At 33.6% G+C, this 121,896-nt stretch overlaps 1 protein-coding gene across 3 annotated transcripts; it reads left to right on the top strand.

The window, feature by feature from the left end:
* Positions 1 to 2,676: 2,676 nt before the first annotated feature.
* LOC143225620 (UDP-GalNAc:beta-1,3-N-acetylgalactosaminyltransferase 2-like) lies at positions 2,677 to 60,147 on the top strand. Of its 3 annotated transcripts, none has more exons than XM_076455377.1 (12): positions 2,677 to 2,885; positions 3,928 to 4,155; positions 10,716 to 10,807; positions 13,418 to 13,516; positions 20,329 to 20,424; positions 24,674 to 24,766; positions 34,296 to 34,362; positions 41,494 to 41,677; positions 43,007 to 43,135; positions 48,273 to 48,432; positions 52,188 to 52,244; positions 59,060 to 60,147. In XM_076455377.1, the coding sequence occupies exons 1-12, from the start codon at positions 2,771 to 2,773 to the stop codon at positions 59,216 to 59,218; spliced, it is 1,479 nt and encodes a 492-aa protein (XP_076311492.1). In that variant the 5' UTR covers positions 2,677 to 2,770; the 3' UTR covers positions 59,219 to 60,147. The 3 variants fall into 3 exon arrangements, with proteins under 3 accessions (XP_076311492.1, XP_076311493.1, XP_076311495.1); XM_076455378.1 differs by having other exon boundaries at positions 2,849 to 2,977; XM_076455380.1 differs by lacking the exon at positions 2,677 to 2,885 and adding an exon at positions 8,975 to 9,073 and having other exon boundaries at positions 3,949 to 4,155.
* The last annotated feature ends 61,749 nt before the right edge of the window (positions 60,148 to 121,896 follow it).

Here is a 121,896-nt window from a genome sequence, read left to right as displayed (position 1 = left end):
GCTAATTATCATAGCTTATTAGACCGCATAGGCTACAACATATTGCCTTGGCAGAAACGATATTTAAGTGAGTAATCTACTCTTGATTACTGAGATGTATTTGTCAGATTAGACTGTAAAATTTTATTTTATAAGATTTTCTGTTGTAATTTACACTACCAAAACAGAGGTCTAATAACTACAGTAATTCAGATGTTAGCATATTCACAAAGAAAACTGTTACTGCTACTCTTGTTTAAACTTTAAAATGTTTCATATTTTTTATGGTTATCCAGTCACGCTGTAATGTACATCACACATTATTTTTGTATTGCTATTTATGTAAAGTATTGCATCAACTACTGAGCCATTTTAATATAACTTAATCACAACTTTATCATTTCGAAGTTAAGAATAAATTCATAAATCTGTTTAGATTTAATGAAGAGAGGAAAGTGTAATTGCAATTCCCACCAAGAGTTTTAATAATTTAAAATTTGGAGTCACTTTGAAAATGACTATGAATTATAAATAATCAGATGAGCACTCAGTAGAGTGTATAAGTCTGCCACGAAGTGTGATCATATTCGGCTCTCGAAGAAATGTCTGTATGCCTATCTTTGTAAATGAGTATGAGAGACTTTTCGCAGAGAATAAATATGGGATAATATTCTACACAAGTCTACAAAGTTTCATCAAAACATCATCATTTCGACTGAGTTATAGTTTGTTTTTGGATTTTGCACAAAGCTACTCGAAAGCGATATGCACTCGCCGTCCCTAATTTTGCAATGTAAGATTAGAGGAATTTACCCAAGAGTAGTGGGATTGACCGTAATATTATAACGCCCCCACTACTGAGAGGGCTAGCATGTTTGGTGCGAGCGGGATTCGAACCCGCGACCGTCGGATTACGAGTCAAATGCCTTAATACGCTTGGCCATACCAGACCCTGAATAATAGCGCAAAAATAATATAAAAATTCGGTGTCCATGTCAACACCTAGGGATCCTTTGGATTTTTTGTGACTTTAGCCTTTCAAAAATTAATAATTTCTCAATTAGGTACAAATGATACTAACTTTCGTCCAAATACATTCAGCTATTATTCAGAAATCTTACTTATAAATACACACACACATACACAGAGGGGTAAAAACACCCTTCATCCACCTTCGGTAGCAGAGGTAAATATGAAATGTAATATAAGTATCTCATTAGCAAAAATATGGTAGACAAAGTATTTAAATACCACAAGAATATTTTATGTAAGTATAGTTTAAACCCAGTTATTTGCACGATATATGCCAATTTGTGCGACAATACAAATAAGCGCGAAAAACTGAAAATTGGTAAGTATAAAACATCCATCTCAAAGAGAAAAAAATACACCTTTAAAATGTTTATCAAGAAACAAACTCGTTATCTATCAAATAACGATTAATGTTCAAAACGATTATACAACAAAAGCATAATTTTACCATTTTTCAACATTTTCAGTATTCTTACATCCCAGCTCAAATTCTAAGATAATTTTTTCGTGCGAAAAAATTCTGAGTTTTTCAGATTTATTTCAAACTTCTTACTGTTATCAGCAATATTTGGATACATTACTGCCAGAGAAGTAGCCAAATGTTTAAAACAAAGAATAATAAACGAAGACCTTTGTATAAGAAACTCAAAAGGATCCAACAAGTTATATCCAGTCAACGGGATAAAATACTTATTTTATCATCACAATTTACTTTCTGCATCTTAACTTAATTTTTACATTTCAACTCTTTCACCAACTTCATAACCGTCCGATTACTGATTATTCTCTTTTGCGCTATCTTACTCACAAAATCATTCAAGACGCTCTCACCCAAAAAAAGCAAATTATAAAATTCTTGCATAAAGGAATGATGAGAAGACTTTATCTTAACCAAACTGAGAATCTTCAATGAAATAGCGACTTTCCAAATGCCTTTGTAAATTATTTTTTTACAAACAAAGAAGGCCCGGCATGGCTAGATGGGTTAAGGCGTTCGACATGTAATCTGAGGGTTGCGGGTTCGAATACCGGTCGCACCAAACATGCTCTCCCTTTCAGCCATGGGGGCGTTGTAATGTGACGGTCAATCCCACTATTCGTTGGTAAAAGAGTAGCCCAAGAGTTGGCAGTGGGCAGTGATGACTAGCTGCCTTCCCTCTAGTCTTACATTGCAAAATTAGGGACGGCTAGCGCAGATAGCCCTCGAGTAGCTTTGCGCGAAATTAAAAAAACAAGCAAACAAACAAAGGACAACTCTCGTCAAAGTAGGGAATGTTATTTCTTGAAATATTACAATCTTATACATGACAGCAGCATTGTCAGAGATTCGTTTGTTTATTTGCAGTTAAATTCAAAACAATACAATAGACTATTTGTGCTCTGCCTACTACGGATGTCGCAACCCGAACTTTAGTGTTTCAAGTCCAAAACATACCGCTGTGCCACTAAGAGGTCGTTGTTAAAGAAACATTAAGCTCAGCTTAATTAAAACTTATCATTACGTATTTGAAAAAAAAAAGCTTAGCTCTTTACGGGTTTCGATACTCGTGGTGGACATAGCACAAATAGTTCATTTTGTAGTTTTGCCCTTCACCACACACAAATGGATAGATCATTTCGTGCAATCCCTTTTTTTTCTGTTGCAGACAACAGAGGGCGGTTATATAACAGCGGTAGTTTTGGTCATTGGTGTGTATCGTCCTACATATGTCTAAGAAGCATTAAAAATTAAAATAAACTAATTAGAGGAAAATATAAAATGACTTTTCCAATTAAATACTTTATACTAACGATTTTAATTTGCATATTTGCTACTCTAAAGTATGATTTATGGAATTTTTGTTCTTTAAGCTTTTATTCAACCTACTTTAAAGGTAGGCAAATATTAACATTAATAATAATTTATAATAATAATACTCTGTCCAAAGCATCAACATAAAAATGAACAATTTCCTAAAGTTTTTGGGTTAGTCATTTACTGGCTTTCTATTATTATTAGACACACTAACATTTTATTAAACATATTAGTATTAATAATTAATTAGATACGTAATCTAATTGTAATTGAGAATCACATCACCAACTTTCTCTACGTTGTACCTGGTATTTCACAACTGATGTTCATAATTTTAAAATATATTAGTGCTTGATGGATTAATATTGTAGTTTTCAACCTTTTTGTCTAATTACCCTTACTGAACTGTGTGCGTGAGAGTATCCAATTTCAATAAAAATAACAACACTGATATTATCACACATCTGTTCACTAACTCCTATTCTATGCTGTTTCTCTATGTGTCGTTTTTATTGTGAACTAAACTATCAAATTTAGTGTCCAAACAGAACAAATCACAGTAAATATATGTTGTACTGAATGTAAGGAGGCAGAAATTACAATAAAAGAGAAAAAGGATTACAGCATGTTTGAGACTGGATTTTGAACAAACCATTACAGAAGCTGGCATACTTACAGTTTAGCTTCATTTATTAATACAGTATTATATTTTATTTGCAGTTGTATATGTATATTAGGAATTGCTTTTTTATCCATTTTTAGACCATTATGTACCCTTAGGGGTAAATATACAACTTTTAACAAATATGCTCTTGACTCTGTTAATCATTCCTGATGTTAGAAAAAGAACATTTGGGTTCAAGAACTCAGTGTAGTACAAAAATATGATATCATTTAGTATCATAGGGTATCATTTTTGTAACACTTGATTAAATATTAAAAATTACCTTAAACTGTTTTTCACGTGTATGCCAAGCATTATTGATCATAAATTTTAATGTCTTTCTTTGAAAAAACCAGCAGAAGTCATATTAGATATTATAAAAGCTAAATAGATTACTGATTTTATATGAATAAATTACCTCTGTAACTGATGTTTCTCTTTCTGATATATTTTATAGATTCAACGTCTAACAGCAATGAACTTGATCTTGTTATTGGTATTCTATCTAGTCAAGATCATTTTGAAGAGAGAAATGCAGCAAGACACACATGGCTCTCAAGTGTCAAGGGAGATTTAAGAGACAGAGTTAAAGCATGGTTTGTGGTTGGGAATGATTTCTGTGATGTTCCACCACAATCCAGAATAGATCTGTATTCATGTGTTCAATGGAAGATTAATATCACTGGTAAGATGTATGGTTGAAAAATGTAGTGTAGCTTCTTCTTATAAATTTTTTTCATTAGTATTTTTTTCTTTTATGAAAGCAATTTTGACATACAAAATTGTTTTTGTTTCATTAAGTAGAAGCACATTATCTGCATACGTCAATAAACAGTTTAATAAACATTTGTTTGTATGCAATTAACACTTAAAGTCAGAAGCAATGTTTGAATATTTTCTGTTTAATTGAAATCAATTCTACTATATTATGGTAAATTTTAGTGTTAGGAAGACTAACTTATAATGTTTAATTGCTCAAAAGTTTAATAAAGCTGGCATGACTAGGTTGTGAATGTAGAAACTTGGGTATGTAGAAGTGTTTTATGATGTTTATCTACTAATTTATCCAGGACAAAAGTTCTAAGCAAACATTTCTTGAACATGATTATCAGAATATATATAAACACTTTTTTCTCCAAAATTTTTCAAATTAATATTTAAATATAACTAGTAACTTTATGCATTAATTTTATTATTTTTATGTAAAATTACATGTAAAGGAGTTAACTAATTCTGTAACAAAATTTTATTTATGTCATTGGCATTGCCTATATTGTGATTTGTTTGCCACTAAAACAATGCTACAACCAAAAATATTTATTGCAATAGGTATATTTTTAACTTCAATCCATTGTCATATATTTATTGGTAAAATTATTTTATGTGCTGTTAACTACCAAAGAATTTTATTTTGTAATTATAACTTAAAAATTAGGTATCATCTAAGTCTTCCTTCAGTAGACTTGAGTTTTGCTAATAAACATGATGTATGTTATGATAATATATCTGTAGTGATTAGTTAATGAATTGCAGAGAATTAAAATAATTTTCTGATTGGCTTTTACATTATTTCATTTCTTTCTTTTGGAAATAAAAAAATTTGGTATGATAAGTTTGGTAAAGTTAGTGATACCATTTTGCCATAAAAAAAGCAACAAATGCAATGTATGAATATACAAAAAAATTGAAAATTGAAGATGTACTCATTTTTAACCACTAATCCCATTGAGATAATGTATCACATCAGAAACTTATCTGAATAAATTTTTTACTTGCCCTGAGCTATTGGGATTGTACTAAAAAGTGAAAGTGAGTTAAGGTGTTTTTAGTAATAGAAAATTTTTTATTCAAAGGTATATTGACAAATGTTTCTCTCTATTCAAATTTTTTTCATTATTTAAATACTACTTTTTCCATATTTTTTTGCCAGTATTCCATGAGTGTTTATCTTTCTGATGACTCTGAGATACACACATACTTATTACCATACAACAAATCTCCACCAGTAGACACGCCTAACACACGTGAGGTGTATAGGAAGTTATGTGACTACCGATATTCTCTAGTACCTAACTGTCACTTTTCATTTGGCAGTGCTTGTGTCAAAACATTTTCTTTAGTGCTTTTTTAAATTGAATTTGAATTCTTGTAGCATTAATTTCCAGGTTACAACCTATAATTTCCATTATAATATTTCATAGTGGTTGAATTTCTCTTTTGAAACCCAGTTATAGAAATTAATGAATTTTCCATGTTGATTTTTCATTCTCAGGGCTTTATTCCAGGCATATTTTGTTCAACATTCTTCCATGAAGGTTGATCAACATAAGTGGAATGTCTTTTGCCATTGGTTTCTTGGGGGCAGGGATTCTTCTCTTCATGTTCCTGTTATTATGGATTTCCTTACTTGGTTTAGTTGATCAGAGGTCTCTGGTCTCCTTGATTGTGGGTTATTGGCAGCTTTATCCAACACCTTTAATTTTTCATTATAACATCAAATTTTTGTCTCTTGTATCTTATCTCTCCTGTTATATTCCTTCTGGATTAGTTATCCTTCATGGTGTGCAGCTCTTCCAGATTGGTATGTCCATGTAGTGCCTCATTGGCTTACTTTTCCTCCATCATTTGAATCTTTGTCCTCTTGTTCAATGTTTCATTTATACCTTAAAATGTATTTTACCCTACATTTATCCTGTGAACATCATCAGTTGAATTTATTTGCCATTGATGTTTCATGCTCTGTATTATTCTTCCTATCTTCTCCTTTACCCAGATCAGCCCTTCCTTCCCAAGACTCTGCTGACTAGGGAAGGTAAAGGGAAATTCCTCTTTCTTTCCAATTTTCTCTTCCTTCCACTTCACACCTCTGTTCCTGTCTGAACCAAATAAACTTCTATGTCCTGCTTGTGCTCTTCCTCATTATATCACATGCACAGCTTTCTTCAGTATTCATCCCTTGGTAACTGTTTTCTGCTCATGATCTATCTCTTTCCACCTTTACTATATGCATTTAGCTTTTAATTTGGTTGACTTCTTCCTTTCAGTTATTCTAGGTATCTTGCCATCAGAATAGGCACCTCGTGTTTTCTCTGGTATCTCATCTTTGTCATCTGAAAGGCCATGTTGATTTTACTTATTTTTTCTTCCATGGCCATTAAATGCATTCTGTTCTGTACTATACTAGATATAGGGTGTTCTGCAAGATCACTTTCAAGTTATTCTTCAGAATATATTTGCTTTTTAAATATGCCCATTTCAAATCATACTCACCCATGGGCTTCATGGGTAAAGCAGAAGGGGATAGCTGACCATCCCTGCCATTCCTTAGATTGAATAAATTAGGTGTGGTCTGCTTTTCAGTATAGGATTTCATGGTCACCTACTGCAATGTTTCTGGTTTGTACATTTCTACATACTCTCCAATGCATTTTTCCACTGTGTTATCCAGTGGACTAAGAGAGCCTTATCACTTTCAATTCCACATTGCTGTGGTGGTGGAATGTGGGAGTCTTCTTCTGAATGTGAAATATACAATATAAAAATAATGCATTTGAGAAGAGGGCAGGGGTGTTCTGCTAGTGTAGACAGGATTTGGATTCCTCATCCTATTCCCACATAGAGTTGGTTCCTGGTGGTTGAGTTTTGGATTTTGAACTGAACCAGTTGATATATTGACCACATTCCTTGTGTGACGATTGTGATTCCTTATTCTTCTCTCTCCTGAATGTCAGTTTTTAACAATTGATTTTTTAATTTTGAGCTGAATCCTTTAAGATATTGACCATGCTCCTGATGCGACAATTGTCATCCCTCATTCTCTTCCCTTCTGGATGTCAATTTCAGGCAGTTGAGTTTTAGATTTTGAACTGAACCAATCAACATGATGTATTCACATATGCATAGTGCCAGTGTCAAGGCAGTTAACTCCTTCAGTTGAGATTCCTCATCTTACCCCTGCATGAAAGTTAGTTCTAGCAGTTGAGTTTTGGATATAAAGCTGATCCAATCAACATAAGTCCTCACATGTGTTCAGGATGACGTTGCTCACTTACTCACTTCCTCTCAGGTGCACTTCTCTTTATTGTGAGTCATGATGGGTGTGCTTGATCACTACTTGGCTTCCTTCTCCTGTGCTTTCGTTGATGTCTTTATGTCTTGGAAGGTACTGCATTTGGGTTAGTTCTGGTATGTTTGATTCATGAGGGATATATATGTATTTCATTCTGATCACATGTGCTCTGATCACTAATTATTGGTGATAACTCTTCTTCAAGTTGGCTGTACCTGAGGTGAAGACAGTTTTCTTATCTTTACTGTACCTACTAAGTTGTTGGCCCTTGGCAGTTGAATTTTCGATCAAGATTGATTTATTGATGGTATGGTCTTTGTTCTACCCCACTTGGATGTCAGTTCCTAGTTTTGAATACAATTGACTTACTGTGTATGGTCTCTTGTGCAGTAGCTACTCTACACCTTTGAGTACATTCATTCTTTTATCCACAATAAGGTGTGCTCCTCAGTTTTGTCTGCCTGACTCAGTCTCACCATTTATATGTTTGGGCAAAGATTATATCTGTACAGAAGTGGTGCAGACTTTCAGGTATCATCCTCTTCTTTGAGGGTTCCCTCTTGGGGAGTGTCCTTTGGACTTTTTTGGAAGATGCTTCTCCTTTATCCCTTTCATCAGTTCTTCCACCTATTCAATTTGAGATACAAGCTGTGTATTAAGCAGAAGTAAGGTACCTTGTTAGAAGTTATAATTTTCTTACACTGAAAATGTACTTCTGACAGATATTTACTTCCACGCACATTACCTACCTTTTCTTACTCATTATCTACTAGTGCTTGGTCAGGTAGAATAGTATAGAGGGAGTCATGTGTATGAGGCATGTCTATTCATGGTAGTTTATCACATGATAATTTGCATGTGCAAAACAAAACAATGTGAACTGAGAGGGTGCATAGGACATGACATTTGAGTTTTGTAGATTGCATTTTTGAACTGAACCAGTTGACATGTACTCACCCATGTAGTATGCTGGCATCAAAGCATTTAACCCTTTAATTGAGATCTCTTATCCTATCCCTGCATTAAAGTTGGTTCCCAAAGGATTGGCCTCTCTATTCAGACTGAATGAATCCAAAGTATGCTTTTTATTTCTATTGTAAGTCCAGTTTTAGCCTTAACATCAGTCACTTAAGCCTGGCAAACATTTAGTTGATTTCCACTAACATGAGGACATTAAAATGTTTTCTTCAAAAAGAAACAGCAAAAAAACTAACAATTTCTCTAACTTAAAAAAATTATTTCCATTTATCTTTAATTATTTTTCACCTTGATTTACTCAAAGCTGTGCAAGTAATGTATGTATATATAACTTCTGTAGGTGGTATTGCTTAATACCAACACCAATGTACTTTACTGATTATAGTTTTTAAAATAGTCTCAAATCAAAATTATGTGGGTGTTACTATATATATATTAAATTGTATCTTATCCAAAGGTTCTATGCTGTCAAGCCTTAAAAGGGTTGTGGTGTATAAAGATAATTTTGCACATTGAGGGAAGCACTGAATAAGAACAGTTATGCATGTGAGTGGAAGTAAGTGCCTATCAAATATATATTTTCAGTGCAGAAAGATTATAATTTCTGCAGGCTAAACAGGCTGCAAAATTAATGCATTCACAGTACCAAATTCCCTTTAATATGATATGAGAATGTCAAAATTTAAAAGAATGAACATGATTGGCACAAAAAATAACCTTGTAATTGTCTCTAAACAGCTAAACAGTATTTTTACTTCCAGATAGTATAGTAGGGAATGTTTGAGATATTATTTCAAGAATTCATATTCTTGTACCTAAAGTTGTGGTTTTCTGATTCAAACCAGGTTTTCTTGTTGATATATTGTTTATTAACTTATAGAACTAAGTGCCAAACAAACTGTTATCTGACCAGGATTTAAATCTGTGGTGGTCACATGCAGAATGTTTATACAGCTTACAGCCCAGCATCATGTTAAGTGACATACCTCAGTCAATTCAAGTTAATAAAGTCATGAGGTGGCCTGTATAGATTGAAATAATATATTTTTTATCTAACTTATTAGTACAAGTAATTAACAGTTCATGTCCCAACCTAGCTAAATTTCTATATTCATATTGCTTTTACAAATTATTATTATTACTTTCTTTATCTTCTGTTTAGATATAGACCAAGATTTAATATTAGTAATAATGATTATACCCTAATATTAATCATAAGCATAGACTTAGGTCTAAGTAATATTGAAGGTTGGAAGGCTAACCTATCTAATACTACAATGTATACTTCTATGGATTTATGCAATTCAAGTACTATATTTTGACCTAGACATCTAAAGTAGATGGTACCATGTTCATAGTCACTCCTTATTTAATATTTATGCTTACAATCACTAAGATTAAAATTAATTCTAGCTATATCGAAATTACTATACTAAGCTATAGTTGGTTGAAGTAAATAAATAGATATGATAATAGCACCTTTTATAAAAATGGAGCTGGTGGTAGTAGATATGAAGTTGGCTGAAATAATATATTTGTCATGCATTCAAGGGGGAAAAAAAAAACTTATCAACAAATGAACATTTAAATTTTTTTATCCCAAAACTCTTCTGGTTCTTAAAATGTTTTGACGGTGTTAGATGGCACTTTAAAAAAGTCAATTTTTAATTTATGCAGGGAACATACAGAATTTTAACATAATTTATGGGCAAGTGCCATGCAAAATGGCTTACCTTTTTCAGTATTTTTATTAAAAACCAAACACATCATCTATGGGTAACTATATTGTCAAATTGGGATATTTAAACATACAGTATAATGTTAATGGGAGAAAAGGTATTCATAAACATAATTTTGATCATTTTTTCTAAGTTTGTAACCATAATAAATAACTGAGAAAAGCAACAATTAAATATAAGGCAATTTACATTTGCATATAATTATTTAGACTCTTTAAAATGTTATTTTTGTGAATATTAAACTTTCATACATCATTCAAAAATAATAAAGACAATATATAATGATATTTCTTATAGTGCTGATAATGTATTAAAGATGAATTAAAGCTGTGAAAAAGAATAAGTAAATCTGTTAAAGACGATCATGTAAATTGTATTTGCAGATAAAGTTTTATTTAAGTAATGTCATTCACTTAATGTGTAAAGAGTTATTAATTTAAATATCTTCTTTTTTTTTAGAAATTACAAAAAAAAAGACATTTGCAACATGCACATCCAAAAAGCTGGAACCTTGTCAACAACAGCCTGTCCATCAAGGATTTATTTTCCAGGTAGTTTTCTTCTACTATATCAGTGTTTTCATTATGAAAACAAATTACATGGAGACCACAAAGAAAATGTAAAAGCAAAGCTTATTACTTATGCAGATACATTTTTTTTTTTTTTATTTGTTCAAGCTACAAATAGTAAGAAAACAAAAACAACACAAACTCCAATTTGTCCAATTGATCAAAACTGAAATAAATATAAAACCTCCTGCTGTGATTGAACTTGAATTAAAATTATAAGTTTAGGAAATGTTCTCTATATAGTTGCATTTACATGTTTGGTATCCAGGTACATTAATGTCTAACAGATAAGTTCAAGCTACAAAATGCAGACTCTGGAAATGTAGTATAGAGATTTATGATTAACTCAGACAGCAAAGAAAAGAAGCAAACTCAAGTGAACAAATAAACTTTTTATCCAACAGAGTGGATTTGAATTAAACAAACTGATTAGCTTCTGTTTTTATTGTGGATTCTCACTGACTGTTGGGGTTGAGAGAGATTTTCAAATTATATCTGTAAAAAACAAGAACAGAAGGAAGAATCTTGTAATACTGTTCTTCAAGTGCAGTGTCCCACAATCCTTAGATTACCTATGTCAACAACAGTTATTCCAAATAGAAAATCCACATCTCATACCAACTTTTATGAGAATCTGCAATGCTAACCCAACTATTTTTAATTTATAGCCATATATTTTTGAACAAAAACAATTCAACAATCTAATTGAGCAGGAGATTGAAAACTTCAAGCAGAAGAGGTAGAATTTGCTGTGGTTTAATGAGATCTTTGTCAACCACATGTAGTGACTAGTCTTATTGATTACAAGGTTGGAGATAATAACAGTAGATAAATAAAATACTGCATTCAACATTTCACACTGAATTTTTTCTTTCAAAAAATAAATTAACTAATGTATTTTATTGACAGTCTTTAAAATAATATCCAAAATCAAAATCGTTAAACTGTTATAAATGTTAACTATCAGAGTAAACAATGATGTGTGTAACTCTTTAAAGATAGGTTTTATCCACCCCAAGAGTAGGCAAAGCCATTGGATCAAACTGTTACAAAATTTTGTGGGTTAATCACTTTAATATGTAACACTTACAAAAGCTAAAGGATTGATGTTTCTTCATAACATTTGTATATCCTATTTACAAGGATATTATAACTTTGTGCAAAACATGTATATTAAAATTTAGGAAAATTATTGAGCTTATCTTACAAGAGTTGTATTTTAAACTAGTTATGGAAGGGTGAAATTAGCTGTTATTTCAGTTGTGACAAATGTATGCTATATTAAGTCTTAAAAGAAAGATTCCTTACTTATTTGTATGATGATCTGTGGTGTGACATCTTTCTGACATTTTTATGAAAGATTTTCAAGCAAAACAAATTTTTAGTTATATTTTGAACTATAAAACAGTAAGTCTTTTGAAATAGTTTGGGTTGTAGGGTTCAATTTTTTTCTCAAATCAGAAGATATTTTCTTTGAAAAATGTTCATTATTATAAATTAAATTATATTAAATTATGTGCCAAATGATCCAAAGAACTGTTTAAATATTATTATATAAGCAAAAAGATATTTTAACTTTTTGATTTTACTTGGGTTTGATTCTTGTAGATCAATGTTTCACAGTTTTGTAGGCTGTTTCGATTTTCACTTATATTTATAATAGCTGAAAAATATCAGAAATTCTGTCAAGGACAAAACGTATTTATATTAAATCCTGATCCATCTTGAATACCAATGTTGGCCAGCATGTCTTTGAAGAATGAAACAGGTCTGTGCAACAAGAACATTTCTCCATAATTCCCTGTAGTAGCAATCAATGTCTGCTAAAGATTACGTCACCTTAGGGATAGGACCACCACTGCGACGTCTACTGCCTCAACCATACCAGGGCTGCATAGGATTTCCGATCAGACCGTACGCAACCGTCGACGAGATTCTTAGGCCCCATGTGCAATCCATCATGGTGAACGTCAACGACGTTTATCAACATGACAATGCCCGTCCTCACACAGCCCGACTCACCACTGTCTTCTTGAGACACCACAACATCAACGTTCTTCCCTGGCCCTTCAGATCACCAGATTTAAACACCATCGAACATCTTTGGGACGAGTTGGACCGACGTCTGCCACGGCGACAACCTCAACCGCAGACTCTACCTCAGCTTGCAGCAGCTTTGCAGGCTGAGTGGACAGCCATTCCACAGAATGTGATTCGTCATCTCATCGCTTCCATGGGCAGGAGATGCCAAGCAGTTATTGATGCTCACGGGGGGCATACTCGTTATTGACGTTGAGTGACGTTAAACTTCAACTAGTGAGCGTGGACTTCACCTTTGCAAACTTTGGATGTTCAGCAGTGAATGTGCAAAGTTTCACACATGTCGTACAGAACTACCCGGAATAAACTTGTTAACAATATGTCTCAAATTTTGCCTTTTGCGTTTCTTTTTTTGAAGAGTACATAAATAGGCATGATATGTGTATTGTGTAATAGGATACTGAACATATTTCATTAACTAGCTACATTATATGTAAAATAATATATGTTCATAACTAAGTATACTTTTATTATTCCTTTGGTTTTAAACAGGTTTTACATTCTATAATTGTGGAAAAATTGGGTGTTCTGGAAGATTCACTTATTACTGGGGAAAATATCACAGTATCTCTTCTTGATAGTGCTACAAGGGTAGGCAAAATTTATTTTTTACTATATTATCTTATTTTAACCATATCACATTCTTATCTTTTGGTATTCAAGTCTGAATCATGTGTCATATCTAAAAATGTGGCTTAAAGTATGATATATTAGGTTAGAACTAAATATTGTATCTTTTTATTTCTTGTAACTTTCCTACTATTTGTTCATCATATCATCATTATTCAAATTACTATAATCTTTTTCGTAACTGTTTTCATTATGTACCCTTAAGTTTTATCTAATAGAACCTTTCTCATCCTAAATGATTCATTCCTTTTTCATTTGTGACTCCTTTTGTCTTCATTTGTAGACATTCTTTCCTTTTCCTGATTCCTAGTAATTAGTATCTGTCCTGTCCAGATATCTTCTGTGGTGTTCTTTTTCCTCTGGTGACTTGAAATGCTTTCATGAGATCTTCATTCTTAATATTTTCCAAAATTTTTCTCTTTCTTGATCTTGTCTTTTACTTGTATTCCTCATCTAGATCTTTTTCCTTTTCATTCATTCTGGATTCCAGGACTTCCTTTTTTTTCTCATCTTCCCTCTACTGTTAGTTTAGTTGGTCATTTTTCTTATCAATGACTATCACATATGTACAGAACTATGAGTACCTATCTCGTTTCCTGTTGTTGGTCTTAATTTCTGTTGACAGTCATCTTCCATTTCTTTAATTTGGTCTCCTATTTTTTTATTATTCTCTTCCCTTTTTTTTCCATTTCCTTTTGACTCCTCTCCAACCCCATCTATGGTCTTTTTAACTTGGTCTGCAACTGGCAGTGGTTGTTTTTCCAAACATCTTCCTTCCTACACTCCTTTCATGGCTTGTTCCCTCTTTTCATGTTTTCCCATGTTGTTCTCTTTGATTCAGCACCAGCCCCTCTTATATTCCTTGAAATGTTGTGGGTCTTTGTGGGTCAGGACTGGCATTTCATTCTGAAACTGTTTCCTTCCCTTAATGTAATCTTCGATATTTTGTCTTTTTCTGCTGTTGCTATTTTTCCTCTCTTGCCTTTTGATCCTAGCTAAGGTAATGATTTTGATTATTTGTCCCCACTCAGATTTTATTTTTTAAGTATTTGTTGTTTTGTCTGTTGTTCCTCTTTCTCACGATCCACGTCTTTCCTTATAATATGATTCTGCCTTCCAGCTTATTTAGTTTTCCCTTTGTTCCTTAATGTGTGGGTTCCTGCTAAATGTTTTGCCTCCCAGCTGTTTGTGTTTCCCTGAAAGATTGGATGCTGGTGACAAATCATTGACCTGTCTCACACTCCATGATTTACCATGGAATCCCGCCTTATTCTTATTCCTTTTTTTTTCTGGGTCATTTGATGACACCCTAATGCTTATCATCATATTCCCATGCCAGAACAATCTCATTTCCCTCTTTGGTTAGTCAATCATGAGGTAGTTTACCACTTTCATACCTTACCGTTCAGGCTAGCTTTCACATTGTATGTTTTCTGGCAGGTGGTTTGAATCTATACTGTATATTTTTATGCCTTGGAGTTATGCTTTTACTTTTACATTAATGACAGGTTTCTTATTTCTCCTTCTGAATAGGAGTCAGTGTGTCATACTTGTGTGCTCATTCTTGAAGCTGCTCAGGTGGACTGATTGTTTACATGAGAGAAATCCTTCCTTTATTTTACCCAGTTTATTGTTAATTTGGGTGTTTTCTTCAACACCCATCTCAGTGGAACTCAACTTTCTGTCCACCACTAGTCTGTGGAACTGGCTGTTAGGAATGCCTTATCTACTCTTTCACTTTCTGGTCACAAGGCTCTATCACTTTTTGGAATATGGTTTTTGATGACTCCTTTCATACACCTTGGTCAGGCTCATATGAAATTCTTTTGATGGATCCTCCATGACCAATGAAACCTTGCTTGGGATCCCTCGAATTTTCCTATCACTCTTCCTTTCTACATTGTGGACAAGACTTATCCATCAGCTGTGTCTTTCTTCCTCTTCCATGGCCAGATTTACATTTTGTTCACAGATGCATCTCTTCAGGGCTGGGGAGCATGGGTTAACCACTAAATGACTTTGGGTTGTTGGTTTGTGGAGGAACATTTGTTTCATATCAACAGCCTTGAACTTCATGTTGTTCATCAAGCTTTTGATCATTTCTTTGTATTTCCAAGGATTGGTTGATCACAATCCAAAATGACAATTTAACAATTATGGTTCATATCAATCATCAAGGGGACACCTGGTTGAAATCCCTATGTTTTCTCTTCTTGGATCTTCTCTTTTGGTTCTATAATAATCACATTCATCTGATGGAATGTTGTGTACTGATCACCAGTTACCTTAATTTTGGTCCTTAGTTCCTCATATTGAAGCTTTGGCTGTAGATGTATTCAACCAAGATTGGTTGAACAAGTTCCTCTATTTTCATCCTTCTGTCAAATTCCTTCATTGGGTAATCTTCCTAATTCATACGGCTCTGAGCACAGTCACTGTGATTGCTTCCTTATTAGTCTACCCAATCATTTTCTTGCTTTCTCCAGTTACAGTTGCTCCCTCTCATCCCTCTACTCTTATTCTTCAACCTCCTCCTCCAACCAGTCACTGGTTCTGCATCCCACACTTCCTGCCCTCCATCTTCAAACCTTAGTATTGTCCAGTCCCTGGAGAGGAGACCCAATTTCTCACATTGGGTGCTGTTTCATTTAGCTCATTTTATTCGTTCTTCAACCTTGGTTGTGTCCATGGAAATGGAATGTTTTTGCACATGGGTCCTGGCTTGGAGGTTCCAACTTCTTGTCCAAAGTTTTTTGGTGTCTCTGAGTTTCTTTCATGACTTTATGAGAAGGGGTCTTTTGTGTCCTTGATATCTGTGTATGAAGCAGCCCTCTCCCATACCTTCCATTTTTCTTGTTACAGTAGTGTCTTTTTTTCCCCCAGTTCTTTTGAACTGAATAAACCAGTTGTCTAGGCTTCTAGTATTTCTAGATTATGGCATTAGTGTTGTACTTCATTCACTCACATTACATCCATTTGAGCCTCTTACCTCATGTTCTTTGTTTCATCTATCCTTTAAGGTATATTTCCTTCTTGTCTTGGCCTGCAACTGTCATCCATTGGATTTATTTGCTTTTGACATCATTTGCACTCTGTTACACCAAACATATCTTCTCCTTTATCCAACTGAAATGGAAACCCTTATAACCTGAGCTCTTTCGGAAGGTGGACCTTTCTTCTTCAGGAGGAATCTGGAAGTGATTTTCATGTTATGATTAAAAACTATTTTTTGCCTAAAAATTTCAAATATTATTTGTGTAATTTATAAATTCCCTAAATACATTTCAAAAGTTTGTTTTCAGTAAAATTTTTCATTTTGTTTGTTGTTTTCTCTACCCTGACTATGTGGGATCTATCAGTTTGGTCAACCTCATAACCACCATAAAAAATTAGTAAATAAATATAAATCATGCTTTTTTCATTCTAATAATATGAAGGCACAAAATGTTTAGTATAAATGACTTAAATCTCAGAACTTTATATACTTGTATATTTTTATTATATTGACCCTCCATTTGTGCCTGGCTAACATTATAGAAGTTGCATTGATGTTGTGCATGTGCATTCATGTTACTGTACTCAAGAATGTAAAACTGGCCTTTACAAAATGACTTGTCTGAGTTTTAGCATATAAGACAGTTGCATTTTATTTGTAATGCATCATTAAGTTTTACAAATAAGTACTTATGTTATTTTTCTTAAAACATATAACAATAAATAAAGAACTATAGCAAACTATTATTTCATCTAGTTACAAACTTTATACTTGTTTGCTACTTGCAATAGGTTGCTAAGTTATCAAATTTTAAAATATTTTTTTAAGTTTTTATACATATATTGAAAATTAAAATCATGTAATTCTACATAAGTACCATAGAACTCACTATAATTTATCAAACTTAGTAACTAATCTGTATGTGGATTTAAAAGCAGTATAAACTTTCAAGTCAACTATGAAACGACTTACCAGCTTTGATATCTTGGATTGAAAGAACTAGTGAACATCATAATATTTCAAAATCTCTGCAAAAGTCATTTGAGAAACATTCTGAGTTTTTGATTGGTTGTTCACATGGCATAGAAAGATGTACACATAAGGAAGTATTTCAAAAAATGAAGAGGTGGACAGGACCACTGTGTGTTTCAGAACATGAGTAATATCTCAGCTTGTAGAAAAGATAAGAGTTCTTATTTTATGGTATAGCTTTTCAGTATTGGTAATTTGAGTTCCCAATTCATACAAAATTATGGACTTTGTATTTGGATAACACAAATGTATAATTTGAACCAATGCTCCATTTAACATACAATATGACAGACAAAAATTGATAGTTAGATGTGTTTTTTTAATAATTACTTTTAAATTAGCTGCCCAGTGACTCAGTGGTATGTCTGCAGACTTACAATGCTAAAATTCGTTGTTTCGATACCTGTGGTGGGCAGAGCACAGATAACCCATTGTGTAGCTTTGTGCTTAATTCAAAACAACAAAACAATAAATTTAAATTAAGAAATTGATCAGTAATAAACACAAAAAATTGAATCAACTCTAGCTCTCAGTAGACTAATAACAAAATTCGTGGTAAAAACAAGTTCTGTTGAGATGGGTGTTCCATGAAGCTGCCATGGCACTTTCCAGGTGGTGAATTATTATTCTGTATCAAATATTGGTATGTTATATTGGGATGTTACTCAAGGTTTTGCTCATCTCATCTAACCCCTAGATTGAACAAATCAGGGTTTGGTTGTTTTTTAAAATAGGGAATATGGTTCACTCATTGCACAGTGTCATGAACAGTTTCTCAGAACTTCCCAATTTGAGTCTCTCCTCTTTTCTAGTGTAGCAAGTGAGTCCTTCCCATTCTCAGTTTCCAGTTGTTGGGGTGGTGGACATAAGTCTATTCATTTTGACTGATGTTTGTACTCTTTATCTCACTTAAGGAGAAAAGGGTGAAGCTGGTCACGCTTTCATATTTAATGCTCGATGATTGTTGCAGATAATTCTGGTTCAGAAATGGTACTTTGCTCTCTGGTTGTGTAAGTTTGGTCCTTCTTTATGGTCATTGTTTTACTTTCCATTATCATTAGAGGGCCCTTGACTTCTTGAAATTTCACATGCAGAGCAACATGTCCATGAGCTTTTTGTTTAACTCCTCATAATTCTGGAGGCAGGAGGTGTTACCTTGCCTCCCTAGTTGAGGAATTAAGATTTTGTTTTGTAATCCCAGGCCAGATGATCTCTGTTACTTCATATTGAGTGAGGTGTGAATTAGCTCTGTAACTTCAATGGTTTGTTCTATTGTTAGGAGACTTATCCTATTGGATGTTGCTTGTCTTCCTTCATAATTCCAGTGGTTCATGTGCAACATTCTATAACTTTCAGTTTGAGTGTATGAGACTATGGTTCCAAGTTCAATTTGTTGCATTTTGTGCTTCTTTATGTTGGAATGTGGGTTTGTCCACTTAGCTGTTGCTTGTCTTCTCATTATAATTAAGATGCCTTGATATACAACATTCTATAACTTTTAGGTTGGATTCCTTTCATATCTTATTTATATTATGCAGTTATATCATATTGTTGTCCTCGTGCTCTTGCCACTTCACCTTGGATCTAGTTTTGAGTCTACAGCTCAGTAATTCCAATGGCAAGATGTGGAACCTCATCTGGGTTGTTTGGTACCTGGACAAATCCCATGATAATGCACAATATTAACTTCGTAGTTGGTCAACCTTTACTGCCAACATTTAGATTTCACTTTATCTGGATGAAGAGTGTACCTATTCCAGAAGTAATGCAGACCTCCACTAGTGTGCTTTATTGTACCTCAGTTTTTACACACCTGCTTTTCTAGCTAAAGTGTGACAGGAGGTAATTGTGTTTTACAAGTTTACATTTTTCTATATCAAAAATATATTTTGGATAATACTCAGCTCCTTTCACACTATCTTGCTCTTCCTCACCATGATGGCTGGTGTTTGGGTCCTATTATCTTGCCAGTCTTGAAAAAGTGAATGTGAATAAGAGAGAATAACAGAGAGCTTATACATGGATCTGGTATGGATGGTGCATTTATCTAGATCAAGAGTGTCACAAGATTAAAATCATTAGAGGTTATATAGTGAAGTATAAAGACCAAAGCAAGTGAGGTAGAATTCATAACATTACTTAGATGGACAAAGAAGTGAGCCATTCTGTTATATTGCATACATGGTAAAGCAGTTGCTACTTAAGTAGTAAAATAATGTTTACCTATGTGATCTTTGATTTTTACCTAAATCTGGTTTGTTTATAATTTGTAAGAAACTTTTTAATATATGCTACTTCTGTTCATGGTATGTGGGAAAAAGCTTTGTATATATACATACATATATATTTTAGAAAAATTAATACTGATAAAGTTAAGTAAACAGAATCAAAAGGAAGGATTGTGTTAAAAACAGCAAATTCAAACCTCTTACTAATTATACAGTTTGTTATAACCTAAACACAAGCTGAAACAAAAATGAAAAATAATAAACAAAAAAATATCCCAGAATGTTACATCATAGATGGTGTATCCACATTACAATGTGGGTCCTACTTCTTTATTCACCTCTGAAACCTAGGGTACATTTTATATCCTATATTTCATATCCAACATTATAGCTTGCTTCCTGGAATCTTTTCAATTAGTGCAGAGTTTTTTGTTTATTAGTTTTTAATTTATTTTAGTTTCAGCTTGTTTTTAGGTTATGATCAGTTGTAAAGGAGTAATTGTAAGTTTGCATTTCAGGTGAAAATCACAGCTGCCAACTTCAGTGGTGAAAAACCAGGAAGAATTATAGGTGGCTATGTTTACAGACCAGTGCAACAGTACATACTACCCAAGGTTAGTTTTTAAAGAAGCAAATGACATGTATGATTAATTTGCTTTTGTTTTTTTTTTTTAAAACACAGTTATGCTGAAGTATGTGGTTTACAGGCATACCATACATTATCTATATTCTTATTTTCCTATATAATTTAAATATATTTTTTTGTTTCTTTATTCAGAGTTTATACAATTTTTGTACAGCATGTAGTTCATAAAACTGTTGACTTTGTTTCAACTGACTTTGTTCCTTTGTCGTTCCCTAAAGAAAATACCTACTCTGCCTGTGGTATGTATTACTGTAATATGTATTTTGTGAAAACAGATCAATGACAGAAGTGGTTTTGTAGATGGTAATGGCTTCTCCTTTGTTAAATGAGAATAATCATCATGTAAGTTGTTCTAGTCACTGTGGTTAAATCCTTTAAGTAAGAAACATTATATTGAAATATTATTACACACACTCCTAAGTGAGTTGATTGACAAGAAGACATCTTGAGGGATGGAATCCAGTCAATCAGTTTGTGAGTCCTTAAACAGGTGAATTCAGTTTCCTGACGCACTATGTTTGTGTTTTTGGTGTAAACCAGGGGTCTTCAAACTATGGCTTGTGACTTTGGTTTATCCAGCCTGCCAACAATTTATTAAAGTAATAATATATTTTTTTTTATATTATAAAAACAAAAATTAAAACAATTGAGCAAAAGCTAATCTAGTTGCAATACAGCCTGCCAATAGTTTGTTAAAGTAATGAAATTATATAATTTTCATTTTTAATGATATAAAAATAAAAAAAATAAAATGTTATTGAGCAAAATCTAGGTGCAATACTCTTTTTTATTTGCTGGAAAATGTCATATTACTCAATAATGTGTGATCTTGCTTATTGATCCCAATGTCCTGAAGCAGTGTTTCTTCCCATGCCTACCCTGTATACCTCAGTGTGTGTCAGTGAATGCTGCTGTTTGCTTTATGTTCGAGTTCATAGCTCTTCCTAATTATTATGTCAGGACAAGGGAAGAAGAGAAAAGGTTTGCCACTTGGAAACTTGCTGTTGTTGCAACTTCATTCTTGACTTTCTTCCTCTTAAATACAGACTGTTGTGATGATAAGTTACATTTCAAGGTTTCAAATTTGTCTGAAGGTAGCTTTCCCATGAACTGAGAATAGTTTGATGAATGTTTGGTCTGGTAATGTCTACGAGTGTTGTATTCTTTTAGCACTATGATAGTCTTGTTGCAGAGAACATTTCAACCTTCTTAGGTCATCTTCAGGTTAACAAAGAGAGTTTGCAACTGACTGTTGTCTGGCACATGTCTTAGGGATGAGAGTATAAACGGGTATGGGATTGTAGGGGCATTGTGGTTGGATGTTAGGTTGTTCTATGTTTATTAGTAAAAGTGTTAATACCCATACCAGCCATTCTGAGATACATTTTTATTTCAAGTGGGTTTCTTGTTATCAAGAAGGGAAAGGCTTAGTTGGGCAAATTTACAAAGCTGTTAAAAGTGCAGGTTGTTCTAAGTTCATTGTTCTTCACTGCATTATTAATCAGCAGGCACTGTGTGGAAAATATCTGAATCTGTCATGTGTCATGGAATCTATAGTTTTAACATTTCCTCTCATGATCTCAACCATTGTCAATTCCACAAAGTTATGGCAGAAATAGAAGCAACATATCCAGACTTGCCCAACCTCACTTTAGTTTGATTGCTTACCTGTGGGAAGGTTATGTCACAATGTTTTGAGCTTAGAACTGAGATTAAAATTTTTTAAATGAAAAGAACCACCCTCAACTGTTGTTCACAAACAGTGAATGGCTTTGGAAATTAGTTTTTTCTGTAGTCTGGACCATGTACCTTAATGAATTCAATCTTAGATTACAAGGCAAAACCACACTTATCTGTGATATTTCAAGGTGAAAGCCTTTTGGCAAAAACTAATTCCTTTTGAGTCTCAATAATGAGGAGTTGCTTTACACACTTTCCATGTTTTGAAAAGTTCAAGCAAGAAGTGGGATTCCCATTCCCATGCAGGTTTGCATAAGATGTCCATTCTGACCTGAAACTACAGTTCAAGAAGCATTTTTCTGATCTTGGTGCAAGTGCAACAGAAATAAGGATCTTCCAAAACCCATTTGGTTGTATTGTTGATGAACTGCCACCTGAAGTTCAAATGAAAGTGACTGATCTGCAATCCAATGACATGCTGAAAGACAAATACAAAGAAAGGAAATTACAGAGTTCTATAAATGCCTTCCAAGTGATCAGTATGTTCATTTGATAAACTTTGCTCATAAATTCATTTCAGTTTTTGGGACTACCTATTTTTGTGAAAAGACATTTTCAAAGATGAATTACATGACATCTAGTTACAGATCATCCCTATCTGATTTGCATTTGCAATCACTTCTGAGCACCAACTTTAAACCTCAGTTAAGTGTAGTATTGTCAGAAAATCGCCAGGTTCATGCTTCTTACTAATGCTAAAAAAAAAGATGATTATGCATCTTAAATATTTTCAATATGTGCTCTTATGAGAAGTAGTTAGTGATGTTATATTCTGATCATATATGCATCCCTACTTAATTTTACCACAACCATCCAGCCCACAAAGCCTAAAAATATCTACCTCTTAGCCCTTATCCAAAAAAGTTTGGAGACACCTTGATTAAACAATAATTACTTTCATTTTATATTGCACATCATATCTAGCTGTTCATTTTCTAGCTTGAACTTGGTTAATTTTGTGAAATGCAGATTTACTTTGTGATTTATATTGCTCATCTTCTTGTTATAAAGAGGACCTACTTAATATAATCTTTGAGGAAAACAGTTTAACCTGAAAATAGCATGAGGTTTGATAACAAAAAAACCACTTTTGTACCATATGGTTACACAGGATTGAACATGTGTGATAGAAGTTTAATTTGTCCTATCACCATTTTACACAGATATTTTATCATTCTTCACAAAATTTTACTGTGATTTCTGTATGGTAGCATTTGGTACATTTTAGCCAAAAAAGTTTTATAATTCACTTCTGTTTTGTGTCTGTAATTAAAGCTTGCAGGAAAATCTGTAAACATAATCCAATCATTCAGATAAGATATATTGAAAAAATATTCAGTAAAGAAGAATATTTTAAGGGTATTTAACTAGGTTTCATCTTACAGAAATTGTTTTATTTTCTTTATACAAGATAAAATATTCAAAATGATTAAAATGATTGTCATTTAATTATTGTTTTTAAAATACTTTTCTTAACTTGAATGGATATTCTAAATTAAGTTTAAATACCAGAAATGTAAAATTCCAATTTACTATTTTTATCTTTGAAAGTAAGTGAAGAAATACAGTAAACCTCTAGAATTTTTTAAAAAATTAAGTATTCAGAGTGAAATTAGGTTTCTAGCTGCAGGCATGCTTGATATGATAAACCTTGTACAATTTAATCTCCTGATATGCTGCTTTTATCAAATTTATGTGCTTACATATTTCATTTTAAAACATATTAGTATTTTTTCAGTGCTATAAATGTATACAATTTTTATGTAATATTTTCATTGAGAAAGCAAGAAATCTTTCAAACCTGTTGTGGGTTTGAAGAATGTGAAAAATATGAATAGAAACCAGTACAGATAATTCATGAAAAAGTACAGTTACTCAGAGCAAGGCTTAAAGGATGAAATAATACACATGGTTGTCAATCCAATTCATCAGTGTTTTAACAGTTGTGTATTTGAAAAAAAATAGATTGACTAATTTTTTTCCAGTTGAAAACCTATTTTTACTACAATGTTTTACTAGTTCTCTCAGTTAAATATCTTAAAACTTCTAAACCAATTTTTTATTATTTAATTTTAGCTGTGGTCCCATTTAAAGTAGTGAACTAGAGTGCAATATATTTTCTACATTAATAGTAAGGTCATAGGAATGTACTTAGTCAATAGCATGCAATGCTGGGATGTGTCACTGTGTGCAGCAAGAAATATATGATGCATGTTTAAAGAGTTATTGAATCAAGACCATTTTGGTCTACATGTATAACTATTATGTGTGCTCATAATAAATGTAAAGTGTCTTAGTGAGTAGTACTTTTTGCACTAGCAAAAATATAAATGAGTGTCTTAGAAATAATTTAGAAGACAACCTGTGAAAGGTACTATGCTTCTAATTTTATAGTATAATAATATTTAATTGAAATGTAATTATGTGCTTATATTATTGACCAACTATCAAGTGTTAAATCTTTTGTAACTTATTAGGGATTTTTTGGGCTACTGTTGATTGAAGGTGCTACACTGTCTAGTGTCTGTACGATTACAGAATTCAATAATGGAGTGGTGAACATCAAAAAGGTATGATACACATAGGTTTTCCTATTTGTTCTGTTACATTGAGATTGTTTCATTACTGACACAAGAATGCTGTTCATTACTAAGATGATTAAACTGATCAACAAGTACAACTATATTAAAAGTAAACTTTTCTTATAAAATAAAGTATCATAATTAATTGTAATTTAAAATGCTGTACAAATGGTTCCTTTCCAACAATGTTTAGAAACTAAATACTTGGTATACAGATTTATCAGAAGCTAAATGAACATAATAAGACCAAGAGGAGTTAAAGAAATTTGGACAAGGGTGGAAGCCAAGTTCTATCTCCTAAGAAATTTTGTGATTTTTTTCTTAAAGAAGCTTTAAAATGTGTTTTTAGACACACATTTAGTGCATAATGGGAATGAACCATTTCCTTTGCTGAAGATAGGTAGTAGTGTAGTTAATTTCAGTGTTTTTTGCTTTGTTTTTTGTTTAGTAAGATGTAATGTTTTATTGTAGTCATTCATATTATTTGATCTCAGTGTAATCTGCTATTTCTTTATTTCAGTATTTCAACAACATTTCATTGAGTATTTACAATAACAGAGATTACAGGGCTCTGTAGGTTTGTAAGTAAAAGATCTAGACATCCCTTATCATATCAACAGGCTAAGATGTTTTTAAACATGCTTCTGCTTGGAACTCTTAACGAACTCATTTGCTACACCACCTATGCACCAGTTGTCAATCAATGTCTATTTTTCTGTTACAGGAATGAATATTATTATATATTAATTTACAATTTATTTATTAAACGTATTTTCAGTACTTCTAATTTAATTATGGTATTTAGGATATTAAAGTATTTGGAAATGCACATAGATCGCCTCTAAGGGTTCTTTGTGACAAACGTGTGTTCAGGTGTTATAACCAAACGTAACAATTAAAATTACTTGACTGATGTGGTGAAAAAATTCCAGTAAATTGATGTTTTTTGTGATTTCAAATAAATAAGCAGAAAGGCCAATTGTTAACTTTCTCTTTCTCTCTCTTTTATATACATGCTTCCCAGTAGCTCAGCATTAAGTCTGAAGGCTTATAATGCTAAGCTGGGTTTCTATTCTGTAGTGGGTGAGCACAGTACAGATTGTCCACTGTGTAGCTTTTTGCTTAATAGCAAACAAATCTACATACAATATACATATAGGTATGTACATGCATACATACACAGTTAAAACAGTCAATAGGTATTTTACCTTGAGAACCTGGATTCTCCTTTTCTGTTCTATTGAAGAATTAACTAAATATATGTCAGTTATTAGATGTCTATATACAATGCATATCAAAATACATTGGGAATGTGCTAATGAAGCAGTATATAAAAATATAAAAGCTTTAATTTAGCTTCTAATGTCCCTGATGGCTTTTTTGGGTAATCGGAAATGTAATCTGACATGTTATTTTCATATGTTGTATCTGTATACAGAAAAGTAAACCTTCAAGAAATAAAGATGTACTATAGTTATTCTAATTAACACTTTATTTTGTTATAATTTTTCAAATTTTATTTTAAATGTGTGTTGTAAAACCAGTGTTTTTCTCAGAAAAAGCTCCTACATATTGTCAGTAATGCAATGTAATGATTCAGTAACTTATTCTTGTGAGAATATTTGAAGAAAAAATTATACAATATCTGTTACATTCACAAACAGTTTTGTGATTTTGCAGAAACCCTTAAAAATAAGTTTTTGATTGTGATTTTTAAGCCCCTTATGTATTTAGTAAGTGCACCATTCTTTTTTTTGTACATTTTTAAACATGCTGAGTGTTCAATATAAAGATATTAACTTTGTTCTAAAAGTAACTTTGAATTTTCAGAAATAACTACTGTTTACTGACAGTTGTGATACTAAATATTATTAGTTGAATTTTAATCACAAAACCAATACTTAAAATCTTTCACTATACTATTCTTTATGGAAACATACCAAACCCTACATTAACGGTATATACTCAAGTACACTCTTGCCAATATCCAGAAATATAATTGCAGAGAAGGAATTCATTAGACACTTGCTTTTGAATATTCTTCAATAAATAGTCAATTAGGGTCTGATAGCAAGTACAGCTCACTTTGACCTTTATATCTAATTTTCTGTTCTCCCTCTAATTCAGCGTGCAGTGATGATAATGTTTCATGGAATGATGTGAATTACCTTTGGTAATTTCTTTATCTTTTGGCTTATAGAAACAGCATGAGACTTGCTACAGTTATCAAAGTGCATATACACTTTGTAAAGTAGCACCATTTACTACCATTTTGCTGTGGCTGTTTACTGTTCCCACAGTTGTCTACAGTTAGTCATTCTCTCAGTGATATTTTTTGTTTAGTTGGAGATTCTCCATGGTGATACTGCATACAGATGCCTGGAATACATGTACAATTCTTGCCATTTACTTTTTGTTTGTGAATACTTATGTTGCTGGAATATGGCTTATTGCAGTTTTCTTTTGTAGGTGGTTCTGGTGATACAGATTAATCCATATTCATTTGTTTTCTAATGCCATCAGATATGAGGGGTATACATATTTTGGAAATTTTGAATTCTCAAGCAGAATGTATCTTTAAGATCTGAATGTACAAATACTTGTGTCCGAAAGGAGTATTATATACCCTTCCCAAAAGCAATCACTTTCTAGTGGTATTACAAGGACTACAAAATGCTTTGCTTAGTGAATATGATATCACTGATAATAAGAGAGATTACTTTTATTAAAATAGCCACTGCATTGATTTGTATTAAACAGCTACAGTTTTAGTCTGTAGATCTACTGCTAACCACATGTACGTACCTAAGTATGAGTTGTAGATCACTTAATACTTTTTTCTGATACAGCCCTATTTCTCACACCCATCCTGCTAGCTTGAACTGTTTCTGCCCTTTAAGCATTGCTAAAACATGTTTTCATGATCAGTGCATCAGTGTTTATAACCCATCAATTTCTTGCTATTTTTGAACATGTAAACATCATGCATTTGTATTGTGCCCTCACTTTCTTGATCAGGACTGCAATGTGTATAGGTGTTTTTTTTTTGTTTGTGGGTACTTTTTTACAAATGTGCTTCTTTGTCATTTTAATTTTCTTCAACAGTTTTGTTTTACTGTATTTGCATTCATTTGTTCCAACAGTTTTTGTTTTTTTTTTCATTTATTTCTTGTCAAATTACAAGAGATCATAAGATGAATTTGTGACTTTATTTGCAGGGGTGGTGCATGCCTTAATTTGCAAGGAGCTAGACTTGCATGTTAGATTGGCACTTTCTTCTTCTTTTCAATGTGACAATGTTTCTGGGTAAGAATACTGTCAATGAGAAGAGAGTTTAGATTCTCTTTTACTGGCATCTTCCACCAGTCACCATTCTGCCACATCATTCACTTTGGTGGAGAATGGCTCTTCTCCTTTCATACTGTTACTTCCAGTTCTCCCAAGGGATCTGCTGTAAGCTGTTCCACACGTACAGTTCCCACTGTATTGATATGCCCATAATAATTTAGGCTCAGATATCCTTTACATGACTCTTCTCTTATTTACACTTGGGAGAATTATGTGTCTTCACATCATCAGTGCTCAGACTTTGGTAAATTCGATACTTATGTGTCCTTTTTCATCTATGTTACTGTAGATATATTGATTATTACTTTGTTTTCAGGTAGATTTAATCATTTTGCATGTTTATTAATATTACGTACTTTGCACAATTGTCAAATTTCATGGGTTTGTTAGTTCATTATTAATGTGTAATTTAAATAAGTATGTTTAAATTGTAAGTTATGTGCCATTACTACTGGTAACACCTAATTTTTTTTTTTTTTTGTCATTGTTAATTGTTTTCTTGTTCCAATTTTCATCAGTGTAGGACTTCTTCAAATGCCCTCTATTATTTAGGTTCATTTAGAGGAATTGTGAGTTATGTATTGATTTTATAAAGTGTTTTCTCTGTAATTTTTGTCATTTTGCATGTCTTGTAATTTATGATTATTTTTTTATTTATTTGTTGTTTGATACTAAATAACTGATACATTTCATTCTGTGTCGTATAGAGGGGCTTGGATTACTGTCAAGTATCAAAACACTTCCTCTAGTCTCAGGTTTGGGCATATGAGGAATGTAACCTGGAAAATGCAGGGTGAGATATTGAGACTTATTTTGGGGAAAAAATAGTATCTTCAATGTTGGGAAATATGGTAATAACATATAATTGTCTTTGAAGAATTTTGTTTTGTCATTGTCAGCTATATGTCTTATCCTAATTTTAGTCAGTCTGGGACTTAAATTTTTGCTTTAATTTGCCTCCTTTTTCTACATTACTGATACTAAAAGCCTACAAATCACAGTTCTTTTCTACAATGTCCACCTTGTCTGTAGTTATTTTTTACTCTAACCTTGGCTCTTTCAGTGTTTTGTTGGAGGATACAAACTCTTGTTCAACATCTTCATTCACTGACTCTTTGAACTTTTCCTTTTATGGTTGATTGGCTTCTACTTGCTTCCTCCATTCAAAGTCCAGAGACCACACCCCTCTGCTTCTACAGGATACAGCATGGGTGGAATTCCTGATGACAGTGGGGAGTTTCATTTTTAACTCCTTTCAGTTCTCCATTAATTTAGGTAGTTTCTTCTTTCCAGCTGTAGTTGGGGCCAGTCTTTTTTTCATCTTTGGTTTTGGAATAAGCAGTTCCTACATCTCTCACCTTTTCTTGCAGCTCAAGATATTTTATCTCTCTGAAGATATGGGCTTTCTTGGAAACTCTCTTTTTCCAAGGGTTGAGCTGTTATGAGTTCCCCTTAGTGGACACACCTTGATCAGTGGAACTTCTTGGAATCCTGGCTTGGTTATTAGATGTAGACCAGCCAAAGCATAGGTACTGCTTTCTTCACTTCACCAAGATTTACATCTGTTCATGAGCTCATCTTTAGAAATTTGGGTTTCTTACTTTGGCTCATGGGAGAGTTCTGGTCTCTGATAAATCAAGGAGTCTTCTTTCCATATCAATTTTATCAAGACTTTGTCAGTTTGTTGAGCTTTGTCCCACTTCCAACCTCTCCTATTGGGTCACAACCACAACATTGTTGTCTTAGTTTGTTTTTTTCTGGTTCTCTGAATCTTCTGGTGGATCCAGTTATCTTCTCCTGACAAGATTCTCCTCACAGATTGGTCCTTTGTTCTTCAGATGTCACCACTCTCTGTCTTTATGCACAGCTTTTGCTAGGTTCATTGTCTTAGCCTAGGGATTGACTTCACATGTTGTATCCTTCCTTTTCCTATCCATGAGACCCTCTTTCATGTCCATTTACTACATACAATAGTATACCTTCCAACCATAATCTTTTCGCCATGGTTTCTTTTCTTCTCACCCATCCGTTCCACATCTTTTCTTATTCTTCACCCAATCATTTGACAAACGTTTGTCTACTCTGACTGTGTTTAGCTTTGTTGACCAATTTCAGTTTCTTTACGATTCATCTGGTTTTATCTTCCTCTGCCCTTTACATCCTTTCCTGTTGATTTTAATTGCCTATTGGGATCTCAGTGGTGTCTTTTATGTTCTTGCTTATCCTCCATTTCAATCTTTGTCGTCATGTTCCATCTACCTCTCTGCCTTATTTCCTTCTTCTCCTTCCCATCATCATTCAGCTGCCATTATTGTCACTTTCATCCTTTATCATTCTTCCTAAATAAAATCCTTTGTACTGATTGGTCCTTTCTTCTTCAAACCTGAGGTGCCAGTAAAAGTGGCTTGGCTTTTACATCCACTTTTTTTATTTTCCATTTCACACCTGAACTCTCATTTGGAATCATAATGAGCTTCTTTGTAAGGTTCAGTCCTTAAGGTACTGTGTAACAAATATAGCCTTTTGGCTAGATCTTATCACTTCATTTCTCTTTTGTTTGTACAATAGAGCTTTAACCACTGATAATACAGTCTCACTCTGTAGTGAGTTTTATCTAGGTATACTTTATATCAAATCTACTGTATTTATTGATTGCACTATATTTTTCAATGTAGAGGTTGGGTGTTTCCATAAGATCATTGGTGGCATATTCAGTAATACATATGTTATATGCTAGATATCAATAATTTTCACACAGTAGTGGACCATGACTCACCTGCTGCATGAGTAAAGCAGAAGGGGATTTCTTCCCATCCTTGCTGACCATTTGATTGAATGAATTGGTGTCAGTCTGTTTTTCAAATAAGGGAATTGTGGATACCCATTACAGTGTCTCTGGTTTGACGTTCTTCAGAGCTTCCCAGCATTGTTTACTCCTCCCCTTTTACTTCCAGTGGAGTATGAGAGTCCTTACCACTTCTCTGTTTCTAGTAACTGAAATGATGGGTCATGGAGGTTTCCTCTTGAATGAGTTTAAAAACTTACTTTCCAATTCATTCTTATGATTATCCACTTTGTGACAAGTGAGTAAAGCTTGTTTCCCTCCATTCATTTTCTCTAGATGCTTTTACCCAAATGAACAGCAATAAATATAAAAATAAAACAGCAAATGGAACCTGGATCTTCCTTGTAATATTGGATTCACAATGACACCATCTTCAGTGATGACGAGAAAACCCACTTGTATAGAAAAATATATATGTAAAATGGCTGGTTTGGGTTGAGAAAAATTTTTATTTAGAGGAGCAAACAATGTTTCCACCTTTTTTGGTCATTGTCAGGTTCACAAAGAAAGAAAGAGGTAACTGACCAATAGCTGACCACATGTTTGAAGGGGGTTGTGTAATTGAGTGTAGGAATGTATAGGGCATGCTTAGATGTTGGATATATTTATTAATCACCCTCACTCACTTTGTTTAAAGAGTTAATAACTATATTATATAATGTTATATAATTGAAATATGTTAATTGAAACACAAGCAATTAACACAGCATTACATCCACCACTATACTGGTACAAATATGTAGACAACATGATTGTGGGATTCATATCTACAGAACACACACATTTTTTTCAATCACATTAACTCTATACATCACAACATTAACTTCACATGTGAACAGGAAGAAAGCAATCAAATATCATTTCTTAACCTCAAAATTACAAGAACCGATACACAAGTTAAAACAGAAATCCACTGAAAAATCACCCATACTGGACTATACATTCCTTGGGACTCAGCACATGAAACAAAACAAAAACTCAACATGCTAAGAAACCAAATAAACATAGTCATAAAACTATGCTCACCAGATAAAATTAACGATGAATTAGACAAAATAAAACAATACTTAATCAACACCAATAAGTTTCCTCCACAAACCATAGAAAACATTATATGCACACACCTAGACAAAAAGCAAAATCAACTAACAAAAGTAAATATATCCCATGAATTAAAAAATCATGAAACCATATACTGCTGCATACCATATATTCTCAACATCAGCAGAAAAATAACCAACATTTGGCAAAACTAGTAACAAATTATGACATTCCAGTTAATACCAAATTTATTCAAAAACCAGGCACAAAACTAAGGTCTATACTATGTAAAAACTACACTGCCAAACACTACACCAACATTATTTATTAAATACAATGTGATAACTGCCACAACTTCTATATTGGAGAAACAAGTAGAAAAATGGAAACCAGATTCAAAGAACACAAAAAGTCATCTTCACATGTTTTCGAACACTGCATATCAACTAAACACAACATAACCATAGAAAACACCCAAATACTAAATAAAGAAACAAATGCAAAATTAAAAAACCTTGCTCATACAACAACTTAAGCCCAAAATAAACCAATACAAAAGAACACCTTTATACCTATATTGATAAATATAATCAAACATCTAAGCATGCCTTCTACATTCCTACACTCAGTTACACAACCCCCTTCAAACACGTGGTCAACTATTGTTCAGTTACCTCTTTCTTTCTTTGTGAACCTGATGATGACCAAATGTTTGCTCCTCTAAATAAAACTTTTTTCAACCCAAACCAGCCACTTTTACATATATAATGACACCATCTTGTTCCTTCAGTTATGTGTAGTACAGGCCTCTTTACTTGTTAATTCCAGTTGCAAGAGTTTTCTTTACCTGCTTTTACTGTTGAGTTATGGGGATTTTGTTTGCCTTGTAATGCTGGCCATAGTACATATGTACACTGTTCCTACAGTTAACCATGTGTTTCATGTCATGCTAATAGTTCCAGATGTAGGGTACCTCTTCTCTACAGTGGAATGAGTTATGATTTCTGCTTGTAACACTGTTTACAGATATTATCCTTTTCCTATGGCTGAGTTAAAGCAATGCCTCAACACTATATTGCCAGGTTTGATTTGTTGTACTTGTAGTTCCTACAGTTGTTTTGGGGGTTTGTCTGGTTTAAAACAGAAGCTAATGGTTTCCTTATAATTCCAGTTGCCTGACATATGAAACTTTGTTGATTTACGGTAGAGTTTACTGAATCTATATAAGATGGTCCACATGCCTTAGCTTTTGTGTTTATGCTACATTATGTTACAACGTATTTATTTTTTGATCTAGAACATTCTAATTCTGAGGACAAGTTGTAAACCTCATCTGGCTGGTAAAGGATATATATGTATATAGTTACTTCTGATTATGTTTTATTAGGCATTCCATCTTTCAGAATTAATATCAGTTGTGTACACTCTCCTAATTCTAGGGACGAGTTATGAACCTCGTATGTCCTGTTGAGGTTGTGTATATACTTTGTTAATTCTGTTTATATTTTACTATGGATTGCACCTTTCAGAATGAATTCCATTTGTGCACATCCTTATAATGCTGAAGACAAGTTATGAAATATCATCTGTTTGGTTAAGGTTGTATGTGTGTAAGTTTCATTTTGTACTTCCAGAGCAAGGAGCATACCTGTTTCAGAAGTAGTGTGGTGCCCCATGTGTGCCTAGTTTGTCTCTGAGTTCTTCTGCACATTCTGAGCAGTCAACATCTATTTGGTGTCTATGTTGTGCATCTAAACCAGCCCCTCCACTTTGCAATGGGAATTCCAGTTTTGTGTGAATGAAGGTAGGATTGTACTGGAAGTTATAATTTTTAAGACACTGAAAATGTATTTGTAATTATTACTTACCTCATCTTACTCACACACTTCCCACCTTTCCTTCCACAGCAGGTGTTTTTATTTTAGAATATGTCAATTCTTGAAGGTGAGGATTGAGAGGAAAACAGTAGACAGAGCTAGTTGTTCCAATATAGGTGGTACAATACTATTGGTGGAGAGTAGTCACATGATATGTACATGTTTATAAATGGCACAAAATTGATGGGGTATGAAGACTGGTGAGCTGATCACAAAAATGTTTTTCAGCAATGCTTAGAGGGCAGAAAAGGTTCAAGATAGCTTTGTGTAAAAGGAGGTAAGTACCTATCAGAAATATATTTTCAATGTAAGAAAAATGTTAACTTTTTTTTTCTTAAATTATCTCAGTTCTTTAAAGTTGATGAAAACACCATTCTTATTCTGTACATAAATATCATATTTTTAGATTTATGGATCATTGAGTCTTTCAGAAGAACATGCTGTTGCAGCTAGTTTTATTTTCAGAGTTCATGGTGAGTTTTTTGGTACTTTGGATAAAACAATTTACATATTAAGGTTGAATTTGATATAAAGTTTTATTTTATAAGCTATGCAAATGTTTGTATTTTTCAGTAGCTTTAACACTAAATACAAGTATTTGTTAGATATCCTCCTGGAAAGTAACTAAAGTTCAGTCAGACATAGAAGTATAAACTTTTTTTTTCCAACATTCTGAAGATGAAATTTTTACCATAAATATTGTTTTTACAGGTTTTAACTAGCATTTAAAAATTAGGGTTGCTAACAATTAGAGATTACTTTTGAAAAATATCCCTAACTGTTTAGCAAAATATTACTTGACATTACCACCCAGTGAATATATCTAGATTGCATTAATATTTTTATTACATCAACATGCATGATAAAACATATCAATGCTAATCATATTTTTAATAAATTTTTTACACCTTATGTTGCTATAAAATTTACCTACTATTTTGCTATGATCTTATATTTTTGCCAAACACCAAAATTTGAACATGTTTCTTCATTTGGACTGCCCTGTCTGATCCTTTACTTCCTACTGGTGAGGTTTTATAGCTTTTTGGGTGGTGGTCATCTATGAAACTTGTCATACCCACTGATAGGACTCTTATGCATTTGCGTGAGTTGGCCCTTCATAATTAGTGGATCTTCTCGCTGTGCATCAGCCTTTGGATCATTTGTTTTCTCTTGCCAGTTTATGATCCATTTTAACATTTCTACTGGGTGGCTCCTATCGATCACCCAGGGGAACACAAGGTCCCATTATCTGTGTTTTGGCAATATTAATCTTTCTTGGACCCACACACACATCAGTTTCTTTTGATGGTGTGTCATGTCACAGGTGCTTTCCCTCTCTTGTGCATTTGTCTTTCCTGTCAAGATCTCTTTTATCCCAGATGTGACTGCTGCATCCTGCCATTTTTCAGTGGCTCTGTCTACATCTGGGTATACCCTTAATTGATACCTTTACCACTACCCTTAATCCCAATTACCTTGGTTTTGGTTTCCCATCCTTCAGCCTCGACTGGTGATGCCTTTGGTCATGATTGGTCACATCTGTTCTTTTATGTTTACCCTCCCATCCAGTTATTTCTTTGGGTACACTCCTTCATACATGCTACTCCATGTAAGGTCATTCTAGTTCAGTGATGGCAAACCTATGGCATGTGAAAAATTTTGCTGGCACCTGGCATGCAATGGTTGCCTCTTGATTCTTTAAACCATAATGCTAACCCATAATTAATAAATATATATATATATATATACTGAGTATCATTATTGACAAATATAGCAGCAACTAATATTTTTCCAACTCAGGATCAGCAAGAAAGGTACACATGAGATGTCTCATACCCTCTTAGTGCTAGCTTTGCAGTTGCAGGAAAATGTGATGTTGGATGACACAGTTTGAGTTCTTCACAGACCCAGTATACACATTAGTATTTCAGTAAAAATAGAAGTAAAATGTTGGTATTGGCTTTGCTCTATTTATGTTTTTTTTGTGTGTGAATACTGGATCTTTAGAGATAATAAAGGTAAATATGCATTTATTTTTCCACAATAACTATATGAATTATATTGTTAAAATTATGTTATTTGGTGTGGCATGCTTTTATTTTTGATCAGTTAGTGAATTATAGATTTATTTTTACATCAATGACATACAATTTCACCTGCTGTTATATTATGGTATTAAAGGTAACTGGTGAAATATTTTTAAATTGTATTTACCCTTTTTAGCTTTTCAGAATGTCAGCTCAACCAACAATGAAACAAAAGCATTCAAATGGAAGGAGCATTAGCAGAAATTTTCAAATATCATGGACTGAAAGATAGATTTGTTATGATCAAAAAGGGTGATAATGTATTATGCACCTCATGTTCTGAAACAGTGGTATGCAGCACTTCCTTTGTAAAGCAGCATTGTGAAACTGTTCATATATGGTTTTGTGAAAAAAATGAGCAAGAACAAAAATAACACATTTCTTGAGAAGTCAGCAACAATAACATGAAGTCAAATATTTTGATGAAATTTGTTTCAGGCAGTTCCAACTTAGTTGCTGCTAGTTTTGAGATTTCAAAGATTATTGCTCAACATGGAAAATTTCTTAGTGATGAGGAGTATATTAAAGAATCATGGCTGGAATGTGCTCCTTTCCTTTTTGAAGGTTTTCCAGAAAAAGAAAAAAGTATTTAGTACATTAAGAAGCTTGAAAAAGTGATGGTAATTGTAACTAAGGTAGTTAATTTTATTTCTCTGCATGCTTCGAAAAAAAGACAATTTCAGATGTTACTGAGAGAGGTGAATTTGGTGTAGACAGGACTACTTATGTATGACAATGTTTGTTGGCTAAGTAGAGGTTCTTTCCTTAAATGACGTGTTGAGTGTTTGGATGAAATTCATCTGTTTTTGACAAATGAAACATTTTCTTGTCAAGAATTATCTAATGTTGTGTGGATTTGTAGACTGATGTTCTTTACAGATTTTTCCTCACATTTAAATAACTTGAACACCAAATTGCAGGGATTTGAAAAAAAACATTTGATGCTATATTTAATAACATAAAACCTTTTGAAATCAGACAGAAAATGTTTAAATGTTATGTTTACAGTGGCACTTTTAAATATTTCCCAAACTTAAAAAAACACATGACAGATCTTGAAATTTAGGAAAAATAATACTTTAAAAACTTGCAAATGCAATTTTCAACTTTTGAAAAATTTTCTTTGAGATTTAATAAGTTCAGGTTATTTGAAGAAACTGCAAAATTTTAAAGTATGAAAGAAATTGGTTAGTGACTAGAATAACACAGAATATTGCAGAAAATGAGGTTTTGAAATTTTTGACTGTTTGAAAAATGTCACAATGACATTATTAACAGTATTTTCATCAACATACTTATGAGAGTCATTATTTTTAGTGATGAACTTTTTATAATGTAATTATAGGAATAGACTTGCTGATGAAACTAGTGATGCTTACATAGCTCTCAAAACAACCAAGTACAAGTCTGATATAAAATATATCTCATCGTTTATGCAGCAACAAAAGCCTCAATAAGAGTAAAATATGCTTATTTTCCTTTCCATGGTTTTTTTATTTTTATGTTACATAATATGAGCCAAAGCTCATCATTTCACAAAATGCTTTCTTTTTGGGTTGAGAAAATATTTTACATAGAAGAGCGAACAACATTTCGACCTATTCGGTCATCGTCAGGTTCGCTCTTCTATGTAAAATATTTTCTCAACCCAAACGAGCCGTTTTTGCATATATATTTCTCTACAAGTGGGTTTTCTCAACATCACTGATTAAAATGCTTTCTGTTAATAATAAAACAATAAATAAACTTAAATGAGCAAGGTTATTATTATTATTATTAATGCCACTCAATTCCATGAAGGAACATTGGGCCGCAATCGCTTGCAGATTCATTAACAGGCTGGTTTTTTAAGTGAGCAGATTGTTAGCCTACTGCACAATCCCCAACCAGGTGGAGAAACCTGAGCTGTCCCCAATTTTGCAGTGTAAGACTAGAGGGAAGGCAGCTAGTCATCACCACCCACCGCCAACTCTTGGACTACTCTTGTACCAACGAATAGTGGGATTGACTGTCACATTATAATGCCCCCACAGCTGAAAGGGCTAGCATGTTTAGCGCGACTGGGATGCGAACCCGCGACCCTCAGATTACAAGTCGCACGCCTAACACGCCCGGCCATGCCGGGCACAAATGAGCAAGAGGACTCCTTCATTTTTCTTTAAAAAGTCCATTATTATTGTAACTGATTTATTAATTTTATTTCTTGTGAATTACTATGGATCTTAATAACATGTATCTTCTAAAATTGTTTTATTTAAATTAATTCAGAATAATAATAATAATTGATAATCTATGCTAAAAATTACAATGGACATGCAAGAGAGTTGTTTAGAAGATTATTCCAAATTTGGGCACACACTTTCAAAAAGGTTTGCCATTCCTGCTCTTGTTGCTTCTCCCTGGTCTGCTGAACTTTTCTTCTCTCAGTTCTTCCAATTGCAAGCGGTTCCTCACCTTCCTCTTCCTTTCCATCCTAACCGTGTTCATCAACCCAATGCTCCATCCGTTGCTGTTCATCCTCCATCTTCCCACCTAGCTTTTGCCAGGTTCTTGGCAAGATTTTCAGGTTTCTTTCACAGAGTAGTTTCACATTTAACCTGATCAATTCACCTTCCCTTAGCCACCTATCTATGTAAGTGGGGAATTTGTTTCTCTTGAGCATTTATGCAATATTTCTGGACTTTTCACCCAGTGGTTGCCTGAATCGCCAAGTATCTTAATGTGACTGTTTGGGAGAGTTCTTCAGTCTCTTTGATTTCAGGTGTTTTTCCCATATTTGCATGGTCCTTGCTTCTCCTGTCATTTTCATGTTGATTTGTTTTTTCTGGATCTGTCAGCTACAAAAGTGTCTGTTGCTCCTGGTCTGGAGCTTCATCATTGTCCTTTCTTTCCTCACATCACTTTCACTTGCACCACTGTGTATGTGTTCCCTATTTTGTCTCTCTTTTATGACATATTTCTTCCTCCTCCCAGCCTGCAATCATCATAGGTCAAATAATTTTGTCCTCAATGTTACTAGGTCCTTCTCCCTCATCCTTTATCTGTCATACTTTCCTTCCTACAGCCTCTGTGGCTTATGATGTTCAAGTCTCCTTTCTCCTATTTGCCTGTCCCCAATTTCTCATTTCTACCTTCTTCTGATCTATATAGACTCCTCTGTCTCCTCCATTGTTATATTGCTTGCTTGGCCTCCTTCCAGGAACTTTCACATCCTTTCTCTTCCTGTGCTCTTTCTCTGGTTAGCCTAAACACTTGGATTTGATGTTTGATCCAAGTGGCTTATTCCTCTTTGTCTCTTCCCTGGTGTAATATCTTTCACATTTCCTCACATCAACTAAATCACCTCCGGATTCCCAATTGTACCCTCCCCTTTTTCCAGTGGAGAATGAGAGTTCTGATCACTTACCAGTTTCCAAGCCACTGGGGTAGTTGACCATGGAAATAACCTGTTGGATGGGTTCACAAAGATGGCTATAACCATTCAATTCAAAGTTGTTGTTGGTGTTCTACTGGTGTAAAAATAATTACAAGATCTTCTGGATGGGGGATTATCCCAGAGTTGAGTCATCCAAATGCAGTTCACTCCTCTAATTGGGTGCCCTCCTCCTACTCTCACATGGATATCAGTAACCAGCAAGTGAGGTTTTGGATATCAAGTAAACCAACTGCATAAGTCCTCACAAAAGTTTCAAGTTGTCCATCTTTCTCTTTCTATTACTTTTCTGTGTATTGTACAGAATGTCTTCATGGCATGTTTCTACTTCTTGAAATTTAGGAAAAATAATACATTAAAAGCTTGAAAATGATTGTTATGAGGTTGTTGACCACCTTGATTATTTTAAGCTTGTTCATGGCCATAGGAGTCAAGTGCATGGGATGGACGTCATTTGGATTTTAAATGACAGATTCCCAGATCCCTGGCATCCAGCAACATACACACATGATGGCTGAATGCTGGATACCAATGAGGTTTGGATGTAGTTAACTTGCTGAGTACAGTCCATTGCACCTTAGCCACTATATGCCTTGGGGCACATCATCTCTTATCCACCTTTCAGAGTGAAACTGAGTGATTCTACTTGTTTTATGTCTGTTTGTTGCCCCATAATCTCCTTCATGGATGTTTTTTGTTCTTGTCCCAACATGTTTGGTCCTCCTGACCTTATCTGTTTTTATGTCAAAAGAGATTCCTGGTTCAAATGTGGTGTGATGTCCCTCCTCAGATCTTCTGATCTGTTCCTTTTAATTAAGGGGTGCCCTTTGGATGTCTCTTGGGGGATATGCCTGGGCTTCCCTCACAAAGGTCTTTCCTCCAATTCAGTGTGGGATTCCAGATAATATTGTGAGCAGAGGGAGAAAACCATATTAGAGGTTATAATTTTCCTAAATTTAAATGTATTTCTGACAAGAGATTCCCTTCTTCCCCATTAACTTCCAGTGCTCGTGTGTTTTGCCAAGCTTTGGAGTAATAATTCAGTAGTGGTGCATTGAGGGAATCACATGTGTCTTATGATAGTAGTACTCTCTTATTAGTGGAGAGGTAATGCATAGTGATTTACATGAGAAATGTGTTGGAACTTTGAATTCCAACAGAAAGAGAGTTGAAGGCTTGTGGCATACATTAAAAAAAATTAAAATAGAGAGAAGTATTGGAAATACATTTTCATTTAGGAAAATTATAACTTCCATTTCATTCATGACCAAAGCTTTCACTTTGTGGATGAAAGTGTTCATGTAGATTAGCTAGTAATATGGTTTTGGAACCTGCTGGTGTCTTAAATACTGAATTTTGTAGGTGTTTTTTTCATTTCACTGAAAAACATTGAATGCAGACTGCCTTGTTTGGAATGCTCTTTGGCTTTACACCACACAAGATTTTGCTGTACTTTTATCTTTTCTTGAAAAGGCTTATCATGTATGTTCTTCCAGCCTCAAGTTTATCCATAGAAGTATTGATCTGTTAAATGGTGGGGAATCAATGTAAATCAAATATACTTATGTCTTCCAGTGTATCAGTATTATATCTACTTATGTCTTCCAGTGTATCAGTATTATGTCTACTTATGTCTTTCAGAGTATCAGTATTATGTCTGACTCCTTTGGACCACAGCTGTAGTGGTTTGTATTTCATATAATGTGCAATTAACCCTTTATATTAAAAATCTGGCTCAATTAGTTCTCATTTTTTTGTTTTTCTTCTAGAGATAATATTGATGGAAACAAATAATAGGTCTAATTTGCTTGTGTCTACAGGCTGTTTAAGAAAGTTCTAAGCCTTTTTCTTGCACTAATATGTTTGAAAACTATATATATCAAAATAGAAACAACAATGTAAGTTAAAATATTCTTGAAGTGTGTATATAAATAATGCTTCAAAGAGTTTCAATTACAGTTTTTGTATGTGCAAGTTTATTATTAATTATATATTTTTAACATTCAGTAAAAATCAATAATGAAAAAAACAATTTACACTTCCATCATTGTTTACTGTATGTGATGATTAATTTGTTAAAGATATCGCAAAGTTAGAGAAGTATCACAGTGAACAAGCCAGCAGGTCAGAAGAATGGATAGAAATAATAAACAACACAAAAAGGAAGTTGAACAAAGAAGTAGAGAAGTGGAACGATATGATATTAATAGACACAGTTGACGTGTACAGAAACCTTCCTCAAAAAGTTATCAAATTATTTCAATGGTAGGTTACTGTTCTTCAAGGATTATACAAACATACACATACAGTAAAATTAAAAGATGAATGTTCGTGTTGATTCACTGTAGCACTGTTAATATTCATTTAGAAACATGACAAAGTTTGTGACAATATAACGCTAATCCTTGATTTGGAAACTTAACTCTGTAAGTTGTCAGATTATGTAATGTAAACACCTGAATCATGTAGACATTTTTAATTTAACCAAACATTTACAAATCAAGTAATAAGTGTTTTACTACCTTCATTTTAACTCTTTGGAATGAAGTAATGTTTCTGTGATTTTAATAAGTATTATTGAGTTGAAAAACAACAATCAGCAAAATAGCTCTTTAATTAAACTTCCTAGATATTTTTATTCTTATAAACAGGTAAGTAAAACTTAACTTTAAATTGCTTTTGTTTCTTCTTCAAGGAATTTACTTACAAGTAGTTAATAACTACTTATTAATTAGTAATTGAATCTTACTCCACTGTGGTACATACAAAGAACTATTAAGAAAAAACTAATATTTATTTCTTGTATTTTACTTAATTTCACCATATAAAGCTACTTTTGACATGAATAATTACTATACGTATGTGCTTCTAATGTGTACTGAGCATTCATACTTTAGATCAACAATTATAAAAATAAGTTACATTAGAAAAATAAAGATATTTGCTTAATTGCATACATCATGAGTAGAAACATTGTTTTTACAGAAGCTTTGTGTGCTGTGACAGTAATATAAAATGTGTGAGGTAAATGTTAGCTTTTACTTCAGTATTCCCACAGGATTTTATATCTGGAGTTATTCTTTTGAATTTTTTTAAAAGTTTCTACAAAATTATGGGATGCTTCAGATTGAATTTTGTCCAATTTGGAAATTCATTTGAAACATAATAAACTTGTCACTAAGTAGATCGGATTACCTTAAAATGAAACCACTGAAGAAGAAGTGCTATGAATAAGATGTTTATGTTATCATTCAAAATGTATGAAAAATGTAGTAGAAAAGTTTTTGAAATTGTAATAATGCAAGTTATATGTTGAAATTTCGTTGCAGATGTTAATATGTATTTGATACAGCTGTGATGCAGTAATGCTCATAAGAAACAATATTTGTAAGTTTAAAAGATAGCGCATTTGTTTTCATGAAAAGAAATGGAATAGTTAAGGGACAAACATAATTAAAGTATATGTTTTTAAACTTAGTTTTTAATATTCCAAGTATGAAAAATACTTTGAGATTATTGAAATGGTCAGTAGAGTTTTCTGATCTTTTGGAAGTTGTTGATTTTATGCATGTTTATTATTATGTTTTTGGTTAGGCTTAACAAGACCCAGAGTTTTTCCTTTGTACTGAAAACTGATGATGATTGCATGATAGATGTTCATGCTGTTTTAGAAAGGTTAAACCAGAACCAGGACCTCCATAATCCAAAAGTTTGGTGGAGCAGGTACTCATAAAACATATTTTTTCCATATTAATACTTTTACAAAATATAAATATTTTAAAGCTGTTTTGTGAAATATTTTTAATTAAAAAAATTTGTACAAAGTACTTGTTATATTTACTAAAAACTTGCCAAATTTGTTGACACTTACTACATTGAAATTTATAACGTATATTTCTGTGTTACTTAGTGGTTGCAAGTCCAATTAAAGTAACCAAGTGCTTACAGAGAGAGTCTGTATAGATTTTAATGTGGCATTAAGTTATTCTTTGATATGTCAGATGGACTTTGAAAATTCAAAAGCTCTCAACAGCTGTCAGACTATTCTCATTTGATTGCAGTTGATTTATTCTTGATAAATTCTCTGAATGATTAACAGTTTTAACTAGTTATGAGTATTTGGTGGAATTTTATATTGGATTGAGCATGTATATGGTTTACTAGCTTTCAGTACAACTACTGTCATACATGGTAATTAGTTAATATTATTATTTATTAAGAATATTATTTGCACTTGCTTATTTATTCAATTAAGATACATTGTAATTTACATTATTTCAGAGTTTGAATATTATTTTCACTGAATTTTTACCATTTTTTGAAAGGGCCAGGTGTTAGCATGCCAAACAATGAACTTGGTTTCAATACTCATAGTAACAATAGCACAGATACACCATTGTGTAGCTTTGTGCTTAATAACAAAGAAACTACAAAACTGAAAGGACTCTCCATTTGCAATGATGAGAAACCCACTTAAAGTAAAATTGTATTTCTGGACAGCTGGTATGTGTATTTACACTTTTACTAATAAATCAGAGAACGTTTCGACCTTCTTAGGTACTCTTCAGGTTAATAGAGAGAGAGTTTGCAACTGAGTGTTGCCAGGCATATGTCTTATGGATGAAATTATAGGGGCATTGCAGTTAGATGTTATTAATTAATATAGGTATAAAAGTGTTTCTTTATATGGGTTTAATTTTGGTTTCAGTTGTTGTATACGTAGGGCTTCTCTGATTTTTCATTTGTTTATATTTGTTTCCCCATTTAGTATCTGTGTGTTTTCTTTGATTATGATGTGTTTATTTGATTTGCAGTGTTCAAAATCATGAAAAAGTGTTTTTTGTTCTTTGAATCTGGTTTCCATCTTTCTGCTTGTTTCTCCAATATAGAAGTTGTGACGGTTGTTGCATTGTATTTTATAAATAATATTGGTGTTGTGTTTGTCAGTATAGTTTTTACATAGTATGGACTTTAGTTTTGTATCTGTTTTTTGAATAAATCTGGTGCTTACTGGAATGTTGTGTTTTGTTATAATTTTTTTTTCAAATGTTGGCTATTTTTTTAGCTGATGTCAGGAACATATGGTATGCAGCAGTATGAGGTTTTGTAGTTTGTTGTATCTTGGGATTTATTGTTGTTTGTTTGTTGTTGATCTAGGTATGTATGTGTATAATGTTTTCAATGATTTTTGGAGGAAATTTGTTGGTATTGATGAAGTGTTGTTTTATTTTGTTGATTTCATTGTTAATTTTATCAGGTGAGCATAGTTTTGTGGCTGTGTTTATTTGGTTTATTAGTACGTTGAGTGTTTGTTTTGTTTCATGTGCTACTGAGTCCCAGGGAATGTATAGTCCAGTATGGGTGATTTTTCTGAGGATTTCTGTTTTGAATTGTGCGTTGGTTCTTGTGATCTTCAGATTGAAAAATGCTATTTGGTAATTTTTGTTTTTCCTGTTCACAGGTAAACTTAATGTTGGGGTTGTAAAGTTAACGTGGTTTTGGCACCCTCAAATCTTACAAACTAGATTGTCTACTATGATCCATAATATCAACCTATGAATCATTTAACTACAACCTTGGTAAATACATAGTGTGAGCATTTTCTAAATATGTACAATCAGTTGGCACCTTTTTCAAGACTCTTTTTAACTTTAAATCTGTTCTTAATGAACTGAATCATAAAGCCTTAATGGTCAGTTTTGGTGTTATCTCCCTCTTCACATAAATCCCAATCACTGAAGCCAGCAAGACAGCTTTAGAACTTTATATCCAAGACTCCAACCCATTGATACACATCCCCAGCAACCAATTAGCAACCCTTATGGAATTTACTACCACCAAAACTAACTTTATGTTCAATGACAAAAACTACCTAGAAATAAATTACTTAAGGATGGGGAATCCCATGTCACCAGTTCTAGCCAACATTTTTATGACACATTAAATCTCAAGCTATCAATTTACCCTTACACCCACCACTATACTAGTACAGGTATGTTAACAATACAATTGCTGGATTCACATCTACAGAACACACACTTAGTTTTTTCAACCGTATTAACTCTATACACCCTAACATTAAATTCATCTGTGAACAGTAAAAAAAACAACCAAATAGCATTTCACAACCTCAAGATCACAAGAACCAATACACAATTCAAAATAGAAATCCACAGAAAAATCACATGTACATATACATTCTCTGGGACTCAGCAGCACATGAAACAAAACAAAACTCAACATATTAAGAAATTAACAATGAAATCAACAAAATAAAACATCACTTCATCAATACCAACAAATTTCCTCCAAAAACTGTTGAAAAAATTATATACATACACACCTAGGTCAACAACACAATCAACAGCAAACAAACAATAATAAATTTCAAGATACAACAAATTACAAAACCTTACACTGCTGCATACCATGTATTCCTGATATCAGCAAAAAAATAACCACCATTTGGAAAAAAACTTGTAACAAAACGCAACATTCCAGTTAACACCAAATTTATTCTAAAACCAGGTGCAAAATGAAAGTCCCTATTATATAAAAACTACACTGACAAACACAACACCAACATTATTTATAAAATACAATGCAATAACTGCCATGACTTATGTATTGGAGAAACAAGCAGAAAAATGGAAACCAGATTCAAAGAGCACAAAAAATATACTTTCACACATTTTTTGAACACTGTAAATCAAATAAACACAACATAACCATAGAAAACACCCAGATACTGAGTACACCCTTGTGCAAATTTATTGAAACGAGACAGAAAATTATGATTTTTTCAATTTTTTGTGTTTTATTTCTGAGAATTTAAAACACACTCACAAATTAATACATGATATGACTGCCTTTATTTTTCAGAAGATTATTAATCCACTTTGGCATTGAGTCCACGAGTTGACTGCAATCTTTACTAATTTTTGGATCACGGTACCACACCTCAATTATGGCCTCAATTAGCTTATCTTTCGTAGTACAGTCTTTTCCCCGAAGTCTTTCTTTACAAATCGCCCAAAGATTTTTAATAGGATTTAAGTCTGGAGAGTTTCCAGGCCAGTCCAGCACCTTTATTTGTGTTGTAGTCATAAACTTCTTCACAAGATTTTGATGTGTTGCATGGAGCCAGATCTTGCTGAAAAATGCCAGATCCATCTGGAAATCTCTTTTTCAATTCTGGAATGATTCTTCTCTGCAAAACTTCAATGTACTGTGGTCCTTGCATCATACCTTCTACAATATGTAAGCCTCCGATGCCATAGTAGCTGAAAAAGCCCCAAAACATCTGCTTCAAGGGATGTTTTACGAACTGATTAATGTGAGATTCTCGAAGTTTCTCACCTGGAGATCTGCGAACATGCAGACTTCTTTGATCCTGTATGAAGAAATGAGTCTCGTCACTGAATAACACCTTCCTCCATTATTCTTGTATCCAGTTCTTGTATTTCAGACCCCATTGATACCATTTTTTCTTCATTGAGTTGGTAAGAAGTTGTTTTTTGACTGGTCTCCTTGCCCTTGTAATGCAATTTTGAATGACATAATATTCCTCAAAATTTTGTCATATATCCCAAAAATAGATCGATCGTACTGCAAAACACAGCTAATGATGCCGTTTGTGTGAAAAAATTACTATTGAGGAAATCAGCGGGTCCAGCGAGCCTACACCAGCTGCTGTGCTGAAAATATTGTAAAATGACTATTTGTTTCAATTAATTTGCACAAGGATGTAGGGAAACAAATATAAACATATGAAAAATCAGAGAAGCCCTACTTATACAACAACTCAAACCAAAATTAAACTAATTTAAAAGAACACTTTTATACCTATACTAATTAATAACCTAACATCTAACTGCAATGCCCTTACAATTCCATACCCATTTACACTTTCTTCCCTAAGACGTGCCTGGCAATAATCAGTTGCAAACTCTCTCTTTGTTGACCTGAAGATTAAGTAAAAAGGTTGAAACGTTGTTCTCTGCTTTATAAGTAAAAGTGTTAATACTCATACCAGCCATCCTGAGATACAAAGGACTCCATATTTTGTGGCAATGGTTGCATTATAAGAGTGACACTCAAATCCTACTGTTTGGTTGCCAAAAGTAGCCCAAGAGTTTGAAAAGAATGGGATTAACTAGTTGCTTTTCCTCTGTTCTATCCCTTCAAAATTAGGGTTGACTAGTGCAGATAGCCCGTATGTAGCTTTTGTGAAATTCATTAAACGAACAAAATGACATTTTGAAAAATTAATGAATATTCATGATGACAAGGATTCTTTCTAAAAATAAATATGAAGTCCAATCTATCATTTGATTTACTTTTGTCTCAAGACATCCATCTCTCTTCAATAACCCCTAGAAAGTTCAAGTCAAAAAAACAAGACTGTACTTCTTATATTAGTAAAATGTGCCTGCTAACTAATACACGATAAGTTAGTAGTGTCAGTGCTACATATTCTTTAAATTATATACCAACATAGGTTCACTGTGGTGAGTAAAAGGCAACTCAAAATATCATATATACAATAGATACTCAACCACTATAAGAAGCCTGATTTTATTCTTTTAATTTGCCATTACCTAAGATTGCTTATAAGAGCTAGAAATCCTAGAAACTGACATATTTCAGCAACAAGTAATGAATAAAAGTATAGATTGAGTTCCATATTATTTTCAATATTTTAAACAAGGTGTCTGCTGAATACTTGAGAATAAAAACTGATAACATGATGTTTCATATTCTTCAACTTCTGCATAAATATAGGTTTGCTGTGGTAAGGGAAAGACAATTTCAAACAGCATGCATATAATTTCTGACTTTTTTTGGACTATAATCTTAGATTTCGCAGTGAATACCCAGTTGAATTGCATGGAAAGTGGGGTGAATGGGATTACACCTCTCCAGTGTATCCAGTCTTTGCATGTGGAGCAGGCAGTGTTTTATCCAGAGATTTGGTGTCGTGGATTACACAGAATGCTGAAACATTATACAACTATCAGGTTTGTTGTGCCATTAAACTGTGTAGGAAGTTACTGATGTTTTATCATAAACTGTATCTGAATATTTTACATGTAATTGTAAAAGCTAGGAGAACAAATAGCTTTGATTCAGTTTTCGTATAAAAATTTTTCCTTTCTTAAAAATTATTTTAATAGTTCAACTTTTGTTTCACCCATCGTGTTATCTTACACTGTATTCTGTGATGTGAAAATTTATATATGATGGAAAAATATATGACATAAATACTTTGATCTTTATAAAGGTAACTAATAGCATGGATTTACATGAACTGAAATAACTTTACTTGACACAAGACACGTAACAAATTTATATAAAATATGTAATAGTTCTGTATTGAATACAACAAATACACTACATTATTAAAAGTACTGGGTCAGTATATCATAAAAGGAGAAGGTTGTGTGTTGCTCCTGAAGCTTCATTTTAAAATAAAAGTAGATCCATCTTCTGCATTATTCACAACTTTGTTATTGACACCTAATTAGGGTCAGTACAGACTGTCACTCCTCTTTACCCTTTCTTCAGACATCCTGTACTGCTCATGTCACAAGGTGTTTAGTGTATTACATTGAATATTTAATTAAACTTCTTTTTGTTCATGTTACACCAATCAAAAGAATATAAAACCATAATTAATAGTTCTTATTTTAATTGTATATGTTTTAAGTTTTTATTTTTATAAGGCAATATTAAAAAATCTTATTTCCATATTGTAAGAAATGAAAGCATCTGTTCATATGTAATTTGTTCACCACCCCTCCAATAAGAATGCAATTTAACATCAGTTACTCATTATAATATTGTCATTGCTTAGGTAAAGCATAATCTTTATAGCCTTTAACCTTGTTTGGTTACAGAGCTATTGAATAGAAAATCAAACCCCTCATGCTTCAATCGCCTGTCATATTCCATCTTTTCTGGATTTATCAGTAGTTCTTTCTTACATTTAATACAACATCATTTTAACCTATAGAAAGCTAAGGCTTTAATCTATTAAATGTTGTATAATATTATGTTGTTTACTTTACAGAGAACTCTAACTTTCTGTTTAAGTATAAACTTTATTTCCAAAGGAATCACATCAAATATCTTGGATGATTACGTAAGAGTTTTTTTTGTGTATTTAAAAAGCCAGAAAAATTGTGTTAGTTGTGGGACATTTTCTGTTTATTGCATGTTATTCTTTTATTCTTTGGTGTATTATTTAATGCATCACTACCATTAGTATAAAAAAGTAGGATTAAGTGTGACGAGCAGTTAACAGAAAAGAAAGCTTAGATAATTATTTTATTTCTTGTTGTTCACGTGTATTATTTATTTATTATGATAAAAGTGACTAAGATGTAAAAATAAACTCTTTAGGTTAGATAAAATTTTATGAGGTAAAATAATTAATAATAACAACATAATAAAAAAATGCTCACATGGCATGTATGCAAGTAGCTCAGAGTAGCTTAAGGGTAATGTAATTTGATAGTGTAATGTGAGCTGAAAGTTCCCCAAGTGATTTTAAACTTGTAATGGCATGACTAGTAATTAGACATGATTCAAAAGACAATGAAATAATAAAATGTAAGTATGTGTAAACAGCTGTTTACTGTTATAAGTTTAAAGCTACATAGGATAAACAAATGTAGTTTCATGTTACAACTTGAAAGAAAAAAGGGTCATTTAAATTTCTCTCTCTTTTTTGATATTTACCAGGTCGGTCAACTGGATCAACCTTGTATAGAGTTAGGTTAGAGAAAACAATAGATAAGATATAAATATTATTGAAACAAAAACATTTGAAATGTATTTGGAGGTTTTAGAGAATACAAAAATGAAACTGGAGATTCTTTTAGATTAAAAAATATTTGTAATTTTAACATGAAAATCACTTTGTACTTGGACTATTAGAAAAAAAAGACTTGATATATTCATAGACAAATCTTTATTAAAACACTTCAGAAAAAAAAAAAAGTCACAAGGTCACGTGTTTGGTCAGTTCAGCCTAGCCCATGTTGAAATAGTAAAGAAACAACTCCAAGAGTAGTAAAGTTTCAGGGTCTGGTTTTTGGTTTCATTTGTTTGTATTCTAGAATATCCTAAAGCAGTTCATCCAAGACACGTCCTGATGTGTCTTGGATGTTAAATATCTTAATCCACCGCTTGATTTAGTGTGTCTATCAAAATGTTAGAGTTACAGTCCAGCCTGGAATGATTCCATAAATAATTATAGTGCAAAATTAAAGTTATTTCCAGCTTCCAGTAACTCTACCTTATCAACAAATACAGTTTAATGCTGTGATACTGCTCCTACTGCTCTTGAGATGACACAGTTGTATTTAAACTGTTTTCCATGTAGTTGTTAATTCAAGACCCTTGCATCCAAAACAAAATCTCATTAGTGATGGTTTCTTGTATTTCTGGCTGTATTGAGCAGCTTACGAACTGCAGTCTTTGTTAGAAGTGCAGCATTATAGAGCTTCTTGAACAGAGTGGGTGTACTGATCTGCAGTCTAGATGCATTGAATGTGAAATGTGCAGTTTCACTGAACAATGTTTCTTCAATACTAATTAATCCACTCCATGGATAGTGCTTTGTTTAACAGCATGTTAATGTAAGAAACTCATTCACAGGTGACAACATGCTGTTTTTTTTTTTTTTTTATGATAGCATTGATAATTTCAGCATTTGTGTGAATAGGCTAACCGTGATATTTTTTCTGCTTTCATTATTTGCACGTTAAAAATGAACAATGGTGATTTGACAAGCACAAATATGTACTAGTAATGTCATTAAAGCAGTGTTGAGTGGTAATGAAAATCAAATACCAGGCATTTGGAAATGATTGTCACGTGTCAGTGAAGAGTAAAATATATGTTGTTGCATTTAATAATTATTTGTGTGTGTGTGTAGGGAATTACAAAATACAGGCATGACTAGTTTCCTGTTCTTGACCTCATATGTTGTATGAGGTATACATGGTAACAACATTCCATGCCACTATAAAAAAACACCTTAATTAAACTAAGACAGGGATTACATTCTAATTCTAATTAAGCATGCTACATAAATTAAAAGGATAAAAATTAATTAATTTAAATTGATTATAATGCTGCATCCAATACAAAATTCCTGTATGAAGTTTCATGAGATCTTTATTTTGTTTTTGTGGAATGTTAATTAAAATAAGTTGGCTGTTACAACTTCTGATTTTGTTTAAAAGATTTATGCAGCAGCATATTATAAAATTCATAATTAAATCTTATGAGGACAAGCCAGTTACCAGTTTCAAATGTGCTGTCCCAAACCTTTCTAATAAAGTGTAAAGTAGTTATATTGTCCGTAGCAGATATATTATATTTACTCCATGATGGCCAGGAAACGATATTTATTGGTTTTAATATCACTAATATCAGAAGACAGAGCAGCACAGCTAAAATATAGCCATATTTTTATAAATGTTTTGGTAGCATCAGATACCAATGTTTTAATCATTAGGTTTTAGTAAGCTTCAGTATAAAAGATTAATTAATAAAATTAAAATTATGTAAGTTGTTTTATGGGTCAAAAGTACAGATGGATTAATTAAAAGCTGTATTTTTTTAGTGTGATGTATTTGTTAGTTTAATTTTATTTTGAACAGAAGAAAATTTGTGACAGTTTCATGATGTTTTGTGTAGAATAGTGCAGAAATCATCTAATTATTATGTATTTACCAATGAGTATGTGTTCTTTATTCATCAGGGAGAAGATGTTTCTATGGGTATTTGGTTTTCTGCTATAAAGCCATCATATGTGCAGGTCAGTGCTTTATTTACAAAATTTAATTAGATAGTGATATATTCAGCTAATAGTGTGGTAATTCAAGGATAAATGGCCCAGCATAGCCAGGTGGGTTATTGCATTTGACTTGTAATCTGAGGGTTGCGAGTTAGAATCCTGGTCACACCAAACATGCTCACCCTTTCAGCCCTGAGGGCATTATAATGTGACAGTCAATCCCACTATTCATTGGTAAAAGAATAGCCCAAGAGTTGGCAGAGGGTGGTGATGACTAGTTGCCTTCCCTATCGTCTTACACTGTTAAATTAGGGACGGCTAGTGCAGATAACCCTGCACTCATCCAACTTCTTTTTGCAAAAACTATAAATTGAACACAACCTGTAGAAGGAGATGTGTGGTGACATGTAATGGTAGAATAAGAGAGACAAGGCTTAGTGTGAAGTTGAAGCAAACATAAATACGATTTAAAGAAGAAAACAGAAGTATGGAAAGTAAAAACAGTGTATATGATTTCTATAGCAACTGGTCAGAAAAGATATCAAGAATCTGAAATATCTCTGCTTTGTGGAACAGTTGTAAAGCAATTCTTTATACATAAGATAAAGCAAAATGCACTACAATTGTCCTGTGAAATATTATGTAGCATTTGTGATTAGAATCTACTGCAAGTTTTATTTAACACAGAGCTTTAAGCAAATTTAGTATGTTTTAAATAAAGACTTAGAAAGAACCAAAAAGTTATGTTGTATGAAATATAGGCTATAGGAATAAGGTATACAGTATTTGCATACTATAATTGGTGTCATTTTAAATCAGAGAAGGTATTGAATATTAAAACTAATTAATTAGTTAATTAATTGTGTAAAATTGATTATATGTCTTCTCATGTAATGATATAGCATGGTTTCAATTGATATAAGTACCTAGTATTTTACTGATGTAGTAATACAAGTATCCCTCAGTGTAAAAATGATTGGTTTATGCTTTTCACTATAATATAATTAACTTTTATGACTATGTTTTTCAGTTTGCATTATTGTAGTAATTAAAATATTTCAGTATTATAATGGAGGAGAATAATTGTTTAGCTACTTGAATTTCTTAATAGAGATAAAATGTTTTGTAACAGAAAAATATTTTTAGTACTACATATTTCAAATTCAGTAGGTGTTATGGACAAAATTTCAAACAGTGTATCACTCCTTCATTGCATGTCATCACAGAATCCTCCTTTTAAGATCTCTCTGTTCAAAGATCTCATGCAACATCTGAGCATTAGTCAGTTTTTGTTCCCCATCGTGTCTAACGTTGTGAACTGATCTGGGTTTTTATTGGCCAAAATTTATCTCAACCCTCAAGATGTCTGTCCAAAAGGTTTGGATTGGGAAAGCATCCCTTATTTTGTACCTATAAAGTAATGGGAATAGCATTTTTTAATTTTTTTCATTATATGTTACATTTTCCAAGAACGTATCCCTTTTGTAATTTGAGTGATGCATGTAAATAGTCTGTGGTTCTGTCATAAAAACCATTTTCTCAAAACAGAAAAACCCACACAAAACCTGTGCAGATGATGAGCTGAGGTGCTGTATCTCTGGTTAATAACAGAGAAATTATGCAAAATATACAATTTAATATTTTGTCACTTAAGATATTCTTTCTGCTCATAAGACTGTAATTAGCAACTACATGCCATTTACTAATGTGTTATATTGGTGTGGGCTTGACTAATCAGTATAACAGGCTTAATTAACCTGCTGGCAAGAAAGTTTCCACACTTTGCTACATAAAGAGTAAGTTTATGAAATGTTTATTGAATTATTTTATATAATTAATAGTAGTTACATTGTGTAAGAAACATTTACAAATATAATTGTGTAAAAAGCAAATTACTGCTTGTTTTATTCCTAACAGCTTGATAATTGACCTTTATTAGCTCATTGGTATTTTCAAGTAACAAAGTTAACTTGTTTAAATTGTCTTAGACAACTTTTGGTACAGATGATATGTTTTGCCTCATCTTTAACCTTTTAGGTTTTGAGGATTTTGAAAAATTAAAGGTTTTTGTATTGAGAAACATGTTTCTTTTAAACCAGTCATTTATAAACCAGCTTTTTTGTGACAATTGTGAGCAAATATTGTGTACATAAAGATCCCTGCAGCAGTGAATATTTATTTAATATGTATCATAATTACCTAATATTAACAAATGGTCATTTTTTGTTTGTTATATCTTGCAAGGAGTCTTACAGCTCATTTCCCTACCAGTGGGAAAAGAAAACACTTTATATCACAGAAAATGTATAAGTTGATATGTAAAAATTTACTGAAATTTAACATTTATACTGACCTGACTTGTAGCAATGTCTAATGTATTGATGATGAGGACTTGTAGCAATGTCTGATGTATTGATGATGATATTACACAGTACCATAGTTTGTATAACTGATACGATTATTTTTTAATTTTAGCAGTAACAGAGATGTAATTTTGAATAATTAGTTTGGAGTATACCTAAATACATTAGATAAAAATGTATGGCCAAAATTTAGAATATTAACTGAAGAATTTTTCAAAACAGATTTTGATTTTTCTTAGTTTTAATTAAGAAATATCTACCAGTAGGTCAATGATAAGTCTACAGCTTTCAGTGCAAAAAACTAGGATTCATTTGCCTGAGGTGGACAAGGTGCAGATAGCCCATTGTGTAGTTTTGCACTGAGAAACAGTGAGTTGCAAAATTGTTTATTAAATGTATTACATTAAATATTTATTTTCAACAATAGCAGAGGCATTTCAACATTGCTTTAAAATGAAAACTATATTTCAAAAGTAGACGATGGTTTGAAAAAATGTGTAATTTATTTTGGAATCTGGTTGTGTTAATAGGAATTAATGAAAATAATACTTAGCACCATGCAGAGGTCTTGCTCATGAAAAGGAACATGAGATTGGGTGAGACATTGATAAATATCCCACTAAAACCTCAGATTGATATATTTTTGTTTAAGACAATTGATTTTCCTTCTTAAACACTAATGCTTTAGTAGCATGGAGTTATATTTCTGCAAATTGGCACTATGCTTTAAATCCAACTATTTGGCTTCATAAGAGCAGCCCAAGAGCTGGCCATGAATAGTGTTGATTAGCTGCCTTTTTAGTACACTTTATCACTTCAAAATTAAGTCCAACCAGCACTGATAACCCTCATATAACTTTAGTTAAAAGTAATCAAATAAACAAATAGTTGCATGAAGCCACAGTAAATATGTAAGTAAAGATCTATGTATAAAGAATGAAAACTGTCTTGCTTTAATTAAACCAAAGTTAGAAAATTCAGCCATAAAACAAAGGTGAATTATTTAGTAATAGTTATTATTATGACATCAAATGACCTGATGCAATTTAACTTTTATTGTTTACAACTTTATATTGTCTGTTGTGTTAACTTATTAGAATCCATGTTTTAAACATTGAAAGAGAAATGTTATTTATTGTCTGAATAAGGAAGTTTTGCAAGTAAAACCCGAGACATTTGTGTAGACTAATTTACTTTCATAAGATACTTGAAAGAGTAAGTTTATGAAATGTTTATTGAGTTATTTTATATAATTAATAGTAGTTACATTGTGTAAGAAACATTTACAAATATAATTGTGTAAAAAGCAAATTACTGCTTGTTTTATTCCTAACAGCTTGATAATTGACCTTTATTAGCTCATTGGTATTTTCAAGTAACAAAGTTAACTTGCTTAAATTGTCTTAGACAACTTTTGGTACAGATGATATGTTTTGCCTCATCTTTAACCTTTTAGGTTTTGAGGATTTTGAGAAATTAAAGGTTTTTGTATTGAGAAACATGTTTCTTTTAAAAATGGTTTATAGACTCATTGCCTTTCCAGTATAGTTGTATCCAAGGTAAAAAGAGTGAAGAATATGATATAGTTAACCACCTTTAGAAGAATAAATACAACCAAAAGAATATTGGAAAGGGTTATTTAAATTTCAGTTATTTCCTTTTTTTATTAAGAGCTCTTCACTGAAATGAACTTCCTGATACTTTGGAATTACTTCCTTCATCATTGATTATGCTCAGTCTGATGGTTATTGTTATGTTTAGTGCCTAGCATCACAAGTTTCATTGTCTCTTACAAAATTGTGCTATGTTGAACTTAGACCACATATCTTGACCAGCTGTACACAAATCATCATTGTACATGGTCTTCAGTTTCCAAGTCGTTTTTTTAAATGATAGGTACGTACATTTATTAGAGCTACATGATGGAACTTGACAGATATATAGTTGAAAGAAATTACTGTGATTCCAGTTTCTTTATCCATCTTCCTCATGAAAACACTTATTAATTTTGAGACGTAGATAGATGCCTTCATAAAAAAAAAAGCTTGTTTATTATCTGATTAATAGTATGATGAAAAATGCCTAATTTCATTGTAATGGTTTTTTTGGTCAGAAAGTTGTTTGTAACCATAAACTTGCAGCTTTGGAGTGTGATAATTACTTCAGTATAAAACTTTTAATACTCATTCTTTTGAAGTGGAAATTTTTGACTTAGCATTATCATAAGTATGGGCCAGAGGTGCAATACAAATTAAAATCTCAAACACACTGCAAACAGCATATAAACTAAACTTTACAAGCACTTTACACAGGGTTTTCTCAGGGCACTCCCGTTTCCCCCCCACAGCAAAAACTTAGGCATTGGATTTTTAGATCCCAGCCCAGGCAACTTTATTGCCAGACCCTGAGTCGGGTCGTTTGAATTGAATTCACGTTCATATTTGCTTGACTTCTTCCTTTCGGGAAGGGACCTGGCCATTCTCTCCGTTGCTGCCTTTGCCTCCGTCCAAGATAACATTTAGAGTGACATCCTCCACCCAAAAAAAAAAAAAAAATTAATAAATAAACAATAAAACTAAACCTAATAAAAATTCACGAAAGGGGACGAAGAGGAACCACAACGTTCCTGAACACCCCAGTTGGAGAGAGAAGATTTCTCTTTCTCTAAACTAAACCCCTGCCACGTTAGTTTGCATTTGCACTTTACACACACTGCTAGTAAATGAATAAACTTCAGAGTAAAAAAATCAAAGAAATTGAAAAGGTCGGTAGATTAAAAATAAAAATTTGCCAATACAACTGACTGACTAAATTTGTTGAAAAGGCATAAATTTATCCTGCCTTCACCTTATGCAAATCTAAATATACATGATTGAATTACACTACCTTGGCTAAAAGTGGTTTGTTTGTTTTTGCTTATAACCTTGGTGATAACAAATATTCTGCAACACTACTAATGAGCTAACAATACATTAGTAGCCATATTCAACTCATTATGAGCAAACTCTGTGAGTTCTAAGTAAAAACACTTCAATATCATGTGTAGGTGCATGACTACTTACATGCACAAGTTCTGTGATCAGCCTGCAGCTGTATCAGCTAGGTAAAGAAATATGGACCATGTTGATTCTCTAGATCTAGGCTCTAACTGTGATCTAACTTTTGAAAGCAAAGTTTTGGTTAAGTACATCTGACTTGAGGGTTCTGTGTTAGACAACACAGTTCTTTCAAAGCAGTCTGTGCATAAGATGTGAGGATGAACACAACTATTGCTGAAGTCTGACACAAACAGCTTTAATTGACTATGCTGGACTGAAAACAAGAACAATAAATTGTATAAATAACCTTGCATTGTTTCAAAACTATGTGTGACCTAGTAATATCTAAAACTGTAGTTGAAATAGTGCAATTTTTTAAATATGCCTTTCCAGGAAACAAAATAAAAGGAGAAAACATTATGTTGATAATCTTAAAAAGTCTGTCCCAGGAAAGAGAGAGCCATTACTGCAAGAATAATGTTAGAAACACTAATGCTGTATATGTGAAGCAAGCCTCAATTATTAGTCCAGCCAAAAATGATACCACCACTCAAATAAGATGGAAAAAACTTATAGCAAAGATATAGGCAAAGACCAGGAAATGTCAAGAGGTAGCTTTAAGAAAAGCTATGAGAAATATAAGCCTACATCCCATTCACATTAGAAACTTAGCACCAAGAAAAACTATGGGAAAGAGTAGAGATGGATGAAATGATGGCAACATACACTTTGAGGTTGCACCATCTCAGAATCCATCAAGTGTTGTAATGTTACTTTGCCCTTTTCTATGTTGTTTTCTACTTACTAATTTTCTTATTTAAATAAATTTTACACTTGTTTAACAGTCATTGTATGATAGTTTCCTCTTGTAGGTTCTTAAAAGTTTTCTAACCATAAGTGTATCTATACTAATGTTACAAAGGTGAATAGTCATGAATTTTCCATAAATATGTTTATTTATTTACATTTCGGTACTGTGGCTTGAATCTTTGTCACACATCACCAGTGTATAGTTTGACTTTTTCTTTAATCAGTCAGACTACTGTGCAACTGTGACCTTTTCATCCTTGTAATGCTACCCTTACTTTAACATATATAAATTGTTCAGATAAATGCATATAAGGATTTGCCTTGTAGTGAAGTTGTATATGTACATTTCACTCTCTTTTATTTTTATTAATATGAAATATTTTACAAGTACAAATTGTATTTATTATATGCTCTTCACAGCATATTTTTTCTTGTTTATCACTTTTATTTAAATGCTTCAACCAATGTCATAAGAGCCAGTGTGAAGCAAGTAAAAACACTTTAGTTATATTTGTACTGTAATACTGTTTTTTAAATAATGTATACATTTTGAGTAAATATTATCATTTTTGCTTGAGTAGAATTGGTTTAATATTGACAGTAATTCCCATTATTTTATTGATAGGATATGAGGTGGAATTGTGACCACAGATACACAAAGGATTGTATTAATAGAGCTGAACTTAATGTTACTGAAATGTATAGGATATGGGAGAGTTATGGGAATTGTGGAGGTCTTTGCTGTGAGGATCGAGAGATCTATACAACAACTGGAGCAGTGTAGTTCATTGAAATTGATCAAATGGTGATTATATCTGTACTCATGTTTGTTTCTAAGTAGTTTACTTCAAAACACCAGTTATGATACTGTTAAACTTAAAAATGTGCAAGTAATGCATGCACACATATATATATATATATGCCTTTTGGTAGACAAGCTGTTGTTCATCACATTCTTATTAACTTAAAAAGGAATGGGTATATGATGTTGTTTATATTGTTAATAACAATGGGCCATGACTATGAAAGGACAAATATCATACATATTGCCAGTGATAGATATGTGTGCCATAAAGGAAAAAAACTATGTCACGAAAATACTGATATTAGAAACATGAAACAAATAGATCTATTCTTCAGTTACGGATTCTATTTAGTATTTAAGTGAAAGCTATAATATCATGCTGGAATAAGGTACAAAACAGTATTTATGCTTAGAAGGTGTTACAAGTATAAAACTCCACTTTTTTTCTCACTATTTTTCAAAATTGTAAACATATTTAACACAAAAATTTGTTTCTGAAATACTAAACATTAACATATGTAGTCCCACAAACAAAGAGGAAGTCGGTGTGAATGATCAAATTTCAAATTGTCTGCAAGTGAACAAGAACTATCTTATGTGAAAAACAAAATAATTGTTATTTATATTTAGAATTTAGCTGACCACCTATTTGAACAAAAAACGTGATAAAGGTTACTTTGTTTCAAAATGCATGTATTACTTTTATTCAAGCAAAAGTAATGTTTTTAAACTCTTTTTGTTAGAGATTATTATATATGAGTAAAAAGGAATATTGTGTGTGATCTAATCAGTCTCACTAAACCACTGGGTGCAACATGATTTTTCTGTTAAGAATGAAAATTATTTTATTTTATGTGTTGTTCACATTAGTTCCAAGGACATTCTAAATAAATATCAAATGTTTTTCAGTCAAGTTTTATGCTTTTTGGTTATACAAAAGTACTAGTGTGAAACAAGTCAATAGATTTCAGTGAAATTTTTATTACAATGTTGTTTTTTGAACAATGAGTACACTCAGAGTAAATGTTAGCATTTTTTGCTTGAGTAAAATCATCTTTAAACAAACAAACATGTACAATACATGAAATTCTGTTTTGTGTAATATTAAGATACAAGTAAAAGTACCTAACCCCAGCAATGGGAAAAGTTTAAGTTAATTTATAAATTTAAATTATTTCATGGACTCTAAAAGGTTAATTGTGTTGCACACCTGGTTTCACTCTGAGTCATAGTTCTGAGGTATTTATACTGTTCACTACAAAAGGTAATTGTTGAACATTTTAGTCATGCTAAGAGTTGTTCAACAACAACATACATTAAACTTACATTTTTATTATTTAAGTTACGCCACATTTTGAAATATGAATGATAGCATTATTAATTTAGTATAGAATATTCTGGTTGTGAAATGAAATTTGGCATCAACATTATACATGTCTGTTCTGCCATCATTTCAAAAGTAAATGCTGAATTTTGTCTGCATGAGCAGCTTTTCAAACAGGAGACAGGTGAACCTCAGAGAATGTTTAAAATGCTCTTAATTACAAATAAAATTATAAAAGAACAACTACAATAACAAGCCAGTAAAAATAAATATGTAAGATTGGTGAGTGTAGTTTTTCACATTAACTTGTTTAACCAACCAAAATTTACATTGTGTAAAATGATAGAAATTGACACACACCATATCATTAGACAAGTCATTCAAAAAATTTTCTTGTGTGGTATCACTGATGTGAAGTAGCAAACATGTAGGTTCAGAACATTAACAAGGAATAAACTGAACACAGAAAATGAAATAAATAAATAAAACAATACTTTTATTTACATAAATGCATGTATTTTTACCACAAATTATTGGTCATCTTCTAATTCTGTGCAACTAGTGATGGGATCAAAACCAAGAGACAGCACTATGAAAGTACCTAACTTACTCTGTTAAAAACTGTTGTAAGTTATCCAACAAATACATGTGTTACACAATTCAGCCAATTGTTTACATGCATTTCTAATCCAATTCTTTTGTATAAGTTTATGTAGTACCTGTTTCAATAAGTTACCTTCCTGAAAGTCCATACATGTTACTTCATACTTGAGAACAAAGGTTACAATATTTAAAATTGACGTACATGATTCTGAGAGGTCTGATCAACATAGATATGATTCAGTTCACATGGAAACTTTAGCTTTCTGCCTTCTTTCTTTAATAATATTTTTTTTAAATATTGTAGGCAGCAATATTATTTATGACATTTTGTTTCTGCTAAAGTAAGCTTAAAGCCCACTAAAGTCGAATTTATAGTGTGTTTTTTTTCCAAAACACTTATAACCTTTGTACTGTAACTGTAGCTTTCATGACTTCTTTATTTTAGCGTAATTCAGCATTTGCCATTCAACTAATGAATTTGATATTAATAAAAAAGTCCCCTTATGGTACAGTAGTAAATCTAAGTATTTACGATACTAAAATAAGGGGTTCGATTCCCCTCTGTGGACTCAGCAGATAGCCCAATGTGATAACTCTAATAGAAAAGATGTATATTCTTACCAAAAGCCATGAAGGTTGGAATGTAGTTTTTTCTGTTAGCTTGATTGTACCAAAAAAAACTACATTCCAACCTTCATGGCTTTTGGTAGGAATAAACATCTGTTCTATTAGAGTTACTTTATGAAAAAAACAACCTACATTCCATCCTTCATTAGCATGCTAATCATTTATATTATTAGGCACCTTATCCTTCTTGTGTTAAATAACTTGTAGTTTTTGGAAATCAGTTTAATAAACTTATGGACTTCAAAAGTAAATTTCCAACCACATGTTTCTCATCTCAAAGCATAAGATGTAATGTTAATATCTCAAGTTGAATCACTTGCTGAGGAAATCTCATACAAGCTGTCTTCCCACTAGTCTTACACTGCTGAATTAGGGACGGCTAGCGCAGATAGTTCTCTAGTAGCTTTGCGCGAAATTCAAAACAAACAAACAAAGTTGACGTCATTCGAAGTTGCAATATTAGAAACTGTCATCCAGAAATGTTCCTTAATTTCCCTACATCATTTTTATACATTATCATTGTAACACATGAAATTGCAATTTTTTTTCAAAGTTTAAAATTCTCTACAGAATTTTTTTTTCGCTTAATATACGATGCATTACAGGAAGTAAACAAGGTATGTGATCTAAGAAGTTCGTGAGTACGTAATTACAACTAGAAAATTACATTTCCTTTACTTTCTACTAGAGGCCGCCACATTTATGATGCCTATTGTTTTCTATCCAATCGTTCGTAAAGGAAATACGCTTGGAATTGTAGTAGTGTTCACAGTGTCCAAAAATAGTGTTTTCAATTTTTTAAGTTTTAAACCTAACTCTTTTTGCGGTAGATTGTTTGATAGTTTTTAAACAAATCTTGGCTTCATTTACCTAGATAGTATGATTTATGTATATACAATTTCAATTAATGACCATTATATGTTGTTCTAAAACATTAAAAAAATGTTTTAAAATGAATTATTTAAAATTATAGTTTTTATTATGCTCAAAATATGTATCTAAATGCATGCTAGAGCTTTACTAAATGTTGAAAACAGGAAAATATACCATGAAGTTTAGTAAGCTCGAATTTTATTTATATATTTTTTTTGTTATTTATATGTAGAATATCAAGTCCAATTTTAACTCCATAAGAGCTCTCCAGTAAGCTTATAAAGCTAAACTTTGAGGGTTGATTTCTATTTTGGGCGCATCAAAGCTAGTAGTCTGCACTAAAGTAAAGTACCGTAAGTACTGTGGGTAGTTTGATAATTTTGTAGTTTATTTTTGAGTTTGCCATGGTTAAACTAATTCTAAAATATATGTTTCTAAACACAACAAAAGTTATTTATGCGTGCTTTAAGAGATGGTGCTTCACAAATTTGTAGTGGGGGAAAAGTTATTTTTAACAATCTTTCAGCTGGTCTTAATCAATGTCACTTAATCATGTTATTTAAGATACTATTTACTTACTACTTCGTTTGCTGTGCTGCCAGTTAGTGCCTTTCTATCATATTGGGGCCTGGAAGTAAGTTTCAACCTACCCCCAAATGGTAATGCGTTATTTCCTCATTTTCTTTCTTATTTTTATTTCAATTATTTTTTTTATTCTTTATTCGGGAGACCAGTCACCTTCCCACAACTGTTTGCAGGCAGTGAAGGGTGATAAAGATGTGGAACGTTGTGGGCTTGAGCACTCACATCTGGCTCTCCTAATTTCTATATCTATTGCTACTCTTTTATTTCTTATGTGAGATTGGCGAATGAAGGTTAAGACTAATGGACAGTGTATTCCCACCGCAATGTTGGTCTTACTTTCTCATTCACCTCCAAAATCTAGGGTACATTTTATAATCCCACATTATAGCTTGTACTCTGGGATCTTTTCAGTTAGTGCAACGTTTTTAATTAATTTTTGTTTAAACGATTTATACTAATCTTGTTTCAGAACTGTTCCAAAATTAAAACAATATGGTTCGCACGTATATTATTCGTATTTTCTTTATTACATGTATCCCTCCTTGGGACAAAAGTAACTCGACGGGCTTGCAACACTAACATTCAGGGATTGTTTTCTCGTGGTGAACACTGCAGATAACCCAATGTGGCTTTGCTTAAACAACATCAACATCTTATTTAGTTATATTTTGTCATTTGTTGGTATTTTTAACTAAAACGTAACGAGCTTGGAGTAGATATACGCGGTATAATTTCATCTGTACTCTTAAGTTTGTAGAGTGGATGGGCACTCTCAGAGGAAATATGTTATACAAACGTTTAGAGTACTATACATATTTATTGAACACTTAAAATAATATCTCAGGTCATCCCATGAATAATGGCCGATTTTAGGTTCAGAAAAAGAGAAAGAATTTCAAACGCTTTTAATGTCATTTAATCAATAATGTATGTTCCATTATTATTAATTACTTCCTGCCAACGATTCACAAGTTTCTGAATGCCACTTCTATAAAATTATTGGGGTTTGGAGAAAAATAATGTAGAGATGGTAGTTTTGACATCTTCATGTGGTCCAAGCTCTTTTTCCATCAAGATAGTTCTGCAAACTTCAGAATAGATGATAATCAGATGGGGCAAGATCTGTAGAATAAATAGGATGTGGAAGTTTTTCCAGTCTAGTTCTTCAATCTTTGCAGATGTGATCCTTGCTGTATGGGGCCGTGCATTATCCTGGTGTAATACAACACCTTTACAATTGATCAAAGCAGGTCCCTTTTCTTTTAGTGCAACATTCAAACGCTCCAACTGTTGACAATAGAAGTCTGATGTGATCGAAACATTGAGTGGCAACAACTCAATGTGGATCACACCAACAATATCCCACCAAACACTTAACAAGTCTTTCTTAATGTGGAGGTCTATTTTGGTCTGTGATTTAGCCAGTTAACCTGCACTAAGCCATTGTATGCGGCGCTTAACATTTTTATAAAATATCCATTTTTTTCTCCAGTCACTAACCTGTCTAAAAAAAGGTGAGTTACGTTCGTGAGAGTGTAGAAAAGTGCAAATGTCCACTCTTGCTCTAATGTTGGCTTCTGTCAAATTACAGGAGACCCATTTTCCAAGATTTGACACCATTCCAAGCTGTTTCGGGTGACTATGAATTGTTGAATGGGTTGAATTAAGCTTATGTTTTAGTTCTTCAACTGTTATAGCACAATCTTCATCATGTGCAGCCAGCAGCAAGTCATCATTAAACTCAACAGGACGAACTGAACATGGCACATCACTTAAGTTGTAGCAACCTGATCCGAACTTCCTAAACCACCTTCGACATTTTCTTTCATTGAGAGACTCCGCACCATAAACACCTTGAATGTGTCGTGTAGTTTCTGCTGCACTTTTGCCTTTTTTAAACTCATAAAGCATTATATGCCTAATGTGCTCCTCAGACACATCCATTTTCATAAGGGTTTATTTGATTAATGGTCTGAAAAAGTGGAATTGGGTTAGTTTCTTTTATTTGTCTGAACATTTTTATATACGTCCTACTGCATATTTTAGTCATTAAAGCCTTCTACAAAGACAGAAATGATGATGCACTTTCTGTATTAAATTTTCGGACATTACTTATGGGATGACTTGATATATATATATTTATATATATATATCTATAAATATTTTTAAACATTAAGTATTATAAAGATTTGTTAAACTTTTATGTTGTAGGTGTCAGGACCTATCAGATTTTTACTAAACCTTAAATATGTAATAAACGGCTCTACAAGTGGGTTTTCTCGACATCACTGATTATTTACTAAACCTTGTTAACGACTGAAATTTATGGATCTGACAGCTAAGCTATTTGTTTAAACGTTCAAGAAAAAGGTTAACACCTCTATAGTACCCTAACCTTGTTTGAAACGCTTAGCAACTCTTAACAAAACCATTATATATTGAAAAAGCGTACTTCTAAGAAACTTATTTTGATACAACTCGGAAAGGCAAATGAGTTTTATTTCTAATAACTGATTTTTCTTGACATTCGGATTAAATTATACACTTTTAGTAATTTACTACGTACATGCATATGTTTAGAAGAAACTTACGATCACTTTTAAACTGTAACAAAGATAAACGTTAGTAAAATAAACAATTAAAATGAATTTTAAAGAAACAGGACAACATATATTCTACACGTTTAGGAAAAAGTGACATATTTATAAAAGAGCATTTAATATACGGAGTGTAATCCTGGGTAAGATTTCATATGACTATAGTAATCCTAACTTTTATTGTTATACGACACATCGAACCAGTAACACAATTATTGTTAGGAAATTATTTGTTTTTTATTTGTAAAAAAATCTCAGACTACGTGATTAAAACACGTGTTTACAGAGTGTGTTAACCATGTGACAATGTTTCATCATTAAAATGTATTTGCTGTTATTATTGTGTTCATGCTTGAGTGTGCTTAAATGATAACATTATTATTTAGAACAATATAACATTGTTATGGTGTGAACGCCATTTGTAAGCTAATGAAGGTGATTATAATTTTATTTTTTATGATACATTGATATTAGGCCTGTTGTATTTTTAAACATTACAGTATTTATTTAGTCTCTCAGGGATTTTCATGAATTAGAATAATACATAGTAATAATATTATGACCACACTATATTCGCCGTGTTGGCTAAGTGTAACGAGCTGTCGTTATTACTGTTTACAAAAACAGGCAAGAAAAAGATATATTTATGTGTACAGTCAAGTGTACTGACGTAAAGTTATTATTTTTAAAACAAATTCATTTGTACATTTGTCGTAAGTATGAGTTAGATTGATATTACTGATGTTTACGAAAGATGAACATATAATACGTGCTATGAATGTTCAGTTGGTGTTATTAATACTTATGTATTAAAATTGTTTTTTATGTGTATCCCATTAATAGGTATGCATATTTTTAAAAACATGAAGTGTGTTGTGTGTGCTGTATGTTGAGTCAGTGTTTTTCTTTTGCAGAATAAAAGAAACACGATGTGCGTTCATAATATGTATGGGGTTGATGTTATTGATGTATAGAACGCCTTTTCTCTCAATACAGAGTTGGGTCTGTGTTGTTATTGTTTAGGGGCAAGTAGAGTTTTTTTATAAGTGCTGTTAAGTGTATTGAACTGGTGTTATAGATGTACAAAAAAAACACGCTTTATTTGCTTTTATAATTTAGATGTGCCGTGGTTTTTACTGTTTAGGATACACTTAAAGATCATGTTATAAGCGTTGTTAAGTCTTCTGGTTTGGTGTTATTCATGTATAGAAAAAAACGTTTTGTTTGCTCTTATCACAGAGATGGATCGCGGTTTTTATTTTTTAGGTACCATTATAGACTGTGTTTGGAGCGCTGTTAAGTGTATTCGAGTGGTGTCATTGGTGATCAGAATATCTTAAAATACATATATATGTTTCTGCTTTGTTAAATTGTTGAGCTGGTGTTATTAATTGTAGAACAGAGCCAAAGGTGGTGCTGTGTCCATTGCTGAGTACACTTGGCCGGTGTTGAATCTGACGCTGAGAGCATACTTGAGGGAGAAGTATTACAGCGTGTCTCCACTGAGGCTGTCAAGAGTTTTTTTTCAACAACTGTCGCAAGTCGAGAAATGTAACTTCTTCACCCTGAGTGGATTTTAGGCCTGTACTTAGTAGCTTCCCAAAGGCAAGTTTCTATTTGCATAAGAACGGGCTCTCACCATATAGGTCTTCGGAGCAGCGGCTGACCCGAGGTATTCATGAAACACTGATCTGTTCATAAAAATGACGCACAGTACGAATCATAAATCCTCAGTGCCTCTTTCACGAAAACGTGAAACGATCTGTGAAGAGTGTTTAGCTGTCGACGTTTTGCCTAGACGTAAAAGAAATTGTGGGCTTGAATTTGTTTAGTAGTCGAACCCAGCTGCCGCTGGGATATCTACCTTCTCTTAGAGCAAGTTCTTTTGTTGAAACTGCCTCTTTAGTTCCGGAGGCAACGGAGTTCACGCCCCTTGTCGCTTTAATATTTCAAAGGAATTCTGACTCTATAAAACGGTTTCCTTCCGCTCCATAAGAAATCTGTTCCACACTTTTGTCTGTATGCGGCTCAAGCCCCACTGGGAGAGCCGCCCCTTTAAACTGATGTTTACATTGTGGTTGGTTTCAAAGCCAGCGTGAAACGTTCAAATAGTGTTAAGGCTGATGCGCAAGTCCAAAAGACCGTGTCCATTATATCGAAACCTAGCAGCCCGATTATCTTATTCTACTCTGGCTATTAGGCTTAGTGAGAAAAAGTTCTTTTATTATTGTTAAAGAAAAGATTTGAAAAATTTGCTTGTAACCTACTGTGAAAACTTTGCAATTAGGATTAACACCTTAAAAAAAGAAAAAAAAGAGAAGAACTGGGTAAACTCTTTCCAACCCCTGTGCCCCCTAAGACTTTTGAAATGTTGTTTTTATCTGAACTTGTGAAGTGTAATTATGACAGATCGAATTTTATCTGCAACAGAAACAAAGGTAGACAACATAGGTATCAGAACGAAGAAAGACCAGCAACTATATAGAGTCAGAACCGACTTTGACAATCCTATAAAAGTTTTGTTTGTTTGTTTTTGAATTTCGCATAAAGCTACTCGAGGGCTATCTGTGCTAGCCGTCCCTAATTTAGCAGTGTAAGTCTAGAGGGAAGGCAGCTAGTCATCACCACCCACCGCCAACTCTTGGGCTACTCTTTTACCAACGAATAGTGGGATTGACCGTCACATTATAACGCCCCCACGGCTGAAAGGGCGAGTATGTTTGACGCGATGGGGATGCGAACCCGCGACCCTCAGATTACGAGTCGCACACCTTAACACGCTTGGCCATGCCGGGCCTCTATAAAAGTAGATACTTTACGATTTTCCCAGTATCAACTGAATTTTAAGTAGAAAACAATGAATCGCTTCATTATCAAGAGGTCCCCCAGTGGCACAGCGGTATATCTGCGGACTCATACCGCTAGAAACTAGGTTTTTTATACCCGTGGTGGGCAGAGCACAAATTGCCCATTTTGTAGTGTTGTGCTTAATTAAAAAAAAAAGTTATCGAGAAATTTTGTTAACTTCAGAATAAAGAGTATATAATATAAACAAGTTTAATGTAATACATTGAGAGTTTGTTTTTGAATTTCGCTCAAAGCTACACGAGGGCTATCTGCGCTAGCCTTCTCTAATTTAGCTAGTCATCACCACCCACCGCCAACTCTTGGGCTACTCTTGGGCGAGCATGTTTGGTGCGACAGGGATGCGAATCCGCGACCCTCAGATTACGAGTCGCGCTCCTCGACCCATCTGGCCGTGATGGGCCTCAATCTGCTTTGACTGATGCTGTAAGTTTTAGTATTAAACACAGAATCATGTTGTCTCTAGTTCATATTGAAACTTTTTTTTTTTCTCAGAAGAACAATAATTAGTAATGCTGTTCATATATATATATGTATAATAAGTATGTACCGGAAATTCGTACTGTTTTCCTCTTAGTAAATCTATTATTAGGAATAATTACGTTTCCTTAATATTTACTTATGAAACTCAAATCCTATTCTGACAAATTTTATAGCGCTTATAACGAAACGACCTATTCGAAGTTTCGAAATGTTTCTTTCTATTATTACTTTAAAAGTGTTCAATGTTAAGTTTGGTTGGTTATAATTCCTTAATTTGGGGTTCGATCCTTGCAATGAGCATAGGACATATAACCCATTGCGCAGTTTTGTACTTAACAACGAACAAACAAAATAGTAAAAAAAATGCTTTTTCTTGTATTTTTTTCATTACATTTGGACGCTGGTTGGCTCTGTTGTAAAGCTCTGGAATTAGTAACTGTTGATCTGACTTCGAATCTGTACGATAGCACACACAACATTTCCCCGTATTAAACCCCAGTTGTGTTATAACGGTGACAGTCAATTCATTAGCGTGGACAGTAAGCTGCTAAGTGGCTACCTCTCCTCTGGTCACTAGTTAAAAGTTTGTGACAGCAACAAATATCTTTGACAGTTTTACTACAAATACATTTTTGATTTTTTTTAAATTTTAAGTCAATTGAACTTATATAACCTTCATAAAACTCTAAAGGATAATGTCAGTTTCTGATTATTTTAAGTGCACAAAATTAATTTGCAGAGGCACTGCTCTATCGTGTACTTATAATACTCTCTAATAAAGGAAGTAAACAGCTGAATATTTAACGTTTAACGTTATTTGCTAATGTTTGCTTTTGTTTAATACAATGTTTACATTTTTGCCTGATGTCCCTGTATTTTATTTCTCGATATAATTTTACATTTATAAGTATGATACTTGTAGCAAAGCGCGAGGAGTTATCAAACAGCGTTTAGTCAGTCAGGAGACTAGATGTTGCCTAGCGGTGTTTATGCCCAAATTATGAAGCCTGGCTTTAAAGATTTATGGTTCGCTTCCTGTCGCCCATCCGTGGGTGCCCTATAAAGGCTACTCTTGTCTGTCCAAGTGTAGTGGTGGTTAGCCCTCGTATAGCCTCACGAGAAAAAGGTAAAACAACCATCTAATCAGCTAGTTTCAACATCTTTTATTAGAAATTAGAAACATAAGAACTATATTTACTCTGGACTCATTTTTAAATGGAAAGATGCACTTAAAGTCATGTACGCGCGGTTCTCCTGTTTAAAAATAAACACCTTCGGATTATGCCTTTCACTCTAACACGTTGGATGGATTTTAATATTTCAGTCAAAGTCTGTAAAGGGGTTTAAACGAGCCATCTTCACGGTGGTTGTCCGTAAACTTGCTGGTTGTGATTTATAGGAAACTGCTGGCAATGGAAAGGTACGTGATCTAGTTCGAAGAAAATCAATATTTTTTCTGTTAGAAAATATCGTTAAAAAGTTATCGATCTTACGTTCGATTATCATATCATCAGCAGTTAAACTTAACATATTAAAGGGGATTTTTTATTTTTTTTTTTAGCCCGTCTGGTAACATTTGTGTCACGGTCAGACGCATTACATGTAGATGCAATCAATATACATAGTAAACCTTCTTGGTATAAAGGCGACTGCAAGTCAAATAAACACAACATAACCATAGAAAACACTCAAATACTAAATAAAGAAACAAACATAAACAAATGCAAAATTAAAGAAGCCTTACTTATACAACAACTTAAACCTTCTTGGTGTTTCAAGTTAAGTATAATATAAAAGTAATAGGTAATACTCTATCATTGTGCTGAATACACGAGGTTACTTAATGGTTCGTTTATTTTTCATAACTTTCGTTATGTGTATTTTCTGTTATAACACGAATGCATTAAGCTGTTTAAAGTTTGTTGGTTTGTTTTTGAACTTCGTACAAAGCTACTCGAGGGCTACCTGCGCTAGTCGTCACTAGTTTATCAGTGTAAGACTAGAGGCAAGACAGCTACTCATCACCACCCACCGACCACTCTTGGGCTACTCTTTTACCAATGAATAGTTGAATTGGTTGTAACGTTATAACGCCCCTCCTCCTTCGGTTGAAGGGACGAGCACATTTGGTGTGATGGGGATGCGAACCAGCGATTCAGATTATGCGTCAAACGTTGTAACCACTTTGCCATGTCGGGCTTAGCTATTTAAAGAGAGTTCAAAGAGTTCTCTTTTTATACTTCTTCTGAACGAAAACTGCATCACCAGCTAAGCACACGGGCCGGGGGTTGGCTATAGGTGTTGGTGTCTTCGTTTTTGGAATGACTAAAATTAAAGGTTTTATAGTATTCAAGAAAGTTCAACCTGTGTTTAGTTTCATTCATAGAATTAACTATTTAAAATAAATGAAATGACAGTTTAAATTTTCATGGACTGAGTAGCGAGAGTGGCAGTACATGAAACACGACCCGGCATGACCACGTGGTTAAGGCATTCGACTCGTAATCTGAGGGTCGCGGGTTCGAATTCCCGTCGTATCAAACATGCTTGCCCTTTCAGCCGTGGTGGCGTTATAATGTAACGGTCAATCCAATTATTCGTTGGTAAAAGAGTAGCCCAAGAGTTGGCGGTGGATGGTGATGACTAGCTGCCTTCCCTCTATTCTTACACTGCTAAATTAGAGATGGCTAGCGCAGATAGCTCCCGTGTAACTTTGCGTGAAATTCAAAACAAATCAAACCTTGAAAATATTTTAAAAAAACTTTTAAATGATAATAGGGGGGCTTTTAACAAAACTGTTTGTTTTGTTTGTAATTAAGAACAAAGCTACACAAATGGCTATCTGTCCTCTGCCCATCACGACTGGTGAGCTAACAAAATTGATATAATAATATCTAAAACATAGTAGGTTACGTTTTTCATATAAAGTATTTCTTAGTAAATAAAACTGGAGGTACTCTTACGTCGTGTACGTTCATGATGCAACAAGGACATTAAGTATTATGTCGTATGAGTTCATGTAGAAGTGAGAGCATTACGTATTAATTCATGTATGTTGTGGAGCAGTAAAAACGTTACTGGATAAAATAATTATGTGAAATAGTAAAAATAAACATAACATTAATAATAAATCTAACACTGTAAATGACGCAGTAGAAAGTGTATGTTAACTCGGAAAAACAGATTATGATTTGCCGACGTGGTTGACAGATTCTGGACAAAATGATGAACCAGTTTCATAATTAGACATTACTTTTTATTTTACCAAGCCTCAGACATCATGTAAGTAGGGTATTACTGTATTGTCTCACGCACTGTACGTGTTTATGTACCGGAGTAGCCGCTTATTTAGTTCACGTCAAACTCTCTTAAATACTGAAGCAGCAGTTAGTTTTGTTTTGTCAGCTAATACCAGTACGAAGTTGGACTAAACTAAGTCCGAATTTTTTCCGTGGCTCAGTTTTTAGTGCTTATAACGTTTTATTCGTGGGAACAGCGTGCACGGTGAAAATATTGTTTACTTAACTTTATCCATATGTTAATGTGTCTTAACCTATTACATATTCAGTTTAAACACACGATCTAGTAAACTGGTGTAGAGAATTGAGGCTTTCTTTTAACACAAACACGTGCCCCAAACTGAAGTACGAAGGCGCCAAATGGAGTGAACAAGATTCGCTGTATCCTGTCGGATGTCATTAAGCCTGCCCTACGTGTTATTCTCAAAGCTTACATAGATCGACTCGAGGCTATTGAGAACACCTAAAGTGTGGGAATGATTATGGTCGCTACTGATACCATCATTCATCGGCCACCATTTAATCCAGGCGGTGACAGTCTCACTGAACGATTTCTCTTTCGATAGTGCCGGCAATACCGGCTTCAAGTCAATTGACTGTAGAACTCCAGTGTTCTCGTAAACCTATTCATCCTCACTTAGGGGATTGATGTTGTTTAGGGTTAACGACAGTTGTTCTCTAGTGACAGATATATATATATATACTCCTTTACTAGAGTATCATAACTTTGGTAATATATATATCTTTACTAATCTTCTTTCTGTTGGGTCGTATACAGATCTGTTACAGATACAGAATCTCTGAAGAACATCTGTGTGGTTTGCCAAAGTAGAGTTCTTATACTTTGTTTTTTTTATCTGATCTGCTAAGACCGTCAAGGTTTTCAGCTTATTTTTTGATGCAGTGTCCAATAACTTTTATGATAACTTTCGTGGTAACCAATCATATTTGCAGTTTATAAACCAATCCAAGAAGGTTTTAAAGTGTGAAAGAATAAGTTTTTTTTACCCTTTTGTGTTATATAAATAAAAGTTTTTTTATATATAGCCCGTAGGCATCGGAAACAAAATGTGTGTGCTTGTGAGGAGATAAGGTGTGTGTGTGTGTGTGGCAAATCTGGTTGTAAATCAACTTTGCCAGAAGGGGGCTGAAGAAAACTAGAGGGTTCGAAAACATGCTCCCCAGGAGAAGTTTTTACGATTAGAGTGACAGTTTGGGCTTATTTTGATGCAATGATAATCAAGGTAAGATGAAGATCAGAGAAACAACGCCAGTGAAATAAATATTAAAATTTGTATTTTAATTATCTACTTACATGCGCTAACTTTTTACCGTAATTTTAATGATCAACACTAACTTTTTACCGTAATTTCATTATCGTACATTTTTAACTCTTTATTTCCTTCTACCCGATTCGTTGAAGAGCCTTCCAGTGTTTGTAGTGAGTCATTGTGAATCAGAAACTTAATTATAGCTGGGAAAATCGTGAACTTTATGAGAGGAGAGAAGTCGTCTCTCTTGTTGTGGAGATGTGTAATCCGAGAATATTTACACCACACGTATAGAATATCTAGGGTCGGGCTCCAATATGTCGTTGAACATGTCCCATTGTTTAAGCTGTAATAGTCAATTATATAATTACGGGTAACTATATAGTCTTTAGTTTCTTTGGGAGTGAAAGATGAAAAGGAATGAGCAAGTCATCAACATCCACCGCCAACTCTTGGGATACTCTTTACTAATGAATAGTGAGATTGACCATTACATTATAACGTAACATGGCTGAAAGGGCAAAAGCATGTTTAGTGGGAAGGGAATTGGAACCCACGACCCACAGATTGCGAGTCGCACGCCCTAATCATCTGGCTATATTGTCTAGGTAACGGGTACAACTGACTGTTTTCCATCCTCTGGACATTTGTAAATTATGAATAGCTATGCTTGAACTTTGAAAGCCACATGTCCCATAAAGCGAAGTTTGGTAGTTAGAAATACTAACAATAATCATATGCGACTATTATTAATAATCAATAGAAGAAATCTGGATGTGATTATTTTTATGAACAAAATAATATTGGTAAGAAGTAAAACTAAAAATAGTTTTAATAATGCACTACACATTAAAACTCGGGAAGTTTTAATGATTAAAAAGAATTTTCCCCGTTTAAATCTTGCTAAAATTGTCCGTGCAAACAAATATTTTCCAAAAAGAAACTGTCAAATATTTAGCGTGTCTCTGTCGTTTATGATACATTGAATTACGATCGAGCTTTCCTGTTTTCGCGTTAACCAATAGGTATATTTCTTTCGATGAGCATATGATACATGATTAGAAAACTGATCCATGATTTACATTTCTTTGCCATATTCGTGACCTTAATTAATTCTGTGAACTTTGGTATTCATACTGCAAGGAGGAACTTGATAAGTTTAAACGGGCTTAGTTATTTGCTTTGGTTATTAACACTGACTATCTACACTAGCCGTCCCTAATTTTGAAGTGACATACTGGAGGGAAAGAAGGTAGTTAGCAACACCCACCGCCAACTCTTAAGCTACTGTAACTGAAGAATGTGATTTAACTGTTGTCATTATAACTTCCCCACATTTCTGAAGTTGGGGAATTTATGTGTGGATGTGGTAACGAGACGGGAACAATGGACCCTCAGTCCAGCACTCTAATCTCTAGGGGTTATTATAAAGGAAAATTCGTTATTCTACTATTGAAGGCACTATTATTATTTCGGAACAAATACCTCCTTACTGTGATGTGGAAAATCAAAGTTTAATAAATATGGAGATATCGTGTCCCTAAATAACAGCACGAACCAATGATTTTGTATAATATACACGAAGTTGTAAAACTCATAAATCAAACGTATCCTTTGTATATCTTTCTTAGAAAATCTGAGACGTATAAATTGTTTACTATGATTCCCTCCATTTTTTAATATCCAACACTGTGTTGTTACCTGAGAATATTTTCTAATTGCACTGATTCTTAGTGTCAACGTGAGCTTTCTTGACCTAAGTACGCGGACGCGTCTCTCAAAAAGCGTCGACTCTGTGTGCTTATTCGTTGTTGTCGTTTGTTTGATTTTTAAGTGCAACACAAATTTATGGAATGAGTTGAGACTTATTTCTATATCATTAAAAATGCCGGTGGAATTAATGTGGACTTCTTCAACCTTGACCTGAAAAATTGTGTGACCCAAACTAATTTATGGTATATACATATGTAGCAGATTTGTAGAGTTTATTATTCTTTTGTTAAAGATAAAATAAAATTTAAGCCAGAAAAATTGGTGGGTTTTCTAAGCACCCATATTTAAACAGTGAATTTAGTTGCAGTAGCAGAAGTAACCTCTGAGAATTATTTCCACTGAGAATATTAATAACAGAGTTAGCTGCTTTGATACCATCAGTATAATAAATGATCTATATAGACAGAGATAATATTCGGTGTTTATAACATAATTTATAATACACCGTTTCAAAGATGGACGTTCCGTGATGTTCTTCGTGTCAATATGGTTGATAGAGATTTTATCGGGGATCGTCATTTTCAGTTGCACAATGAACTAACTACACAGATTCTGGCTCGTGCTATTGAGGCTGGTTATTAGCACTATAACTGTATCCAACATAGATTATTAATCACAAATGTGTAAGAACGTCAGGGCAGAATAAAGCGGTGTGGATAGAAATCTGGTAACTCGATAGCAATCAGGTAATCAGTCAAAAATGTCTAACGAAACGACAGAATGTCGGAAATGTCCTCTAGGAGAGACAAACCTTATTTAATACCAAGTGGTCCTGTAGACTCATTAGTATATTTCCTTCCGATAAATTCTGTCTGGACGAGAGGATTTTGTTTTTTTCGCTGACGAAATAACAACTAAAAATCACATGATAAATTAATTACTTGTTTGTTTGTTTTGAATTTCGCGCAAAGCTACTCGAGGGCTATCTGTGCTAGCCGTCCCTAATTTTGCAGTGTAAGAATAGAGGGAAGGCAGCTAGTCATCACCACCCACCGCCAACTCTTGGGCTACTCTTTTACCAACGAATAATGTGATTGACCGTAACATTATAAAGCCCCACGGCTGAAAGGGCGATCATGTTTGGTGCGACCCGGATTCGAACTCGCGACCCTCAGATTACGAGTCGAACGCCTCAACCCACCTGGCCATGCCGAGCCAAATTTATTACTAACACTACAAAACTGCAGTAATTCTCACGTTAATGAAGTCTTCTGAAATTGAGATATATCATTGAAAAAAGGCCATGCCAACTATTACGTTCATATGTTTGAGAGACTTAATCCCATAAAAGTGGTTTTCAACTCCTTACTTGAGTACTGAAACGCATTTTATTTACCAGAAAGAGAGATTCGTACAACACTGTGTTACAGCAGTCTAATCAGATAAAGTGAAGAAACGTACCCAAGAATAAGTATCGGAACGTCATTTCTATGTTTTCATTACAAAGACAGTAGTTTCTAATAATCGAAGATGTGGAACGAATGTTATTTTTTATATACTTGTATGTATGCGCATGAATGAAAACATATATATGTGTGTGTATGTGTAATAGATGCTCTTGGATCGTTATTTGGGAGTGTAAAATAAATCTAAGTTTTAATTATAACTTGTGAGTTTTGTAAAATACTCTAATGCAGTATAAACGTAGTGTGACTTTAGTTTTATCTCACTAATTTTAAGACATTACGTTTGTACATAGACTGGTTATGGGTTTGAGGTTCTATATTGAAATTTGATAATATGTTTCATCAGTCTGTTAACAGATGGCAGTAGTATTCCCCGATCAGAAATACAAGGTCGTTTGTATTCACTAAATGTTTGTATTCACTGTTATATACGCTGTGGTATAAGCGAGCACAATCTCGTAACTGCTCTCACCTTATCTAATGGTAGTAAATATTCAGTTAGAATTATTATCAAACTCAGGATAATTAATTCAAAAATATAATCAGCTAAAATGAGAATGAAAGAAAAATACGATTTATAAAATGAAATACAAACATAATAACATACAATAAAAATATATCTATTATATCAATATGTTTATATATATATGAACATTGATATTTGTAAAACATTACAGATGAGAATAACACTCTTTAGGATATTTCCTGGTTATCTTGTCCATAATAATAAAAAATGTCCTTTGTGGCAAACGAAATAGTAATTTGATCTAAGAGATTTTTTTCTTCCCTATTTGTAAAACATGATTATAAAATAAAAAAAGGAATATTATTTTCGAAATTTGTGTTGGTGAATTATGTACAATCCATTATTAAAACCGAAATAATTTTTCGTGATGACAAGAAAACTCACTTGTATACCAGCCGTTTTTAAATATATAATTTTCAAAATAATTTTTATGAACTAGCTTACTGTATTCACGATCGTAGTAGCGCTTATAATCAACCATTTTTTACAGTAGTCTAACTGCATTGTTAACTGTTATGATATTCAACACCGTACTACTGTAATCTAACAAAGTTGTCCACTTTGACTAAAACTGATTATAAGAAACGCCTTACTGTAATCAACATCTCTTTATAACTGACTTCTGGTGTACTCTTTCTGCTGTGAGATTAATACGTCAATGATCATTTAGGTTTCTCTAGTTTCATATTCTGTACCACGGAAAGTATTACAAACAAACGTAATAGTGAAACTGTGCATGCAAGAAAAAATTGTGAAAAAATAGTTCATTCTTTAGCATTAAAAAACTGGTATAATTTATTGATGATTTGAATGTTGTTTCCTACATCATTATAACCAAAACTTTCTCGGCCTGTTAAGGTCGAAATATTATGAAAAACCGTATGAGAGGGGAAGGTGTCATACGAGAAAGCCTTTTTGTTTCGCTATAGGTTTTCTATTTACTTACTGTTGGACGTTTTACTTACCTACCCTACAAGAAATTAAGTGAAAAAAATTATTCTTTTATGAAGTTTCTCAGCTGTCTTATATTTATGAGAGTGTTTGGTGAACTATTACTTCGCTTAAGGGAAACTCTGGTAGGAATGGATCAAGACACTTTCATTGTATGTATTACCACTCGTAAAATATTCTGTGTAAGTATTTTGTGCTGGCCGTTACAACAATTAGTATGACACCAGTGCGAAAGTTACTTCTCGTGGTACGATAACTTCAATTAAATATATATTTGGGAATTAAGGTTGTTTTCTTATGTTGGAGTGCCTGTAGTTTTTCTTCGAGATGTACCCATAAGATAAATGGCCCATAATTCATTCAGATGTACACATGATTTTATAAGTAAGTCTTAGTGGCATCGCTTGTGTTGAACACATAAAAAATCTAAAGAAAAAACAGTTATCGTGGAAGAGAAAAACGTGTGTGTATATTCACTTACCTCCCTTAATACATAGTTACAGCTGTTTTGTAGTACCTTAAGAACCTACCCGCATAAGACTAATTTATAATGTATGTAATACAATCGAAATTTCTTTTATGCGCCTCTTAGCATAAGAATCATTATATAAATACCTTGTAACGCTACTAATGTTCACATTCATATAATATAGGTCTACGTAGTGAACATAATCTGTAGTTAGACCTTTTTGACAAGAGCATGGAAAATCCTACTAAATTCAACAAATCCCCTGTTTAAACATCTGGCCGAACGACTGATTCCCGGCGTATCTTGGGAACTTAGATTTGAAATGAAACCGCCTCACGCACAACAGCATTGTAGCTATTTAACATTAGGTGGTAGTAACAGATGTTCTACAAGTCGGAGACATGGTAAAATGTTCGATAGTGCACGTAGTGAACGTAACTAGTAAAGGGCTTTTTCATGCGCTATTATAAAGCCTGTAGAATTAACATTAATAAGCTGTACACAACATTACAGGCCGTATATAAGCCTAATGAAATGTTGGCTAATTGCACTATATAAAACATAATCCCTATTTGAAAATTCTAAGTATTTCTGTGTATTTTTATACAATATGATTTTAAACCCAAGTTAGTCAACGAAAATAGTTATTTTTCTTCATATCCTGAAAGGTGAAGTTTAAAACACACAAATAGGTAATAGTGTAGGCAGAGAAATAATAAAAACTGACGTCAATTCAGTTGTACCCAAATGCTTATTTCCTCAGTAAACCAATATTTTCCGCTAACTGGACTTTGGATTATACTATGACGAAGAGGCTGTTTCAAGATATAACAAATCATGTTATATTGACAATAAGTCTTTAGGTAAACGTGTGATTAAAAACAATGCTAAATCCGACCTTTTCACACTAGTATAGTGATCGTCAAAACTGTTAGTTCTGGCAAACAAGTTCTGAGTTTTGACGAAATTCAAGCTAGTTAAATTTAAATAGTGTTAACGATAATTATATCCAAAATTGTTAAATTTCCCAAGTGTTCTGCAGTCGAACTTTCTTTTAGGGGGGATGGTTGATAAATGAAAGTTAAATAATAAAAATCTGTAGGATTTGTTTGTTTTTTAATTTCGCGCTAAGCTACACGAGGGCTATCTGCGCTAGCCGTCCCTAATTTAGCAGTGTAAGACTAGAGGGAAGGCAGCTAGTCATCACCATCCACCGCCAACCCTTGGGCTACTCTTTTACCAACGAATAGTGGAATTGACCGTCACATTATAACCTCCCCACTGCTGAAAGAGCGAACATGTTTGGTGCAATTGGGATTCGAACCCGCGACGCTCAGATTACGAGTCGAACGTTTTAACCCACCTGGCCATGCCGGGCACAAAATATGTAGGAACTATTTTCATGTTTTCTAAATATTTAATTCAGTCTTGTGTGTTATATATTAAAAGTCGTTATATCAACATCTTTCTAACCTAGAGGCGAATTCCTTGAAAATTCTATGATAATGGTCAGGATTGGGTCTGCCAGGCCATTTCGCGACCACACACTCGTACATCACCACGTGACTTTTAGAACTGTTTTATAACTTTACACCGTAGTAATCTGATATAAAGAGATAATAATACGGTTATTGTCTTGGAAGAAAATCACATGTAGCTACTGAGTTACGACGCATGCCGACTGAATTTCACCACTGCAAACTATAACACAAGAGCTGGAGAGGGGAGGGGGTATTTTCTTGGTAAAATAAAAACTTGAACTAATCAAATGTTCTTTATAAGAAACAGTCTATGCTGTGGTATTGACGTCAACACACAACAGCTTGTGAAAGATGGGTCACGTCAAGGTACTTCGGTAGGTTTGCACTGGGCTTTTGTTCATATTCTGGTTGCCTGTAAAGAGTGACGACAGCGACCTCTGTAAGTTTGCCTAGTCTTTACGATTATTGACGGACTCCGTAACCAATTGATCATTCAGATCGGCTCTCTTGAATGAAACCACACGGCGGAAATGCAAATAGTAGGATAGCTGAATTATCCAGAATTAGTTTTACTTGCCACCTGCTCTCACCCTTGTCTTTGTGCTCATAGAACGAAATGACAGTTCCACAGCATATTCAGATCTCACAGAAATATGTTCCTACCCAGTTTCCTGGCCTTTAATAATCAGGGAGTTGCACACTAAATATACTTGTTTGTGCTATATCGCCTTATTCATTTTCAGTCTCTGTACAAACAAAAAATTCTTAAAAGATAAGTAATGAAAAGGGTAATTTAATAACTAATAGATATTAAGTTACGAGTGAATTTGGATTATTGAAAACGTTTAATTTTTACGAAATATTATACGATTTTTGTGAAAGTCTAGAAGACTTAAACTCGGTTCAATTTCTGCCAAGGCAACTGTTACCGATAAAATAAACAAACAAACAAAAAATAAAGACATATTAGAGGTGGTGGGATCTAAATAACCTGTAGTAAATTAAAAGTGACAGATGTGTATTATTATTTTTTTAACTAAACTTTCCTATTTCTTAAATAATGATGGATTAATTTAAAGCCCTAGAAAAGTAAATATGAGTAAATATTTCTAAAACCAGTAGACCAACACTGATACTAGTGCACTCCGACTTGACCAATTAAAAAGTCGTGGGCACAGTCCTCTTGTTTTAACTGTAAAGCTGGTTAGAATGACAAGCGTCAATAAAACAATGTCATTTACGTTACATATAGCAAACCTAGCAACGAATATTACCTTAAAATAGCTGTCGTGCGGGTCAATGATAAGCTTGAGGGTTTAATATCTCTACAGTTGGGGTTCGGTATCCTTTGTGAGCATAGCGCAACCAGATCATTGTGTATTTCTGTGCCTAAACACGAATAAAAACGTCATAAAAATTGTCCGTCCTAAGAACATCATTACAGTATTAATGTTTGCCAATTTGCTACTTTATTTCCAAAATTTTTTGTAACAATCAATTGGAAACAGGCATCGACAATATAAATATTTCAAGCTGCAGAGCTTTAAAGCAGTCGATTTGAAGTATATGCAAATGATAATTTCCTAAGAAGAGTATTACAGTGTCAGCCATGTAAAACACAAACAGACACTACAGTTTGACCCATGCAAAATACAAGTAAACACTACAGCTTGAGCCATGTAAAACACAAACAAACACTACAGTTTGACCCATGTAAAACACAAACAAACACTACAGTTTGGGCCAGGTAAAACACAAACACTACAGTTTGACTCATGTAAAACACAAACAATCACTACAGTTTGACCCATGCAAAATACACATAAACGCTACAGTTTGACCCATGCAAAACACAAACAAACACAACAGCTTGACCCATGTAAAACACAAACAATAACTACAGTTTGAGCCACGTAAAACACAAACACTACAGTTTGACCCATGTAAAACACAAACAAACACTACAGTTTGACCCATGTAAAACAGAAACAATCACTACAGTTTGAGCCACGTAAAATATAAACAAACACTACAGTTTGACCCATATAAAATTCAAACAAACACTGTGCTGCATAACTCTTGGAGTTAAAGAAACCACTGAGAATTGATAAAAAATTGGCTGAGGCAGTCTTCAAGAAGAAACCGGTTTTCCTGAATGGAAGTATCAGACCATAAAAATTGAATTTCTTGTATTTTATCTTTTGTAGCCTCATTTATTATTACTTACGAGATAATTATTTAAATCATATGTTCACACACAAATACACAATCTGAGAATTCTTGCCCGTATAATTTTATTACTTCTGTATAATTGTTTAATTATATAGCAATGAAAATAGTGAGTTTATGATAAACTGTTTCTCGGCCTCCTTTCTTTTTAAAAAATATACATACTTTGGAATTGATGTTAATAGTAAGGCGACAAACCATTATAAATCGCAAGTTTCGCCAGTTTATGCACGTTTTAGTATACTAAATAATATCGTAAAAAGTTTGTTTGTTTTGAAATTTGCGCAAAGCTACACGAGGATTATCTGCGCTAGCCGTCCCTAATTTAGCAGTGTAAGACTAGAGGGAAGGCAGCTAGTCATTACAACCCATCGCCAACTCTTGAGCTACTCTTTTACCAAACGAATAGTGGGATTGACCGTCACATTATAACGTAACGTCCCCACAGCTGAAAGGGCAAGCATGTTTGTTGTGACGAGGATTCGAACCAGCGACCCTCAGTTTATGAGTCAAACGTCAGGTACTGGCACGACGAGCCCGTGCACTGATTTTATTTTACACTTTCCCGAATCCATATGCTGCTCTTGAAAAATCAGAATAGAAAAACATGATCCATATCCTAATAAAATGTGAGTGTCGCCTGTTCGAATCCCCGTCACACCAAACATGGTCGCCTTTTCAGCCGTGGGGGCGTTATAATGGTATGATCAATCCCATTATTCGTTGATAAAAGAGTAGCCCAGGAGTTGGTTGTGGGTGATGTTGACTAGCTGCCTTCTGATAGTCTTACACTGCTAAATTAGGGATGGCTAGCGCAGATAACCCTCGTGCAGCTTTGCGCATATTCAAAATAAACAAACAAGTTTGATCAATATATTTTATTACACACATCTGTTTTTAAGTTGTTGTAGCGTTGTACTCTCGTTGGCGAGCTCTTTCAAATTATCTGATATAAATAACCAATATAATCATTATAATATATAATATAATATAATAATTAATATATATTAATACTGGTTAGAACTACATAAGCCCTGGTTTCATCTCCCGCTGGTACAGCGTAAGTCTACAGATTTACAATGCTAAAATCAGGGGTTAGATTCCCCTCGGTGGACTCAACAGATAGCCCTATGTGGCTTTGCTATAAGAAAACATACACACGCTCTAGTTTCCGCTTTGAGTAATTGTTTGTCATAAACTGTACAGTCTCAAAAAACGTTCAACAATGTTCGGAAACACGTGAACCAAATATTGTTTATTTTTGCTTTCGAGAATCTTTTAATTTAGAGAACAGGCGGGACTTGCGCAATACACGTCCAACAGTACACGTCACATGCATCAAACTGTAACACACGTAGTTATTAAAGTAAACGTGTAATAGTAAATCCGTTACGGGTGATTGAGGAAACATTAAAATGTTGGTGTGATAAGGTAATTGATAAGAATGTTAAATTATTTGGTGATTATGTGATGTATGTGAAAGTAAAGAGGGCGACAATTCGAAACTAAAGGTATAATATCTGTAATTGCTGTTTCAGGTTTGATATCTAGAATATTCTTATATGAAGTATTCAAAGCATCTGACTTGACTTTGAACAAGAGGGTAACCGCTATGTATAAATTATAGGTAATCCTTTGTTCGGTGTTTGAACGAAAGGCAACTATTTTAAGATACTGTTTAGATTGTAACACATACAATATTACAGACATAACTAAATTGGAAGTAGTTGAAAGTATACTGTCTCATATTGATATTACCTTGATTCATATTTCAACAGGTGCTTCATACCGGTATATAATTTTCATGACAGCAAAATGAAGAACTTTTCTTGTATTTTTTGTTTTCGATCATCTTCTCTTCACTGAAGTCCACGTTTTGGTGAAGAACAAAAATTGGTATTTAATTCCAGCAAATCGTATCAAATCACACTCACCGTGTTACAGTAAATTATTCAGTTAGGTGTTACATTGTTTCCATATAACCTGAAGACAAGGAAAATACATCTTGACTTCTTCCTTGAGAATCGTATAAACTTTCCACCAAATGTTTGAGTGGCAGTTTTTATGTGACTGACATAACAGCTTTTATATCATCGACATTTTTGGACTATACAGTTTTTTTATATATCCGACATTTCTGGATAAAACACTTTTTATATCACTGACGTTTCTGGACAATACAGTTTTTTATATCACCGATATTTCTTGACAATATAGTTTTTTCTTATGTCACATAACTTGCTGGACTATACTTTTTTATCAGCAACGTTTCTGAACTATACTGCTTATTACATTACAAATGTTTCTGGACAATATAGAATTTTAACTCACTGTCAGTTATGAATTACACAGTGCTTGATATGACTGACATTTTTATGCTGTCAATGTGTTTATAAATAGAGATTCTTGTAAAAACTATCAATTTAAAAATTGGTATAGGGATCGTAAAACATACAGAAACAAGTTAAATCAATATTATATTTATTTTCAAGTCTATAACTTGGGACTCTAAAAGAATAGTAAACAAATGAGGCTGGAAATAATATCTGCATGATTCTTCTCAACCTACCGGTCCTTATTTTAACTCCAATAAGACTGACGACTACCATCCACCACGGGCATCAAAATCCGGTTTCTAGCAATATAAGTTCGCATACTAGTGACTGTGCCGCTGGAGAATACATATCTTATTTCTTAAGTATTTATGTCCAGTTATGAAGAATAAATTTCAAGCTACATATGTGAATATGCATACAGTTGAATGCTGCGTGTTTTTCAACAGTGTAATACTGTACTGGCTTTTCTTCCATCCAACTACCACACTGTACTTATTTAAAATGAATAAAAATGTACATTAAAAAATAAACTCGTGTACTGATATGCAATTACAAAAAAGGAACGTAAAGTTGTTTGCAAAGACATTCTTAATGGCAAAGATTGTATCATAACAGATTTAATGACCGGATTCCATTAATGCCACATTGTAATGTAACAAAATCCAAGCAGTAACGAAGCACTCTCATCAAACAGGAATAGTGTTTCTTCTAGGATAATACAACACAGGCAAATGCAAACTAAACAGACGAGGCACATGCTTATCTTGCTAGGTCTACGTGACACATATATATGTTCTTAAACAGCCTGCTGTACAAAAAAAGTGTATGTTAGAATAACGCAACACAAATAGTGCATGCAAAATACGCAACAGTGACATACTTAGAGTAAATTGCCAGTTATCCACAAAATTTACTATCATTAACTAAACAACAGTTGTTTAAAAAATAGCAATAACTATGTGAAATAGTGTTACGTGTAGAGATAATAAATACTGAATACAAACTCACGATTTCAACTGAGTTAGAAACAGTAGGAAATATTTTAAAGGAATTATTTACTGAGCTGGGTGTTTCTGTGCCTGAGGTTTCGCGTAAACATGCATTTAACACGCGTCGAGTGAAAAACCAGCTGTTCAGTTTGGTTTGTTTGGAAATTCGCGCAAAGCTAAACGAGGGCTATCTGCGCTAGTTGTCCCTAATTTAGCAGGGAGATACTAGAGAGAAGGTAGATGGTCATCACCACCAACTCTTGACTACTCTTTTATCAATGAATAGTGGGACTGTCCGATACATTTAACACCTCCACTGCTGAAAGGACGAGCATGTTTAGTTGAATGAGGATTCGAGCCTGCAACCTTCAGATTGCGAGTTAAGTGTCCTAAACACCTGGAGCTGCTCATAACGGCATTGCACCTGTTATACCACTTTCAATAACAAAATACTCAACTTGTAAATATATTATGGCCAGGTGGTTATGGCATTCGACTCGTAATCCGAGGGTCGAGGGTTCAAATCCCCGTCACACCAAATATGCTCGCCCTTTCAGCCCTGGAGGCGTTATAACGTACCGTAACTCCCACTATTCGTTGGCTAAAGAGTAGCTCAAGAGATGGCGGTGGGTGGTGATGACTAGCTGCCTTCCCTCTAGTCTTACACTGCTAAATTAGGGACGGCTAGCGCAGATAGCCCTCGAGTAGCTTTGCGCGAAAATTCAGAAGCGTGGTTTAGTTTGTTTTGAGTTTTCGCGCAAAGCGGTAGCTTTGGAGGACCTTTATCGTTAGATGTCGTCATTCAATTCCCCGCAGTGCACATGCTTCAGGACAAATAATGCAGTTAAGCATTGGTGTAGACATATTTTATCTTGATTTGAGGAACGATTGGATTTATTTCTTAATTAATAAACGATAAACTATTATTTATTTTCGACTTATTTTACCAACACGTAGCAAGTTATTTTGATTTAAAGATTATCACTTTAAATTAGTCACGTGAAATTAGTAATTAAACCCGCGGTGGTAGGTCACGTGCACCGCAGTTCAAGTGAGATTGTTGTACGCTACTGAAAAAGTAACAAAGGAGAGCTACTTAGATTACACGAAGACACTGACATCGTACTTTACATGATACAGTGAAGGTTAACTGGAACATGAATAGTTGAGGTCGTAAATTACTTCTGTAGTATAAATATTACTAAGTTGTGACGGGAACTCTTGTCGCAGAATTTATGATTTTAATTGAGTTATTAAAGTTACCCGAAAGAAGGTAGAGAGGTTCGTACGAACTAAGGAAAGATGTACACGTAAACATCGACAATTGGAAATTAGAGAACAGTTTTATATGTGTACCCTGTAGCGATTTTCACTGATAACTCTAGGATTTCCACCGATTATGATACTTCGGATGGAAATATGAAATGCATGAGTTTTTTACGTTTTTAAACAATCAGTATAGTTATATTCTGATGAAAGTAACAGTGCCTATTGTTTTCGGCAATAATAATTATTACACAATCAAGATATATCGCGTAGAAACGTGTTTGGTCACTGAAACAGTTAATAAAATTAAAGATAAGCCTGGGATAAAAGGATAAGATGTGATCTCTATTTTTAATGTTTACACTAGGTTCTATCTTTTCTAGGTGAGATAATGATCGAAGGTAGAAAACGAATTCCCAAGAATATGTTATGTGAAACCCTAGATCTATAAACTCAATGACAATACAAGACATTTTATGGATCATGTGCTTAAAGTTATGTTAACACATTATAAATACATTAATCTCTGTAAAGAATTTATGATAAAATAAACTTGTTTTCTCTGGTACTTTGCTCATTTCAAAATAGGCTTTTTGGCAGCCTTTAATGTGTAGGACGCTTACGTCAACATATTAATAATTATAAAAATCATTTACACTTTATCATAGTTAAACAGTCCTTTTGCGAGTCTCGTAGTAATAAGAACTTAGTAAGCTAATAAAGTACAGTACAGTTAAAAAATACGGAGTGCTTTTAGCTAAGACTGATTCCACTCAGAAAGCAAGTGAACAGTGGTATATCAGCGGACTTACAACAAAAGAAACCTGGAGGGCGGAGCACATATAGCCCTTTGTATAGATTTATACTTAACTACAAACAAAAAACAAGCAGACAAGAATGATAACTTAAACAGGACATTTACTGTGGAATAATTCTATGTTCTCTGACTATTGAAGTCGCGATAAATAAATACACTGAACGATCCATCTTTAAGACAAAATGTGTGCTTAACTTGTCACAACAGACAGTTGTTGTTACTGAAGAAACTGTATTACTCAGTGTTTGATCCCAAGTTCTTCTGGTAAGATCGTTAACTTCATGTATTACACAAAGTACTGGAGAGAAAAATAAAACAACGTTTTGAGTCAATGTTCTACAACAAGAATTAATTGAATTAGTGGTAACTTACAGATGTATTTTTCATGTGAGAATCATATTAACACTGTCTTCCACGTATCAATTAACCTGGGCATCTCATCACAGTATATAGATGTCAAACGTTTGAAATAATCCTACAAGTTGCTTGTCATCTTTGTGGTACAAACTATTTCTTTAAGACAATCGAATTAAGATTAAAACTCTTCAGCCGAGCTTCCGCGATTGTGAAGGTGACCGAAAATGTGGCTGGTTTCACTGACGAAGATATTTACATCTATACTTCCACCGAAAGGAATGATTTTGTCGTCGACAAAAGTAACGTCTGTAATAATACTAAAAGTACTATTTTACTATTACTATAATCCACAGCTATATTAACAATACCATAAATCAAACTGTTTATGACTCACAGCAGTAACTTTTATCAACATACAATCTTCTGAGCATTCACTGTCTTCCATAGGTTGAAAATATATTAAAAATTGACTAGATAATAGTTTATTGAACATCTTGTCTTTTACGTAGAAATATTATAACTATTTTTAATGTAATTTTACATTTCACCCACCCGTAAAAAAATCGTTTCCATCAGTTCTGTTTACAGCAGACTTATATGAAATTTGATTACATCTTCAAATGCGCATTAAAACAAAGTTTAATAGAATGCAATGTGCAACTTTGGTATAAAATATTTACTTTCCAAGTAATACAACACAATAACATCTGTTTGGGTTTGGGTTTTTTCACCGACACTACAGTCAAGTATCAAGACATAGATTTGCAATATGCCATTTCATGTATCATCAGATCAGCGGTCTCCTTATGTATTCTAATATTACTGTCGACAGTTCTTTTAATATTTTTTGATCTATCCAAAGATATGTAAAACACTACTGATTCAATTATTGACTTCATACTTAGGAAGAAGGCACAGTGGACCAGTTTCTGGTATATTCGAGTCATTTTTCACTTCTTTGAATTGCAAGATATGCCAGGAAATACCAATATGAACGCAGTCGTAAATATAAAGATCCCGAAAGCAAAATGTCCAAAGACTTTAACATACAGTTAATTAAAGCAAAAGTGTAGATTAACATACAATCATAATATTCTTTTTTTTTATTGATTGTTTCGAATTTTCACACAAAGCTACACGAGGGCTATTTGCGCTAGCCGTCCCTAATTTATCAGTGTAAGACTAGAGAAAAGGCAGTTAGTCAACACCACCTACCGCCATCTCTTGAGATACTCGTTTACCAACGAGTAGTGAGATTGACCGTCACATTATAACGCCCCCACGGCTGAAAAGACGAGCATGTATGGTTTGACACGGATTCGAACCCGCGCCCCTCAGGTTACGAGTCGAGAGCCCTAACCACTTGGCCATGTTGAGCTTCTTTTCCTGAGCTTGGCATTTCTAAGGAGCAATTTTAACTGCCGCACTTACGTTGTTGATCTTGTGTTCAGTAGACTGTTGTTCAATAATACTTGGATTTTTACAGTTTAAAAACCAAAAGCTGGCGAAACATTGGAAACCAATCGGCCTGAAAAATTAACTCAAGATTTCAAGTGTTTTTTTCCACCCTTCTCTTAATTTATTTATTTTCGATTCAGTATAAGAAGTATGTAAAAATTAGCCTTTCAGATTTATCTTTTGTCTCCCACAAATCCCTGCCTAGGAGTTTTCAGACAATAGGGAGAAAGGGACCAAAGGGGTAGAATTAATGATGTCATCAGACACGATTAAGTGATAGTTATACGACGTGGTACCAGAGGGCGCTGGTGCCATGCAGTGATGTCGCCAGAAAGGGTGGATCGCAATTACAGGCGGGCATTATTACATCGGAATGTCAGAGATGATTACGTAATAGTTTTCCGAAGTGGAACCAGAGGGCGCGTTGGAAGGAAAGCATTATTAAACACGACGATGTAGTTCAACAAAGTGTATCAACGTTTCTCAACATGGCTATATTTTAAACAATCGGTTTAAAATATTAATTCATTAGTTCTATATTTAGTTATCTTTCCTGACCATTTATATAATCCAGAAAAAGACGCTTTTTAAATACCACGCAATGATTTTAAATTTCCTGTTTTACTAATTTGACTTTGTGCTATCTATTGTTTGTTTGTGTTTTCTTATAGCAAAACCACATTGGGAAAAAAATGCTGAAAAATATCACATCCGGTGGTGAAGATGAACCAGTAAAACAGGTCATTGAATTGTCGAATATGAATATTCAAATTATTCTCATAAGTTGATATGGTGATGTAATATCTGTTCCCAATAGGACAGGCATAAGATGAATTAGGTGGTTCTTCACATTGTAATAGTAGTGGAATCTAACTGTCATGTTTTCTCTTTTACTAGTTTATCTTCACTGCCGAATTTAATCTTTTTCACCATTTCTTTTCTACACGAGAGACACTAAAGTACAAAACAGTACACAATTAGTAAATCACATCATAAATATTTAATAATATAATGGATATGACAGAAAAGAATCAGAAACACAAAAAAACACAGAAATTAGGCTTATAAGCTATGAAATATATGTAATGATATACTTGTATTTAAAGGCTGGTTCATCATTCTTTTTTCCATGTAGTGGAACTACATCATTTCTGACTATTATTTGTGAAAAGACAGGATATTTATATCTTAAAAATTACCTAGATTTGACTAGACTTTAGACTGTTAGTTGTATACAGATATTAAAAAGTAGGATATGTCTGAACTCGTAACTGAATTTATAAACACTAATCAGAAACAGCTAATTATGTCGTCATTCGAGTACGTACAAATATAATTTCTTGTGTTGTATAATGAAATGAAAAAGCTCGTTCATTTCATACACTGGTTATTTATTGCATTTCAAGTTCAGTGACACAAGAAAACTCTGGTTAAAGTATGGTGAACATTAAAATTATGCAAAAATATATGATTATATACATATTGAACTGTTTATTTTAAATAGATAGTGACAATGTATTATAATTGACTTTTATTTTATGCATAATAGACTTGAACAACTCAGAACTTACTTTTGTTTTGTATATAAACGACCGTCCTCTTCTTTCTATATCTTTTTTTTCTATCTACCCTTCGCGTGTGACGACCTTTGTATGTCTTAACATTAGTGTCCAGAATGTGTGTCTTAACGTTAGGCAGTTTTAATGCTTTATGAAATTTTAATAGTAAATGGATGGATAAACAGTAAGTCATTCAATAACAATTTTTGAATTGCAGCAAAATGAATTATCCTCGTTCAAATAATGAATAACATGTATGTTATATTAGTTATCTTGTTGGCTTGTAAAAGCAAAACAGCAGATTTGTTAAAGTTCTTTGGACAGTAAGTATGCCGTTAAAATAATATACTTAATATAATTGTATCTAGACGCTGGTGACATAATCATATATAGAAGTATAGTAATACGTTTCTATCCTCTCTCCTGTAAGATAAAACTATACACTAAAATGACCTAGAACAACACATTTTGTCAAGTTATATGAATAGCATAAAGCCAAACTAGTAAAACAGTATATTTTAAATTTGGATAATTTACATATAAATGGTCAGGAAATGTAAATGAATATAGAGCTAATAAATTAGTATTTTAAACCGATTATATAAATCTAGCCAATTTAAGATAAATTGATGTAAGGCAACCCTAACAATACGTATTCTGGTTCCACTTAATGGAACTATTACGTAATTATCTGTGACGTTCCGTTGTCATGGCGACCTAGTAACGCACCCCTGGCAACACAACCTTTGCGGTGACATCATTGCATGGCGCCAACTCAATTTGGTTCCACTTCGTAACATTATTGCCTTTATCCCTCCACTCACCCCCTCCTAACAGTCTAAGGTTAACTCACGTGTAGCGCCCTCTGGTGGTGAGTCTGGAATAATGTTCTAACTTCTAGCGCTACTTTTAAGGTTCACATTTCCCTGTAATCTTCCCTTTTGCTACCATCAAATTGACTGGTGCTTTTTCCCATTGAACTACGACAGGCGTGTTCACACGTATATTTAAATTAGTTATTTATTTCATTTTTTATTCCCCAACTTCAAAATTTGGATTTCATCTGAGAATACTTAAACTAAAACTGTAGAACTGACAGGCGAACAGAAGGCTATTATTTAGCACCATGCCAGTGATCTTTTACCAACCCACAGTACGTATGCCACCGTTAGAATTTCTGTTGTTATAATCCAACCGGCCAGGCCCTGCATGGCCAAGTGGTTAGGGCGCCGACTCGTAATTTGAGGGTCGCCTATTCGAATCTCTGTCACACCAAACATGTTCACCCTTTCAGGTGTGGGAGTGTTATAATGTGACCATCAATCCCACTATTCATTGTTAAAAGAGTAGCCCAAGAGTTGGCGGTGAGTAGTGATGACTAGTTGCCTTACCCCTAGTCTTACACTGCTAAATTAGGGACGGCTAGCACGGACAGTCCTTGTGTAGTTTTGCATAACATTCAAAACAAACAAACAAACAAATATCCAACCGGGCATTGTTAGATCAGATTTTGAACTATTATTAATGGAAATACCATTGTATAAGACTGTACAAAATTCGAACTAGAAAATCATAAACTGGGTCAATTTAAATTGTATGATTAATATATTTCTAGAATATGAAACGGAAATTTCGCTTTATCAACCCTTAAAACAGGCAATGTAAAGGTTTAATCTTTAAATGGTAGTTTAACTGTTCTACTACAATTTCTTGTATAGAACATAGTAGGTGCCGTCAATAAAGTAAGTATTTAAACAAAAGGAAATACCAAAATAAACCTTAGAAAGAAAAAGGTGAACATTAATAATATTAGATCGAACCACACAGTATGAAAAATATCGAAATTTATTAATTGAAAACAAACTCATTTTGCAACGTATTCTGATCTATAATCTCTTCCTGCAATCTAATCGTAACCCTTCTCCTTCTAATGAACTTAAAATATACTCAAGTATTAAACTATAATTAGACCAAAACTACATGTAATCGTTTATCTATCAATCTCAATTAAGAAACAAAAAAACACTTCAGTTATTCACTCAAGTTTGCATATAAATCCTATATGACATATGTCAACTGTTTATCTCGAACCTTAACACTCCTTCTCTCCAATGGTACAGAAGTATATTTGGGGACTTTCAAGGCTAAAAACAGAGTTTCAATACCCATGACAAACAGAGCACATATATGCCTTTGCGAAACTTTGTGTTTAACTACAAACAAACAAATGGATCTTAATGGCGGAAGTAACTCCGGCTAAAGTGCATGTATTCAAGCCAATGACGAAACCAAAACCTATGATGAAGGCCGAATTATACTGTAATTATTTAAAATCACTAAAACTAATAAGTACTAGAGATATGGGGTCAAAATAGGTACTTGTAGCTTGAGAAAATAATGTAGACATTATTTCCAGTCCTTGGTTGTAGGGTTGAAAATAATATCTTTGTATTTAGATTCAACTTGTTTCTGTACTTTTATGACGATTCATATTCTACTTTTTAAATTAACAATATAACGGACCTGGTTACGTAAAACGTTTTTCTAAACCAAAGCAAAAACAATGAGTGTAAAATACAGCCCGATAATAATCATATCAGTTACCTATGAGATTTAAAACTCAATCCTATTGTATATCGAGATATATCTGTAGAACTCGGTGAGTGTGATAGGTTAAACGTTGTTTTAATTACGCTAATGTGAGTCACAAGAAAGCGAACCGTGGCAGGAGAGCGTCAACTTGAAGATCTCTGATACCAAACTGTGGTTATTGGGAAAACAAATTTAAGGTTATGAAGCATATGATTTTAGATTTAAAGTATTTCCTTAGAGGTCATAATGTAGTTCCTCGTTTTAACATCCGTAGAACGAAGGTGGTGTTACATATGTTAATCTTACATCACTCTAACTTTCTTTTGGCTACTAAATACTGTGAATCCCGCAGAAGACAGTGTTAACATGATTCTTACATGAAAATATATTTATAAGTTAGCACTAATTCAATTTGTTGTTGTTGTGCAACATAAAATTGAAAAGGTACTTGTTTCTCTTCAAAATTTTCTAACGTATTTACAGCTATAAATTTATTTTAATATCTACATTTGTTTCAGTTTAAAGGTGAATTTTCAACAAATTTAATAATTGCCTTAGAAACTGTACTTTGGTTAGGTGTAATTCCTGTGTGGTTGCCACAGTTTTAAACACTTTAGTTTTTGAATGAAAAATGAAACAAAATATACGGGTCCTCGAACTCAAGTTCCTCTCGGTCGTTCGGTTGTTTCCGTGACGTTTTACAACTATGACGCAATAGTTGCCAAACACGCTTTGTAGCGCGCCGACCATTTTGTTCCTTTTAGTGCTGGTGTTTTATGTAAATCTATCGGTGCTTTTTTTCGGATTACATAATTTGTGAGACTATTTTTTGTCTTGATATTGCTACTTTATGTTTGTTTTATGATAACATGGTTTACTGCGTTGCTTATGGTTGTAAAAACGGTTCGGCATCGGGCAAAAGCTTCTATTCGTTTTCGTGCAAGGAGAAGAAACCGGCAAGGTGGCGACAGTGGGTGCGGATGGTCAATAGGAAGAACTGGACTCCTTCACACCATGCAAAGCTTTGTCAAGATCACTTTGAACGCTCATGTTTTGTGTCGGATCCCACTGTTTTGAATTCCGTGGGTTTCAAGTAGGATCATAGTTTTGGATAAACGGTATCTTTAATTGTAGGTTAAACTCAAATATACTATTTTAGGTTTAACTGCATCTTGAAAATACACACTCGTGACTTGCTCCTCATCATTCAAGTCAACAAATTCATTGTATGATGCTTCCAAGACATCGATATTCAGGCAATTTCCATCAAAGCCTCGAGTCTGGGTAATGCACTCTTCATCTTTTAATCGAATTGACACCTTGTCGTATGAGCGACAACAAACGCAGTCTCTCCTGGTTGGCATCTGCTCGCATAAATCACATCTACACCTTGCACAAACATACGGAATATGTCATATAAATTATACATTTATGGTAAATATTAAATTAACTATTCAGACTGCTACATCTAGTTTGATTTTATAGACAGAATTATGACGTATAATTGAAATTCAATTTGTTACGAGTCATAAATAGCCGGTACAATGATTGTGGAAGGGCCGAGTATTAGTTACCATAGTCGGCAAAGTATAAACAAATAAAACCCAGTCTGTGTTACCAATAATTTATAAACACCAGACAGGTTTCGAGATGCTTAAAATTGCTCGTGAAATAATACAGATCATATTTGTTGTCATGACTTAGCCTTACCATTCTTCCACTGGAGTTATGACCGACTCGCACCTAGCCTGGGCGCTATCAGTATCACTCACAGTTCCGCTACTCTCGCTCGTGGAACTGTCCTCATCACTAGAACTTGTCAGATCTGTGTCAAAAGTAACTGTTCTAGGTTCGTTCAGAGTAGGTTTGAATTGATATGATGCTACTCGACATTGTTCAGAACACAAAGTCAAAACAGACTCCGCCTCTGTTTCTCCGTATGTATTGGCCATGTTTATTTACATTCAACGCACTGGCGTTGGTGGTTTGTTTGGCAACTATTACGTCACAGTACGTTTCCTAGCGGCAAATGTTAAAACGTTCGGATTGCTGCTCGAAAAGGGCTCTTTCTGCACCAAGTTCTATGTTTCATTTATTAGCACATATTTTTATAAAAAATTGTGAACTTGCAAAATTAATCAGTATGAGTAGTTCTGTTGACTGCAAAGTTTTCTTTTTTCTGAAAAATTCGCCTTTAATGCATGTAACATATTGTTAAATGTGTATTCCACTAGTTCCGCTTATTCATTAATTTTAAAGAGAGACGCTAGAGGGCATAATATTGTTGGATCACTACAGTCAATATACATTTACAAATTTCGAACATTATAAACCGTTCAACTTCAGAGAATAAACTACGGATGTTAGTATTTCTGTGAGAGCATTAAATATCTATCTTCCTTTGTGAAAAGTAAGTTTGTAAACCGTGTTAGGCCACACAAGAATACATTTGACTAGCATTCCCGTCAACTGAAGTGTCTCTGTGTATCAACTTCGCTTGTATTAATTCGCTCGTCGTGGACCTGGATAGTCGATAAAATAATCAGTTCGAGACCAGATAAAGACTTAATATTGTTTATGCGTCTGTAAAACTTTTCTATATAAATCATTATTTGTAATAACCGTTATTATAAGTTGTATTATTGTTTGTATACTAAGATATATTTGGGATATGAGAGAAAATTGTATCGATCTTATTGGTTAATGTAATAAATTTAATACATATAGACATGTAATTAACTTCTAAATTAAAATTTTTGTCTATTTGAAATCGTAATACGTAACGTAATAAATCGGAAACCTGTCCGAGATAAATTAGAATACGTAAGATATGTAACACATTAAGGTAACGATCTCACCAGAAGAGCTTGGGATTGAATCTTGAGTAATACAGTTTATTCAGTATCAAAAACTGCCCGTTGTCTTAAATATGGATCGTTTAATGTATTATTATGTACTCATGTGGAGTCTTTAATTTACCGTTCTTGTCACTCTGAGTGGAATCAACTTTAGCTAAAAGTACTCCGTACCTGTGTATTACGTGTCAACAAAGTCAGTAAAGGACCATTTCATATAATAAAATCAATAATGCATTTTATACACCAAATAAAAATATTGTGGTTATGCCATTGTACTTTCTCGCAAGAACAGTGGACAATGACAACAGCTATTATACGTATACATATTATGGTAGGAATAAGGATAAATTTATCTTTAGTTTACTAATAGGGGTGGTCTGCGAGTTGTTTGTATACTTCAACGAGGTTAGTAATAATATTTTAACACTAAAAGTCTGATGTCGTCTTTTAAAATTCGAAACTTATTTTCAGTAGAAGAAAAACCTTCATGTGAAAATCTTCTGTATGACGTCATCATCATCGCCAAAAGCATAATTACCTTCGTTACCGTAGGCCTAAACGAGAAGTGATAAAGATTAGATTTCTCCTCACTAGGAAAACCTTCCTTGAAAATCAGGAAATTACGCCACTTAAATGTGAATACTTAACGCACTATTAAATACGAGTGAAGATAATTAAGTGTAGAGGGCGCTATGATACCTAAATTTGTGAAACTTAACAGTTTTTACGTATAGATGAAGTAAGAATATGTTTAACATTTCTATTTCTCTGCTATATAGAGTGAAAAGGAACACTTTCTAACCATCTAAACGGTTGAAATGTTTAAGAAAGTGAAATTAACATTTACTGTAATTACATGGTGATTGCTTTACGCGGTTAATACTGGTGTATATGTTCGTCAAATACATAAAAACTTGCACCATTCTTACCATAGGTTCACTTTCTTTTATCTGCACTCTATATGTCGTACTTTATGATATATTAAAGTTTCTGTTACTACAAAACTTGCATTGTAATTTAACAATGATAAAAAGTATTTTTTTCTATAATAAAATACAATAAACAACAAATGCAAAATATTTATATGACATAAACGCGTAGCAATCATAAGAAGTTCATATTACCTCTAATACAACTGAAACCGTCTGTCACATAAAAACAACTTTGGCGTAAGCTTTTTACACTTAAAAGGTGGCATAAGACATACTTCACGATAAACAATGCACAAAAGAAAATAAGTCTATTACGTCCTAAGTATATATATAGAGAAATGTATTTATAACTATGACATAGTTTCCAACGAATTATTCGTATAATGTCATACTATAATTAGGTTTATAAATGTCAGGTTGCACTATTTACAGCATATATTCGGGAATTTTCCTTTCTCTCAACTGCAAAGTACAGTTTGTTTTTCAGAACAAAAATACAATTGGCTATGTGCTGTGCCCACCACGATGAATCAAACTTCAGATTCTAGCGTTGTAGGTCCATAAACTAACCGCTGTCACCACATCGGGGGTACAGAATGTAATGAAAACTGAAGGCAGAGATCACATTTTATCCTTTAATCCCAGGCTTATCTTTTATTTGATTAACTGTTTTAGTGACCAAACACAAGTTTTTACGGGATATATCCTGATTGTGTAATACTACTGCTGATAACAATAGAAACTATTACTTTCATCAGAGCGAGTTAAACAGAGAACGTGTTGGAACAGTCAGTATAAATATATCGATTGTTTAAAAACGTAAAACTCATGCATTTCATATTTCCATCCGAAGTATCATAATCGGTGGAAATCCTAGAGTTATTAGTGAAAATCGCTACAGAGTACACATATAAAACTGTTTTCTAATTTCCATTTGTCGATGTTTACGTGTACATCTTCCCTTAGTTCGTACGAACCTCTCTACCTTCTTTCGGGTAACTTTAATAACTCAATTAAAATAATAAATTCTGCGACAAGAGTTCCTGTCACAACTTAGTAATATTTATACTACAGAAGTAATTTACGACCTCAACTATTCATGTTCCAGTTAACCTTCACTGTATCATGTAAAGTACGATGTCAGTGTCTTAGTTCACCTTCTTTGTTACTCGTTTTACCGAGTGATCTTCGTCAGTAGCGTACAACAGATCTCACTTGAACAGCGGTGCACGTGACCTACCACCGCGGGTTTAATTACTAATTTAAAGTGATAATCTTCAAATCGAAATAACTTGCTACGTGTTGGTAAAATAAGTCGAAAATAAATAATAGTTTATCGTTTATTAATTAAGAAATAAAGCTAATCATTCTTTTAAATCAGTGGTTCCCAACCAGGGGTGCTTGCACCACTTGGAGGTGCGATATAGCGTTCCAGGGGGTGCGAGATAACATTTCAGTTTTTTTTTGTTTATATTAAGGGTACTGTCTTATGTATTCAAAAAATTACTGTGAGGGGTGCGAGAACATATTCAAATTTTTTAGGGGTGCTGGGAATAAAAAAGGTTGGGAACCACTACTTTAAATCAAAACATGTCTACATCAGTGTTTAACTATATTAATATTATTAAGTCGCATATATTATATATTTCTTTTTTAAATGTCTGCTGTTATAAGGTTTAAAACTTACTACCGAGGCACCAGCGACATTATTTTTTTTATATAAATATGTATTGAATATCCAAACAGGCAATGCTTCTGAGTGCTTTAATTCAAATTCAAATATTTTTGGAATAATGTCATAGGAGCTACTCATCAGGGTCGTGTTAAACTCTAGGACTTATGTTATATTAAATTACTTTTCTTCATTAATATCTATTTTTCTCCCTCTATTCCAATTATTAATTTAAATTATAGTCTGTGTATAACACTTGCTGTTTTGTAAATGTTAGGTACTGTTTATTAAGAGATTGAGTGTGTTATACGATTTTAGAGCTTCACCAAGTCTTTATTTTCCTTATTGCCATGTCCAGTTATGCTGTATCTGGCTGTCGTGAATCTTGTCACTAACGGCTCTCATTGTAATTTAGTTTCCACCGCAAAAGGTTCCGTCATGTGATTGTTATGTCAAAAACTATACTTCTCCTTGCTGCTTTCCATAATCCATTTAGTCTGACAGGACGACGAATTCCCAACGACAATTTTAACAAATCCGATCGCACAATGTGCGTGTGTTTTCTTAGAACAAAGCCACATTGGGTTATCTGCTGAGTCCATCGAGGGGAATCGAACCTCCTCATTTTAGCGTTCTAAATCCATAGACTTACCGCTGTACTAGCGGGGGACCCGATCGCACAGAAACCCATTGGCCAGGCACGTATTTGTGTGGAAAACCAGGACTTGCCACTACTATTGTTTTTGTGTAACTATGACGTAAAATTATTCCTGGTCGTAAGGGAAATGAGTTCTTGGATCTAACTATAACAGGGGTGTGCAACAGGCGGCCCGCGGGCCACAACCCGGCCCGCCAAGCCATTTAGTGTGGCCCTAGTTGTTGTAATCTAACCATGTGGCCTGATCTGTAATCCAACGCAAATGGAATATTTTTAAAAGCATCGATCCTACGGGATTCCCAGGCTTCGACTCGACAAACTTCTAAAATTATCTTTGCTAGAGAGGAGCAGGCCGAATTCGATTGGTCGGCCTCCTTAGGGCATGAATAGGTGACGTGCACTAGCACTATTGTCTACGACTCAACGTCATGTCCTGAACCTCGCCTTCGCCCGCTGGCGACAATTTTCCCTAACATCTGCTGTCCGTCATTCATTATTGGTGAAAATTTTATTACCTTTTACAGTTACTACAAGAGATTGAAGGTAAATTGATTATTATTTAGCATATTGTTGTGACTTTACTGAATTTATTAAAATTTTTGCTTTCAGATGCATCTGATTCTATGTACAGTGTGACCTCATTATTCGCGGGGTTACGTTCTTTACCCTCCCGAGAATAGCGAAAAACCGCGAATATTGGATGCAGTTTTAAAACGTATATGTATGCGATTATATACTATATGAAATGCTTCCCAAACACTAATGATACTTATACTCATTGATGCAGTAATAATGTAGCAATATTGCATACTGTTATGTATTTCACTAAATTGTACCGTGCGTTACCGGGCTGTGCTTTGCCGTTTGCGTTGTTGGGGAAGCTGAGGCAGTCAGCCAATAGCAGTCCAATCTTGTTTGGTGAAGACGACAATTGATAAAACGGCTTGATTGAGTAAATACAACAGAAATCTCCTCGAAAAGCCCTTTCAGTCTCTGCGACCTACAAAACGCAGTTCGCGCATAACCCGCGAATATGCGGGGCCGCGAATGGCGAACCGCGAATAGGCGAGGTCACACTGTATTTTGCTATTCTCAATTAATTTAAGTACCGGAAGGCTATGATCGGGATGCCAATTTAGAAACATGTGTTTCTGTCCATAAGAGGTTCCATGTGTAAATAAATTCTATGTTGTTTTCTACTTTGCTATTTTCGTGAGAATAATTTTTGTTTTGATTTCAGGGCTAGTAAAATGTCAGCAGTTAAGAAACGAAAAATTGATGATGAGGGAAGGTTATTCAACAGTGAATGGTGCACAAAATATCTTGTTGTCCCACATAATCAAGGTGTTGTCTGCCTCGTCTGTCAAACTACAATTGCAGTCATGAAAGAGTACAATATTAAGCGACATTACGCAACTAAGCACTCCTCCCAGTTTGATGAAATTGTTGGTCAGGCACGAAAGGACAAAATTGAACATTTAAAAACATCCATTGAAAAGCAACAAGGTGTTTTTACCACTTTCAAGAAAAATTCAGAACTGGTGACAAAACTGAGTTTTAAGCTTTGTGAATGTATGGCAGAAAAGGGAAAGCCTTTCAGTGATGGAGAATTTATTAAAATTGTTTAACAATATTCACAGAATATGCATGTCCAGAGAAAAATATTTGGTGGAGCAAACTAGCCTTTCCCGCTTTACTGTCTCACGCAGGACAAAAGATCTTTCAGAGGACATCAAAGAAACTTTGAAAGAAAGATTGAATTCGTGTTAAGCTTTCAGTCTGGCTTTGGATGAAAGCACTGATATCAATGACACATCCCAACTTGTCATTTTCATCAGAGCTGTTACTGCAGGCTTTGATGTTTTCGAAGAGTTTTTAGATATGGCAAGCCTTTCCTCCACAACCACAGGACAGGATATTTGTGAACAAGTGCTTAAGGTTGTAGAAAAGTTTGAACTGAATCCTTATAAATTATGTGGTGTTACAACAGATGGTGCTCCTTCCATGACAGGTAGGACAAATGGATTCACCAAGAAATTTCTAACTGCAATTGGAGCACAAGACGTAGTTGTAAGCCATTGCATTATTCACCAAGAGAGCTTGTGCACCAAAGTTCTGGATTTTGCAGAAGTCATGAAAATGTCGTCCAATGCGTAAATTATATTCGAACACGAGGATTAAATCATCGACAATTTAAAACTTTTTAGATGAGCTGGACAGTGAGTATTCAGATGTTTTGTACTTCTCTGCTGTACGTTGGCTTAGTAGAGCTGCTACTTTGAAGAGATTCTGGAATCTGCGAGAGGAGATTAAGTTCTTCATGGAGAGCAAACGTCAGAATGTGGACTTCTTGAGCAATGCGAACTGGCTGAATGACTTAGCATTCCTCACAGACATTACACAGCATCTGTCTGATTTAAACTTAAAACTACAAGGGAAAAGTCAACTTGTGAATAAGTTGTTTGAGCATATTTGTGCTTTTGAGAAGAAATTGGAACTTTTCCAGGTTCAGTTGACAAGAGCCATATTGACCCATTTTACATGTCTTGCAACCAGGAAACTGGAATTTCCTAATCTGGATTGCACCAAATATGGAACCAGTGTACAAAAGCTGCGTGATGAGTTTGCAAACAGATTTCCAGATTTCAGACAAACTGAAATTAGATTGAAATTGTTCGCTCAACCTTTTGATTTGGCAGTGGAAGACAGTCCTGATGATTGCCAAATGGAACTCATTGAACTGCAGGCTGACATGGACACTAAAAGGAAATTCTCTGAAAACAGTTTGCTAGACTTTTACAAACTCTGTGTACGTGAAAAGTTTCCCAATTTGTCCCGTCATGCACAAAGAATTGCCTCCCTTTTTGGTAGCACCTACTGCTGTGAGCAATTTTTCTCCAATATGAAGCTCATCAAAACCAAATGTAGAAGTCAGCTGACTGATGAACATTTGACCAGTCAGTTAAGAGTGGCAACCACTTCTGTCAAAGCTGATATTGACAAGCTCTGCAAGGACTCTAAATTTCAAGTGTCGCACTAAAATGATCACTCATGGAAAAATATAAAATATTATTGCTTGCATTTTGAGAATTTTTTTTAATTTATTGTGCATGTACACGAATAAGCTTGTTTTTTAAGTGGCCCCGCTTGATTGATGAAGTTGGTTATATGGCCCACCGACGAAAAATGTTGCACACCCCTGAACTATAAAGAACCAGTTCACTAATCATTCTTGGGTAAGTATGGCGTACAGAGAAAGTTGTAACTTTCTTCATATAATATTATTTTCGTCATCATAAAGGACGATGTTGTGATATTTACAGTGCCCTTTTGAACTGGTTTCCATGGGCCATCTGGTTTACCAATGTTGATAGCCTGCATCAATACAATCAAATCACTTACAAAGTAGAAATGTGAGAGTGCTATCGCAGGAAGTAATAAAATTATGCTACGTCACAACTTTCTCAAATAATCAGACTATGGCTAATGTGTCCGTCATTAAAACGTCATTGTCAACGAACAAGAATACAAATTGCAGCTGTACCTTGGTGCCTCGTCAGATGAGAAGTAAAGGATACATTCACAAACTGTACGTAATTTAGCTGTGGTTCTAAAGTCGTCACGCTAGGCTTAATTTGTGCTCTTCGTCGGCTTTGAAAAGAAGTATTCAAACTTTAAGTTAAAGGTGACATATTTATAATTGTGTAACTACATAAGATTTTCGTGGGAGAAAATAGTTACCTTTATCTCTATCTAACTATAAAAAATTCTTTAGAAGAGGGTGAGAGCCTTCTAAACAAATAGAGATTACCATTTTTCACACTAGAACGATGACAGAAGTTGTCCACGCCTCCAGTCTGGACAGCTCAGCTTACTTCCACCACCCTTTTAGCTTAACACACGTTTTACATCCTAACCAACACAATGAACTGTTTGGAAGATATCAACAATAATCACTTGAACTGCTCTAGTGAACTAGGAATTGACAATCTATTCATGTGGTACCAGTTGTCGACATAGGATAGACTGGTCACGAAACCCAAGAAATGTGATGCTCGGTATTTTTGTTTGTTTGTTTTTGTTGTTGTCTGGAAGTACATGGAATCTAAGATTGTAACAGTTTCATTGTCCAGATATGGTTAAATGCTTATTTAATTCACGTACACACTGAAAGTTTTCTTTATTGACAAACCTTGATGTCATTTTTTGCATTAACATGGAGTTAGGAACTATGTTTCAGGGTTAAGGATAAAATTTTAAAAATGCAGTGCTCATTGGTTTTCTGCAGCTACACATTTACATATGTCATTCTTGTCAGGCAGGCATGTTACAGTGGAAGTACGGAACACCAATTACGACGACGCTTCAGCGAGTATCGTTAAAACCATTATCTTCAACAAATCCAACGTATATGTCCACTCACGCATGTTTTATAATAACGGTCTACTTTTATCTAATGACTTTCGAATTATCTCTTCAGCTTTTAATTAATGACAAAGAAAGTTATTCTCTTTTAAAATCTAAAAATTTTCCTCGACAAACGGGACTTTTTTTTCAGTTATCAGGCCTAGTCGTAAATTTTTCTGTTGGCAAAGAAGTAAAGATAAATCAGTTTTATCATGTCTTTTCAAGCCTAACGATATAATTCCTTTTGTGAAAAGTTGTAACTTGGCGAGTAATTTGTTTAACGAAGCAACAACTTCTGATGTCCAACGAGAAAATGTGACGTCATTGCTCATTTCTTATAGGTAATCTTTACTTAAACTGAACTCACGTGGAATTCACAGAATATTTACACAATTTTAAAAAACGGCTAAATTTTAAAAAATACACCAATCATGGCAGACAGATAAGCATATTATTTTACTAAGAGTAACAGGATAAAAAAACAACATTTATTTAAACCTGGTTTCAGCTACGTTTTGCTATTTTATTGCTTTCGTTTCTATAAATATTTTAAGTTATTGTTTTGAATTAAGCTACAGCATGGGCTATCTGTGCTCTGCCCACTACTGGTATCGAAACCCGGTTTTGAGCATTAGAAGTCCGCAGACATACCACTGAGCCACAAATGGTTTAAGAGGGTATCGTTTATGGCTCTTTTGTTATTTTATTGAGAATATTGTTTTGCTGAATATATTACCAGATTATATTTTTATATGCTTAAGTATTATATAATATTTACGAATTTGCATTTTATGAAATAAAAAAGCTAACTTCGGTTTATTCACACAAATATTAAGGCAACCGCAATTTCTTTGTACACACGAAAAATCTGTTTTTAAAGTATTACAAATAAAACAGCTAGTAAAATTAATAACTTCTAGGGGTAGTTATGGTTGTCCTGTTATAAACTAACTAACAGCGAAACGTACCTGGAGCATCGCTATACAGGATTTTATATTAAATTTTACCGATAACCCACTAGGGGTGGAGAGAATGATAGCATTGTAAATGTTCCGACCCCCCAGTGGCTCAGCGGTATGTCTGCGGACTTACAACGCTAAAAACCGGGTTTCGATACCCGTGGTGGAGAGAGCACAGATAGCCCATTGAGTAGCTTTGTGCTTAATTCAAAACAACAACAACATCCACTTAATTACTGATCTGTAATTTTTGGCCCGGCATGGCCAAGCGTGTTAAGGCGTGCGACTCGTAATCTGAGGGTCGTGGGTTCGCATCCCCGTCGCGCCAAACATGCTCGCCCTCCCAGCCGTGGGGGCATTATAATGTTACGGTCAATCCCACTATTCGTTGGTAAAAGAGTAGCCCAAGAGTTGGCGGTGGGTGGTGATGACTAACTGCCTTCCCTCTAGTCTTACACTGCTAAATTAGGAACGGCTAGCGCAGAACAGATAGCCCTCGAGTAGCTTTGTGCGAAATTCAAAAAAACAAAACAAACAAATGTTCCGAAAAAGCTCGCAAACGATATTTGGTTTTAGAATTTAGAATAAGTATTTACGACGATTTATAAATGTAAAAAATTGTGTTTATTTGTCAAGTATAAAGCTACACAGTGGACTATCTTGTTGTGCCTTTTACGAGTACCAAAACATAGTTTTTAATAGTGTGAGCCCTCAGACTTTTCGCTGAGTCACTGGGAGGTGGAAGGGCATTGGACACAACTATTATCACCCTAATATTTTACATTATAAAATAGTGTAATCATTATTACTTTAACAATTCATAACGTATATCTGTGTTTAAGTAATCTGAAATGTTGGTTAAAAAGAGTTGCTGAGAAAATTGTTGTTGTACTTTGTTACTAAGCGCAAAGCTACACCAAGGACAATCTGTACTCTGCCGGCAACAGGTATCGAAACCTGGTTTATAGCAGTATAAGTCTACTATGTCACTGGAGGGAAGGGGGGCAGGAAAACTTGAAGTTGAGCCTTTGTTCGGTATTTTTCACCCAGTAACAAATCGGCATGTATGTAAATTTACAATGCTAGAAACCGGGTTTTGATACCCGTGGTGGCACAGCACAGATAGTCAATGGTGTAGTTTTGTGGTCAGCTAAGAACAAACAAAATTTTTAATGTTTAAACTTTGTATGTTAAACATTATCCGCAATCAGCAATTTATGTCATAGATGTACAATTTACAATGTGAAACGTATAACAGTATAAACATATCTAAATTTATTTAGACAAGACTAATATTTGATAGTATACCGTTTCATAAACCATATCGTAAGGTCATTCTTTAAAAATTATTAGTATTAAAACATTTTGTGATGACATAATTAAGAAATTCGCTTGTATTTTGTGGTTTCGATCATCTTTTCTTCACCGAAGTCCACGTGAATAAGAGAAATTGATAAATCTGCTCCCTTATAATTTGATGTTTAATTTCACCAGATCTTATTAAATCACATCCACTGTGTTATAGTAAGTTATTCACTTGGGTTTTACATTGTTTCTTTACTACCTGAAGACAACAAAAAGACATCTGAAATTCTTCCTTCAGCGGCTCTGCATGACCAAATGGTTTAGGCGCTTGACGAGTAATCTGAGTGTCACGGGTTCGAATCCCCGTCACACCAAACATGCTCGCCCTTTGAGCTGTGGGAGCATTACAATGTGACGCTAAATCTCACTATTCGTTGGTAAAAGAGTAGCCCAAGACTTGGCGGTGAGTGGTGATGTCTAGTTGTCTTCTCTCTAGCCTTACACTGCTAAATTAGGGACGACTAGGGCAGATACCATAGCCTTCGTATAGCTTTGCGCGAAATTCAAAAACAAACAAACTCTTAATTTTCTGTAAATTTTTACTCAGTCATATCTTATTAATATTATCATGTCAAGTATCGCTTCGCTGTCACTCATTGACTTCACAATCATTGTCTACAACGGTTGAGGCTTAGTAAAAGTTTATCTTATTTCTGAGTTTAGTGTTGTAACATTATTATTTTGTTGGCAGGCTCTATTAATTTACCTGGAGAAAATAATTGAACTTCTAATCCATGTAATAATAACAAATTAGTTTTATTTACTCCTTAACCTTTTTTTACAGGATTGTAAATTTTGTGACTTGTTTAAAGTTACGCTATCTGCACTAAACTAACGTAAGAATAAACTTACTTGTATAAAGTAATTCAATTTGCAAGATAGCTAACACAGATTAAAAACGCAAACATGTTGACTGTGTCACTCTTCTTGCTGGAGAAGAACTCTTTGTCTTCTTGATCTAGCGTATTTACAGTTTAATCTATGTTTTATATATTTCGCAAAGCCTCGCGCTCAATAATATTCCTAAATATTATAGAATTAGCTTAATCTTAACGAGAAGCTCTTTCTAATTAACATCTAAATTACAGCATTAAAAATACATATAGCTTATGACAATATCTTATTCAATTATAGCGGATTTGTATGACGAATATTAGGTACTTCCAAATACCTGTTTTATTAAATTATAAATGGGCTAATAAGTGTAATGTGAAAATGAAAATAAAATCTTAAAGGTGTATGTCAAGTTAAAAAACAAAACAACGCTCAATACGAGTGTATTATACCCCACCGATAGGCTTTATGTCGTGATGACTTGGGTTTGTTATCCATACCGACCACACGATTCTTATGTTATTACTTTTTTTAAGAGTTTATTAGTTTTTAGTGTGCTTGAAGTATTAACAAGATCTTTCTGTCTCGATAACACGATCTAAGAAATAAGCTTATTTCTTGCATTCAGAAAGATGACCACTCTAACAAACTGTCATTACTTTGGTTGTGGCTAACGTCATGGTCACATGCACCGTATTGTTGATTTGATGTTACATGTTCTCAAGATTGCTGCACTTTTCATAGATCCCAATTTATTATATTCAAACTTAGTACGTATTGTGAGAGGTAATTTAAAAATTAATTTTATATTACAATTTTGTTTTTGTACCTAAATTATCAAAATTGTTAACATTTCGCGAGGAATATTCAGAAAATTATGAAGTTATGTCATTAAGTATACTGACGAATCATAGCGATATTAAACACTTTTTAAAAATCAAAAAGTAAATATGAAAAAAAATAATAATCACCATTTAAAGAAGTAGTCGAGAATGTGTAACCTGGAAAATCATTAAATGTTACTCAAAATAAAAGAGAACTGACAACAAAAAATCCTTACAAAATTGTACAACTGACAGCATATGTAGCCCGTAAGGCAGGAAACTTACGTGTCTGTACCCTGTGCACACACCAAAAACAACTTATCCTAAATATCCAAGTGTCTACCGATTTTATCCTAAATATCCGAGTGTCTACCGATTTTATCCTTAATATCCAAGTGTCTACCGATCCCACTCGTTCCGGAGATTATCAGTTTAACAGTTTTCTATTAGTTCCAATAACCATGTATATTTTGAAGTTCATAATAAACGGTAAAGAAGGGAAGAAGAGATTCGAGTGAATCTGTCCCTTTCAGATCGTACACAACCAGTTCCTGGTGAAGACAAGACAAACCAAAAAAAGAGTCAACTTGAACCATGAGAAAAGAAAAACTGGTTCCAAAACAAAGCTAATTATATTAGACTAAATTTTACATCCAACTTTGTTATATGTCTCAAATGTCAATAAAATCAATCAATATGCTCTAACACAGAACTTATGAATTATTTTCCAAATTTGTGAACATTTTAAATTTTATTTGGTTTAAAGATAGTAACATTATACATGACTATCATACACAGAAGTTTTAAGTTTGATTAACTTGAGAATATACAGACCCTGAAATGGTTAAATGTGTCATTTTAAAATTTTATTTCATTTTTAAATTTTAGTCGAAATTTGTCGTTGTTATTATATAACGTACTAGGGTAGTTAGATAATTATTTTTAACAGGCCTCTCAAGAGTCAGTGGGGACATTTTTGTTGAAAAAAAACAAATCCAGTTTTTCTTAATTTGAACTGAAAATTTTTGGCCATATCTATTGGCTAAAACAAGGCATTTTCCGCACTCTTTTAACGTTAATCAAGATTACAAAAAATAATTTGAAGCGATAAGGTGACTGAATTTTGTCAGCTCATCATGAGCCGGCCAGGTGGTTAAAGCGCTCGACTCGTAATCTAAGGGTCGCGGGTTCGAAACCCTGTCGTACCAAACAATCTCGCCCTTTCAGCACACACACAGTCTCCAAATGACACCCAGAGGTGTTCAGAAACAATTTAGAACCACCTTGGTAGATACTGTTCAGCAAGTCGAGAACGATATTAAGTCTGTAGCTGCTTTCAAAGCGTTCTTGTCTGCTTTTCCTACTGCTGACTACTGTGATGCTTCGACCTTCCCTACCGCAGGTGAAATCGCTCGTATCTCAATTGAAAATTAAACATACAATTACTGAATTAATGATGCTCAGAATGTGACTGTATTGATGTGTACTTAATTTGTATCCAGAGGGTAGGCCTTACTACTAGCTAGTAGGGAGACGTGAAAATGCTGTAGTTCACTTAAATATGTTTTAATTAGCAAACGAAAACTTGTCTCGAAAAGAGACGTCCAAAAGCACTTTGGAAGCATCCAGATTGAACGTAGTTTTAATATTAGACAAACTGTAGTGAAAAGACACCCCTTGGCTCCCGAGGGAGATGTTAAAATATATTATCCCTGAGAGATACAGCACACAAACAAAAAAGGTAGTTGGTCAAACTTCAACAAGAGAAATGTTTATTTTTTTTAACATTATTTATCATGTACAAAAAATCAAATGAATTTAACAACTGAGATTTGACTTTGAATTTTACTCACTTACAGGGTTCTCGCAAGCATTTTTATACTTGTTTCTCTGACAATGTTACTAAATTTTCCATGACAATATTTTCAAATATTTCCTGATCAAATTTTGAAAATACAGTTTATTGTTTTACTTTTGGTTTTAGAGCAAAGCCACACTGGGTTGTCTGCTGTTTCCACTGCGGAAAAATGAACTCCAGATTCTAACGTTTAAGTCCTTAAATTTACCACTGTCCAGTCGGGAGACAACCTACTAACAGTCAACCACTTCTGTCTTTTTCAAAGGTCATTCTTCATCAATATGACAAGAATCAACAAAGTATAGTATACATTTATTTTTGATGGGTGTAATTTACATTGTGTTATATAATGTAATTTTTTTTTCATTAATCTCACAGCTACATTACAGTGTTACATTACTTTACTAGATTACTAATATTCTCCTATATAAGTTTTATTCTTTCATATGATTATAAAATATTTTACAACCTAACATGTACGAATTTACTAGCTTACAACGCTGAAATCCAAGGTTTGATTTCTCGTGGTGTACAAACAAATAATCGATTGCGTAGCGTTAAAAAACCAGTAACACGCACAAGAAGAATCAAACTTTAGCAACTTAATGTACAGAACCGATAATTGTTTGTTTGTTCGTTTTGAATTTCGCACAAAGCTACTCGAGGGCTATCTGCGCTAGCAGTCCCTAATTTAACAGTGTAAGACTAGAGGGAAGGCAGCTAGTCATCACCACCCACCGCCAACTCTTGGGCTACTCTTTTACCAACGAATAGTGGGATTGACCGTCACATTATAACGCCCCCACGGCTGAAAGGGTGAGCATCTTTGGTGCGACCGGGATTTGAACCCTCAACCCTCGGATTACGAGTCGAACGCCTTAACACGCTTGGCCATTTGTTAGGCCCGACGTATTTTCATTTCCAATTCTCAACATTTTTAAATGTTTGAAGCTCATTTCTTATACAAGATAAGTAAAATGCAGATAAAAAAAAATAAAAGCAAAAGCAAAAATGGTGCAAGTTTTTTTCGTGGTTAACGAATATATCATATTCATTGCAGCAACAGTCTACTGCTTAGGTTCAAACGGAAATGTCACAACGGTTCAGAAGTTTAAGAAATGTACCTTCGTACAGCCGCGATTTACAAATGCTAAAAGCAATCTTGTTTTAAGCATATGCGGAAATGTTCAGTTTCATTACTTTAAGTATCATAACGCCCTCTACACTTAATTATCCTCACTCATGCTTAGCAGAGCGTTAAATATTTATCCTTAAGTGGCAAAATTTCCTGAGTTTCATGGAAGGTTATTCTAGTGTGGAGAAATCTAAACTTTATCACTTCTCGTTTAGGCCCACGGTAACGAAGGTAATTTCGCTTTTGATGATGATGATGACGTCACATAGAAGATTTTCATGTGGAAGGTTGTTTATTTTTTCACTAGAAAGAAGTGAGTTGTTTCACGTTTTAAAATATTATGTTATCAGATTATAATGTTGAGATATAATTACATACCCCTTAGAAATACACAAGCAATCTGCTGACCAGACCTATTAGTTTATTAAAGATAAATTTATTGTTATCGATATCATGTTGTCCAAAGGTATAATGACTATTATCGTTATTCACAAATGACAAACACTGTTCATGCAAGTATATATAATGATATAACCATTGTTGTTACTTGATGTACGAAACACATTATTGGTTTTAACATAAACATTACGCTGACTTTATTCACAACAACATACAAACGCACATAAATATAATTAGGCTAAAACATTTTTCGTCCACCCTTCTAACGATGTCTAATTTGAGCTTAGTTTCCCACCAATTCAAAAAGCGGAATATTGCTCCGGATAAATAACTTATTGATATATATGATAACGTAGTTATGTAATACAAGCTTAATATATAGAAGCGATTTCCATGTTGTTTTTCCCCTGTAAGGTTAACAAACACTGTTCTTCCAAGGATATACAATGGTATAATCTCTATTCTAACTTGATGTATGAAACACATTGTTATCTTTAACATAAACACTATGCTAACTTAATGTAGAATAAGCAGCTCCTATGTTTAAGGTTGAATTAAATAAATAGTTAGGTGATTGTTCTCTAGAGTAAAGATTGTAATAATAAAACAACGTTCCACGACTATGTCACCTTTTAATATATGTAGGCCTTCAGTTGAGGTTCGAAATGTTCAAACTTATTTATTGTCAAAATGTTCCTAGAACATACGTTACTTTTAAAGTTAAATTTTCCAACTTCATAGTAATCGCAACCTATTTAATAATTAGAAATATATATCATCGGTATAAATTTGTAATACATGTCACTTCTTTACGACTGAATTTTATAAATTGGATTTATAAACTTATCTATATTATATATAGACCCAATCCTCCGTCTACAGTAAGAAAATTTAAACTTTTTTGAACAGTGGTAGGTCCACGGATTTTCAACGCTAAAATCAGGGATTCAATTCCCCTCGGTGGACACAGTATATAACCCGATGTGTCTTTGTTATTAAAAAAACACACAAACACTTTAACGTTTCAAAAATATTATGCCTGAAAGATACATTTATAGGAATCTACTTTATTTGCATAAGAAAACGTTGAAAACTCTAGCTTTCAAAGTAATAACATTTGAAAAAGTTGTGACAATACAATGACGTTTCCGGCATATGCTCTTCAACAGCTGTACAATTTAATATAATAGGTGATGTTCTGAACTTTTGTGAAAATAATCTGTCGATTATATCGGTGTTTTTTTTCTTAATGAGTACATTGTATATTTATGCGTTTAAATAATATTTTTGTACATAGGTTAGGTAAATTATATTAATATGATTTTGAATATGAAAATAAGCAAGCCATGTGACGACTAAATCTGCTATAATGTCTTCATGGAATGACATTCCTCGGTACATTATGAGGTTGTTTCGACATAGGTTGTGTGATGCCGTTAAAAACTGATTGCTTCTGGTAAGGTTATGCATCAACCTTTTAAGATCACTTAGGTGCCTGCAGGGATTTATTAGAATTTCCAAGAGGGGAATATCTATTGGACGTGGTAACACTTGAAAACAACATGAAACAGTTTGAAGTATCAGGACGGTTCAGAGAGAGACCTGTAATAAGTCGTGCCCAAGCTACGGTAAGTAAAGTGCGGGGTCTTGTAACAGGTGAGAACAAAGCACAAAGATCAATGGTAAAACCTCCACTCGTCCCAGGTAACAGTGCACAAAATAATAAAGAAAAATCTTTGTCTGGAAACGAGGGTAGCATATGTCACAAACACATATCGTCTGTAGTGCGATCGGATTATTGTAACACGTTCTGAGAAGCTGTTGTTCTCGTATAACAGATGGCTTATGAAACGCAAGTAGAGAGGAGTTGTGTGCTTTGGAAAAGATAGCCTTACTACGGAGATTTTTTTAAATAAAAATTACGGTGCAGAATTATTGTCTAAATGCACTGTCGATAAATAGAGCATGACAGACGAGGCGACATGCAGTGTAATATGCAGTGAGACTCCAATATTTTTTTAACGTATTCAGGTTCCGTAAAATGTTCTAATTTTAAGTACAAAGAACTAACAAACAAACAGAAGCTAAAACAAAAAAAAATACACATTTACTAACCTTTTAGCGGAAAACAAATGGCTGATAAAAACTGTGTTTGTATTGATTTATTAAATTGTAATCATGTTAACGCAATATGTGAGCGATCATAGGAAGTAAGAGAAAAGAAAATTATTTGAAGATAATATCTTATTGGTCTTCGGCCAGTTTGATGTCTGCTCTTTCTTTTCTTTTGCATCAGTCTATTTACGTATAAATGTCTTTCCTAGAACAACGTCAAATTCCTCATCCGTATCTAAAATTAATACGTTTTCAATGGAACTATAAATCAAATAACCTGAAAATGAGTTTTTATTAACTGCACGGACTACGTAATTGATTATGTTGAAAAATGTATTCTTGGTGATTATTGTCATTATTTTCTAACTGAAATACACCTCACTATTGACATTTGTGTTAGTTTACTAAGAGGATATTATTTTCTGTCGAAAACTACAGATTAAACAACCCCTCAAAACGTTTGTCTTGCTATACCTATGGAAGAAACACAGCAGTAAATGAAGGAAGTTATGAATATAAAAGGCCCCCCGCTAATACAGTGGTAAGTATACAGATTTACAACGCTAATCTCAGGGGTTCGATTCCCCTCGGTGGGCTCGGCAGATAGCCCAATGTGGCTTTGCTTTAAGAAAACACACACACACACACATGAATATAAAATTACAACGCAACGTTAGAGTTTATTTTTTCAGCATTAGGTTTAATTTTTCCTGATTATTAAAATACGGTTGAGGTTCAAAAGGGGGGCTCGCTCACACCCAACAATTCCTCTACCCCGTGACAAAGTATTTATTTTAAAGATTAGCACTGTGTATGATAAATAATTTCTGACTTATTGAAGACCATGTCACAAATAATGCCTCTTTAATGTTATGTTTATCGAAACTTTTTCTATCTTGAGTAGAAAATATAGTATCATAAAATCAAGGTCAATTTTAGACGTAAAGTGAAGCAAACTTTTGTGCATTTAGCACCGTAATAGTTCACGTACAAAATGTTGGCCTCTTAAGTCAACACTATGCTAACTTGTTTTATTTTCTTAAAATATCGTTAATCAAAGTACATATATAACAACAGTGGCGGCGCCAGGATAGTTTTGTTGGGAGGCTGAGGTAAACTGTGGAGGGGCTTCCCAAAAATATTTGGGGGGGGGGCTGATTGGGGGCTTGGCTCATTGTGGGGGCTCAAGCTCCCTTGGCGCCGCCACTATGGCTGAAGTAATAAGCAGTTTGTTTTCTCGATTATTATGAACGGAGTAAATGACTAGAAGTAATAATCGTAAATCTGATCACGGCAGCTGTGTTTTTTGAGCAGCCATAATGCACTAAAAGTAATTTTATAGTTAGTATTATTATTTTAAAATAGGCGTGCACTAATGTATTAGCAAAATGTACAATCTGTGACTTTTACGGGTTCAGATATTAAAATCACAAAAGATTTCGTCTGCTCAACTATGAGCAAAGAGTTTTAGGCCTAGCATCAGGTTCTTAACAGCTTGTTACGTGTAACTAGTAAACTTAAAATACTGCAATGCTAAGAACTATCGGATTTTTACACTTTTGTATGACAAACCTAAGACTTTAACGTTTTTGTTGGGGCAAAACTTTGATGTACAAATACTATTATTTCTTTGAAGATATCTAACGTCAATCTAACTTAATTCAGTTTCCATGCCTAACGTTATGACTACAGTTTATCTTCAGTACACCTACAGTAGATTCCTACTTTTTTGTTTGTATAGTATTCCGTATGTTTTCATAAACACACGATGTAAGTAGGACAAAAAGTAATAGTAAAATAAATATATCATATATAGATGTATATAGAGAGGTGAGTCAAAAGAGAGGACAACTATAGAAATACTACAGTGTATCATCGGAAATTCGGGTGCTATGTTAAAGGGGTACAAGTACGTTGGCATTTTTGACTCACAATAAGTAACGATTCGAGGTAGTTACAACATATTAACCTATTTATTATGTACAGTAGATGGAATACTAAAAAAAACAACAGCCTTATAGTTAGTAGTGACTTTCAACATAGGCTTCCACTAAAATATCAGTAAAAATGTACAATTTCTACTACTCAAATACCAACGCCCCAATTTCTTCTACTGACGTGATTTCAACCCATGTTCTACTTATTGCATAATAAATAGCATGCAAGATATGGCCGTCTTTACTAAAGGCCGTTAGTCACAATTTCCAAATTAGGCGAACATGATTTGATTGATAGCAATGATATTTAGATCTAAAGTTAGATTGTAAATCGCCTAAGCTTTGTATAAATAATAACAAACTTAAAATACTGCAATGATTAGAACCCATCTGCAATACATCAAATCTTTATAGTTTCTTTGCCAATATAAAAAAATATTAGAGTAATTTTTGAAGCACAACTTAGGTCTAGTAAAGCTGTATTTTCATTGTAGATAATTAAAGTCGGTTTAACTTTTTTAACTTTTAATTTAGTTTCCGGGACTTAACCTCAGGCCAACGGTTTATTGTTCGAAAATCTACATGGAAATTTAGCAAGTATATATATATTTGGAATCAAATCCACAGCCTTATCGGCAGACTTTATATTTTTGTGTTTGATTAGAAGAAAATTGAAGCAATGTATTTTTACAAATACTTACGTCCTTTCATTACGAAATGTTACTTGCCACATAATTTAATATTATTCTATACTGCAAAAGAAACACATGTGATATGGAAACATACTATGATGACGTAAAATGTTAGGAAGTCCAAACAGACGAAAATATGTAACATATACGAAATATTTCAGACTAAGGTAGAATTGAAATTTAAATTCAAACAAATATATATTATCAATACTAAGTGATTAAAAACTATGTTATTTAAAGATTTTCAAACAGAAAAATTAATCAACTGAGAGATATAAATTATGGGTTCGAAATAGGAGACGAGAAGAAAAGATATCAGTTAATTTCACACCTACAGAAAACGTATTTGATGAAACTGAAAAAAAACTGAAAGATTTAGGGGTGGCCGGAGGCCAATAGATAAAAAGTCCTGAATTTATCTAAGTTTTTAATAAATGGTCATTAAAACAAATAAGATGAAATGTGATAGAGTTTATAGTAGCTTTATTTTTTGTTAAATCACACAAAACGAATTTATTATATTTAAAAAGCTGAAAAATAATATGGGTTCAATATGCCCAGATTATCAGGGAGCCGGCCCCCCTTAGTTTTGCCTCTGTTATAAGGTTTATTATTAATGAAACCTTCCTTTTTTCCTTCAAACATCTGTGTAAATTTGATACTCTTTGTTTTATGGGGTCATATTTTAGTTTATTAAATGTATTTGAGTCTTTTGATACATACAAATTCCTCGTGATATAATCACGTGTGTTCGGGATTACGATGTCATTATGTGGTTTTACTGTGATGATATTTATGCTTTCTAAGATTTGCTGAGGGGCTGCTTCATTTGTAAGTACATTGAAAACGTGTTCTTGTGATTATAATTGATGAAAGCATTATAAAGCCAAACCTGAAATCAGAGTACAAACCTTGAAAGTTCTTAATTTCCTAGACAAATACGGATTGTTTGTCCGAAGTTAAGCACAACGCTACAGAATGAGTTATCTGTGTTCTGCTCACCACAGGTATCGAAACTCTGTTTATAGCGTTATAAATTTTTGATTTATTTAACTTCTTTAGTCAAGCTAATTCTGACTAATATCTTATTATAGTTCTCTTCAAGTAAACGATGCAAATGTGTGAAGTCTAAATAAGTTACATGTTTTTTGGTGTGTTTTTTCTAATGAACATTGTTTTTCATACTGGAATTTTACACTGTTTTGTAATAATGATTTCACATTAACGTGGAACATTATATTGACTATTGTGGAAGAAATTTTGAATTGAAAAATTAGGTTTGGTTTGGTTTGAGTTTCGAGCAAAGCTACAAGAGGGCTATCTGCGCTAGTCATCTCTACTTTAGCAACGTAATACTAGAGGGAAGGCAGCTAGTCATCACCACCCACCGCCAACTCTTGGGCTACTCTTTTACCAACGAATAGTAGGATTGACCATAACATTATCACGTCCCCACGGCTGAAAGGGCGAGCATGTTTGGTGCGACAGGGATTCGAACTCGCGACCCTCAGGTTACGAGCTGAGCGTCATAACTATCTGGCCATGCCGAGCCGTTGTTTGTTATTAAGCGCGAATCTACGCAAAAGACTATCTGCTTTGTCCACCACAAGTACCGAAACCCGGTTTCTAGCAGTTAAGTCCGCAGACATGCCACTGGGAGATAAATTAGGAAGCACATAATTTTATTTACATTTTTTCAGAAAATTCAAATCACATTTTTTTTTGTACTTTGAGAAAATGTTTTTCTATCTTTCGAAACTGCTAATACTAACTTTGTCATTCGTTAAAATAACGTGATCTATGCTGTCTTATTTATGGATTGAAACAGTGTTGTTCAACTGTAAGAAGTATAGAAGTCACTCTTAAGAAGTTTAATTTGTTTTGAATTTCTCATAAAGCTAGCCGTCCCTAATTTAGCAGTGTAAGATTGGAGGAAAGGCCACCCACCAATTATTGGACTACTCTTTCACCAAGGAATAGTGAGATTGACTGTCACATTATAACGGCCCCATACGTGAAAGAACATATTTGGTGTGAAGATGATTCGAACCCGCAACTCTCAAATTCCTGGTCAAGCGCCCTAACCACCTGGCAATGCTAAACCAATAAAGTTTAATAATAATACAGACTGTGGGAAACAATATAGTTTTAACATTTTTTATATTCATATGTATATATCAATACAATTATAAATATTATAACCTTGAGTTCTTAATTTATCTTTTAATCTAATGTAATTGTGTTACAAGTATCACATGAATCAAACTATAATGGTGTGAACATGTTTTCCAAGCTGGCGAAATATAATTATACTTACCTATAATTGTCATATGTCATTAACATTAAGTCTATTATAATTCTTAACACCACATTTGTTATCTAACTGCTCAGCGATTTTCAAAAATTAGAAAAATTTATAATAATAGTATTTCAACCACACCACGTTCTCCAAATCCATTTCCGATATTGGCTAGGACACAACAAACACAATACTGTTTAAGTCGTTTGTTACAACAACAATTGTTATGATGTAAATACATTTCCCAAGCTAACGAAGCATGGTTATAATGTTAATGTCTTATGGTAAGTATAATTAATTGGATATGGCAATAGATATGGCGAACATCGTGTTGTTAAAGTACCATCATCATACTTTTCGTCTTGTTTCTGAAGATCCCTAAGGTAAATACAAATAATGTAGTGTTAAAAATATGTAGGGCTAATACTAATGGTTGGTGACAAAAATAATTAATTATATATAAAAGATTATATATAACGAAGTATCTATTCTGACATTATTTTAAATACACTCACTGAACACGTATTCCCTGATATAACAGTATGTTATGCAACATATATTTTAACCTGTCGACTGCTTTAAAAAACGTTTCCTATTCTGCAACCAAATGTCTTTTGTTTTAATATTTGTTTCCTATACAACACCCAAATGTTCTACTTTGGTTTCCACATTTATTTCCCACATGACATCCAATCGAGTTACATTTAGTTTCTTTCCATTATACGTTTTTATTGAAATAAATGTTAAATATCTGTTCTATTTTTCGCTTGAATAAAATGGTAAATTTGTCATGTGCATCTGGAACGATACTCATAATATATTTTTTATTTTTTTCTTATGACATGAAATATTATTCTGTTTGTTGTTTGTTTTTTTGTCAGGTGGTCAGGGCGCTTCACTCACAATCTGAGGGTTGAGAGTTTGAATCCCCGTTCTAAGAAATATGCTGTCCTTTTCAGCCTAGGGAGAATTATATATGAAGGTCGATCCCACTATTCGTTTGTAAAAAGTAGCTCACGGTGAGTGATGGTGACCAATTGCCTTTTCTCTAGTCTAATTTCTCTGCTAAATTAGGGATGACTAACGCAGATAGCCTTCATGTAACTTTGCACGAAATTCAAAACGAACAAACAAATATAAATTATTTGTTAGTTTCATTCCCTATTCACTTATTTCACCTTTATTATAACATGACTTTTCCATACGTTGTAAGTACTGGAGTGTGTGGTGAGATGGAGTTTAGAAACAAATTCTTAGTTGATGGTTTTCTATACACCATTATGGTTACACAACCATTAACGAATTGAACAGCAGTGTTTGATAACGGTAAAGGTTTATTCAGTGTTCAGTTAAAGCTTACAAAAAAATTATCTAACTAAAAGAAAACCATACTGCTTGATGTTTAACCTTTCAGCATCGTCAAAAATTTACTGTTACAAAATCCAGTTTGGAGTTGTGATAGTATCTGGTAATAGTCACCTTACTACTTTTTGGAACAGTAATGAATCATTAAAAGAAGTGTTACAAGCCACATTCAGGAATAAAAACGATGAATTTGTGATGATAATATAGAACACCTTGTTCAGAAGGATAAAAAAATACCAATTACAAGTTTTTAAGTTGAATTTGATTTATGTGAAACAGATAGTGAAAAGTTCCCCGCTTTTTTTATTGTTAATTCTTTGTATGCATGCGAATTAATACAGTTCATGCGAACAAGGTGGAGAAGATAACCATTATTCTATCGCTAGCAGAAGAGGTATTTAAAATTTCCATCAACCCTGGTGCCACGTTTCTCTGGCCTCACACCTGGTGACTACTGATTGTGTTAATTTCTGTAGATTTGGTTCTAGTATCATAAACCAGCAAATATTCTTAAACTGAAAGACATATCCTTCTGTGCTCTAACTTTATCAAAAAAAGTTTATATGATTTCTCTGGGGATACAATATGTACTACAATTTCACAGAGAAAGCAAACGTGTTTGAAGAACTGGGGCTAGAAAGTCAAGATACTTACATTGTTCATCTTAACACCCTGATTCTGGAACCTCTCGTAGTACTGATCGTAAAATATGTTTTTCCTTCTGCTTTATTTTACATTTCCAGTTACTTCTGCATTAAGAGGCATGTTATCTTATCAGGATTACACGAAATAATGGTTGCTTGATTTTTCATGGTTCTGAGTTGAGCAACTGATAAATGTTTTAGTTGGAGCGAAGATGAGGAATTAGCTGTACAAGAAGGCGAGTTTGTAATACGAAACTATTGAATTTCATAGGAAGCTAATTAAATTTTGCATTAATTTATGCTTGGACATCAGAGGTAGGTATTCATGATTAAAATATTTATGGTCGTTTGTTTAAAATATCTTAGTTAGAGAGTGGTAGCTGAATGGTAGCTTTATTACAGAAGTGTGGAATGGAGATTTGTAAACTCTGGATGAATCAATGAAACTGATGCTCACTGAAAGGTGGATAAAGGTGTTTTATTTCTCAACAAATTGTATTGTTAGAGATTATACCAGAAGGAATTGCATGATATTGTCTCATAATGTTTATCTTCGTTGTCTGTTCCTTTTGTAGATTTTTCTTCTATTACAATACACAGGAGAAAACAGATTGCAGAAAGGAAATACCTGATTACACTGTTGGTTTTAATTCTGTGAAAACTCTCTTGGACATTGATTCCACCGATTCTGAGAGTTCGATTGAATATTATTTAATTTTTAATGGCCTTCTGTCAGTGAACAGAGCAAATTATATGATTTCTTTTAATCATGTACGGAAGACACTCTCCTTTCTGAATTAATTGTTTGTATTATACCCGATATTAATGACGGCTGTTCGTGATTTTTTTTAACAAAGGAATCCATTTATAATCAAACAAATCCTCTCTGGTGTTCGAAATCATGTCTTACTGAACAGAGATGTGGGTATATTACTTTTGTTTAAGCCATGTGAACTTTCGCTTTTGTT

Source organism: Tachypleus tridentatus, chromosome 9 (assembly GCF_004210375.1).
Source record: "Tachypleus tridentatus isolate NWPU-2018 chromosome 9, ASM421037v1, whole genome shotgun sequence".
Lineage (NCBI taxonomy): Eukaryota > Metazoa > Arthropoda > Merostomata > Xiphosura > Limulidae > Tachypleus > Tachypleus tridentatus.
The sequence above is the reverse complement of the archived record's forward strand: the minus strand, read 5'-3'. Positions and strand labels throughout refer to the sequence as shown.

What these genes read in the sequence shown, in the direction of transcription:
- LOC143225620 (XM_076455377.1), top strand. Translation starts at nt 2,771, where the DNA reads ATGACTTTTCCAATTAAATACTTTATACTAACGATTTTAATTTGCATA. An exon ending in ATCAAGGATTTATTTTCCAG is followed by an intron (nt 10,808 to 13,417) that starts GTAGTTTTCTTC and finishes GGTTTTAAACAG; the next exon opens with GTTTTACATTCTATAATTGT. An exon ending in TAAAGCCATCATATGTGCAG is followed by an intron (nt 52,245 to 59,059) that starts GTCAGTGCTTTA and finishes TTTTATTGATAG; the next exon opens with GATATGAGGTGGAATTGTGA.